At 45.0% G+C, this 142,837-nt stretch overlaps 4 protein-coding genes, 1 long non-coding RNA gene and 1 pseudogene across 13 annotated transcripts; 2 read left to right on the forward strand and 4 right to left on the reverse strand.

The window, feature by feature from the left end:
• Positions 1–6,440: 6,440 nt before the first annotated feature.
• On the reverse strand, positions 6,441–48,688 carry ADNP (activity dependent neuroprotector homeobox). 2 transcript variants are annotated; one of them, XM_054542323.2, is made up of 3 exons: positions 48,559–48,688; positions 19,470–19,562; positions 6,441–11,905 (listed from the first exon to the last, which is right to left on the reverse strand). In XM_054542323.2, the coding sequence occupies exon 3, from the start codon at positions 11,420–11,422 to the stop codon at positions 8,798–8,800; it is 2,625 nt and encodes an 874-aa protein (XP_054398298.1). In that variant the 5' UTR covers positions 11,423–11,905; positions 19,470–19,562; positions 48,559–48,688; the 3' UTR covers positions 6,441–8,797. The 2 variants fall into 2 exon arrangements, with proteins under 2 accessions (XP_054398298.1, XP_002830462.1); XM_002830416.6 differs by lacking the exon at positions 48,559–48,688 and adding an exon at positions 21,366–21,473.
• On the forward strand, positions 22,434–31,856 carry LOC103888828 (26S proteasome non-ATPase regulatory subunit 10-like; annotated as a pseudogene).
• A 3,919-nt stretch (positions 48,689–52,607) lies between the features above and the next one.
• Positions 52,608–76,222, reverse strand: DPM1 (dolichyl-phosphate mannosyltransferase subunit 1, catalytic). Of its 2 annotated transcripts, XM_002830419.6 has the most exons (9): positions 75,897–76,222; positions 72,736–72,835; positions 66,122–66,155; positions 63,216–63,292; positions 63,106–63,131; positions 59,425–59,520; positions 58,328–58,396; positions 53,888–54,002; positions 52,608–52,976 (listed from the first exon to the last, which is right to left on the reverse strand). In XM_002830419.6, the coding sequence occupies exons 1-9, from the start codon at positions 76,220–76,222 to the stop codon at positions 52,872–52,874; spliced, it is 948 nt and encodes a 315-aa protein (XP_002830465.3). In that variant the 3' UTR covers positions 52,608–52,871. The 2 variants fall into 2 exon arrangements, with proteins under 2 accessions (XP_002830465.3, XP_054398299.1); XM_054542324.2 differs by lacking the exon at positions 58,328–58,396 and having other exon boundaries at positions 75,897–76,127.
• LOC129052250 (uncharacterized) lies at positions 66,360–72,729 on the reverse strand. The gene is made up of 2 exons (XR_008517210.2): positions 68,959–72,729; positions 66,360–68,383 (listed from the first exon to the last, which is right to left on the reverse strand). It is a non-coding gene; the product is annotated as an uncharacterized LOC129052250 (long non-coding RNA).
• A 154-nt stretch (positions 76,223–76,376) lies between the features above and the next one.
• MOCS3 (molybdenum cofactor synthesis 3) lies at positions 76,377–79,399 on the forward strand. The gene has a single exon (XM_002830420.5). It carries the CDS (start codon positions 76,377–76,379, stop codon positions 77,757–77,759), a length of 1,383 nt encoding a protein of 460 aa, XP_002830466.1. The 3' UTR covers positions 77,760–79,399.
• Positions 79,400–121,971: 42,572 nt separating this feature from the next.
• KCNG1 (potassium voltage-gated channel modifier subfamily G member 1) lies at positions 121,972–141,463 on the reverse strand. Of its 7 annotated transcripts, XM_054542328.2 has the most exons (5): positions 141,198–141,457; positions 132,014–132,134; positions 130,640–130,697; positions 127,841–128,640; positions 121,972–123,115 (listed from the first exon to the last, which is right to left on the reverse strand). In XM_054542328.2, exons 4-5 carry the CDS (start codon positions 128,612–128,614, stop codon positions 122,348–122,350), a joined length of 1,542 nt encoding a protein of 513 aa, XP_054398303.1. In that variant the 5' UTR covers positions 128,615–128,640; positions 130,640–130,697; positions 132,014–132,134; positions 141,198–141,457; the 3' UTR covers positions 121,972–122,347. The 7 variants fall into 7 exon arrangements, with proteins under 7 accessions (XP_054398303.1, XP_054398304.1, XP_024094922.1 ...); XM_054542329.2 differs by lacking the exon at positions 132,014–132,134; XM_024239154.3 differs by lacking the exon at positions 130,640–130,697 and having other exon boundaries at positions 132,014–132,129.
• Positions 141,464–142,837: the final 1,374 nt, after the last annotated feature.

The following is a 142,837-nucleotide window of genomic DNA, read 5'->3' on the forward strand; positions in this document are numbered from 1 at the left end:
TTTTGATATTTTGGTGTTTGCCTATTCAAAAAATGGTTAAAATCAGTTGCCACCAATTAAAAATTAGGAGAATGCATATAAAGAACTGAATTTCCTGTTTGCTTGTTGCCTTAAGAATGTGAGCCCACCATTTTTAGTGCCAGATATTCTAATTTTAAACAATGAGCTACATAAAGTCAAGTTGCTTTGGGGGGGTCCTGGTCTCCAGGCTTTTCTTATACTCAAATTATTTCACTAATTTGTTTCACCTGCCTAGCCCCTGTGGGCGTTTGCATTTGAGATCCGTAGAACCAGAGACTCGGACAATGGGAAATTTATTTATTCCAAGGATATGGAGTGTGTGAAGAAATGCATCTTGGTCTCAGCTTAATGTGGTGGAGGATGGCAGCTGGATGGTCACTGCAGTTCAAGCAATTGGCAGTCTAGCTAGCACCTCTGTACCCCAATTCCAAACTCCCTGAGGATGAGGCATGGGGTCCCACTAGAGAAGTGTATGCTGTCCAGGGCTCTCCTTTGGGAGGTAACTGATACCAGGTCAGACATTGTAAGAAAGCTACACCAATATTCCACATGAATACAAATGCAAAATCAAGAAAATATCAGGAAACAGAATCCAGCAACATATAAAAAAGGATTATATGCCATAACCAAGCAGGATTTCTTCCAGGAATGCAAGGTTGGTTTAACATCTGAAACTCAGTGTACCACACCATATTAATAAAGGACAGAAACCACATGATCATCTCAATAGATGCAGAAAATAAGCATTTGACAAAATCCAACACCTACTTATGATAAAAACTCTCCTTCTTGGGGTAAAAAGGGGAGTTCTTGGGAAGGTTAGAAGCTAGACATGTACCCCACAATGTCTGCTTACAGGGTTTACCAACTCCCTGGAGATGTTTAGTTGACCCAGGCAGCTACAGGTTTCCAAGAACCTTCCTCTCCATCTTAAAGCTAAATCCCACTTTGCATTATGGTGAAGAGTGCAAACATCTTTGGAAGGAGTTCCAAGTAGTTCTAATTTCAAGCAGCTGTCACAGAATCTCCTCTCTGAGTTCCCTGGGCTCGCTATGGGCTCAAAAGCCTGGAAATTCTTACAGGTGATCATCAGCTTGATGCATTTCAGGCTTGCAGCAGTAGGAGGGAGTGGAGGGCAGCAGGTCTGAGGCTGGCCTCTGCAGTCTGCTGGGCCTTCTGGCAGAGTGTGCTTTAAGGACTGCTCATGATGCTGGGTTTGGAGAAGCAGTTAAGGAGAGGACTGCGGGAGACACATGCATTATATTTGGTCAGAATGAACATATGGTTCCCCTTAAAAACCAAACCAGTGAAGCCTGAGCACCCGAGGCCAGACTTTTCAACCAGGAGGGGTTTCTCACTGGGCCTTCCACGGAGATGCTCCGTTGTAGACGTAATGGGCAGAGTTTCATCTGGAGGAGCCAGGCCGAGGTGAATGAAAGGGAGGAGACCTGGAGGAGTGGGTCTTCTGTTGGCATCCCCGAGCCTGGTGCTGCTGCAGTGGGGACTCTATCCAGAAGGTAAGGATTCCAGCTTAGGCCACAGTCTCCTTGTTGCCGGGATGAATTGAGGAGATGCTGGGGCAAGTCTACACTCTTGAAATGGTTTTCTACACACAGGTTGCATCTCTAAGTGTACAGGTTCTTCTTAGGCTGCTGGCAGGTGTTTGTTGAGTGGCGGGGAAAAAGAATAAGTGGTCTCAAAGGAAACTGCCTGGAGCAGACATGCTATTCAGGGGAAGGCTCAAGCTTGTAGCCCACGTTCACTGCACATCCCTTTAAACCATCAGTTCTATCTGGGAATCAGCTGGGCCACACCTCAAACCAATTACATCAGAATCTCCAAGCAGGGGAGGGGGAAACTTAGCATCACCTGTCTTTAAACCTCCCCAGGTGATTTCAGTATGTAGCCAGGGCTGGGAATCACTGTTTCCAAAGAATACCAGTCAAGAGATTTTTCAGGATTTGCTTCGTCTTCTGAGTTGGAGCAATTGCACCTTTTATCTGGTTTTCATACGGCACGAGGCTTCCTTTGAAGTGCTGGTCCTCAGCATCCCTCTGCACCTTCTGAGTGTAGCATGGAATTGGGTTTGTATTGGTTTCCAGTTTTGGGTTGAATTGCTTTCACCTGAGCTTCAGAGATGGGTCCTGAACTAGTCTAAGCCAACCAGGGTAATGCTAGCTCAGTGACTGACCAGGTAGCTTTGGACTAAGCCCATCAGCTTAGTCGGATGTTCTGGAATGGTCCAGTTGGCTCAGAATTCAGGATTCTTTCTCAATACTGAATGAAGGGGAAACCTCTCAGGTTAGGTAAGTGGAAGGCACCCTATGAATACTGGGGTGGCTGCCTAGGATGAAGTGTCCCTGTGGGTGGCAGGATGGAGACAGAAAACCTGAATCCTTGGTGATGTCCCTGAGCAGCTTGCCCTCCCCAGACACAGCCAGTTGCCCCCTTGTCACCTTTATTAAGCACAGTCTGAGCTGGATTTCCCGTTACCTGCCAGTGAGAGTCCTAATTAATATAAAAGGGTTTGAGGTTGGGTAAAGCAAAGTGAGTAGTCACTGCTAAAGGAAGCAGAGTTCCCTGGGAAGCTCTTGGAGCCAGAGCCCAGGCTGGGCTTGAAGCCCATCTGTCAGCCCCTAGCTCAGCACTATCCAGCATGCTAGAGGTAGCAGAGTCATCCTGGGATAAGGCGGGTCTGGGCTGAGGCTCATTTTGGTGCTCATGGACCTGGGACCCTGCTCTGATTTTCCTTTTTGTTTTTTTGAGACGGAATTTCGCTCTCGTTGCCCAGGCTAGAGTGCAATGATGCGATCTCGGCTCACCACAACCTCTGCCTCCCGGGTTCAAGCGATTCTTCTGCCTTAGCCTCCTGAGTAGCTGGGATTACAGATATGTGCCACCATGCCCGGCTAATTTTTTTTGTATTTTTAGTAGAGACGGAGTTACTCCATGTTGGTCAGGCTGGTCTCAAACTCCTGACCTCAGGTGATCCACCTGCCTCAGCCTCCCAAAGTGCTGGCATTACAGGCATGAGCTACCACACCCGGCCTGATTTTCCTTTTTAATAGCGCAAGTCTCAGGCTTGCAGCCTCAGCATGCGATAACAGGTAGCAAAAATCTGTTTTGTCTTGTATTTACTTTCATAGTCACTTTTATGGTCATCTGAATTTGTGGCAAATTATGCTGATTTTGCTTTTTGGTGACATCGTTTTCCTTTAAAAGGGGGAGTGAGGGTGAGGCATGGTGGCTCACACCTGTAATCCCAGTAGTTGGGAGGCTGAGGCAGGATTGCCTGAGCCCAGGAGGTTGAGGCTGCAGAGCCGTAATCATGCCACTGCACTCCAGCCTGTGTGACAAAGGAGACCCTGTCCCCCCAAAAAAGTGTGGCGGGAGTTGAGACATACTAAGAACATAAAGCAGTTGTGAGGCAGATGTGGCACAACTGACAATGGTGGTGGAGTGTGAGTCAGTTTGGGGAACGCTGAGCCAGGGACTGAACACTGTGAGAGTGGGGCTCACACATCTTTTCATTCATAGCAGCAGCCACCTTTCTTCCAAGGCCAGTCTCTGTCATAGGCCCAGGTGCATAGTGTGGCCGGAAATACCGGTGGCTGTGGACTCAAGATATCCCATGTCCTAGTCAGCAGCTTCACCTTTGCCAGCTGAGATGTCAGGACAAGTTAGCTTCTCTGCACCTCCATGTCAGCACCTGAAACCTGGAGTTCCTACTCCCAATACAAGGTTTGGGGGTTTCTGGAGGAGAGTGCAGAGGATTAGGGTTGGACTGTTTTGAGGACTCAAATATCTTGGATTCCAGTGCTCTACAATTAGTCCCAGGAACTACACATCCGTTCTGAAAATACCCGTTGGGTAGCTGTGTATTCACGATGCCTGAGATTCAGGTGTTTTTAGGAACAACATTGTCCTTGTAGGGTGTAGCGGAGCCCCTTGTCCAGAGTCCTGTCCTTGGGGGGGAGGGTTCTAGTTGAGCTTCCCCAGGGGATGCTGATCCAACTTTGCTGGCAGACGGAGTGGCAATGGCTAAGTCATGCCACTGTCTCTTCCTCCGTCTCTCCAAGGTGGGATCTCTACTTTTGATTCCTAGACTTGCAGATGGCTACTTCATGTACACAGCTGTCACGTCCCACTGCAGTCTAGGATGGCAGCCAGTACAGCACTCACATCAAGTATATTGGAAAAGCCCTTTTACTTCTGCTTTATGGTTCCTAAAAGGTGCCTGCTCTGCTTATTAGAGTATCCATTTTGCTTCACTTATAGTAATAAGACAGTATTAAAGGTACATAAATAAAATAAGGACTTTTTTCTTTTTTTTTTTTTAAGGCGGAGTTTCATTCTTGTCACCCAGGCTGGAGTGCAGTGGCGTGATCTTGGCTCACTGCAACCTCCGCCTCCCGGGTTCAAGTGATTCTCCTGGCTTAGCCCCGAGTAGCTGGGATTACAGGCGCCCACCACCACGCCCGGCTATTAGTAGAGACAGGGTTTCACCATGTTGGCCAGGCTGGTCTCAAACTCCTGACCTCAGGTGATCCACCCGCCTCAGCCTCCCAACGTTCTGGGATTACAGGCATGAGCCACCGCGCCTGACCAAAATAAGGATTTTTAATTGCAAAAACCAGTTCAGGTTTAAATGGTCTTACACCTTAAGGCTAGATGGTGTCCTGGATGGGGAAGGGGTTTGCATCACAGATGCATTGACGCTGTATGCTGAAAACACACACATGCAGCCAGACTCATTAAATAGCGTGGAAGATTTGTCCTGGAAATGACTAGGGACCTTCCTTCCCACATCCCCTCCTCTTGGTTGGACACTTTGAAATAATGACAAGAATTTTCAGGGGGTGATTTTGACTATATGCAAATCTTATGTGCTGACTTTAAAACACAACCCCACCTATACTGTAGCTCCACTACATCCAAGTTACAGCGAGTAGTTTGTTACTGAAGTGGCACAAGTTGGTGGGAAGCAGGATGCAAAGAATTAGCAAATGGGGACCTTCCTTTGGTCAAGTTTTCAAGCCAACTTTCCAGCAGCTGGGAGAAATGCCTTTTATTTTCAAACCTGCCTGTCAAGTTTGTATCAGCTAAGATGTTTTTCTTCTAGATTACCTCATGGTGACCACTGATAATTGGTATGTTGGAATGCCATTTCCTAATGGTGGGAGCAGCCTCTTCATTTCTAGTCTTCTGGAAGCTTTTGAGATGTTCCTCCATGACATTTTGGTGAAACGTGCCTCAACTGGCACCTAATTATTGCTCAGCAGGGGGGCTGGAAGTAAGGGTCACAACAGGCAGAAAAAAAAAAAAAAAACCACTACCTGATACTCTGCAAAATCCATGTGTTCAACATGTTCTACTTAATTTCATTAGGGAAAGAAAATTTCCATCAAGCTAAATGGTTCTCAAATGTTAGTGGCATAGAACCACGTAGAGATGGATGGGCATGGTGGTTCACGCCTGTAATCCCAGCACTTTGGAAGGCTGAGGTGGGCGGATCACAAGGTCAGGAGATGGAGACCATTCTGGCTAAGACGGTGAAACCCTCTCTCTACTAAAAATACAAAAAAAAAATTATCCAGGCATGGGGGCACGTGCCTGTAGTCCCAGCTACTTGGGAAGCTGAGGCAGGAGAATCGCTTGAACCCAGGAGGTGGAGGTTGCAGTGAGCTCAGATGATGCCACTGCACTCCAGCCTGGGCAGCAGAGCAAGACTCCATCTCAAAAACAAAGAAAAAACGAATCACCTAGTGATAATTCTTGAGCCTCATCTCGAGGACTCAGTGCTAAGTCTGAGGTCTAAGTAGTAAAGGAACTACACTTCTGTATGGCAGTACTTATTTGGCAATAAGCAGGTTTAATTGTTTCTAGCGTGAAGCATCTCAGATGGGAAACTCCCGTCTTTAATACATCCCAGTTTTCAAATTTGGCACTCATTTTGTTCATGCTAGAAATGGATGTCGTTACAAAGGGGCAGCAGGCATTGGGATCAAACTGACGTACAACTCTAGAGCAATATGAGGCGTAGATACCCTTTCTGCTTGAATTTCAAGAGGGAATGAAGCTGTTTGATAAAGATTCTTCTCTCCCTATACAATGACAAGGAACCAAAGATAGGATGAGAAAATGCTCTATGTGATGAACAGGGAGAGAAGCCACAGTCCTAGCTTGTCTGACTAGAACTCATTCCCACAAGAAAACCTGCAGGGCCAAAAACACACCTCCCCACCCCCCCGACCCCCACAAAAACAAAACAAAACACACCAAACCTCTGTAGGATACTTAGGTTTTCTCATGTTAGAATTGTTCAGCCTACATTTACAGGCATTCTCTAATTAGGTGGCAGCACGTTGCCATAGCCAACGATCTCCAGATTATTCGAAAAGCAAACAGTAGCAACAATATTCTTTTAAAATGGCTTTTATTGAGACACTTGTAGGGATTCTGCAACATTTCCAGTTGGGAATCTTTATTTCCAACTCTTAGGGTGGCTAAACCCTTTTCTGAATGCCAAAAGGCACACTCCCACCACCTTAATGAAGAAACACTTATCTGTCTCTGTTCCGACATCCAACTGGGACCTGGACCCCAAGCCCTGTGGTGTCTTGTACAAGTCTCATTAGTCCTCCACGTACAACTCAGAAGCCTGTTAATCAGGGAAGGTAATTTCCAAATAAATGTGAGCTGGCCTAAATCCAGCTGGTTATTTCTGATTTGGTAATCTGTAATATCTTAATTTGGGGGCATCCTGTCCTAAGTTTTGGCTGGTGCATGTAGAATTTATAATCTACCTGTATAACAACAGATGCAACATAGCTCTGTTCCAGCCCCAAATTCCTTAAAGGTTCTAGTCTATTCTTGCACTTCTTCCTGTACTGTTGTTGAGAAGCGTACCATTTTAGGGAGACGCTGGTCAAATCTCTACTCTCTGGTAACAGCATTAACAAGAATCTTTTGGAAATGGACTCAGAAGTTATGGACATCAGCCACTTCAGACTTCTTTAGGCCAGTATCCTTGAGGTGACTGACCAGCCTCTTCACGGATTGGAGTTTCCCATCATTGTTTTAATTGCTGGAAATGTTGGCCTAATTCTGCTTCCTTGTAACTTTCTGCTTTTTAGCACAAGTTCTCTTGGGAATCTACGCATGGTAAAAATACCAGCTCCTTCCATCTTTACAGCCCTGTAAATGTTGTGCTCTTCAAAGCCTTTCCCTTAATAGCAAGAGGGCCAAGAGTGGCCATAGAGGCACAGAGCTGCCTGCGCTACAGTTGTTCCCATCGTAAGGTGAAAACGAACGCTTAACTTCATCTAGAAGAAAAAACCAAACAAAAAACCCATCAGGCTATTAAGATTCTGCTTGCAAATTAATGCCAATCCATGTTTACATTTTTTTTTTTTTAATCATTGAGACATTTACATATATATGCAGGCTCTGCTCCTTAACAAAAGGTGAACTGAAAAACTCAAGGGTGTTTTTCGGTTTAAAAAAAACAAAAAACAAAAAAACAAAAAAAAACGAAAAACAGATTTTGTACCAGGTGCCTCAAGAGAGAGCATTCTATTTGCAGATGGCAGATCTTGCGTTTTCCACAAGTTTCCTCTGTGACTGTGGCGGCCGTCTCTGATGAAAGAGTTATGGCATTAAATGGCAAAAGATATAATGGACACACAGGACTGTCATGTGTAATAAAGCAAATATTTACATTAAGCACAATACAGCAATTTATTTAGATGCTTAAAATGAATACAAAGGGAAATAAAGATCACAAAATTATACATACTACAACAGTGTGTCATATATTAGATGGTATAAATGAATCCACCATGATGGTGCTGAACTAAAGATAAAACTAAATATCCAAAATGCAGCACTCATTGGTTTGCTGCTTCAACACAACACACTTTTATACAGATCTAAAAGGTGTCAAAATTAGTAGCTGCAAAGTCAATTCTTGCATGTGATTTTAGCTTAAAAGATTTCAGAAAACAGATCTGAAATACCAGTTTTTGTTTTTGACAGCTGTAATGTCAAGGATATTCAGAACAAGAAAAATCCTATAATACAAGAGAGTCCAGATATATATCTTACGTGGCTGGCCTCTGTTGCAAGATTGTACAAGGTTATGTGCAAAAACTAAGTCTGTCCAAAAAGTCCATACTAGCGCAGTTTTGAGCTTTTGCTAGGTAAACTAGATAGAGCGTTTATTACACAGCAAGGGCAACACTAAAAAAAGAAATCTATGATGGGCACACAGTAACAGGATCATGAGCATCACTTGAATAGGTCTAAAAGACTGTACAAATATACATTTCAACTATTCAGAATGAATACATGAAAAAAAATCGCTTTTCCCAAAGTCTACTATACACATTAGACTGGTAGCTTGTATGTTGGCCCTACACTACCATGTGAATTAGTTTAACGCTTCTCAAAGACATCTGACCAATCATTTCACAGAGGGAAAGAAATGTTGAAAAGGCAGATAAAATAAACCTCTGCTTTTCCTCGTGTGTATTCATGAGTCACCAGCTTATTGGTTTTTCACATTTAGTTACCACGTCTGTCAGAGAAGGTTCTGAAGCAAGATCAGCCTGTCGTGTCATAGACTTAGAAATAACCACTGGAACTGCAGCGGCCACATGCCCCGCAGTCCAACCAGTACTCACAAGGCAGTACCAGTGAGAAGACAGCTTTGCAGTCACACTGGAGATCAGAGTTCCAGGCTGCAGCATGTCACCAATGCCAGGGAACCTGGCACTTAGGCCTGTTGGCTGCTCAGTTTAACTCCGGCTAAGCTGCCATGCATGGGCTCAGCTACTCCATCAGTCATGTTGTCAAACTGTTCCCCATCCTCACTGTCAATTGTGCTATTCTGCCACTCAATCTGGGGGTTAGATAAGCGCTCATCATTCTCAGATGCATTCTTCCACTGTGACTGGTCCTTAGACCAAAACCCTTCAACTTTTCCATAGGAACTATTCTTCCATTTCAACTGCTCTCTGTCACCTTGCATGGTAGCCTTTTTTTTGGCAGCTGGCTTACTGCTCCTTGCATCTTCGCTTTGGGAAGACTCGTCAGACCAGGTTCCTGGTTTCATTTCGCAGGTATTGTCCTCAAAGTCTGACACTTGTTGGGATCCAGGCCCACTCTCAGATGGAGAAGCACCGTCTTTCCACTCAACAACATCGTCTTGGTCAACCTCACTATCAGATGCATTGTGCATTAGTTTGGTTGGTTCTTCAGTCAAATGAATAGTTTCGTATTTCGAACCATCCTCTTTTTGGTCTAGCTTCTCCTCAGATTCTAAAGCATCCTCAGGAATTACCTTCAGTACATGTTCCTCTGGGTTATCGTTAGAGATTTTAGGTTCAACTTCAAAAACAGGGTCAAAAGGGCTACCACTTTCATTGGATTCTTCTTCCAAATTTTCAAAACTGTCTGAGGAACTGTCATCTTCCTTCCCAAGGTTCAGCTTTTTGTCAGCAGTCTTACTAGCATTGACTCTGGAATCCTTCTCATCATGATTTTCAAATAGCCACTCGGCATCAAAATCCATCTCATGCTTGACTTTATTTAATTCTTTCATGTTAAACCCCAGCAACACGCCAGGCTTGTACTTTTCACAATCACGGACACACTTCTTCCTTTTGTTACTAAAATGGGAAGCGATGTCACTCTTCCATAACCATAAACTGGCTGCTAGCTTCTCAATTTCTCTCCTGGTGGGATAGGGCTGTTTGTTGAAATACTTTGTTAGAAAGCTTTTCCTGGCTTCATAGGAATCATCTTCATGACCCTTGGGGTCTAAAGCTAAAACAACAGGCTCTTCAGGCTTCTCTTCAAAGAAGCTGGGTGAATCACTATCATCCTCTAACTTTCGTTTTTTCAGTAAGGGAAATTCCATTTGCTCGTAAGTGCGCTTCACAGGTGCCAGACTTGGAGACTGATTAAGCCGAGAGGGTGCATTTGTCTTATCCTGGCCATTTTGGGTCTTTCCAACACCCCTGCAGTGAACTAGATGCAGAGTGATAGTCGAGGCGGTCATGTTGCTGGTATACACACCAAGGCAATGGATACATTTGTAGGTGAGCTTTTTCTCAACTGGATGAACCGTCTGAATAACTTGGTGCCTCTCTCGTAAGTGATGTGCAAGTGCATCAGATATGGGTCCTTTTAGGATTGAAAAGCAAAGAGGGCAAAGGGTTTTCCCAACATCTTTTTTATAGGGCACTGCAGCTTGAGGTGAACTTTTAACAGGGATATCTGCCTTTTCCTGAACTTTTGGCTGTGGCTTTGGAGGAACTGGAGGGTTATTTTGGGCATGATAAGCAACAGATTCAGCTGGGGCATCCCTCAGATTGTATGTAGTTACCAGGAGATGGATGTTAGTGTGACTACCCTGCTGCAATGTCAAATCAAAACTCAAAGTAGAATCTGTTTTAGGTCCCATCTCTTCATCAATGTGAACCATCCGCATGTGTGCGGCCATCTTTTCCACATCATTGAAAGTTGAACGGCAATATGGACAAGACAGACCATGAATTAACATATGGTTGAGCAGGGTATCTGTGGGTAAATAGCGATTACAGTAGAGGCATTTGCTAGTAAAATTGTGTATTTTCATAATGTAGTTGGCTACTGCTGGGACTTTCTCAGCTTTATGTTCTTTTTCGAAGTGCACACTATAGACATTTTCAGGAAAAAGCTCATTACAGATTGTACATATTTTCCACTTTTGAGTTGAGGAAGTGTTACCTGGGGGAGGGCCTGTGGCAGCTGCAGCAGGTTTGGAACTGGACTGACCTAACACTCTGGATGCCTGTGACTGAGAGAGGGAAGGAGACTTTAACTGGCCCGATGAGAGAGAAGAGGCATTAGCAGACTGCAGGGAGTATCTTGCTGGTGCCTGGGACCTCTGCTCTGACCCAAGCCCATAAGACCTTCCATTTCCACTTGGAAGTAATTGCTTTACAGACTGAGATTGCTGAGGAATGGAAACTGGTGCATTGCCACCTAGACCCAGTCTCATTGACTGACCAACACTGTAACCCTGGCCTACAGATTTGACCCCATAGTTGTTCTGCTGCAGATGAACACTGGACATCATGTTGACTCCTGTAGAATTTAAGTTAGGCTTTGGTATTGAGAGTCGATTCACCATCTGCTGTGATGGTAAAGACCGGACATTTCCAGAAGCAAGGGAACCGATTCTTGGTGGGAGTCCCATGCTCTTCTTGTCTTGAGGTTTGGGAGCAATTAGCATCAAGGGTTTGGATCGGGGAACCACTACATTTGTGTGCCCAATCATGGCAGTGACCTGATAGCCTATACGTTCATGGTCTTCGATGACATGCTGTACCAAAGCTTCATAGGACTTTGGCATGAAAAGGCATCGCTTGCAGTGAATACTACTCTCTTCTCGGGCATTTGAGCCTAAGGGGACTGCCCCATTGAGTGATTTTTCTCCTGCCTTTGCTATGTAAGGTGCTGCCACATGCTGAAAATGTTCCCTGTAAATGTGCTTCCTAACTATTTCGTAAAGAGGATCTCGGTAAGTGCACTTCTTACAGTAATAAACAGCTTGCTCTACACTGTCAGCCTGCTTAGGTTTAAGGCCATCATTTTTGTTTTTATCTTTGAAAGTGCTGAGGCTGCTACTTGGTGCGCTGGCGTTCGGAGCATGAAATATTTTAATGTGTGTTTCCAAAGTCTTTTTGTCTGCATTGAAGGTACAGTAGGGGCAATTAAGGAGAATCCTATTTTCAAAGTCTTCACTATGGACATTTCGGAAATGACTTTTGTAGGCAGAGAAGAATTTTGAGGAAAATGGACAAGCGCTGCAGCAGAAAGGTTTTGTCCGATAGTCCTAAAGTAAACACAAAAACTAGAATTAGAATGCCACTTCAGATAGGCAGTTAACAGATTCCAGATCCCCCCCAGGGCACTCTTAATAATGCACTGATTAATAATGCGGTGGCTCACGCCTGTAATCCCAGCACTTTGGGAGGCCGAGGTGGGTGGATCACCTAAGGTCAGGAGTTCAAGAGCAACCTGGCCAACATGGTGAAACCCCATCTCAACTAAAAATACAAAAAAATAAGCTGAGCGTGGTGGTGGGCGCCTGTAATCCCAGCTACTTCAGGAGGGTGAGGCAGGAGAATTGCTTGAAGCTGGGAGGTGGAGGTTGCAATGAGCCGAGATCGTGCCATTGCACTCCAGCCTGGGTGACAAGAGCAAAACTGTCTCAAAAAAAAAAAAAAGCACTGATTTTAGTATGTTTTTTTCCTTTTGTTTAGTAACTATAAAATAGAAACTCAAAAAAAAAAGCTATCTTAAACCAAATATTTTTTTCAGTGTAAATTAAAAAGTCAATGCTAAGTTCTTTCTCAATGTTTAGGGGAAAAAAGTCACATTTTAGCTAAACCAAAGACAAATGACTTCAAGATAAACATTTTGCAGCTAGAAATAACAAGAATAACCTAAATGAAGGAAGTTGCTAAAGACTTCAGGTTTACTACACAGTCATGTGTTGCTAAACCACAGGGATGCATTCTGAAAAATGTATCATGGTGTGAAATCCTCGAGTGTATTCACACAGACCTAGATGGTAGAACCTACTACACGCCTAGGCTACATGGCATAGCTTATTGCTCTTAGGCTACAAACCTGTACAGCATGTTTCTGTACTGAATACCACAGGCAATGATTAACACAATGGCAAATATTTGTATGTTTAAACATAGCTGAGCACAGAAAAGGTATGGTAAAAATACAATGTAAAAGATAAATGATACCATGAACAAAGCTTACAGGACTGGAAGTTACTCTGGGTGAGTCAATATGAAAGCCTGGGACATTACTGTACACTACTGTAGACTTTATGAACACTTAGGCGACACAAATTTTACTAAACAAAAAAAAAAAATTTTTTTTTTTTTTTTTTTTTTGGAGACAAAGTCTCACTCTGTTGCTCAGGCTGGAGTGCAGTGGCACAATCGGCTCACTGCAGCCTCAACCTCTTGGGCTCATGCGATCCTCCCACCTCCGCCTCAGTCCTGGGGACTACAGGTATGTGCTACCACACTAGGGTAAATTTTGTAGAGACAGGGTCTCCCTCTGTTGCCCAGGCTGGCCTTGAACTCCTGGGCTCGAGCAATCCTCCTGCTTTGGCTTCCCAAAGTGCTGGGATTGCAAGGCACTGTGCCCAGCCCTAAAAAATATTCTTTCTTCAATAATAACCTCAGCTTGCTGTGGTTTATACACTTCTAAATTTTTAACTTTTTGACTCTTTTGTAGTAATACTTAGCTTAAAACACAAACAGACTGGCCGGGCACAGTGGCTCACGCCTGTAATCCCAGCACTTTGGGACGCCCAGGCGGGTGGATCACCTGAGGTCAAGAGCTTGAGACCAGCCTGACCAACATGGTGAAACCATGTGGAAACCTTTACTGAAACCCTACCTTTACTGAAAATAAAAAAAATAGCTGCGTATGGTGGCAGGCACCTGTAATCCCAGCTACTCGGGAGGCTGAGGCAGGAGAATCACTTGAACCCAGGAGGTAGAGGTTGCAGTGAGCCAAGATCACAGCACAGCACTCTAGCCTGGGCAACATAGCGAGACTCTGGCTCAAAAACAAACAAACAAACAAACAAACAAACCACCCCCCCCAAACACATTGTACAGCTGTACAAAAATATTTTCTATCTTCATATGCCTATTCTATAAGCTTTGAAAAAAAATTTTTTTTAAAAACTTTCCCAGCACTTTGGGAAGCCAAGGCAGGTGGATCACAAGGGCAGGAGTTCGACACCAGCCTGGCCAACATGGTGAAACCTCATCTCTACTAAAAATACAAAAAATTAACCGGACGTGGTGGTGGGCGCCTCTAATTCCAGCTACTCAGGAGAGTGAGGTTGCAGTGAGCTGAGATCGTGCCATTGCATTCCAGCCTGGGCGACAAGAGCAAGACCCCGTCTCAAAAAAAAAAAAAAAAACCAAAAACTTTAAAAACATTTTTTTTTCTTAAAAGCTAAGACACAAACGCATACATTAGTCTAGGCCTACAGAGTCAGGATCAACAGTATCACTCTCTTCCACCTTTACATCTTGTCCCACTGGAGGGTCTTCAGGAACAGTAACACACATGGAACTGCCATCTCCCACGGTAACAATGCCTTCTTTTGGATAACAGTGGAAGGACCCGCCTTAGGCTCTTCTTGAGGAGGTGTCACACTTATCAAGAATAAGTCCACAGTGCTTTGTTTCCTTTTTTCATCATAGATTTGATTGTAAGCAGATAACGAACCATGAATATTCTTCTCTATTAATAAAAACCTTTTGGTATTGAGATCCATGTTTTCAAACTTTTTTGTTGTTGTTAAGACGGAGTTTTTTTGCTCTTGTCACCCAAGCTGGAGTGCAATGACACAATCTCGGCTCACTGCAACCTCCGCCTCCCGGGTTCAAGCGATTCTCCTGCCTCAGCCTCCCCAGTGGCTGGCATTACAGGCGCCCACCACCACACCCGGCTAATTTTTTTGTATTTTTAGTAGAGACAGGGTTTCACCATGTCGGCCAGGCTGGTCTCGAACTCCTGACCTCAGATGATCCACCCGCCTCGGCCTCCCAAAATGATGGGATTACAGGCGTGAGCCACCAAGCCTGGCCACGTGTTTTCAAACTTAAGGAACTTGCTGAGGTCTGCACTGTTAAATCCTTCACTGTGAATTTTCTTGAAGGTTCTTCTTTTGCTTTTCCTGCAGTTTCCTTTTCTCTTTCCTCTTCACCTATGCGTTCTTGTTCTAGTTCCCACAGCTCCTCACCAGTCAATTCTCAGGAATCACCTCTAGGAGCTCCTCTGTTGTCCTCATCCACACCCAGGTTAAAGTTGTTTGCCATCTCAACCACAGACTTGGTGATTTATGCAAATCCTTTTAAGTCATGGACAAACTTCTTGAGTGTATTCTTCCAGATGTCATTCATACACTCCTTGATGACATCAACCCAAGCCCAAGCAAGATTCTTAATGCAATCACAGATATTGCAATCCTTCCAGAATTGTATCAGAATCTTCTCAGTGTCTCCCTCAGCTGCGATGACAGGATAAAGGCCTTTCTCAGATAGTACGCCCTAAAAGCTGCTGTAACTCCATCAGTTGGATCAAAGAGGTGGTGTTTGATACTGGGATGAAAAACACCACTTAAAGGAGGCATTTGCTTATCACTGACAATAAGCAAAAGCTTGAAGGGTATGTTATTCTCTCAATACTACTTCTCCATTTTGCAGGCATATCTATTCAGGAGGGCATCTTGAAAGAGGAGCTGGGTCACCCACAACTACTTATGTCTCCTGCAGTGCACTGGCCAAGTGTGTGTGTATTGATATGCTTGAAGCCCTTAGGGTTCTCACCGTGCCAAATCACAAAGGCTTTCTATTTGTGGCCTGCAACACTGCCCCCAAGCAAGACTGTCATCCCCTTAAAAGCCTTGAAGCCTGGCATTGCTTTGGTCTCCTCATGGATCAAAGTCCTTTCAGGCATCTGTTTCCAGAACAGAAAGGTTTCATCCATATTGAAAATTTGTTCTGGCAAGTGATTTTCCTCCAGACTCAGCTTATCTAGAATTTCCCAAAATTCTTCAGCTGCCTTTACATCAGCACTCACAAACTCACCACTTTCCCATTATGTAATGAGTAATGATTCTTGAATTGTTTAAACCACCCAGAACTAGCAGTAAATTCAACATCACAGCCAGGTCCAGCCTTTTCTTTCAACACCTCAAACACACTTTTTGCTTTGGGATCATTATGGTGCTGAGAGGTACACAGCACTGTGTGCACCTGTGTCTGCTCTTCAGTCCAGGTCATCAGAAGCTTCCGTGTGTCTGATAAAGGCCCTTCTTGAATTTTTGTTAGTCTCATTGCCTTCAATGAAGCAGATGCTTTAACAGCTTCTGTCACTTTGTTCTTGTTCTTCAAGATCATAGGTATGGTAAAATGGGACAAGCCTGACTGGCAAGAAATAACCATCACTGATTCTCCACCTTCGTAGCCCTTAATCACTTCTAATGGTTTCCAAGTCAATCACTCAACATGGCCCCTTACTGGCAACATTATGGATTTTGTATGCTTAGGGGCCATGATGAACAAAATGCCATGAGATTAAACCATGCACAAGAATATGATGCAATCAAGAGACACAGTGAACACAAGCTGTATGAGGCTGCTACCAGTTACCATGAAAAGCTGTTTTAAAAAGTAGGAGTACACTCTAAAATAAAAAGTATATATAGTAAATACACAAACTGGTAATACAGTTAATTGTCATTATCAGGAAGTCATGTGCTGATGTTTCTGTCTAGTACAGACTGCATATGCGACTATGTTCCCCCAAGATTATAACGGGGCTGAAAAATTTCTGTCACCTAGTATTTACTATATAGTTGACCCTTCAACATATAGGTTTGAACTGCTTATATGTGGATTTTTCCCAAACAAATGTAGATCAAAGATACAGTATTCTTGGGACGTTCAAACTTCTTATACAGAGGGCTAGCTTCTGATATATGCAGGTTCTCCAGGGCCAACTGTGGGACTTAAGTATGCAAGGATTTTGGTAATGAGGTTTTTTTTTTTTTTTTTTTGAGATGAAGTCTTGCTTTTGTCCCCCAGGCTGGAGTGCGATGGCACGATCTCAGCTCACTGCAACCTGCACCTCCCTGAGTTCAAGCGATTCTCCTGCCTCACCCGCTCCCACTTCCAACCTCGAGTAGCTGGGATTACAGGCACCTGCCACCACACCTGGCGAATTTTTTTATTTTTTAGTAGAGGGGGGGTTTCATCATGTTGGCCAGGCTGATCTCCAACTCCTGACCTCAGGCGATCCACCCGCCTCAGCCTCCCAAAGTGCTGGGATTTATAGGCATGAGCCCCGTGCCCGGCCAGTAATGAGTTTTTAATCATTATTTGAGTGTACCACTTACTTCTATATTTTTTTAAAAAAAAGTTAACTCTAAAACAGCTTCAGCCAGATCCTTCAGGAGGTATCTAGAAGACGACACTGCCATCACAGGAAATGATGGCTCCATGTGTGTTACTACTCCTGAAAACCTTCAGTGAGACAAGCTGTGAAGGTGGCAATGGTAATACCATTGATCTTGACCCTGTGTAGACCTAGGCTAATTATGTCTGTGTCTTAGTTTTTAACAGTTTAAAAAGTTAAAAAAAAAAGTTTAAGACTAGGAAAAAGCTTGTAAGTATATGAAGACAAAATATTTCTATACAGTTGTACAATTTTTTTTTTTTTTTTGAGCGGGAGCAAGGTTCATTATGAAGAGTGAAATGACAAAGCTTCCGCAGCGTGGAAGGGGACCCGAGCAGGTTGCCGTGTTTATGTTTTAAGCTAAGTGTTATTACAAAAGATTCAAAAGTTAAGAATTTTAAAGTTTTATTTTTTATGTAGCCTAAGTGTGTTTATAAAGTCTACAGTGATGTACAATAATGTCCCTTCATATTCAGTCACCACTCAGAGCAACTTCCAGTTCCACAAGTGCCCAATACAGGTGTACCAATTTTTCTTTTATATTGTATTTTTACTGTACCTTTTCTACACTTCACTATGTTTAGAAACACAAATACCATTGTGTTAATCACTCTTCTAGTATTCAGTATATAGTATTCTCTTATAGTAACATGCCATACAAGTTTGTAGCATAGGAGCAACAGGCCATACCATATAGCGTAGGGGTATAGGAGGCTATACCACCTAGGTCTGTGTTAAGTACCCTTTATGATGTTTGTACGACAATGACATCACCTAACAAGGCATTTCTCAGAATGCATCCCATCATTAAGCAATGCATGATGGTATTATATGCTGTAAATAACTGTATGTGCTATACTTCTATATGACTGGCAGCACAAGTGTGTTTACATTAGCATCACTACAAACATGAGTCATATGTTGCGCTATGATGTCATCAGGTAGCAAGTTTTTTCAGCTCAATTATATTCTTATGGGACCACTGTTGTAGATGTAGTCCGTCACTGACCAAAATGTTATGTGGTGAATGACTGCGGTAAAATTCAGGGCCCAGAATGTTTTAGTGCAATTAGACAATTACAAGAGATAAAGCTATATCTTTTATTCCTTTCCCCATTATGGATAAATTTTCATAGAAAAAAGGCAAATCTCCATTTTTTCCTCTGATTAAAGTACAGTGTAGTATCAGATTCAGCGCTGATCAAAAGAAAGACTGATTTGAAAAGCTGGCTTTCTTCTATAAGCCTTGCTGTTCCTTCTCAACCAAGAACACTTCAAAAGAGCTAATGAAGTAATAGCTGCTTTGATTCAAATCAAGAAGTTAAATAAAAATGTCCTACAGACTGTGAGGAGGGTGTGGTATTTAAAAGCCAATAATACATTATAGAATATACTGGTATCAAAGAGCAACTTTCAGAATTATGATTGTTGAACACTTATGCAGTCAGTCCTTTGATGAAGGCAGGTGAACTGACATGCTTGGCAAGAGATTATCTTTTCTCCCTAGAAACCTACTTGTTTCAGATACTGGTTTGAACCAAGATGAAATACTCTGCTTCTCCTCAAAGCTCAACTCTTCTTTAGTATTCAGCTATGAGGCTTTCAGATTGATAAAACTGAATTAAATAAATGACGTGTCCCACTGGAAAGCATTCTCATTCTAAGACTGCTGGTTAGTACCTTTGCCTGGGGTATTTTAAAAAAAAAAAAAAAAAAGTCAAATATCTGAGTACTAATTTCCTGAAAAGTATGTTCCAATAGATGAACAGATCATTAACGCAGAATGAGAATCACTCCTAAAATAGGTAATGGTAAAAATTAAATTGACAATTATCTCTCTCTATGCAGAAGGAAATATCACCTATATGACATCATCATCATCATCATCTATTGATACTTGCTGGCACTGCTAATATTGTTTTTAATGCCAATTTGTAAAAAGTTTTCTCTCTCTGTCACTGACATCCTACAGAGTCACTTCCCCAGGCCTCCCACAGAAGTTGGGTGCCATCAACATAGGGAAATAAGAAAAGCTTAAATGTAAGGAAGGGTCTTGTCTTTTTCTGTGCAGAAAAAACAAGAATGGCAACACAGATGCAGAAAAACAGAGCCAGAGCACTTTTAAGGGAAATGGTGGGATACAGCAGGCTTCGTAACTTTTAAGTAACAAAATTTTGTTTCTTCTTACACCTCAAGTTTTAGTCCAATGACAAAAAAGGACAAAAAGTTTTTCTTAGTCTTCCCACTGGTCGGGAAAATATGAAATGAATTTTGACACTTTCGATGTTTGGCACTTGCCCACAATCACTGCACTGCTATAAAAGGCCTAGAGCTGAAAAGGGAGTATACCAAGCATGCTGCCGTCTGAGGAAGTCTCCTGTGCCACTTACCTGGTTTTTCGTAAGTGAAGGGTCCCACAGTCCTACATCCTCCCATGTAGTGTTTTTCAAATAAAAGTCATTAGGTTCAAATTGTTTAAAATCCTAGAAAACAGTGAAATAAGTTTACAAAAACATAGTGGTATAAACGCTAACCCAATCTTACATGTAAATCCCACCTCTTAACTAAGATGGGGAGAGGCACAGGAAAACCAACGTCAACAAGGACTTAAACTAGGAGTGATAAGGCTCTTAAATATAAAAAGGCATATGGAAGTTGCAGTCTACATTTTCTATCAACCAACCACTTTCCTGATGGTCAGTCAGGTTTCCAAGGAAATTGCTGGAAGTTCTAATTAAGTAAAAAATTCAGCCACACACTAATATCAAAGCACTTTTCATTAGAGTACTGTACTCTAACTCATCAGTTACAGTACTGGAATGGTGTCTAAAATAACAATGTTTGCTTATAGCACTGCAAATATGATTTCTGGTTCTGTGCAAAAAAAAAAAAAAAAAAAAAAAAAGAAGATTTTTTTCGAGGGGAGGGGGCAGGAGATCAGATCAGGAAGAAAACTCAAATTTCAAACCCAAAAAGGCAGAAAGAAAGCTATTCAAAGAAAGTTAAGCAGTATGATGTTAAATTTATACTCTCCTGTAAAAATTTAATGGTCCACTTCCCTCCACACTAGGAAGATTAAAAGTCTTAGGGTAAAATCCCACTTGTTCCTAAAAAGTTCACAGTTCAAGGTGGAAAATGAAGTCTACACATAAATAATCATAGGAGGAACAAATCAAATGCATGATAGAAAATGTACTGTGATGTTGGCATTAATTATTTCTATGAAGATGACCCCACAGAGTGCAAAGTGAATGGACTGTTTCATTTGGGCAGATCTACCTGAACTTTGGGGTTGGAGAAGCGCTACTTCCACACTTGGAACAACATAACTAGAGAAGTCAACTTTTGAGCAGCTTCAGTTTCCATGACATACTCTTCAAGTATTATTAGTGGAACTCAAAATAAGAAAACCTGTTGTATGAATGAATTTGCTTTTTTACTTCCAATTCCCTTCAAACACTTACTGATCACCTATTATGTGCAAAACACTGTGCTAGGTGCTGGGGCTAAATGGATAAACAAGGTAGCTATGTTCCCTAGCCACCTAGAACTTAAAGGTTAGTGGGGGAAACAGCTTCAAACATTTCTTTTCAATCAGGGGCTCTGACCAACAAACCATAAGACCTGGAACAGTGAGATGCTGAAAAGGAGGAGACCACTGCATGGCTATCCCACAGAGCTGTTATAAAGCTCATAGAATAAAACAGCTTGAAAAACAGTTCATAAAGCCCAAACTGTTATACAAGGGGGAAAGTAATAGTCTATGATGGGTCAAAAGGGGCAACAAATGCTCAAATCCTAAGGAAAGAGACAACAAGCACCCACACAAGCATGCCTCAACAATTAGAAGAAGGTCAACCAGAACATTCAGGCGTATCAGAATGAGAACAGGCTTTGAGTCCCACAGACACTGCCACTTTCTCAGCTGCAAGGCTGGGCCTATTTATTTGTTCTTCATCTGTGAAGTGGAGATAAGAATTGCTACACTGCCTCCCGCCTCCATGGTTGTTCTAAGGATTAAATGTATAGACAACTTTACGGCACCTAGTTCAATGTCTGACATGCTTAAGTCCTCAATGGTAGCCTTTTGCTTCAGGATGCAAAAATGAAAAAGCCCATTTTAGGGAGAAAGGCACAAGTTAATGCTATTAAGAATGCTTTCGTGAAGCTACTACTGTGGCTGAAATTCAGAATCACATCTAAGATTTAGCCATCTTGGCCACTGACACAAAGTAATGGATCAGAAGCTGAGTCATGTTAAAATTTAAAAATGACATGCTACTTACTTCTATATGTTCTTTACAGTATTCCAACCCAATGTCACTAAGTATTTTTTTCACAGTTTTCCGGGCTTTTCTTAAACTGCCAAGATTGTTGACAGGAAGTTGGAACATAGTTTCTATTGGAAAAAAAAATTTAAGTCAAAGTCAAAACACGTACAACTTGTAATATTTACTAGTTCCACTGATGATAGGATCATAAACCCTACCCATCTGACAAAAAAGGTGCACAGATATCCTCATCTAGTGTGTACACACACAGACACACACCTGCTTTCATGTGCATATGGCTTGATGTATCCATCCATCCATCCTTCCTTCCTTTTTTTAAGACAGAGTCTTGCTCTGTCGCGCAGGCTGGAGTGCAGTGCACTCATGGTTCATTGACTGCAGTGCACTCATGATTCACCATAGCCTCAACCTTCTGGGCTCAAGTGATCCTCTCACCTCAGCTTCCCAAGAGGAAGGGACTCCAGGAGTATGCCACTATGCCCAACTAATTTTTAAAATTTTTTGTAGAGACTAGATCTCACTATGTTGCCAAGGCTGGTCACAAACTCCCGGACTCAAGCCATCCTCCTGCCTTGGCATCCCAAAGTGCTGGGATTATAGGCGTGAGCCACTGAGCCGGGCACATATCTACTGTATTTTGAATACTTAAAGCAGGCAGGCAAAATAAGTACTCTCTGATTTTCCCAGTTTTTAACAGGACATTTTGACTATGAGTCTAATCTGGCACACTTCTGATAAGACTTAAAAAAAACAGTTCAGTAATGAACTTCAAGTTGAAAATCAGAGAAATACTAGCAATCAATTATTTTTAAATCAAGTGTTAGTGCTTTTCTCATTTTGATGTTGAACATCTGAAAACAGAAAAATGCTTACCAGTTCATCATCATTACAGTTTTGAGTGCCAGGGTAAAGAGGTTTTTGTTGAATTGGAACTGTCCTGCCTACTGCTACGGTATTCTTAAAACAAAACAAAACAAACCAAACCAAACAAACAAAAACCAAAAACCTTAAGTTTCTGTATACTCCCCAAACTAAATACAGTAATGATATGTGACTCGACCAATGCATGCCCCCACTCCACCCCTGCCTGCGACATACCTGGGCAAAGGTACCCAAAAATGTTAACTGTTACAGACTTTAAGGAGGATACTTTTGAAAAAATGAAAAGCCTGTATGTGTGTAAGGGAACTCAAGAATTATTTTAATGACCTAATACATTAAATTAGAAATTCGTATCAACTTTCCCAAGTTCCTTAAAACAAAAGTTTGTCTTTAATGAGAAAATAAAATTAGTAAAACTTGGGCAGTTGAGAATATGTATGGTTTCTAATGAGATCATAAATGCTTCCCATAATATGGTAAAAATTTATCAATTTTTAATAATGCAAATCTAACACAATTTCGCAGGATATAAAGTAGTTCTAAAACCCAAAACAGCAAAAACAAAAGGCAAAGCACCAGAAATTAAAATTTAATATATGCAAATCCAGTTTTCTAATTAATAAAGGCTGTTACTCTGTAATAGCAATATCATCTGTAAATGGCAAGTCAACTAATCCAAATGTAATAAAATGCTGCCTCATTTATTATTCTAATCCAAAATCAACGTTAACTATAAAAAATGGAAAATAAAAGGATAAAGAGTGAAATCTACCAAAATCAAAGAGTAACCCCTAGAAATTTTGAAACTGGGTATGTTACCCTAACTTAGAAGTCTCAAAATATTCTATATGAAATACCAAAGTCTAATTGGGGCCAAAAATGAAAAGTATTTCAAAAAAACCTTCTGGGCCTTATACTGAAGATAGAATTGCCGCTCACTATGAAGCAATGACTATGGTGTCCCCTGCCCTCTCTGCTATGCTAATAATCTGCATATTGTGAAGCCAACTACAGACTTAGAAGTCACTTCTGATATAAATTAAGACCAAATCAATTATTTTTTGTCCAAATTTTATTGCTAAATTGTTTTAAACCATCTTTTGTGGTGGCTTAAAACCAGCAAATTCTTTATCACTTGCTTAATTTAAAACAGTTACTACACGCTGTGCGTGGTGGCTCGCGCCTGTAATCCCAACACTTTGGGAGGCCGAGGAGGGCAGATTACGAGGTCAAGAGATCGAGACCAGCCTGGCCAACATGGTGAAACCCCGACTCTACTAAAAATACAAAAATTAGCTGGATGTAGTGGCACGTGCCTGTAATCCCAGCTATTTGGCAGGCTGAGGCAGGAGAATCGCTTGAACCTGGGAGGCAGAGGTTGCAGTGAGCCAAGATCGCACCACTGCACTCCAGCCTGGCGATAGAGTGAGATTCCGTCTCAAAAACAGACAAACAAAAAACAAACACAATTACTACAAACCAGGTCTTTCAGAGAGAAGCACATGCTAGAAAAATATTTCAGAAATACAGAAAAGTGTCACAGGCTAATTCTGAAGAAACCAGGTATTAAAATGGATGCCCACAGATACCTAAGACTGGGAAGAGACATCTTGTTTCTCTGTTCATTTCATAAACTCTCTATGGGCCAAAATTTAGTTCTTTGGGAACTTCCTGAGTTAACTCTGCTTCACACTTCATAACAGATGTGTCCAGAAGCCAGCCATTAATGGTTTCCCTGCCTCCTAGATGAGTGGCTCAACAATCTCAGAAAAACAAAGACATAAAAGATTTGGAAATGTGGCCACCACTGGGGTCATTAGTCTATAGAAAACATAAAAAAGAATCAAGCGGCAGCTTGGGGGAAAGAAAAACCCATTCTTCTAAGTGCCTACCCACAGCTTAAAAAGTCGGTTTAAGACATTAAGATGAAGCATCTCACTGCCTGGTTAAGTATTTTTTTCTGAAAAAGTGAGTATGCCCATAAGGGAACTTAGTTGTAAGAAACTTGTAATTTATAAAAAGCGGTATTTCAGCCACAGAGTTGGTGTTGGGTTTACTTATCTATTTTGAATTTAAAAGGCTTATAAATAAAGCAGTGACACTGCTTATTGGGAAATGCTGTACCAAAAAATGTTATTTTGCTGTAGGCTTGGCAACTAGGAGAAATCTGTATTTTCTTTTTGAGACAGGGTTCCACTTTTTTTTTTTTTTTTTTTTGAGACAGTCTCGCTCTGTCACCCAGGCTGGAGTGCAGTGTCACGATCTTGGCTCACCACAAGCTCTGCCTCCCAGGTTCACACCATACTTCTGCCTCAGCCTCCCGAGTAGCTAGGACTACAGGCGCCACCACCATGAGCGGCTAATGTTTTGTATTTTTAGTAGAGATGGGGGTTTCACCATTTAGCCAGGATGGTCTTGATCTCCTGACCTCGTGATCCGCCCACCTCAGCCTCCCAAAGTGCTGGGATTACAGCCACCGCGCCCGGCATTTTTTTTTTTTGAGACGGAGTTTTCCTCTTGTTGCCCACGCTGGAGTGCAATGGCACAATCTTGGCTCACTGCAACCTCCACCTCCCAGGCTCAAGCAATTCTCTCTCCTCAGCCTCCTGAGTAGCTGGGACTACAGGCGCGTACCACCACATCGTGCTAATTTTTGTATTTTTAATAGAGACAGGGTTTCACCATGTTGGCCAGGCTGGTCTCAAACTCCTGACCTCAGGTGATCCACCTGCCTCAGCCTCCCAAAGTGCTGGGATTACAGGCATGAGCCACTGCGCCTGGCCAGAGTTCCACTTTTCATCCAGGCTGGAGTGTAGTGGTGCAATCATAGCTCACTGCAGCCTCGACTTCCTGGGCACAAGTGATCTTCCCACCTCAGCCCCACCAGGCAGCTGGGACTACAGGTGTACACTACCTAGATGCCTGGCTATATTTTTTGTGTGTGTGTGTGTGTTTTTTTTGTAGTAGAGATGGGGTGTTGCCATGTTGCCCAAGCTGGTCCTGAACTCCTGAGCTCAAGCGATCTGCTGGCTTTGGCCTCCCAAAGTACTGGGATTACAGGTGTGCGCCACCATGCTTGGCCAGGAATCTATGTTCATGTTAACTCAGAACATTCTACATCTTTCAGTGTAAAGATTATAATGCTCTTCATATGCATATTTCTGACATTCCTAATAACCTTGGAAATTCCATAATCTCCCTTTCTGCAGAACAAAGTGTGCCCTCCCTGCATTTGTTCATGGAGATCATTTCTCTAAGATTTTGTCCATTTGCAGCTGAAATAACAGTCATATGCATTGGCACCTTCAAAAGCATTTGCAAAGATTTTTGTTGTTTTTTTTTTTTTTGCTTTAAATACGTTTCTCAGTAGATCAAACAAGCACACAATTCAGAAATATAAGCAAAGAAGGCTTCCTTCTCACTCTTATCCCTCCAGCCACGCAGCTCCCCATCCCAGAAGGGGTCACTGTTACCCTTTCTTGTGAGCTTTTTGAACTATAAGAAGCCAAACAATTCTTTGGAAAAAAGTTTCAACCAAACTCTATCAGTCAATCATTATGGGTGATAAGAAAAAGAAGAGAAGGACCCTATGTTTCTTTGCGTCTACTGCTTGCTGTTAAGAAACCTAAGTTCAAATCAATAGCTGGCTCTAGTGTTCATTAATGTTATCTAGGCTGGGCGCAGTGGCTCACGCCTGTAATCCCAGCACTTTGGGAGGCCAAGGCGGGCGAATCACGAGGTCAGGAGATCGAGACCAACCTGGCTAACATGGTGAAACCCCATCTCTACTAAAAATACAAAAAATTAGCTGGGCGTGGTGGTGGGCACCTGTACTCCCAGCTACTCGGGAGGTTGAGATAGGAGAATGGCGTGAGCCCAGGAGGCAGAGCTTGCAGTGAGCCGAGATCGAGCCACTGCACTCTAGCCTGGGCAACAGAGCAAGACTCTGTCTCCAAAAAAAGAAAAAAGAAGGTTATCTATTTGATTCTCCTTTATAAATGTGGACAAGGGATCCATACTTAAGTAACTGAGGGGTGGGAACAGAATAGATAAGAAATTGTCTCTGCCTGAAATTCAGGGCCCTTTCCTCACTTTTGAATGCAAAGAGAGCTAAAAACTAAAATATAGGTAATTATTACTCTTAGAGAGAAAGAAACCTTAACACTAATGCTAAAAATTGTCCCAGAGATGGGTTTTGACATGCAGAAGGATAGCTAATCCTTTCTCTTTTGCCTCCTTATTAGGATGGCCATTAAAAAAAAAAAAAAAATTGCCGGGCATGGTGGCTCACGCCTATAATCCCAGCACTTTGGGAGGCCGAGGCGGGCGGATCACCTGAGGTCAGGAGAGTAGCCTGACCAACATAGAGAAACCCTGTCTCTGCTAAAAATACAAAATTAGCTGGGCATGGTGGCGCATGTCTGTAATCCTAGCTACTAGGGAGGCTGAGGCAGGAGAATCACTTGAACTCCAGAGGCGGAGGTTGCGGTGAGCCGAAATTGCACCATTGCACTCCAGCCTGTGGGAGACAAGAGTAAAACTCTGTCTCAAAAAGAAAAAGAAAAAAAAAAAAAAAAAGAAATCAGATGAGCATCATTATTCCAATACCAAGGAGAACTAGCTCCCTTCAGCCAAACCTTTCAGCTCACGACATAAAAAAGGAAAAATATCCAATTTAACAAACTCATATATTGTTCATCTGTTAGACAGTCATTTTCAGAGCATTTGCACTTAGCCACTCAACTGTGCTAGGAATAGAGAGATGAGTAAGACATGGTTCTTCTTCCCCTTCAACAGTCGATTTCTTCCAGCCTAGAATACACATAGCCAGCCCTCAATCAGTAGGGTTTAGACACTTGTTTTTGCCTGCCCAGCCTCCTCTTGGAAACGCCTCTGCCACGATTGATGGAAGACAGAAAGTCACTTTTCCAGCAAAGCAGAGTATACATGACTCAGTTTGACTAGTTAAGAATATTTCATCTATGTAAGATAATGACCAGTAGAGTTGGACATGTCCCCCAAACAGCGGTGACAGTGACGCTGAAAAGGAGAGTTGGGACCTGCCATCACATGAAGGAAGCAAAGGGAACAATTTCTATTGATATTGTTTAAGGTCCTCAATCCAGCTGTGCCCGAAGAACAGCACTTCCCTATGCCAGCCTTTCCCAATATATAAACAAACACATTATTGTTTCTGCCTAAGCTAAGTTCATGTCACTCACAACCAAAAGTCTTGACAGACCCACTGGGCAGGCGGACACAGAAGAGAAAGTGAATAATTAAGAGGGAAGACAGGGCATTTATGCAAAATAATTACACTTGTGAACTGGGTCTAGTAGAAAGAACAGGAGTTTGTAAGATGAAAGTTACTGCAAAAAATGCTTTGGCTCTGATTTCATCAAGTAAAAAAAACAAAAAACACTATATGAAAAGAGTTAAACACCCTAAATTCTAGAAGAATTCAGAGAAAGCTCAATGAACTATTAATAACAAAATTAACATTTGCAAGTGATTTATGACTGAAAGTAACTAGGTGTGGGTGCAATGTCTCATACCCATAATCCCAGCATGTTAGGGGGCCGAGTTTGAGACCAGACTGAGCAACACAGCAAGACCTATGTTTCTACAAGAAAGCATGGGTGTGGACCTGTGGTCCTAGATATACAGGGGGCTGAGGTGGGAGGATCACTTGAGCCCAGGAGTTCAAGACTGCAGTGAGCAATGATCGTGCCACTGCACTCCCGCCTGGGTGACAGAGTAAGGCCCTGCCTCTAAATAAATAAATAGAGAGTAACTAGCTTTTTGGTAAGCACCTGCCATCTGATGAACTACATGTAAACATTCAATTATTATTATTTTTGAGAAAGGGTCTCACTCTGTGTTACCCACGCTGGAGTGCAGTGGTATGATCACAGCTGACTGCAGCCTCAATTCTCCGGGCTCAAGCAACCCTTCTGCCTCAGCCTCGCAAGTAGATGAGACTAGAGGTATGCACCACCACATTCAGCTAATTTTTAAAAAAAATTTAATAGGGGTCTTCCCTATGCTGCCCAGGCTGGTCTCCAACTCTTGAGCTCAAGTGATCTTCCCACCTCGGCCCCGCAAAGTGTTGGGATTACAGGTATGGGCCACCGTGCCCAGCCAACGTTCAATTTTGGAGACTAACACTGTTGAGCGAACTAGCCATACTCATTCCTATTAGTCTTTGCAAATTATACCCACATCTACTGATTAGGGCCCAAACATTAATGTTTTACTAATCCAGGCCCATATCCTATTCATGTGCTTTCTTACAAAGCAAGAGTCAGACAGCTGGAATGAAAATCTGAGATTCATCTAGGCCCTAGGCTACAGATAAATTAAAACCATATGCGCATGATATATGTATCTGTGCAGAAACTTTTTCAGTTTAAGTCCCATCTATTTTTGGTTTTGTTGCTTGTGCTTTTGAGGTCTTAGTCATGAATTCTTTGCCTAGACCAATGTCCATGAGAGTTTTCCCCAGGTTTCCCTAGTTTCAGGTCTCACTTTGAGTCTTTTTTCTATCTTGAGTTGACTTCCGTATACCGTGAGAGATAGGGGTCTAGTTTCATTCTTCTGCACTATGGCAATCCAATTTTCCTAGCAACACTAACTGAAAAAGGTGTCCTTGTACATTATTTGGGTGATGGATACACTAAAAGCCCAGATTTCATTTCTTTTCTTCTTTTTTTTTTTTTTTTTTTGAGACAATTTCACTCTTGTTGCCCAGGCTGTAGTGCAATGGCATCACCCAACAGATGACAGTCCCAGTTTAGCAGGCTCAAGGTAAGGTCTGCAGGATCTGGCACACCAAGAATTAGTGGAGCTTGTCTATGGTAGTTCTGCAGAGCTACCACATCAAGGATGGCACCATATAGTCTGTATTTTTAGGGGCAGAAAAAAAGCAGAAAAGCATTTACTAGTATCATCTGAAAGAAAGACAAAACAAAAAGATAAGCCTGTTTTAGATAAGCAAAAGACAACCCAGCTACCTCTGAACAGGCACAGATAAGCCAGAAGAAAAAAGCTAGCCTCTAAGTCCAACTTGTCCAGATTACATTTTAAACTACTCCAAGTGAGGATCTAGTGTGTCATAGTGTGTCCTACTTTCCTTCAACTGCAGGTGTAACTTTGCCACTTTATAATGTTCGGGAACCAAAACCTGAACATAACCCAAAGTGATGACTAATGTATCAGTTACACTAGTGAATGCAAAACTTTCATTTCCACTAAGAAAAGCATATCTAATATTGCACTGAGAGCTACACAAGGATCGTTACTTCTTCCTGGTTAACACCTAAACATAACTTAGCCTAAACTAGTGATTTTCAGACCTCATTTTTTTGAGACGGGAGTCTCCCTCTGTTACCCACGCTGCAGTGCAGTGGCATAATCTCAGTTCACTGCAACCCCTGCCTCCCAAGGTTCCAGCGATTCTCCCACCTCAGCCTCTCGAGTAGCTGGGATTACAGGCACGCGCCACCAGGCTGGGCTAATTTTTAAAAATATTTTTAGCAGAGATGGGGTTTCAGCATGTTGGCCAGGCTGGTCTCGAACTCCTGACCTCAAGTGATCTGCCTGCCTTGGCCTCCCAAAGTGCTGGGATTACAGGTGTGAGCCACTGCACCTAGCTTCAAACTTTTTATTTTTTAAAAGCTGTGAAACCCGTTTCCAAAGGAATCCTAGGTGAAATATAAAAAAGATAAAAACTAGAGGTGCTCAGGTTGAAAGAGAGAAAAAAAAGATTCCCTGCCCCCAAGTACCTCCACGAAATAGTCACTAATCTAAACTAAGCCCATGATGCAAATTTACGCAAAAGCGGCAGGTTACTGAAATGTAGAATCCGGGCCTAGTGGGCAATCAAACCAAAGCATGAAGTTTGATGGCTATAGCAGAATTCTGATAGTTTACTGAAAATCTTCACCAAATATTATTAGTCTGATCAAAGTATGAAGTGATAGGGAATCCACAGTAAACCTAAAGGATCAGAAAATAAAGTTCACACTGTGATTTTTTAAAAAACATTTCTACCCTAAAGTTGTAAAGAAAAACACAGTCTCTCTGGGATTATCTTTTACCTGGGGTCGGAAGAATAGAAGAGTGTGGAATCAAGGGCTAGGAATGACGCTATTACTAGTGAAGAAAACGGCAGCTGTCAGGATGGGCGCCATGGCTTATGTCTGTAATCCCAGCACTTTGAGAGGCCAAGGCGGGCGATCACTTGAGGCCAGGAGTTCGCGACCAGCCTGGCCAACATGGCGAAACCCCATCTCTACTAAAAATATAATAAAATTAGCTGGGCATGGTGGCACATGCCTGTAATCCCAGCTATTTGGGAGGCTGAGGCCTGAGAATCGTTTGAACCCAGGAGGTGGGAGTTGCAGTGAGCAGAGATCACGCCACTGCACTCCAGCCTGGGCAACAGAGTGAGACTCCGTCTCAACAAAAAAAAAAAAAAAAAAAAAAAAAAAAAAAAAAAAAGGTAGCTGTATTTTCTAAGTTAATAAAAATTAGGAAGACAATCAGGCTACTACAATATAAACAATTTCACTTTTTGATAACATCAACCCAAGTTACTATGTAAGAATTTCAGATCCTTGATATTTAAATTACTCCAATTGATGCTGATGCAAGAAATTTTATATTTATCTCATAACCCCCACTGGGGTTTAAGAGTAAGATTTTTGAAGTTTCCTTAAACCAATGATCTAACTAAAAAATGTTAAGTTATGCTGGCAATTTTCTAAGAGGGACAAGCATTTGATTCTCATGAACAAAATCAAAGCATCAGTTAACTGCTACCTGTGACGATAATTTTATTTATTTAAAGAACAGATTTTGTTATGTCTGTGTGGAAACATTTAGTACCTGTTAAGATAAAAACTAATCAGAAAGAAAACATCAATCCTGGGAAAGCAAAACAGAGGGGTGTGTGTCTAAACTTATGGTCTGCAACTTGACCTACAGAGGGAAGCTGGAGGAGGTGAAGGAGAGGATTCTGCCCAATAAAACCCCTGGCTATGAGAACTGGCCAGGACAGAAGTGCATTGCATTGGGCATGCTCAGCCAGACATACATAAATTGTTGAATTTTTGTTTCAACTTGGAGTGCCAGTAAATGATAAAGACTATGCGAGATTGGTCTCCTCTTCAGACTGCTGTTTGTGCTGGCCAGAATGAGACTGTAAAAGCCCTTCTGGGAAAAGGTGCTCAAGTGAATGCTGTCAATCAAAATGGCTCTACTCCCCTACATCATGCAGCTTCCAAAAACAGGCATAAGATTGCTCTCCTGTTACTAGAAGGTGGGGCTAATCCAGATGGTAAGGATCATTATGAGGCTACAGCAAAGCACCAGGCCACAGCCAAGGGTAACTTCAAGATGATTCATATCCTTCTGTATTACAAAGCATCCACAAACATCCAAGACACTGAGGGTAACACTCCTCCACACTTAGCCTGTGATAAGAGTGGAAGAAGCAAAACTGCTGGTGTCCCAAGGAGCAATATTTACATAGAGAATAAAGAAGAAAAGAAACCCCGCAAGTGGCCAAATGTGGCCTGGGTTTAATACTCAAGAGAATGGTAGAAGGTTAAACAGCTTGGATTTCTTCTTACTTTCTATGTTGTGATACTGTCCCCAGTGTCCTGGAAACTAACATACTTGGGCACAGGACATCATCTACAAATGTTTTCTCACCTTCAAAGTCTCATGAACATGTTGACTGTTGTTCCTGCTGAGGTTCTTGTTCTAAACTTACAGCTTGCTTTCCGGGCACTGAGTAACTGTTGACTGTTCTACTCTTGTCACATATTCTTGTATACTGAATTTCGGCTAATTCTGAGTAAGTGATTCTGTGGCTGCTGTTAATCTTCAGCAACCTCCGAGCATGCACCTTGTATCAGTCTCTGAAATACAACAGCTCCAATAGCAACAGGCTAGTCGTTCTGCTAGATGGTTCTAGGTGGACTCCGTGATGTTCCTCCATACAGTTAAACGTCCTAACTTGTTTTTCAAGCTTACTCAGGCCTATGCCAAACATTTGTTTTTTTTTCCCAACCATGAGATTTTATTTTTGTGATATGGAGGAATATTTACATATTTCAGTGGACCAAATTTTAAGTTGGGGGTTGTGCTCGAAAATAATGAAAAACAACTTCCCATGTACACATGTATTTTTTTTGATGAGCTATTTGCCAAGATAAAACGTATGGTTTTTTAAAAAGGAAGTTTTAAAGCACCTATATCGAGTCAGCTTATACTGAAAAAAGGTCAAGCTTGTTAAAATGATTATGGAACAAAATGTATTGATTTCTATTTCAGAAACTAAAAAACAAAATGTTGAAAGAAAAAAAATCATTTTTGTATTTATGCATTTTCTTTCCTTCCTGCCTTTACCTTAGCAACATATTTAATACCTGTCTATATCACTCATTGAGTCAAAAACTGTGGTCACGGTAAAACCCTATTTCTTCTTATAGCCAATGAGCCCTTATTGTTCCTATTTTAGGATTTGTATCTGAAGTAGTGAACATACTTTATTTGCTTTACATGTGCCACTAAGCCCTACATTTAAATCAAACCAGTTGCAAAAACGTTTATATATTTGCATTTTAAAAAATTAATCTTATACAGCTTTAAGATTGAGAGCCTACAGCCAGTCTGGAAACAATCACCCCACTCAATCTTTTTCTAAAATACACCGCCCTGAACAGAGGTAGCTGATTTCCATTCTCCTATAAGCCTGGGCAAAAGAGCTTCCAGATGCTGGAAACTCTTCATAGAAAGGCAGCTCTGATGCCTCCTCCTTTTCCTCCCCTCCCTCCCCAATCCATAAAACACGTAATTCTGACTATCCAGGGGCAGAATGTTCTTCTGGATTAGCAGATAAAACTGTGCAGCAAGAGAGAGGTAAGAAAATAAAGTTTAGTATCCTCTTTCCTTAAGCTTACTGGAAAATGTACAGTAGTACTGAGGCTAAAAAGGGGGGTGAGGGAGTTAGAGAACCAGGAAGATTAGAAAGAAAACTACTTTGCAAATGATGACACGTATGTACTGAAAGCTAAATCTGAATAATGAACATCAATTATATTGCCTAGGATAATCATATTATAACACTCTTAATAAAGATAACAAGCAGGCAGGAAATGTAACCAGTTTCTGTATTCTTCTATTCTTACTAACTTCATTGGACTTTTACTATTCTCTCAGTTTGATAATAAAAGATAACCAAATACAAAACTGCCTCCAAAAATAAACATTGATTTTCTTCAAGTTTTTAACTGTTATCAATTATTCTTTATATTTTTATAACTATTTCTTTAGTTGGGAGTATAAATTTATGCAAGGCGAAAGATGGTATTTATCTAAATATAGCATTCTTTACAAAAACGTTTAGTCAAAGTAATGTTTTTTGTCACCTTCCATCAACATGTGTGAATCCTTTCTACAAAAAAAAGATGCTCTAAAAGATTGTTGCCTGATCACCTCAAGTAAGAGGGGGCACAAAATCCCACCAGGCAGCTCATTCCACACTGGACAACTTCTGTTCACAAGTTTATGCTTTACAACGCTGTGTAACCTGCCCATAGCTCTCAGTTAGGCTATAAATTCCCTAGTCACATGACAGCCTTTCAAAATTTTAAGACACGCCCCTCTTCTCCCAGTAACCAGATCAGTTCTTCTCACCATTCCTTCCGTTGATCTCATAGGCCACTCTCCAAAGGATAAGCTCCAGCTTGTCAATCTCCCTAGTTCCCTGGATAAACTGTTATTCAGATGTGACATATTCAGGAGATGGTCGAGTGAGACAACACTACTCTAATTCTGGACATTATTTTTCAATTAATGCTCCTGAAAAATACATTTGTGTCAGTGGCATCCACTTCATACATATAACATAAAAAATTTTTAAAAAATATGCAGTGCCTTTTCAGAATTAGCTTGTTCAGCTGATGAGGAAAAAGATAGTTTGGATGGAATCTAAGTAACAATCACCAGTCTTCAGTGTCTCCTCAACTGCAGGAACACAAGCATTCTGTTTCTGAATTGAGGGGGAAAAACAAAACCAAACCAAAAACTAAAAAACAAATGTCCAGTACAGGCCTTAGGAAAGTCAAAAGATTGAGATTCATCTTCCAAATCACACCATCAACTGAAATCTGTTATGAAAAAGCAGCACTCTGAATCACTGAAAGAACCTAGGAGCTGCCTAATCTAAACTCTTCTCATCTTACAAATTAGCAGCTGAGGTGAAGCAACTGCTTGCCCATGAGCGAGCTGAGTCTCGAGGCCACCCTCCAGACCTGAGATGCAGCACTCCTCTCACTACCCATGCAGACCAAACCCTATCTCTGGCATTCACTAAAAACAAACAGCAACATGTTCCCTACATACATCTGAAAAGTGCCAGAACTTCAATACCCGAGGTTGAAATGGTCTTCAAAAATTAAAAGGCTCAGCCAAACCAGCTGAAGCAGTAACACAGAGATTAAGAATCTGTACGTATCTCAAGTCAGTCAGATGATTCCATCACATCCAGAGAAGAATTCAACTCTAAAGACACTTGTCTTAAATCACTCTTACCATCACCATGGAGGCCAACAGTCACTAGATAGTCACATTTGAAGAATCTCTTTCTATCCAAATCATAATAGTAATATCTTGTAAAATGAAAACCACAACCTTGGTATCCTTAAATAACAGTCCAGCTTTTCAAAAAACAGATATATCCTATGTCTCCCCTTTATTATCTTCCCATTGTGAATACTCTAAGCATGGTCTTCTGAAAGTCCCTTGGGAAACTAGAGGCTTCCTTTTGAAAGGAGGGAGTTGGTAGGAGGCTGGTCTGTTCTCAACTATCTCCAGGCTCCAGTCAAACTGGGAGAACAGTAAAAGTCCAAAAAGTTACATAAGCAATTGGGAAGCGGGAACACAGGACCACATATAAACTCGTGTATCAATGTTCTCAGCAGTATTATTCGTAATACCCCCAAAATAGGAACAACTGAAATCAACTGATGATAAATGAAATGTGGTCCTATCCACATAATGGGATATGATTCAGCCATGAAAAGGAATAAAGTACCGATACATGTTCCAACATGAACCTTGAAAACATTATACTAAGTGAATAAAATCAATCACAAAAGGCCAAATATTGTATGATTCCACTCATGAGGTACTTAGAATAAACAGATTCATAGGAACAGAAAAGTAAAATGGTGGTTGCCAGCGGCTGGGTAAAGGAAGAAAAGAGGAGTTATTGTTTAACAGGTATAGCGTTTCAGTTCTGCAAGATTAAAAAAGGCTAAAATGGTAAAGTTTATGTATACTTTACAACAATTAAAAATAAACACATTCTTTTTTTTTAAAGTGGCTACTGGGAAATTTAAGGCAGCAGTATTGATTAGGGAAGCAGACAAAGTCTGCTTATAATCTCAACAGCAGGGTAGTCTGGGTTCAAAATCAGGGGCATTTATCACTGATAGATCTCTTTACCAAAATGTGAATATTAAGCATTTGTTAATATTACCCAGAAAAGGACAGAACCTCTAGAACAAACCGTGGATGTAACACAGCATTGTGAAGGTCTATACAAATTTCCAGACCATTTTTAACACTATAATCATTTAATATGAGTGGTAATACATTAATGGAACCTAGGTGGCCCCAAAACCTTTAAGTACTTAAAGAAAAAAAAATGGTAGAGAGTTCACGTTATTGGCAAATCTGCTCCACTCCAAGAGGCCAGGAACAGGATATTATATTACTTTTGGCAATGAAGGCCCTGATTCACTCTGCCTTAACTAATAGATTTAATACAGCTGGGTTACTTCAGTGAGACGTTCAACTACTTTGTTTTGCAAACTTGAGCATGTGGCAGTAGAGAAAAGATCTTCAGAGAATTCCCATATGTTAAAATTTCAAATTACCTTAAGTTTCCGCTACAAAAGTAGAAAAACAAGAGGAGAGGTCCTGGGAAAAATGAAATGGAAAGCTTTTGAAAGGTAACAGAATAATGAAAAATTTAATTTTAGCACTTTAAGGAAGTTTTGTTTTCTCTCATGCTGGTGTAGTTCATTAATAGCAAACCAACAACCTAATGGTAAATAAACAGCCTGGTTCATCACATTACCTACCAATTATACAAAAATTATAACCACACTGTGACTTAAAAGTTTTATTTATTTTAAAAGTTCATCACAGGTGATCTCAGAGATTTAGTAAAATATCACCTGAAATAGTTGACACGGCTGGCATTTATGTCTACAAATTATCATTACATATTATCTTTCAGCACATTCACTTTTCTGACCTCAATTGATGGACTAAACAGAACTCTTAAAATATGCAGCAAGACAAGGGTGCCATCTCATAGGTGTGGCTCCCAGCTCCCAGCACTCTGGAAGGCTGAGGTGGGAGGATTGCTTGAGCCCAGTAGTTCAAGACCAGCCTGCAAAAAATACATATATATATGTATATGTGTATATACACATATATATACACACACGTATACGCATATACGTATATATATATACACGTATTTTATACAATACGTTTTTATACAATATTTTACATCTGTGTGAGCCATTCATACTCAGGTTAGCATATTCTTAACTTTACAAGCTCAGTGACACTTAAAATATTTAGGCAACTGAACATCTGCAACTATGTTAAATACATATATATATACGTATATGTGTATACACATATACGTGTGTGTGTGTGTGTGTGTGTATATATATATAAAGCCAGGTGTGGTGGTGCATGCCTATAGTCCCAGCTACTTGGGAGGCTGAGGTGGAAGAATGGCTTGAGTTGCAGTGAGCTATGATGGTGCCACTATACTCCAGCCTGCGTTACAAAGGGAGACCCTGGAACTTTGGTTTTTTTCCCTGCTGTATCTCTAACATCTATGTCAATGGCTAGAACAAAGCAGGCACTCAATAAATGCAGACTGAATGAATGAATCTCTGCCTAGAAAAAGCTTACAGATATGACATCCAATAAATATTTGCAGTAAAAGAGGCGATGTATCAGATGTGTCATAAACTAAATCCTAGGAGGCTTCATGTTTAGTTCATTCTCAGCAGGGAGGGTGGCAACAGCTGCTGAGTTGGGGCCATTAACTTAGGCGGAGAATCTGCATTTACTGCAGAAGACTTCTGGCGCAGTTCCAGAGGCCGGAAAGCAAGGTGTTCTAGGAACTCCTTGCTCAACTCCACTGAGTCAGAATGGTTGCTATGTCAAGCTTCTGAGTAACAAGGAACGACATGACCGGAAAGGCAGCGTGAGGATAGGATGGGGATCTTGAATGTGAAGCTGGAGTCTGCTGCCATGTCTCGTAGGCACCGAGGAGATGCTGCAGATAACAAAGTACAGAAGGGACATGATTCTAATGGCACTTTAAGAGGATTAATCCAGGCCGGGCGTGGTGGTTCACGCCTGAAATCCCAGCACTTTGGGAGGCCAAGATGGGCAGATCACGAAGTCAGGAGCTCAAGACCAGCCTGGCGAATATGGTGAAACCCCGTCTCTACTAAAAATACAAAAATTAGCCAGGCGTGGTGGTGTGTGCCTGTAATCCCAGCTACTCAGGACGCTGAGGCAGAAAAATTGCTTGAATCCGGGAGGCGGAGGTTGCAGTCACTGCACTCCAGCCTGGGCAACAGAGCGACACTCCACCTCCAAAAAAAAAAAAAAGAAAAAAAAGCATCAATCTGGTTGTATTCAGCAGGTCCCATTAAGAAAGGTCCAGAGGGCCAGGCGCGGTGGCTCACGCCTGTAATCCCAGCAATTTGGGAGGCCAAGGCAGGCAGATCACTTGAGGTCAGGAGTTTGAGACAAGCCTGACCAACATGGTGAAACCCATCTCTACTAAAAATACAAAAAATTAGCTGGGTGTGGTGGCCGGCGCCTGTAATCCCAGCTACTCGGGAGGCTGAGGCGGGAGAATTTCTTGAGCCCAGGAGGCAGAGGTTGAGATCGCGCCACTGCACTCCAGCCTGGACTCCATTTAAAAAAAAAAAAGGCCTGGAGGAAGTCAACTAGGTAAAAGAGTAGATACCAGACCCACCCAACCCTCAGAATTACCTGAGGGAGCTTACACCCATGCCACATCTTCTCAATCTAAGAGGTCTGAGAAGCCATCACTGCCTTAGGTAGTGAGATAATAGGATACTGGGGTGATAGTAAAACGAGGCGAAAAGAAAAGGTTCACAGGTGAAGCTTATAGCCTAAGTCAAAATTTGTGCTAATACTACTATTTTCCTGGACAAAAACTTACCTATCGGCCATATGTAAAAAATTTGTACCTTATAATTTCAAACCTCCTTAACAAGAGGTAGGGTGACATAGCACAGTAAAGCTTTTCTTTGCTAGAAAATAAAGATGCAGTGGTCCACCCTACAGTTGGACAGATCTGTATTTAAATTCTTGCTCTGCCACTTACTAGCTTTGTGATCCTAAACATGTTATTTAACCTCTAGAGGTCTGTTTTCTTATGGCATAAGCAGAAGGACGCTATCTCATTGTTTTAATGTCAGAAGGATTAAATGAGATGATGCAAGTTAATGCTTAAGTCAGTTACCATTATTACCTTAAACCAGATGAGATACTAAAATAATCACTTTGAAAATTCTGAGTTCACACCAGGGCATAACCTCTCCAAAAAGCTCAAACTATTATGACTGAGAATCAGATGTGGTTGCCATAACAACATCTGTTCCTGTACACATTACAATGTATCATGCACAGTAATGTTTTTATACAATATTTTACATCTGTGTGAGCCATTCATACTCAGGTTAGCACATTCTTAACTTTACAAGCTCAGTGACACTTAAAATATTTAGGCAACTGAACATCTGCAACTATCTTAAATAAACCCAGGTGACTTACAGTTATGTAGAAACATAAAGGTGTCATCTAGATTTTGCATATCTTATGTTTTAAAAAATATGTGGAGTCACTGGTCTTTTAGGAAGATTTTCAGACTACAAGACTGGTGCCCACAACCGGAAAACTGCTACTGTGTTGCTGCTTATCCTGATACCTTCCGTATTCAGATTTCAGGAAAGAATTCTAGCAGTGACCACCAGAATTTCCAGCACACCAGTAGAACCAGTTGTTTTCAGGCTGAACTCCTCTAAGAGTTTAAGATATGTATACAAAGAGAGGGAAGATGATGCCTGAGGGACAAGGTGAAAGCTGGGCAGCCAGAGGTCTGGCCCCCTGACCCTTCATCAATTTAAGAGTTCACCTAAAATTGTATTTGAAAGCGGAAGAAGATGCCTCAGTACTTAAACAAGAAAAACAGACTGAGGATACTTTATAATATACCAATTTAGATTTAGGGAGACTGTGAGGTGAGGAGCACATCCCAGTTTACTTCACTCTAAACAGGTATTGCAGCAAGGCAGGGACACAGCATAAAGAGTGATTCTAGCACTCCACTGCCTACATAAGAACTCCACAGGCATACAGCCACTTGCTGTCACTGTAAGAGGAAAATCTGGCTTAAGATCAATGTGAAAAAGGGAAATAATTCACTAGTAGCCCTTAAGGGGTGCTTCAGGGGAAAACTCTCAAACTGTGTTTTTCCTCTGCCCTCACAACCACACAGAAGTCGTGAAGTGGTCTTCTGTGACCAAACGTATGGGTTTTTCTCCCAAGCTGCGGACACCGGCTGAGTATCCTCTAATTTGGTTCTGACACTGTCTACCTGGATATAGTGTCATATTCCACAAGATGGGGGCTCAGTCCCCAAGACTGCTCTCTCCTTCTTCAGACTCCAGCTTTAAGTCTGGGCCTCCAGAACTTCTGACTGACGCTTCAAGCTGGGGTTCCCAAGACCCCCTCCTTGAGTTCTATTAATTTGCTGGAGCATCTCACAAAACTTAGGGAAACACTTATGTTTACCGGTTTATTATAAAAAATACAGATAAAGAAATGCATAAGGGCACTGGGCTTCCATACCCTCTCTGGGGGCGCCACCCTCCAGGTGTGTTGAACTATCTGGAAGCTCTCTGAACCCAGTCCTCCTGTGTTGTTTTTGTTTGTTTTAAGACGGAGTCTCGCTCTGTCTCCCAGGCTGGAGTGCAGTGGTGCAGTGCAATCTCGGCTCACTGCAACCTCTGCCTCCCAGGTTCACACAATTCTCCTGTCTCAGCCTCCTGAGTAGCTGGGATTATAGGCCCCCACCACTAAGCCCAGCTAAGTTTTTTTGTATTTTTAGTAGAGATGGGGTTTCACCACGATGGCCAGGCTGGTCTCAAACTCCTGAACTTGTGATTCGCTCGCCCCCAGCCTCCCAAAGTGCTGGGATTACAGGCGTGAGCCACCGCGCCTGGTCCTCCTGGGTTTTTATAAAAGCTTCATATAGGAAACCTTACTTCCCTTCCCCGGGGTATAGGGCCAACACCCTCTCTCTAGGGAGGATCTCAAGACCTACAATCAGAAAGCTGGGTAAAGATTAGAATCTTGCCTTGGGACACGTGTAAGGAGAGCAGGAGAAGGTCAGAGATTATTTTCTGAGACCTAACATACCCTATATTATAACAAAACACGGTAATGGGGTTATGGGTGTTATGAGCCAGGAACCATGGTGGACGAAAACCACTATGTATCACAGCACCACAAGAGGACACACAGATATGTCCATTTATAAATTATTTCAGAAGCATGCCAAGTCTTTGTATCTAAATGACATAAAACGTTATTTTGATCCCCTAATAATACATTTTTATGCTCTACCAAAACTACTCAGAAATAATTTCCCACAATAGGAAATACATTCCTTTCACTATTCTTGAGTAACAGAATAATTTATTTAAACTATGTTCTCAAGTTTTTCTAAGCCATTTCCCAGGATCAAGGCTTCACCAAAGGTAGCTTTTCAAAAGCATTCTTGTACCAGGTTTTGCCACTTGATGGCTCAATATTTTACACTTTCCTCAGAGAAGTTTTATTTGCATTTTTTGTTGCTGTTTTTTATTTTTATGTTTTTTGAGATGGAGTCTCTCTCTGTCACCCAGGCTGGAGTGCAGTGGTGCCATCTTGGCTCACTGCAACCTCCACCTCCCGGGTTCAAGTGATTCTCCTGCCTCAGCCTCCCAAGTAGCTGAGACTACATGTGAGTGCCACCACACCAGGATAATTTTTTGTATTTTTAGTAGAGACGGGGTTTCGCCATGTTGGCCAGGCTGGTCTCGAACTCCTGACCTCAGGTGACCCGCCAGCCTTGGCTTCCCAAAGTGCTGGGATTACAGGTGTGAGCCACCGCACCCAACCTCTTGTTGCTGTTTTCAAGTGTAACTGATCTTGAAGCAGAATTCTGAGCACTTCTTGCATTTGGATACTCCCAGTCTCAGCTCACTTCTTTCACAAGAGCAAAGATTCTGTCAACCTAAAATTCGAATTTAAAATTTTAATAAATTCCACCAGATTTCCACTAGACAGGAGTTTCGCAAAAGAGACCACTCAAAAGGTTCCCAAGTCACGAGCTTCCACCAGAAGAGCAGAGCTTTACAGATTGTCAACTGAAGCACAGGTTTCCACAAGCTCTTAAATGGAGCATGAAGGATTCAGAAAAAGAAAGGGTAAAAGCCAGCAATTATCTAAGAAAAAAATAACTGCTCAGGAGACTGTCTTAAACTAAACAACTGGGAAAAGAAAAGGGAACATAAACAAAGTTTCTTTTTAGATTCGTATACAGTTAACTTCAAAGCAGAAATATGCTACTCCAATTAACTGCCACCTGCACAATTTACACCCATACTCTCCCTGCTGGGGGTGTGGCTAGCTTCTTTACATGTAGACGCCATTGGGATCCTTGGGTTTAAGCTCACATGGAAGCATAAAACCTCACTGTGAAATGGGAAGCATTCATGTGAGCCCCCATTAGCCAAACAGCTTACAAGAGCACCATAAAGGCCTGTGTTGCAAGCACAGGCCTGGGAACCAGCCCAGACATACTCTGGCCCATTTCATCATTGTATGTGGTAGTGCCTTGATTTCCCTACTTGTGAAACAAAGATAGTCCTGAGAAAATTGGGAATAGTTTATAAAGTGCTTGGAAAATAAAACAGACAAGCCATCAATACTATAATACCATAAAGGCCAGCACGGGGGCCTTTACACTTAAACAGCGCATCCTTATTAAAGTCATCACAGTCACATGAGAAGTGACATATAAACACAACCCACAGCTAAGTGACTCAATTACAAATCTATACCCTTACTGAAGAGGGTATTAGGATATGCAGATTCATTTTTAATTCTAACAGCTGGTCAAATAATGCATAACTCTTTTAGATTACGTGTATGCTTTTAAATTAAATCTTTAACTTAAATCTAAAACTGTGGCGTATATTCAGAGCAGCCTTCCCTTTGTAAACTCTATCCAACGTTGTCCATGCTTTCCTCTTATTTTCTAAATCTTTATTTCTAGAACACTGCTCAAATTCTTGAGAGGTTCCAGGCTTTCTTTAGCTGCTGTCTTGGAACCAAGGTAGGGATCAATAATACCAAAGCTTGTAAGTGAAATCTCAGGGAACTCCTTAAGGCAGAGGACTGAATTAATACACAGAGATGACAGGACCCAGGACTAAAACAGTAATATGAATTTTGCATTTTTCATTGATTAGAAAAAAAACGTGTGCCCTGCAATCAAAACTGTCACTTTCCACAGCTGGCTAAATTTTTATCTGTGACTTCCTACACACACACACACACACACACACAAATCAAGTTGGCTTATATATACCAACTTGAGAAGCATGATAATACATGAGGAGAGCCTTCTCATTCCAGTGAAGCAGAATATGAATTCTCACTTAAGCTGACCCCAAAACTGGCAGATTGCAAAGGTAGGTCATAACGTAACGCAGGTGTAGGGAGTACTAAGACACTGAGAGGATGAAGGAACATAATCATCCTCTCCTCACTTTCTAATAAACAGGATCAGACAAACAACAAAAAACCATGAAGTCACAATGGCCACCCACAATGGGCAAAGCATGGATGGTTTTATCTAATAAAGTATCTCAACAATCAAGGTGGAAAGTGCCAATGTAAAAACAAGAAACAGCTTTTACATTCAAAGTATCAATTCAGTTAATTAGCATGGGGCTTTGGTTTATACTAGTTTCAAACACCGAGTTTCCAAACTAACAACATAAAAGGTATTAACTGGCAGTAATGTACATCAGCAAAATACGGCATTTACTCCAGTTACTATCACAAGCTCTTACAAAACTAGGAGAGGGGCTGGGTGCGGTGGCTCACACCTGTAATCCCAGCACTTGGGGAGGCCAAGGCAGACGGATCACCTGAGGTCAGGAGTTCAAGACCAGCCTGGCCAACGTGGCGAAACCCCATCTCTACTAAAAATACAAAAATTAACCAAGCGTTGTGGCAGGCACCTGTAATCCCAGCCACTCAGAGGCTGAGGCAGGAAAATCGCTTGAACCCAGGAAGCAGAGGTTGCAGTGAGCTGACATTGGGCCACCGCACCCCAGCCTGGGAGACAGAGCAAGACTCTGTCTCAAACAAACAAACAAACAACACAGAAAAACTAGGAGAGGAAAAACTTTAAGTTTATACGATGCTAATTAACAAGTCAAGCTCTGTGAATCCAACTATAATTAAATTATTTACACATAGGGGAGCAATGTTTCTCTTAATGTACATGCCTCTCAGGCAAGAGAATGAAGGTTAAACTCTCACCGAAAGTTATTTTACCTTATGTAAGACATAACAGACTTTATGATGCTCTTTTAAAAAGTCCCTTGGAACTCCAGGTTGAACAAGTAGCTTATTTACACAACAGTCATGGGTACTTTGGTGTAAACCACAATAATGCTTCTAATGTTGTAAAATAAAAACTTCCAATTTTTTTCTTTCATATCACTTTAAAAATCTTTATTTCACTAAGATTTAAATAGGTTACTTGGAAAAAATACGCATATAAAGTTTAATTCTGTTATTTTTTTTAACTACACTTAGATGTAATGTCCCCAAACTACATCTCAAAACTAAATGTACTTTCCCCAAACTGCACGTGATACTTGAACTTTTCATCTGTATTTAATAATATGACAATCATTTCCAGCTCTAGAAAACCCACATGTATTTTATGTGTATGTGTACATACATACACACACCCCAATTATGAAAACAACTGGCCTAGGTCTATTAAAATTTATGCAATTTTGTTACTTATATGTGATTCTCAAAAGAAGAAACACAAATGCTGAAGTTTTTCTTTGCTTTCCCCTATGAAGTATCAATCTCTACTTTCTCCTTTATAAAACAGCTCTATCTTCCTTATTAAGTTGCAATTTTCAAAATAAAATTTGTAGCCAACATCATCTTATGTAACCAATAAACTGCTGAGTATTTTAGTTTTCAAAATACTAACTTTTTAATACTTTCAAAACTTGTAAGTAGTTACAAGGAAAGCAACAACTTCACATGGTATGCCTTATATACCCATGCTTTTAATAATCAAATATAAATAATAAGCCATTTTTGCCTGATAAAAGCCTACTGGTTGGTTACTTGCAAGTGGTACCAAAACAATCTGTTCAAGGTCGTGAAGTTCTTATTTTAATATAAATAGTATTAAAACTCTTCCTGCATTCTGGTATAAGGAGAAAAAGATAAACTTAAGCAAAGCAAAGCAAATTCACAGTGGGCATGTATAAAATCAATGACTTCCAAGGTTGGAAGGGCCAAGGGTCATTAAGAGATTTTCAGCCCAATCTCCTATATTTTCTATACAGGGACTATAATAACCAAAATCAAAGAGGTTAGTTTCAATATATAGCTCCTAATAAGCTAGTCTCAGGAAATTTTTCAACAACAAAGGCCAAGATAAAAAAGGAATTTCTACTTAAAGTTCAGTTAAACAGAATACCCATTCCCCACACTCTAGTTAACTGAGCCTTTTACTATACTTTAATGAAGTATATAGTTTACCTACTATAAATTCCAGTCTTCAAGCCCAATTGTTTCACTTTTTTTTTTTTTTTTTTTTTTTAGTAGAGACAGGATCTCATTATGTTGCCCAAGCTGGTCTTGAACTCCTGGCCTCAAGTGATCCTTCTGCCTCAGCCTCCCAAAGTTTTGGGATTACAGGCATAAGCCACCTCGCCTGCCCTCACCTTATTTTTTGAGTGTTAAAACCAAGAAACCTTTGAAACTGTAGAATACATGCTTTCTAAGAGCTCACAGCAAGTTTTCCTTTAAGGGAAAATGGCAGTTACCACTTAGGACATCATTCAACACTGTATCTCATTTGCTAAATCAAACAAAAGCCCCTCGACAAACTTCATTTCAAACATTCCCTTAAATAAGTTGTCTTCAAATTATATGCTCATTTTCAAAACTTAAATAACTGCATATAAAACACCAAACAAAGATAAAAACTATACCTGCCTACAAATACTATACAGTATCTAAAAATTTAAATAATCCCATTTAAATATGTGATTTTTCACAATGACTAAGAAATTGTAGAAGCAATGTCTCTAGTCAAATACCTGTACCAAAGGGCCTCCTTTTCACTCACCAAAATGTTACTTGGTAGCAATTCTCCAATGAAAAATTCTCCTGTTAAGCACCAACTGGTTAACTAGGTATCAAAGAATACACCCATTCAGTTCCCCATAAACTTATCTTGGTGTATTTATGTAACATACTTGTAACAAAGTCTTAAAGGTACCCACAAACATCAACCAGTGTCAATCTTTGGTAGCAAGAACAAGTTCATGGAAAAGCATGTTTTCATCCGACATTTAAGGCTTTTAGAAGCTTAGCAACTCTAGAGATTGGGTTATCAAAGTAATAGTAACTGAATACTTTATACAAAGGGGTGTAGAATGCAAATGATTACAATATTAGCATCTGTAAAAATTTCTCTTAAAAAAGCTGTAAGTAATTTCTTATAAGTGTTCAGAACCCACTACTGCAACCAGCTCTAACCGGTTCCTTGAGGAATGTGGCTAGGCTGAAATTTTGGAAGTGTTGGTTTTGGTGGTGATCAAGGAGGAGAAAGTCTCTGGCTTCCCTGTTGCTGCAGTTCCCACCCTCCAAAATGAATATACCCACCGGTGTGAATTGACAATGTGGTCCAAAGAGCAAGGCAGGAAACGGAGTCCAGATCCTCAAAATGGTAGTACAGGGCATAACCACTAGGCCACCTATCAGTTCAGTACAAAAAGTACAACCCTGCGCATCATGGTGTAAAAGCTGGGGCCTAGGTTTCGCATTGTGCATCTCACACCTATGGAAATAACAAGAGGAGTAAAATCTATAGAAATCAACACACCCTAAGAAGGTGGGTGCTCACAGAAGACTGGTATCAACATTTTTGTAAAGGTGGCTGGCTGCTGGGATAATGAATGGCAATTACAAGTCCAAATTTGGAGGGAAACGAAATTTTTACAATCAACACTTGAGTTCGACAATGAAGAACCCAACATGGGCTTGATGTTTACCAACAAGGCTTTGCAAATCATGACACCCATCTACACACTTAATCCAACATCTCTCAAGAATGATTTTTAACTCTCAAAGAATTGGAAAGATTTGGCCTATGAAGAAAGGAGTTAACCAGCTATGCCCCCAAACCTGTTACTTTCAGGTTTCAAACCTCCTTTACCACCAGACTTCGGAAAGATATGGTGACACATTCAAAACTTGAGGTGGAAGAACTCCAGAGGAAGGGAATCCGAACCAAGGATATGTCAAGGTGATTCGTCAAGAACAAATGTGGACTGGGGGCCAACAGTTTTGAAAAAGTAAAAGGAGAAAACTTCTAAAATGCAGGGTGGGCTCTTTAAAAGAAGTAAAATCACTGCTCTTGACTCACTTAATCCTTCGCCATGTTGCTGTCAGCTCACCAACTAAGAGTGCGAGTATGTCTTGCTGGGCCCATTTTCCCATGGTCTGTAGAAGGCGCTGTGAAGCACATCCTGTTCTAGCTCGGGGGCCCTTCCCCCCTCTGCAGCCTTACCCAGTGCAGAGAATGCGCCCCCTACTGACTCCAACACTCATCGCCTTTAGCCGACTTGGCTGCGGTGCATTTTGGGTGGGGGCTGGTATTTTCTCCATGGCCATAAACCAGAAGCAACAATGCAGATTTCTAAAGAAACTGTATCAAGCTATCCAAGAGATTTTTTTCTTTTCATTCTGAAGGTTCAAGATACAGACACAAGAAGCATCAGGGATGGGAACTGGGTGTGTGGAGATGGACATCATTAACATGACAAACACAGAAACAGTTTGGTTCTTTTTCCCTCCTAAGCCTTTGTCTGCGAAATGGGGTTATGGCAAGAAGTGTCCAGAGGAACTGGTAAATGCAAGAAGATTAAGAAGACTTCGTGTGTGGGGGGTGTGTGTGTGGCTAAAAAGGATATCAGACCTAGAGTCTTGGTCTTGGGCAGAAGAGGAAGAGAAGCAATCGCGCCTTTTCCAGCAGACAGGGATCAAGGTTGGGGGGGAGGGGAAGGCAGGCAGGCCGCCCAGAGGAAAGAAGAGGTGAATACGAGGGTGTTCACAAAACTACTCCCCATTCATTACATTAAAAGAAAATCTTTTTGCAGCTCTCTGGGTTTCCATTTTCTACCACCTTACTGCAAAGTTGGGGCTCAGAATGTTCGAAAGTGGTGCTGACCAGGCAGCTGAGACTGGGGAAAAGGGATGGTGGTGAACTGTGGTCAGGATAGGAGGGAAGCTGGCAGGTTGGGGAGGAAGGATTGCACAGGGGAGGCAAAGACTTTCACTCCATGCCATGCATGCTCCCCGCCCCCCCAAACCCCGTCCCCCCTCCCCCAGGTAAAGGTGGGCAGACCTGGCAGAAGACTGGTTCCAGGCATGGGGGTGTGCGTGGGGGGGGCTCCTTTTGGGGGTGGGGGGCGGACGGGATTAGTTCCAGGGATGGGAGAAGCTCGGTGCTGGCTGGGGGCGGGGTGGGGGCGATGCCCTTAGCTGCAAAGGCTGCTGGCCTCGGTGGGCTCACGGGGCGGAGAAGATGGTCGGGCTGCAGGAGGAGGCGCCTGGACCTCCAGAGCAGAGTCGGGTAGCGGTCCGTGCCGGGACGGTGGACCCGTCGGCGCCGGGGTGTGCAAAGGAGCGTGTGTGCGGCTGGAGGGCGGCGATGCGAACAACAATGCGCCCGCGCCCGGGGCCGGGCTGGACTGGGGGCCGCGCGGGCCGGGCTCGGGAGGCGAGGCGAGGCAGGGCAGGGCCGCGAGTCCGCGCGCGGCGGCGCCGGGCTTACCTTGACTCGGCCTCGAGGCGCGCGCGGGGCCGGCGTGCTCGGGGGCCGGACAGCGGCGGCGGAGGCGGCGGCGGGCGGATGGCGGCGGCACGGCGGTGGCGGCAGCAGGGAGGGCGCGCCCGGGGCCTCGTCGCGCTCCGGCTCGGCGGACTCCGGCTCGCGCCGCGGCCGCGGGTGCTGCCGGGGGGCGCGGCGGGCGCAGCAGAGCGGCGGGCGGCGGCGGCGTCGTCGAGCGGTGCAGACAAAGGAGGGGCGGAGGGAGGAGACGGAGGGTGTGGGAGAGGCGGCTTCACCGGCGCGGGCGGCGGCGGCCGCGCTCCTCTCGCTCCTCAGCAGCGGGGACCGAGAGAGGGAGCTGTGTCTGAGAAGACGCCAAAATCCCCCTTAGCGCTGCCTGCGGGAGGGGGAGGGGGCACAAGATGGCGGCGGCCGGGGGGGCGGGAATTCAGCTCATGGATCCCGGCGGGCGGCGGAGGGGAGACCGGGCCGGCGGAGGTGGCGGCGGCAACGGGCGGGGGAGGGGGCTGATCCCGCGTCTCCCCTCAGCAGACAATACAAGCGCCTCGGACCGAGTCCCCGAACCTGCCCTAGCCAAAATGGCGGCCGAGAAAGAGCGGAAGTGACGTAAGTGCCTCATTAGCATAAGAGGACTCATTGTCCAGCTAAATGGGGGGGCAGTGGGGACAGCACCCCAACCCCCTTTTCCCCAGGGGGGTTCCTCTTACTCCCACCCCTGCTTGCACCTAACTTTTCCTGAGGGAGGGTGCTCTCAGCACCCCCACCCCCGCCTGAGGGAAATTATATAATCCCCACTGAGGGGGGAGCTCTCGCGAGAACCAGGCGGATTTGCCATTGACCCACTAGGAGGCGCCGCGGATAATGGCCGCAGTGCGCTCCCGGGGCCCGTGTGCTCGGCGGGCGCCTTCCTCTGGCCGCAGCGCCGGCGGCGGAGGCAGAAGCAGCGGGCCGCAGCACGCCCAGCACTCAGTCAGGTGGCCGTGCTGGGGATCCCTGCGCGGGCCCAGCTGGGCCTGGACTACATCTGGCGGGAGGGGGTGTGCGGGGCGGCCTGGGGCGGCTCCACGTGCTCAGATGCCCGCGCTTCCACGGCTGAGAAGCGGCGGGAAGGCGCCGGGACACCTGGCCGGTCGCCACTGACGCCTCCTGCCTTAAATGAGGTGTGAGGGCCTCGTGCTTCACACAGCGACTTGAGATGAGACACAACCCCATGGATGCCTTAGCCCTTCCTGGTGGGGTATTCGGTGCAGACAGGCCAAGATTTTATTAAGGTCCGCCGTTACCCTGTGACTTGACATTCTTCCCAGTCACAGTGATGGACTCTTCTCTTTGACCTGAATAAAAAAAAAAAATGGGAATCCTAGTGCCTTGAGGCCACCCAACTGGTGAAACTTAAGGATGAGAAGTGATGTTACCAATAGGGGCACTGGCTCTCTGCAAGATCCTTGAACAACACACTTTGTAGTCCTAGGGACATAGCTTTTGGTGCTCCCACAATCTGGGTAGCATAAGACAGCACATGGTTGCTTTGTAAATTTAGGTCAATCCCAACCAATACATTATCTCCTCAACATTTTTGAACCAACCTTTTAAAGTAGGTTGGTCAAAGTAACATTATGATTTAAAGTATCATTGGTTGGTTAAATGTATTGACAAGTAATAGATGTCAATAGTGAGGAATTAACCAAGCCTGTTTCCTTAATATGTGATCTTTACGTAAATACACCTGTCTTTTGCTGTTTCTTTAGATTTCAAATTAACATAGTTTCAAGCCGCACTTAACATCCGAAAATAATCTGAGTTCGCTGCAAGTAGTATAAATTATGGTTACACATAGCTGTTCAACATCTAAGACTTCAGTTAGCCCTGTTTAACAAACTTTTATACAACACATTTCTGCAATTGTGATAAAATGTATCTTTAAAAACCAAGTCAGTATTTCAAGAGAAAACAGCTGAAAACAGTCGTGGAAAAAGGGGTTGGGGCAAAGCATTTGATTCAGAGAACTAAAGAATCTAATTGCACACTGCAGAAGACAGATAAAAACTAATATGAAATAAGCAAAGTAAGTTTAAGTTTAGTTTTCCTTAGATATACTTAGATTCCATATAGTGATAATACAAATACAAAGGGAAAACATCTGGATTTCATCTTTGGCCTCATTTACAAAGCAAAATGGGATGCTGGATTCAGATGTAAATATTTAATTTTACAGTGTTTAAGCACCAGATTTACTACAAAAATGCATCTAAATATTCCAGATTCTTTTCTAAATGACTTCCAAATGCTATGAGTCTTCACTGCTCAAATACTCTCTCTATGGTAAATTCCAAGAGTGACAGTGTTGTGATAATGATTGTGCGAATAACTAAAAAGATTTAAAGGGCAAACATTATCTACTCTAGTGAGTATCTGAGAAGGCAGTACTATCTCTATATTAGGTTCTCTAAGGTTGTTAATTTCTGCTCCACATACTTGGCACTGAGAACTCAACTTTGAGTTTAGGTTAAGAAAAAATAAATTCTAACCACTCCAAAAAAACTGAGAATATTACATTTCTATTATCTTAGCTTAAAACTAATTTCACATCAAGCACTGATGAATTTTCTTGTTATGAATGAGAGAAGTCTCTTCCCCAAGGAAAGCAGTTCCCTCACTGGCCAGCTGGACAGTTCTAGACATAAGGGAAACAGAACAAGAGTGGCCCTTATTGGAATGTGTACTATGGGTTCAACTATAGAAGTGTGGGAGGGGGTGGTTTTAATGTTTGAAATGACACCACAGGTTTTATAGTCTGGGATTCATTTCTGGTAGAAACTGTCAGAGAGAAATGCAAATGAAAAATCAGATTTTCAATTTTTTTTTTCTTTTAAAAAAGACAGGGTCTCACTCTGTTGTCCAGGCATGATCACAGCTCACTGCAGCCTTGACCTCCCAGACTCAAGTGAACCTCCCACCTCAGCCTCCCAAGTAGCTGGGACCACAGGTGAGTGCCATCACACCCAGCTTATTTTTTTATATTTTTGTAGAGACAGGATCTCCCTGTGTTCCCTAGGCTGGTCTCAAATGCCTGTGCTCAAGCCATCCTCTTGCCTTGGCCTCCCAAAGTGTTGGGATTATAGACATGGGCCATTGTGCCTGGCCTCAATTTCTTCAGCAGCCAATTTAAGCCAGGAAAATGGAGTAATTAGGAATACTGTTCAATAAATAATTTTGAGACACCTCTTACTTTTATTTCCAGAAGAAAGTCAACTTAAACTTACTTGCTCAAAGCATGCCCTTACTCAAATTTTAAAAGATACTACATGACCATAACCTATGCTACAGTTAGAAATTAACTGATCTCTTCTGAAATACCTACTTTAGAGAAAGTGGGTAAACATAATATTTGCCCTGGCTTTATTGGATAGCTTAGCCCAAATTTTAACTGGCAGAACACTTTTCTAAATGGAGAGAAGAGCTTAAGGCAGAGATTTTTCAAATTAGTAGGGATGTGAGCTTTGCTGAGGGTCTTTAAATAATATGAAAACAAGTCTTTTGAGAAAAAAATTGTTATATAATTCAGTAAGATGTTTAAAAATTACTGTAGCAGCTAAGTTTCTGCCTCAGTGTCATTAATATATTTCCTTACTGATAGAGGTTATTGCTCAAAAGAGAAAAAAACGGCTATGTAATCAACTGCTGTCAAATTGTTTCCCAATTCACAATATGCATTTTAAATAGACCTGCTTTGATAGATGAAATGTTTCATCAATTCAACAGCTGAAAAGAACCGAACTGTAAATGCCTGCTCTAAATGTATTTTCTAGTTTAAGAAATTTGAGATACATTTTTAAGGAAAGGGCAGAGGTGTGTATTTCTTTTTCAATTCATACAGACACAGCCATAAACATTTCATCAGTTAACATTATCTTACTTCTGAGATCTATTAGGTATAAAGATCTATGATTCCAGTTTTTATAAAGACTATTTCAAATTATTCCCCATGTAAAAAATTCTACATTCACATACTCTAATGAAGGCAGCAATACTTTATGCAAAAAAAAAAAATACATTTATTTATAGGTCTCAATACAGCAAAATGTAAACGAAAATTGAGAACATTGCTCATTAGGCCAGCAACTTTAAAATTATTTAATTTGAAATATAAAATAGGTGGTCTTCATAAAAAGATGCATGAAATTTACCTTACCTTATATTTTATACTTTAAGAGTACATTTTATACAAATCAGTAACCAGGCTTCTTTCATGTTTAAACTGAAATGAACGTTAAGTATAAATGAGTATCTTTCTTTTATGTAGTAGCAAAAAGAGTCAATAATCCTTTCAAGAAAGATACTATTTCATTTCCTCCCAACTTGGATTCACCATAAACACGATCCACAAATGATATTGGAACCTAGTTTAAAAAAAAAAAAAAATTAACGTTAGTCTTTAAAAACAATTAGGCAGCTTAGCCGGTATACCACATTACCAACACAACAAAAAAAAGATTAGTCCTACAACAGAGGTCCTTAAAGTAAGTATAAAATTAGGGGATTATTAAAGCAACTGTGTGTATCTCCAAGTCTTTAAAATTAAACATGCATTATCTAAAGATAGGTCACATGAACCAAATCTGCAACTGTTTAAAAAGCACTGATTCTAGGTATTACCTTGGTTTACTCAAGTTTCAGTTTGCATTTCAAGGAAAAATTATACTCCAAAAGTAAAATGGCCTTTTGCGTAGATTTTTCACTTGTCAAATTTAGCTACAATGGTTTAAGCATTAAGTAAAATAGCTTGTAACTTCCACAAGAGAAGTGACATTCCATAGCTATTTTCTTGCTCTGAATAAGAGTTTTACTATTAAATGAGGAGAGTCTTCCCTACCCTAAGAGCTCACTAACTAGCCCTTAATATTACAGATCACCACCTCCTTGCTCTGTAATTCCTGGTCTTCACTTACTAACAGGAAATGGACATATGGAACTCATCATTCATTTTAAAGTATGGTGGCCATTGGCGGTGACAAAAGGAAAAGAAGCAAAGAGACTCAGTCCATAATGCTGATTAGTTAGAAGGGCTAGGATTGAAAAAGTACCAGGAACTTTTAATTATTTAAAAGAGAATGCTGACTGTTAATGTTTTAAATCTTACTGTTCAAATGTACTAGTGTGAATTTTTACCCTTTGTGCGTGAATATTCTAAACAACTAGAAGACCTCCACAATTTAGCAGTTATGAAAGTTAAACTTTTTATTATAAAAATTCTAAACCTTACTGCTCCTTTACCAGGAACATGACACACTATTTAGCATCAGTTGCATACCTCGCCAATAGTATAATTCAACTGTCTTGCCCGAACAATCATCTCCATCTGGAAGACGTAGCCTTTAGAAACACATTTTTCTATTAATTTCTCTAGAACTTCTTTTCGGTATAATCTGTAAGAAATCAAAAATATGTATCAACTTCTGGATAAATACACATGCCTATGTATCCTGACCTTTCAAAGAGTTCACTGGTATGTACAAAGCCTAAAACTTTCACTGGCCACTGGTAAACAGAAAAGCTCCCACACTTGATGATTATGATACATTTTTGTCCTAAGCAAGAAAGGCCATTAAATATTTGCTAAATCACTCAGAATAATTTTGAAAATGAATTCTCAGTATCTTTTATAGAATTATTTTCCCACCATACTATCAGAAATTAGTAAAATACAGTAAAATGAATCATTTCATGCAGAACCATCCATTATTTAAGATTTCCCTAAAATTTAAAGTTGAAAGAAACTGTTCCAAATATTGAAACAACAGGGTGGACAGATGATCATGAAGCAACAATATATATTAGATGACAAGAAAGAACCTCATAATTCACACCGTCATTTCCCAATAAATGTTTATGATGAGTTTTGATTTCTCATGATTTCCTTTATAAATTCCCCAGGATAAACTAAGTTGCTCTAGGATGAGCTAGGGAAGCTAGGTTAAAACAGGAACGAGGCATCAAAGGATAGAAACAATCCTGGTGGGATTCACCTATCACCAATTGAGGTCACAGTTAGACACTTAACAGTGGGTGAATGTGCAGCCTAACTTTAGATGGACTGCAGGCCAAACACCAGATTTACAAAGACAGCAGAGTTGGGCAGTCCAGTGGGTAAACCCAAGCACTTTCTTCAGTAACTAAATAGCAGGGAGCTCCCTATTTTCAGAGTCACACTTTACTTTATTTTTATTTTATTTTTTTTTAAAGATCAGTGTCTCAGTTCGTAGGGAGGCAGCAATTTCTACCTTTTTTTGTGGGGAGAGGGGAGAAAGCAAGAAGAGGCAGTTTGGTGTAACTTTGTTCTCTTCGAAGTTAAGGCCATCTGGACCTACTGTGCCTCAGGGTTTCACCCTGAATCCACATTTTTTTTCCCTTAGACTTCTAAGGCGACCTTATCTTTTGACTATGAAGTGGGTATAGGACAGCACAGCCCTTAGAAGAACCTGACAGCTTAGTGTGTGCACTCTTTTATCCACATAGTTTCCTTAAGGATTCAAAGGAATCAATTTGGAATAAATATGGAGAGAGGAGAATCTGATGGTAGCAATATTTATTCAATAATAAATATTTATTGACCAATGTACTGGGTTTCAGGTTTTTTTTTTTATGTTTTGGGGTTAAGGAGTGAACTTAAAAACTCAATAAAGATATATAATATGTCAGATGCTGTTAGGGGAGGGAGCACTGGGATTGTGGGGTGGGAAGAACTATGATACCGATGGGACTATGTTTCTGCATTACCTTTATTTATATATTTGTATTTTTGGAGACAGGGTCTCACTCTGTTGCCCAGAGTACAGTGGCACAACCATGGCTCACTGCAGCCTCAACTTTCCAGGCTCAAAAGATCCTCCTACCTTAGCCTCCCAAATAGCTGAGACTACAGGCATGTGCCACCATGCCAGGCTAAGCAAGAAAGGCCATTAAATATTTGCTAAATAACTTAGAATTTTTTTTTTTTTTTTTTTTTTTTTTTTTAGTTTTTGTAGAGACGGAGAGACTCACTATGTTGCCAGAGCTGGGGTCTTAAACTCCTGGGCTCAAGATATCCTCCATCATTGGCCTCCCAAAAGTGCTGGGATTATAGGTGTGAGCCACCACATCCAGCCAGCATTACCTTTAAAATTGGGATTAGGCCATGAAATATTTCCTCTCTTTAAGAGTTGCTTTATTCCCCTTAAGAATCATTTGCTAAGATATTTCTTTCCACTGCCACCTCCTTCCTCCCCACCCACATGATAACTTTAACACTGTGGCTAGTAAAATAAAATGTTACATGAAGCCATATAATCCCATAAATGCGATTAGGATCCAGGTGGTCTATGCTATTAAATGGCTTTATATTGACTGTAGCCTCTCCAGGATTCCTTTTCTTATTTTGTAAAAAGCACCTGCTTCCTAAATCTAGGGATTTAATGCAAAAATGGGCTTTGTCTAGCGACAAGTGAACTTTATTGCATGTATTTAAGAAACCACCACTCTTATGAGAAGACAATGAGATTTAACTATTAAAAAAAATTTTTTGTTTTTTTGAGACAGAGTCTCACTCTGTCGCCCAGGCTAAAGTGCAGTGCAATCTGGGCTCGTGCAAGCTCCGCCTCCCGGGTTCACGCCATTCTCCTGCCTCACCCTCCCGAGTAGCTGGGACTACAGGCGCCCGCCGTGACCACGCCTGGCTAATTTTTTGTATTTTTAGTAGACGGGGTATCACCATGTTAGCCAGGATGGTCTCGATCTCCTGACCTCGTGATCCACCTGCCTCGGCCTCCCCAAGTGCTGGGATTACAGGCATGAGCCACTGCGCCCAGCCTATTTAAAAAATTTTTTGGGCTGGGTGCGGTGGCTCACGCCTGTAATCCCAGCACTTGCGGAGGCTGAGGCAGGAGGATCACCTCAGGTCGGGAGTTCAAGACCAGCCTGACCAACGTGGAGAAACCCCATCTCTACTAAAAATACAAAATTAGCCAGGCATGGTGGTGCATGCCTGTAATCCCAGCTACTCGGGAGGCTGAGGCAGGAGAATCTCTTGAACCTGGGAGGCAGAGGTTGTGGTGAGCCAAGATCGCACCATTGCACTCCGGCCTGGGCAACAAGAGCAAAACTCAGAAAAAAGAAAAAAAAAATTGTGCAATTAACAGGTTCACTTTTGTCTGTTTGGCTGCTCTGCCACTTATACAGAACACAGCTAATCACTGCTGTCAATACATGAAAATCCAGAACTCCCAGGCCATCCTTCAACCCCCATCCCCTCCACTAATCCTTGTATGGTTCTGATGCAGCAAACCACCCTCACCCCATTCCTCTCCCTGCTGTGTTTTTCTTCACAGCCTCTATCTTCACAACCAGTTACCAGTTACCCTAGGTTTTTATTCAAAACCATCAAAACTGTGGCCTGTGAAATCCACACTGGCCCTTCCCTCTGTACGGAGATTTTGTGAGTGCCACTATTCTTTGCATTGTTGCCACATGGCAATCAGAGATCTTTTTTTTTTTTTTTTTTTTTTTTCAGACAGAGTCCCACTCTATTGCCCAGGCTGGATGCAGTGGCACAATCTTGGCTCACTGCAACCTCTGCCTCTGGGTCTCAAGTGATTCTCCTGCCTCAACCTCCTGAGTAGCTGGGATTACAAGCGCACACCAGCATACCTGGCTAATTTTTGTATTTTTAGTAGAGACAGGGTTTTGCCATGTTGCCCAGGCTGGTGTTAAACTCCTGACCTCAAGTGATCCACATGCCTTGGCCTCCCAAAGTGCTGGGATTATAGGCAGAAGCCACTGCCCATCCACCAGCCACCGCCCATCCATAATCAGAGATCTTAATCATATCACAAATGACTCTTTAGCCTTAGGTATAGCCTCCCCTCTCTTTTATCCCCAAGTTCAGCTCTCCAGTCTATTTGCTTTTTAATTCTAGAGAGGCTTCATTTTTCTTTTTGACTGTCAACAGCCAGGTCCTAATTTGTGTGTGTGTGTGTGAATTCTCACATTTAAGGACCTAGATTTTCCTGCATTAAGCAAAGGACCCAAGAATCAACATTATTTAGTGGAAAAAAGTATCAACTAGTAGAAATTATTAAGTAATGTTTGGGGGGCTTGGGGTCACTAAAGTAGATGCAGGGGCATTTTATAGTTTCAGAGATTAAAAAAAAAAAATCTGGCAAGTTTTGTCATTTGCCATGGTCAGTCACACAAAGCAGCTCACATCTACTACAGCAAATCTAGAACACCACCCCATACACCCAGAAACAGACACACAAAACTCAGAGGGACCGAAGCTTTGACCAAATTGAACAACAAAAATTTCCTTAAACATATGGAGAACAAGGTAACTGAGAGAGCTCTATATAAATATTAAAGAGTTTAACCTTTTCTGTAGACAATGCTGTAAGTATTCATATGAAATACAGAAAATTAAGTACGTGCTATTCTTTGGAAGAGATTATCAGTAATAGCAACATTCCAAAGAGCAGTTGAGCCTTAATACTAATGTTAACAAGCACACAAACCTAACTGCCTTCAGCTCTTTAAAGGAAAAGCGCATGTCTCCTTGAGATGTTTAGGCTTCATTAGCAACTTCTAGGAATTTTAGTCTGCCTTTTTAGTATCCCAGAATAAAAACAAGGTGGAAATGTAAAGTGTCTCTTTAAAATATCCATTGTAAAGAAAGAAAGTAAGCCAAGAAGTTATATAAAAATAGTGGAAATTTTCACTGTACCTGAAACTTCCTGTTAAATCAGATGCTCCTGGTCTCAGCAAGATCTGAGTTAAAAAATTGGCCCCACGGCTGCCAAATAAAACAATCAGATTTTCTTTACAAAATACAATTTATAAACAAGAGAAACACATCGAAGAACAGTGTTAAAATGCTAATTTCATAAATGTAACATTAATTTCATAAAAATGTTATTTATCTAGAACAAAAGAGAAATTTTTAGTCAATGAAAGAAGACCTGGCTAGGCGCGGTGGCTCACACCTGTAATCCCAGGAGGCCAAGATGGGTGGATCACTACTTGAGCCCAGGAGTGACCAGCCTGGGCAATATGGCAAAACCCCATCACTACAAAAAAAAAAATGTGAAAATATATATATACACACACACATACATATATATATACACACATACATATATGTGTGTGTATATATGTGTGTGTATATATATGTGTGTGTGTGTATATATGTATATGTGTGTGTGTGTATATATACATATATATATATATATTAGCTGGGCGTGGTGGTACGTGCCTACAGTCCCAGCTACTGGGAAGCTGAGGCAGGCAGACCACCTGAGCTCAGGAGTTCGAGGGCAACCTGGGCAACATGGTGAAACCCCATTGCTACGAAAACAAAAATTAGCCAGGCATGGTGGCGCATGTCCACAGTCCCAGCTACTCGGGAGGCTGAGACAGGAGAATTGCTTGAGCCCGGGAGGCAGAGGTTGCAGTGAGCTAACACTTTAACCCAGGTCTGTCTGAAATCAATCTTAATTAAAATTACACTATAATTATGGGGAGAAACCCTACATATGTAGTCCAAAAGTATGGAACAGGTCACATAAAACTGAAGGTCCAGTACAGTAACTTTTGCTGAATGAGACCATTTCTACCAAAGGTCCAAAGGTTTATGCTGATTTTTCCTTAATAAAAAACATCCAGGCTCTAATCACAAGAAAAACTGTAAGAATCTGGGAATATTTACTGGAAGTTATAACCTGATCCCACAAATCCCAGGCAGCATGATAGCTAATCCAAATACTTGCTATGAATACATTTCCAGTAGTTATACTAATAAAGAAGTTGTAACACCGTACCTACCTGATTATTTTTCTTTTCAAATCCCAGCCATATACACCTCCATTTCCTTTGTAGCGAGTTCCAGAGACAATATCAAAATTGCCCTCCTTTTGCTTCCTGTAGAATAAATTAGCTGTCAATTAGAAAAAGCCACTGAGCTTTCAACAGTCATTTTCATGAGCTACACAAACAAAACTTTTAAGAGAAGTCGACACAGGCTGGGTGCAGTGGCTCACGCCTGTAATCCCAGCACTTTGGGAGGCCGAGGCGGGTGGATCACGAGGTCAGGAGTTCAAGACCAGCCTGGCCAAGATGGTGAAACCCCATCTCTACTAAAAATATAAAAGTTAGCCTGGCATGGTGGCGGGTGCCTGTAATTCCAGCTACTCAGGAGGCTGAGGCAGAGAATCACTTGAACCCAGGAGGCAGGCTGCAGTGAACCGAGATCACGCCACCGCACTCTAGCCTGGGCAACAAGAGTGAGACTCCATCTCAGAAAAAAAAAAAAAAAAATTAGTCGGGCACGGTGGCACATGCCTTTAGTCTCAGCTATTTGGGAGGCTGCAACAGGAGGATGGCTTGAGCCAGGGAGGTTCAGGCTGCAGTGATCTGTGATTGTGCCACTGTACCTCCAGCCTGGGTGACAATGGAAGACCTTGTCTCTCAAAATAATTAATTTTCCTAATACCCTTCCATTCTGTTCTTGCCTTCTTTGAAGCAAATAATACTAAAAACAGCCTGATGTCCTGCCACACTTTTCTTTGCCTAGAGAAAGATAAAGACACACATACACCCCTAGGATTTTTGGTTGCATTTACAAAATTGGGATGCAAAAAAAGTACATCTGACCTGGTTTTTGTCAGTTAACAATACATAATATAGGGTCAGATGTGGTGGCTCATGCCTGTAATCCCAGCACTTTGGGAGGCCGAGGCGGGTGGATCACTTGAGGTCAGGAGTTCGTGACTAGCCTGGCCAACATAGTGAAACTCTGTCTCTACTAAAAATACAAAAATTAGCCAGGTGTAGTGGCACGTGCCTGTATTCCCAGCTCCTCTGGAGGCTGAGGCAGGAGAACTGCTTGAACTTGGGACGTGGAGGTTGCAGTGACTGAGATTGCGCCACTGCACTCCAGCCTGCATGACAGAGTGAGATTCCATCTCAAAACAAAAACAATGCAAATCATGGAATCACAGACATCCCTACAGGTCAAGAGAGCTCTTTCCCATTCTTTTTAATAACTGCAAAACTACTTCATAGAATATTCAACTCACACACCTCTGGGGTTGTTTCCATGGTGCCCTACCCTCTCAACCACAATAAACAGTGCTACAATAAACTTTTTTGTTTTATTTTGTTTTGTTTTGAGATGGAGTCTCGCTCTGTTGCCAGGGTGGAGTGCAATGGCGCGATCTCGGCTCACTGCAACCTCCACCTCCCGGGTTCAAGTGATTCTCCTGCCTCAGCCTCCCAAGTAGCTGGGACTACAGGCGAGTGCCATCATGCCCGGCTAATTTTTTGTATTTCTAGTAGAGACGAGGTTTCACCATGTTGGCCAGGATGCTCTCAATCTCTTGACCTCATGATCTGCCTGCCTCGGCCTCCCAAAGTGTGGGATTACAGGCATGAGCCACTGTGCCTGGCCACAATAAACGTTTTTATAAATGTATTACTGCTTAGACTCCCCAAAATGGAATATACTGGAATTGCCCAAATGAAGCCTGAGTATTTTTTTTTTTTTTTTTGAGACGGAGTATCGCTCTGTCGCCCAGGCTGGAGTGCAGTGGCGCAATCTCGGCTCACTGCAAGCTCCGCCTCCCAGGTTCACGCCATTCTCCTGCCTCAGCCTCCCGAGTAGCTGGGACTACAGGTGCACACCACCACGCCTGGCTAACTTTTTTGTATTTTCAGTAGAGACAGGGTTTCACCGTGTTCACCAGGATGGTCTCGATCTCCTGACCTCGTGATCCACCCGCCTCAGCCTCCCAAAGTGCTGGGATTACAGGCGTGAGCCACCGCACCCGGCCAAGCCTGAGTATTTTTAATTCTAACACATATTTTCCCAAATTTGAACACATATTTTCCAAAAGGGTTATAGCAACTTATACTTCCTTCAGCAATATTTGTGTGTCCATTTTTTACCATCTTATTGGTACTGGATATTACTGCTCTAAAAGTTTTTAACTTTGTTAAACTAATGGATAATAAAATGGTCACACACAGTTATTTTGTGTTTATTTCCTTGACTACATCCCAGGAAGAACGTCTTCTTTTATTAGCCATTTGGATTTCTTCTACAGATGGTCTGTTTGTATCTTTTTGCCCATTTTCTACTCTACAGGTTAAAGAGGCTTTTGTATACTGGAGATATAAGCAAAAAAGGTCTAAGGTGACTTTACGCAGAGATTGAAGGATGAGCAGCAGATGGTCATCAAGGAGCATGGAAACAGCATTTCAGGCAAAGGAAAATAGAACTCTGTGAACTCAGAAGCATGCTTATGGCATGGAAAGCAAAAAGGAAAGAGCACAAGGCAGAGGTCAGAAAGGGAGGCAGGGGCCAACAAACACATAGGGGCTTGAGGGACAAGGGAAGGAACTTCGATTTTTCCCTAGATGTTAGTGGGAACTCCCTGAACTCCCTGAACTGGAGGGACAATAATCTGATTCTGGTTTTGTGTATCTAGCTTAAACTCAGGACAGCTTCCCAAATCTTATTCACAGAGGTTTTGTGATCTTTTGGGCTAAGAATTTAATTATATTGCCTACAAACAAATATAATTGTGTATGTTTTACTAACATTTAACTAAATTCTTGTCTTACTGTATTAACATTTCCATGTTTAATGATAGCTAGCATGCCTGTATTAATGCATGTATTGGAAATGATTCAGCATTTCACTATTTGGTGTGATATTTGTATTAGGACTGGGTTATTTTGATTATGCTTAAGAGGTTTCCTTCTATTCTTAAAGTTTTAACTAGAAAATAGTAGTAAATAATATCTCCTTTAGCATCTACAGACTTAACCACACTACATTGTTAACATAATGAATGAATTATAAGTGATTACCAATAATAAGCCATTCTGGCATTCCTGGAATAAACTCTTTTGTTCATGGTGTTTTACTCTAATAACTCAAGGCTTAATTCCATTTATCAGAGAAGCCACCTTCCACCTTTTTCTGTGGTCTGAAAGAATTCAGATAACGAACTACCTGTTGATTTGCTCCTCAGGACTCCTAAAATACATCATTTAGTCTCAAATGTGTGTTGTGTGTGTGTGTGTGTCTACTACCTATACAGATAAATATTTTAGAGACAAGGTCTCACTCTGTCTCAGGGTCACCAAGACTAGAATGCAGAGGCATGATCATAGCTCACTGCAGCCTTAAAGTCCTGGGCTCATGTGATCCTCCCACCTGAGCCTCCTGAGTAGCTGGGACTACAGGCGCATGCCATTGTGCCTGGCTAATTTTTCTTATTTTTTTTTTGTAGAGACAAGTACTTGTTTTGTTGCCCAGGCTGGTCTCAAACTGCTGACTTCAAGCAACCCTCCTACCTTGACTTCCCAAACTTTGTTTATATTTTTGATAGAAAAAATAGTATGTGTATTTTTGATTAATAAAAAATGAAAATAAGCCCAAAACCAGTAAGATAAATGGTTCCAGTCATATTTCTTTCAAATATTAGAAATAGTACCTACCTAATAAATTCAGGAATAAATTTTGGCTGAAATTTGGAAAGAATAAACAGTAAGTCAGTAAAATAGGCTAAGACTACCATAAATAGCTAATAAAGAAACATACCACTTACATGGTGTGAGAGATCAGCATCCATAATAATTATGTAGTTTCCTGTGGCATGTTTCATTCCATGAATATATGCAGTTCCTAAAAATGAAAGTATATCCATTCAAGAAAATCAACGGAAATCTTTACATATGCATTTGAACATGAAGGAAATTGTTTAGCACCTGAAGAGCACACATTAGTCCTCCAGAAGTCATATTAATAAATTGGTATTTTTCACCTTAAGTACATAAGTTCATGTATATTACATATATAATCAAGAAGGTAGCTGGCCACACACCCCCATTCAGATGTCAATTTAATAGAATAGATCATACCTCTATTTCAGTTTAGCAAAGAAATAGTTTAATAAGCTCAAAAGTCTGAGATTATGTAAAAATTATCACATTCTCATGCTTTAAAAACCTATCTGGTGTTTCCTTGGCATCCCCCTAAGACACTGATGAGCTCCACATTTACAAATCAGCTTCCTACTTAATATCTCCACTTGGGTATTTCAGAAATCTCAAAGATAACATTGCAAAATCATCTTCCAATTTTCTACCTCTCTCTTACAGGCCACCTCTCCAGGAAAGGCACCAACTATCCAACTGCTCCATCCACAGGTCTAGAGATGATTCTTGATTTCCTGCCTTTAACCATAACTTCTCAACTGTAATTAAGTCCTATTGATTCTCCATCCAAAACATTTCAATTCCCTTTTTCTTCTCCACCTTCACTTAGTTCCAGGTACTACCTTCTGATGCTTAGATGACCACCTAACAAGGCTCCCTGCTTTTGCTCTTCCCAGCTCTAAGTCCATTTCCACAAAAGCTACACACGGAGTGCCTTTTACACCATAAGCCTGGTACACTAGACCCTTGCTCTGGTATTTGGGGCCAAAGGCCTAGATGACAATTACTTAGCCAGCTCCATGCCTCAAAGTCCCACAGGGACTTGGCAGGCTAGGGTAACTTGTCAGGAGCAGGACTTGGGGATTCCTGCATTCTCTAGTCCAGACCCCTCACAAGTGTCTTATGAGCAAGGCTGAACTCTTCTAACTTATTTTGTTAAGAAGTGAATATTGGCTGGGTGTGGTGGCTCATGCCTGTAATCCCAGCACTTTGGGAGGCTGAGACGGGTGGATCATTGGAGGTCAGGGAGTTTGAGACCAGCCTAACCAACATGGCGAAACCTCATCTCTACTAAAAATACAAAAAATTGGCCAGGCGCGGTGGCTCACGCTTATAATCCCAGCACTTTGGGAGGCTGAGGCAGGCGGATCATCTGAGGTCAGGAATTCGAGACCAGCCTTAATAACATGGAGAAACCCCGTCTCTACTAAAAATACAAAATTAGCTGGGCGTGGTGGTGCATGCCTATAATCCCAGCTACCTGGGAGGCTGAGGCAGGAGAACTGCTTGAACCCAGGAGGCAGAGATCGCAGTGAGCCGAGATCGTGTCACTGCACTCCAGCCTGGGCAACAAGAGCGAAACTCCGTCTCAAACAAACAAAAATTAGCCGGGCATAGTGGTACACGCCTGTAATCCCAGCTACTCGGGAGGCTGAGGCACAAGAATAGCTCAAACCCAGGAGGCAGGGGTTGCAGTGAGCCGAGATTGTGCCACTGCACTCCAGCCTGGGGATCAGAGCAAGACTGTCTCGAAAAGATAAAGGAGTGAATATTTACACTTTTTGGTTTCATGGCAGTTTCCAGATTTTTTTGAATCCCAAAGAATCTTCTGGGTTCAGATACTGAGAACATTTGATGCTTGGGAATTGATGGTCTTCAAGATAGCAGACTCCAGTTAAGCATTGTGCTTTCTTCATGTTAAGTTTTGGCACAAATAAAGGCAGAGTTTCCTCTCAGAATTACTGAGCTCATACGAGCTTTTCAATAATGCTGTATGTTTAAAAGCTGGAAAAGCTTCCTTTTTTAAAAATAAAGAATAACTGTTTTTGTCGCTAGCCTGGAGCGCAGTGGTGTGATCTCGGCTCACTGCAACCTCTGCCTCCTGAGTTCAAGCGATTCTCCTGCCTCAGCCTCCCGAGTAGCTGGGATTATAGATGCGCATCACGACGCCCAGCTAATTTTTGTATTTTTAGTAGGGATGGGGTTTTACCATGTTGGCCAGGATGGTCTCGATCTCTTGACCTCGTGATCCGCCCACCTCGGCCTCCCAAAGTCCTAAGATTACATTTGTGAGCCACTGCGCCCAGCCTTAAATAAAAGAGTAACTTTTTAAACTTGTAACTTAAAGAATGTTCCAAGGTTTGCAGCATGCTGGTCGAAGATATTTGCCCTCAGACCCATTCTCTGGCCCTTCCCTACTCTGTGCTATATTGTAGTGAACTACATATTCCAGATTCTCTTGTCAACTGGCTGCCAAACAGTTTTGGGAGGTACAGGTAGAAGACTGCAGGGAGGGGAAAAGGGAAAAGTCTACGTGGTCCTCCCTCTGTTACTCTCCCTCCTACCTCTGACTGGGAATTTCCCACAGTTCTAGCTCCTGCTAGGCAGCCCCCGCCCCATCATTCTAGCTCCCTCTGGGCAGCCCAGGTTCTTGGGCTGTAACAACATCTCTTCCTGCTGTTGCTCCATCCCTAGGGGTGGCAGTGACCTCCAGCTGTTACTAATCTTAGTAGCCTCACTGCTCCATTTGGTTTCTCAGGAACTCCTTCAGGGGTGTAACCAGAGACTCAGTATTAAATTCCCTACACTGAAAGACTTACAGTGGTTTCTATTTTCCTGAGTGGGCCTTGACTTATACAGGCGACCCAAGTTATACCATTTAAATGTCATTAAGATCATTAAAAACCATCATAGGAAGTTACTGTACTTTGGCCCTATTCCAAACTGGGACAATACACACTGGATCATGTCACCATGCAAGCAGCAGGGGTGAGGGGTTAGAGGTTACACGACTTACCTAGTCCCAACTTTTTCTCTCGTGGTCTTAGAAGCTGTAGGAATAAGAAATAGCATTTTACACAAAGAAACAGAAATCTTATCATGTTAAATTTTATTTTATTCAAAAGTGCATACTCACTTTAATAGAAATATAGTTGCACTTGTTAGAACTTAAAGCAAAGTATCCTTAATATTTTTTTGCCAAAAGAAAAAAAAAAGCATTTGGTAACAAACCAAATAGTTTAACATAGCTAACATTCTTTTTTTTTTTTTTTTTTTTTTTTTTGAGATGCAGTCTCGCTCTGTTGCCTAGGCTGGAGTACAGTGGCGTGATCTCGGCTCACTGCAACCTCCGCCTCCTGGGTTCAAGTGATTCTCCTGCCTCAGCCTCCAGACTAGCTGGGATTACAGGCATGCACCACCATGCCTGGCTAATTTTTGTATTTTTAGTAGAGACAGGGTTCCACTGTGTTAGCCAGGATGGTCTCGATCTCCTGACCTCGTGATCCGCCCACCTCGGCCTCCCAAAGCACTGGGATTACTGGGATTACAGGCATGAGCGACTGCGCCCATCCGGCAAAGCAACATTCTTTAACCCTGACCCTACAATCAAAATTTTAAACTTTTTTTTTCTGGTGTCACTCACTCTATTTTAAATAATTTGTCTTTACATCTACACTTGATTTTCCTTTTAAACCTATTGATTCCTTCCTAGAAAAATGTAGGACTTACCTCATTATTTCACACCTTCTTGGGAAATCTGATGTTTGTTCTCTTGATTCCCTTTGGGTTTTGAATACTAATATCACTCTTCCTCTATTAACTTATCTTGACCTTATGCTTGGATGACCTCATCTCCTCTACTGGTCCAAGGACATGTCATATTCCTAATTAAATTCTTTCTCTTTTCTTACTATTGGTCAATCACTTAGTCCTCCTAAATCTTTTTGCTTAATAGTTGGAGCCTGACTTTTATTTGTTTAGTTTTTCCTTTTGGCTGGACACTTAAAAAGTCAAATGCCAAAGTTCTCACTGTGCTCTACGTTTCTGAGGTATGGGGTTCAGGGAGACTCATTAGTGAGCATGTCTTGTCTATCTTGTCCCCTTCTACACTTGCCAGTATATAAGCAGGTTGCCTCTGACTGCAAATCTCTCAACAAAGCATTTTCAATTAAAGCAGGATGAATTTTTTTTTTTCGCCATACGCAATCTGCTGGAGGTTTCTATTTGCATGGAATGTCTTTTTCCATCCCTTCACTTTGAGTCTATGTGTATCCTTACAAGTCAAGTCTTTTGTGGGAAGCATATAGTTGGCTCTTTTTTAAAAAATCCATTCAGTCACTCCAGGTCTTTGGAGAATTTAATCCCTTTATATCCATGGTAATTACCAACATGTAATTTAAGAACTTCCTACTGCCATTTTGTTAATTGCTTCTAGTTGTTTTGTAGATCTTTTGCTTCTTTCTCTTTCTCCTTTCCTTTATGATTATTTTCTGTACTATTATGCTTTGATTCCTTACTTTTTATCTTTTGTGAATCTACTTTAGGCTTTTCCTTTATGATTACCATGAGACTTACAAAACCCATCTTATAGTGATAACAGGCTATTTTAAGCTGATAACAATCTAACTCTAACTGCTAAAAAGAAATCCTCTATACTTTTACTCCACTATCCCCACATTTAAAAATTTTTAAGTCACAATTTGTATCTATAGCAAAGTACATCTTGCATAAAGATGGATAAAATACACTGCTGTCTGGTAAGAGCTTACAGGAAGGAAAGACGTTCAAATAAGCATCTATGATAACTGCAAGTCACTGAACAAAATCAAACAGGATATATCAGATCACAGCTAGATTTTATTTGATTTTGTGAATAATTTCTGACAAACTACTGATCCCCATCTGTTATCTGCCCTGAAAAAGCAAATTTTTTAAAGCTCATCTGAGATTTTCTACAACTCTGTTTTAGCTGGAAAATCTTTCTTTTAAGAAAAGATAACTTTGGCCAGATGCAGTGGTTCACACCTGTAATCCCAGCACTTTGGAAGGCTGAGGCAGGTGAATCATTTGAGGTCAGGAGTTAAGAGACCAGCTTGGCCAACGTGGTGAGACCTCATCTCTACTAAAAATACAAAAATTAGCCAGGCGCAGTGGCACGTGCCTGTAATCCCAGCTACTCAGGAGGCTGAGGTAGAAGAATTGCTTGAACCCGGGAAGTACAGGTTGCATGAGCTGAGATCACACCACAGCACTCCAGCCTCAGTGACAGAGTGAGACTCTGTCTCAAAAAAACAAACAAACAAACAAAGATAACTTTGTTACAGTTGCACACTCCCTTAACCCCAAGTGATACTTTCTAAGACCCCCAGGAGATGCCTGAAATCTCCAATAGTACCAAACCTTATATATACTTTTTCTTATACATACACACCTATCACAGTTTAATTTATAAATTAAGCACAGTAAGAGATTAACAATACCCAATAGTAAAATAAAACAATTACAACAATATATTGTAATAAAAGTTATGTGAACTTGGTCTAACTCAAAAAATCTTCTTGTACTGTACTTACCTCTTTTCAGACTGCAGGTAACAAATCATGGAAAGCAAAACCATGGACAAGGAGACTATGATACTTACAATTTTCAGAATCTTCAAAGGTTTATATAAAATATTAGAGTACTATGGAGCCATTAACAGAAATGAGGTGAGCTGGTGACAAAAGATCGCCAAGACAGAATTACAAGTAATGATGATACAGGAAGATGGCAGTTATGTTTTAAAAAACAAGACCACCACACTACCTAGTTCTGCAAATGCACATACACACATATATGCACAAAAAAACGCACCAAACTGTTGACCCAGGTCTCCCCTGTGCAAGGGAATGGGATGCCTAATAGAAAATGTTCATCAGGTTGGGCGTGGTGGCTCACGCCTGTAATCCCAGCACTTTGTGGGGCTGAGGTGGGCAGATCACCTGAGGTTAGGAGTTCAAGAAGAGCCTGACCAACATGGTGAAGCCCAGTCTCTACTAAAAATACTAAAATTAGCCGGCATGGTGGTGCAGGTCTGTAATCCCAGCTACTCGGGAGGCTGGGGCAGAACTGCTTGAACCGAGGAGGCAGAGTGTGCAGTGAGCTGAGATCTTGCCATTGCACTCCAGCCTGGGTGACAGAGCGAGACTCCAATCTCGAAAAAAATAAAAATAAAGAAAATGGTCATCAAAGGCAACTTCGGTTTTACTGGTAACATTTATACTTTACAAAGATGTGCTTGTTTATTTCTTATGTAGGAAATCCAAACTGTTTCTATTTGGTATGCTTTACTTTCAGACTCTTAATTCCACCTCTCCACCCTCCCCTGATCCTTTTTTGCCTCTTCATATCAATCTGATGGCCCCTTTCTATGTGAGGCAGGATAGCATTACAGACAGGAAGATGAACCCTGGAACCACAATGCCTGGGTTTGAATCCTGGCCACTGCTCATTTGCCATGTGATCTTGAGAATATAAAGAGACACGACAAAGCCCCCTCTCTCACTTGCTTTCATGAGGAACAAGCAAGTGGATTCACATAAAGTGCTTGCAAGAATGCCAGGCATATACTTTTTGAAGTATGTTTGCCACAACTGCTTATAAAATACTTTTATGGGAAACTATAAATTTGTTTGACAAGAACCTTTGTAAAACTTATCACAGACAATCTTGAAAAAAGTTACTTAAAAACAGAATTGAGACTATACTACATATACAGTTTCATAAACTGCTTTATACTTATTACAAAGGTATTAACGATTTTTGAGGGTCATGAGATTACTGCCAGATGATCCTTCAGAAAAACAGTATCAATTTATACTAGGATCAACAGTATTTGAGTGGACTTGTTCTATAATACTCTCAGAAACACTGGGTTTAAAAAGAAAGGAGAAAATAAAAATAAATCTTCAGCTAATAAGGCTAATATGTACTCTCCTCCTGTTTTGTAAATCTTCATTTATCAGTGAGGCTCAGTATTTTTTTCTTGTTTACTGGCCATTTCTAGTTTTGGTCTTATGAATTATCTGGTTGGTTGGGGTACTGATCTTGTTAGAAATATTTTGGTATTTGGGAATGGACAGAAGTTTAATATTTTCAAGTAGTCAAACCTTTTTATCTTACATTTGATGTTTTAAGAATAATAAACGTGTTACATTTTATTATCAGAGTAAGTTTTTAAAATACTAAACTAAAATAATGAAAAAATGTAAGACAAAGTTCTAAGAATCTACTACACAGCACGGTGACTATAGTTAATAGTATCATATTATATACTTGAAATTTACAGAGAGCAGATCTTAACTGTCCTCATCACTGTCAACTTGCCCCCAAGGGTAACTACATGAGGTGATGGACAGGTTCATTCCCCAAATGTGGTATTCATTTCAGAATGTATATGTGTATCAAACCATCGCATTGTATACTTTAAATATATATAACTTTGTCAATTATACCTCAATAAAGCTGGAAGAAAATGTGACAAAATATAAATGACTTTATCTGATCTCAAGTTGGGAGATGAAACAAACTACATAAACCAAACATAATAGAAGCATTCAACACACAGCAGTTGAAGTCCTTCACAATTTCAGATCTCTGCCTTGTAAGCACTGTGAATAGTTCAGAGTAAGTGCCCCCAATTTCTCTATGGTCCTACCTAGTTAGGTCATTAAAAATGACCTAACCTCTTGCTTCAGTTGTGTCACCTACAGAATTTTTAAAAATATCTTCTTTGGCTTCTTTTCTGAAAGACTCATTTCAGCCAGTTTGAAAGGCTGACAAAGCATCTGTGGTGAATACTTCATCTGAGGTATTCTAACATGGTTTCAATAATCCCTCATTTTCCCAACGAAACATACATATGTCACTAAAAGCAAGTGTCATCCCTAGCATGGATTAATACTGTCTTTTTTTTCAAAGTCATTTTCTAGTTTAACTTATTTAAATGTCATAAAATAATGAATGAATAAGGAATTTTATCTGGTAGTAGAGGGAAATCATAACAGTGAATGCAACTTTTTTTCTCGTTTTGAATTTTATTGGGTTGATAGGAAAAATGTCTTTGAAGAAAATGTTGTTTCAAAATTTGAAAGGTCAGTTTAGTAACCATTCCCTAAAATCAATCAATCACATCCTAAGGCTGAGGTTTTATGACAAAAGTATTCAAAATATTGTCTGGTTGATGGTCCGAGATTAAATGGCAGCACATAACTCAAAGAGTGTTGTGAATCAGTGGCCTTCACCCTGGGCTTCTAAAAGAAAACTTGGGGAACTACTGGCCAAAAATTCAAACCTAGCATTACTGAAAGTCTCTGCTAGAAGCCTGAAAATTTGTCAACTTTTTACCTCTTTCTGTATTCCTATCCATTAGAAGGTTTTCAGAGAAGACTTGAGGCATGACAGACCTGAGTTACTCATCTGTGAGACAGACTGAAAGAATTCCTAGAACTACATTTACCATGTAGTGAGTAACACAGTTCTTTTAAACTTGCCACCAAGACCTCATACAACTGACACTCACCTCTAAGTAGAAAGTATTTCTATTACTGAGATTTATCAAAAATATTTAGACTGAGTGACTGTTTTTTTTTAAATGATTAATTCACCATTTCTTGAACTATAAATAATAATAAACGTTCTCAAAGGGACTTCTTTCTCTATACCAATGGTTCTCTACTGGAGGCAAAGGGTAATTTTTCCCCTAAGGAAATATCTCAATATCCAAACATTTGCAGTTGCCAAGTGGGGAGGGGGGTTTCTAGTGGCATCTAGTGAGAAGAGTCCAGATGTGGTGCTGAACATCCTACAATAAACACGACAACCCCCACAGTAAAGAATTAATCTGTCCACACATCAATAGTGCCAAGACTGAAAAACTCTGGTCCGCAATAATTTGTGAATATAAATTATAAAAGAGCTCACAAGTATACATAAACATTTGTAAATCCAAACCAGTGACCAAAAATAAAATTCATGAAGCCATTATAAAATAAACTCTATATTTGCCTAGGCAACTTCTATATTAGAATAACAAGTTTCAAGGTGCAGTGGGTAAATCTAACGTTTAGGACTAATACAATCTACTTCCACAAGACTATTCTGTAGACTAAAAATGCCAAGTACTCTGAGAAGTCATTAATGTTTCACAAGAAAACAATAACTTTTTCTACCTACACGCTCTTAATTTCAGGCAGTATTCTCTAATGAAAGTATGAGAATACTTAACGAAAGGGAGCAAGAAAGATTAAGACACACACACACTACCAATTACAACCCAATTATATAATATTCCTTGTCAATTCAGTATCATGCTTTAATTTTTCCCCTTCAAGAAAATTTATCTGCAGAATTAGTTATAAACAGAGTTCATCCAAAAGCTCACTCTTTGCTGTAAAATGACCACTGACCCAACATACCAAAGATATGTAAAATTTTATGGACAATGAAAATGCATTTAAATCCCAAATGCGTAAGTTGCTCTTTATCTTTTCAGTTTCTAAACAAATAGATTGAATTTAAGCACTGTTCATGTCTCATCTTTCCCCTACATAATCACAATTCATATCACAGAAAAATGTTCTTATAACTTACAATTCTGTCTGACCCATAGATCTTCTCCAACTGTTCAGCAACATCCCTTGTTCCATCTGGGCTTCCATCATCTATGATTATAATTTCATAGTTGATTCCACTAAAAAAATTAAATTTGTATTAATGATTGATGACAGTGTTCTCAAATTTAAAAGTAATTTAAAAATTACTAATTCCTTAAAAGTATAAATGGATATGTATTGCTATATTAATCGTTGAGGAAAACTTCAATTATCAAATGAAATAAATGTCAAACATTTAGTACTTTACCTCCAAACCCAGTATGTTGCTGAAACATGCTAATGTCCTGAGATAATAAAGAATTCCTACACAGAGAACATACTTTTTAGTTCAAAAGAAAATCACGTAATGACCTATGTATCATATGAATTTTTTTTTGTTTTGAGATGGAGTCTTGCTCTGTTGCCAGGCTGGAGTGCAGTGGCGCAGTCTCGGCTTACCTCTGCCTCCTGGCCTCAAGCAATTCTCCTGCCTCAGCCTCCCGAGTAGCTGGGACTACAGGCGCCCACCACCACGCCCGGCTAATTTTTTGTATTTTTAGTAGAGACGGGGTTTCACTGTGTTAGCCAGCCTGGTCTCAATCTCCTGACCTCGTGATCTGCCCGCCTCAGCCTCCCAAAATGCTGGGATTACAGGCATGAGCCTCCGTGCCCAGCCATATGAAATTTTATTACCTATTTGGAAATAATATTCTGAACCTTAATAGCAAATCTTAGTTACATAAAATATTTCAAAAGTACTTTACATGGTAACTCAAACCAAACTGAGTAACTCTGAGTGATTATTCTTGTTAATCTAATCCAAATAGAATAATCAAGTATAAATCTGATTTAATTTCACCTTTAAAAAAACCTTTTAGAATGGTGACACAATCTTAAACCACAATTTCAAATAGTTGTGCCTATTACCTCACATCATCAAATTAAAAAAACAAAAGCAGAGTAGCATTACAAAAGATTCCACTGTGCTTCAGAATTAACATCTGTTACTTTCCATTAATCTCAGGTGGTAGTTTCTAGTCTAAAAACAAACCAACACAATACTTGGTGGATAAATAATACCTACGACATAACATTCCGTTTTCTCTTGGTCCTGCTTTAAGAAACAAATACAAGAGGCCGGGCGCGGTGGCTCACACCTGTAATCCCAGCACTTTGGGAGGCCGAGGCGGGCGGATCACGAGGTCAGGATATCGAGACCATCCTGGCTAACACAGTGAAACCCCGTCTCTACTAAAAAGAACCCGGGAGGCGGAGCTTGCAGTGAGCCAAGACCGCGCCACTGCACTCCAGCCTGGGCAACAGAGCAAGACTCCGTCTCCAAAAAAAAAAAAAAGAAAAAAGAAACAAATACAAGAAAATCAACCAGAAAACATATTCCACTGTTAAAGGCTTTAACAAGTCAGCCCCGGCAAACTTTGAAGACAAGAAAGCAAACCCCTGTGTTATCTATTCTCCAAGAGTAGAACAATGACTTTGGCTTCCCACTGTGCCTTAAATTTGGGCACTGGTGCCTTTACATGCCAAAATATGTAAGGTGATTTTAACGTGCTGAAAGAGAAATTCCATAACCAAAATGGGGTCGTTAAAAGCAAATTACTGTCCCCTACCACTTCAAAGCAGCTACACCACCTGAGGGTGAGGCAGCTTAAAGGTACCAAGCTGGGCTGACTTCAGGTAATTTGATTGCATCTGAAAAGTTTTGTTTCCTTTATCAAACTTAATTTTGATCTTAAAAGATTCATTCACAAACCATTAAAAGGAAACATAAATTGTACTACACAAAAAAATTAAAACAGCAAAAAAAATTTGCAAAATTAGAATACAAGCTCTGAACGAGATCGGTTGTATGACAGTTAATTTCTTTAATTTAGAGCTTATAGAAATCAAAATTAAAAGATTAAACAGGAAAAATAAAAATTGTAAAACTCTGAGGGGCAAGGCATATGAAGGCAGTTATTCAAGAAAATACAATCAAAACAGCAATGGTTTTCACAAATGAGGACTTCCAACAATGTCAAGTTTAATGCTCAGGCGGGCTGGTTGATGGGAAAACAGGCACTCTGAAGAATGGAGAGTCCAAACTTGTACAACCTTTTTTTTCTTTAGAGCAATTTGGCAGTAACTGTCCATTTTAAGCACATTTCTGTCGACCCAGCAATCCTACCTCGAAGAATTTATCCCCAGCACACAAGTAAAAGTATGAACGTGTCTGCTGCCAACACTGATGCAATAAAGGAGCACCGCCATGTGTCAAGCACTTTTCTAAATTTAGCTGGAAAATATGGTGTGAACAAAGTCCTTGTTCTCATTTGCAAAGCAAAAGCCAAAAAACAGAAACAACCAAAAGGCGCTGGAAATAATCCAGTTCATTGCCATGACCTGATTAAATAAATAACACAGCCATATGGAATGTTACCTAACTTCCAAATTAATTTGCTATGTTTGTACATGTTAATAGGAGAAAAAGTCTTCAAAGATTTCGCGGCATGATCCCATTTGTGCAATCGTGAAACAAGTTACTTCGTACTGACTCCAGGATTTTTTGCAGTTTTTAAAAAGACTGCATTAACACTTCCAAATTCGAACTCCACCCACCCCCCATCCCGCTTCTAACAATCACACCAAACATCCACCAGTGATCAGCGAAGATGCCCTTCTGCTTTCTCCTTTCCAGAAAGGTTATCGTGCCCAGCAATAGCTCCCTAACCCACACACACCAAACCTCATGCTTATATAAGCACTCGGCACCGGAGTGGAGAGTGAGAGCTCTCGCTTGGACTCCCGGCTCTTGCCGCAGATCCTGACCGCCCAGAGGGAGGAGTGGGATCACGCTTTCAGCCTCGCTTCCAAGTAAAAGAGTGGCCAACCTTTCTACGGAAAGGCGGGGGACGGGAGTACTTCATAATAAAGATAATCGAAAGTCTCACAAAACCCAAGGGCAGGAATGAGAACCCAGGACACGAACAAAACCCAACAAGCATCCGCCTCTGCTTCCCTCGCAGGGTGGCCCCCTCCCCGGGCCTTCCTGCGTGAGGCAAAGTAGGCTGGACAGGGCCGCTACGCGCAGCCAGCTGCCGACACCCGGGCCGGGGAAGCCAGCTCATCTCATTCTTCGGGGAGGGAGACCTGGTGCGCTACCTCTCGGAGAAGCTTTTCACCAGCAGCCACACGATGAGCGGCAGGTTCTCGCGTTCGTTGTAGGTGGGTAAAAGCACCGAATATTTGTTCTGTCGTGGACTGCGCACTTCCAGCTCCCGCCGAGACCTGCGAGGACTACGACTGACTTCCAAGGAGGCCATGGCGGAACTGAGCCAGATGCCGGAAGCGGAATTACGTAATGAGGCGCGGAAAAGGACGGGTTGGACCGTACCAAATTCGGAAGCGGGGGATGATCTGTGTGATTGATCGCTAGTTCTTCTAGGGCCATTGCGTGGTTCAATTAGAAATATCCTGGATTTATACATCTTTAAATTTTAATCTGAAGGTTTCTTCAGGAAGTAAATATCTATTCATCACCTTTTCCCAAGCTCCATAAAGTTTTTTAGTTTATCCCAGTCGCTAGGAGACAGGAGCCGGAAGCGGAAATGCCTTTCACGACAACTTCCGGAAGAGGTCGCCATGGCTTCCCGGGAGGAGGTACTCGCCTTACGGGCTGAAGTTGCCCAACGTGAGGAGGAATTGAATTCGCTGAAGCAGAAGCTGGCGTCGGCCCTTTTGGCTGAGCAGGAACCGCAGCCAGAACGGCTGGTTCAGGTGTCGCCGCTGCCGCCGAAGGCCGCTCTGTCCCGAGATGAGATTCTGCGCTATAGCCGGCAGCTAGTGCTGCCCGAGCTGGGCGTGCACGGACAGCTGCGCCTGGGGACCGCGTCCGTGCTAATCGTGGGCTGCGGTGGGCTTGGCTGTCCACTAGCGCAGTACTTGGCAGCGGCCGGCGTGGGCCGCCTTGGCCTTGTGGACTATGACGTGGTAGAGATGAGCAACCTGGCCCGCCAGGTGCTGCATGGCGAGGCACTGGCTGGCCAGGCCAAGGCCTTTTCGGCCGCCGCCTCGCTGCGCCGCCTCAATTCGGCAGTGGAATGCGTGCCGTACACTCAGGCCCTTACGCCAGCCACTGCCCTAGACCTGGTCCGCCGATATGATGTGGTGGCTGACTGCTCGGACAACGTGCCCACTCGCTACCTGGTTAATGACGCATGTGTGCTGGCGGGTCGGCCCCTCGTGTCTGCCAGTGCCTTGCGCTTCGAGGGCCAAATCACAGTCTACCATTATGACGGTGGGCCTTGCTATCGCTGCATATTCCCCCAACCACCCCCAGCGGAGACAGTGACCAACTGCGCGGACGGCGGGGTGCTCGGTGTCGTAACTGGGGTCCTGGGCTGCCTGCAGGCCTTGGAAGTGCTGAAAATCGCTGCGGGTCTGGGCCCGTCTTACAGTGGCAGCTTGTTGCTCTTTGATGCCCTGAGAGGGCATTTCCGCTCTATTCGGCTGCGGAGCCGCAGGCTCGACTGTGCAGCTTGCGGGGAACGGCCCACTGTGACTGATCTGCTGGACTATGAAGCCTTCTGTGGCTCCTCAGCCACTGATAAATGCCGCTCCCTGCAATTACTGAGCCCAGAGGAGCGTGTTTCTGTCACCGACTATAAGCGACTTCTGGATTCTGGGGCATTCCACCTGTTGCTGGACGTCAGGCCTCAGGTGGAGGTGGACATTTGTCGTTTGCCTCATGCCCTACACATCCCTCTGAAACATTTGGAACGCAGGGATGCGGAGAGCCTGAAACTCTTAAAAGAAGCAATCTGGGAAGAGAAGCAGGGCACACAAGAAGGGGCTGCTGTCCCCATTTATGTGATTTGCAAACTGGGAAATGACTCACAGAAAGCCGTGAAGATCCTCCAGTCCTTATCAGCAGCTCAAGAGTTAGACCCTTTAACAGTTCGGGATGTTGTGGGGGGCCTCATGGCCTGGGCTACCAAAATCGATGGAACATTTCCACAGTACTAAGGTGACTGGTATAGTCTGATGAGAAAGATGTGGATTGCCATAATACCTCAAAGATACACTTGTTTGCATTTTTCAGTAATATACATAGGAGCTGGGGATTCTACAGTATCTGTGAATACATGGACTCCTTTTTTATAAGGAGTTTTAAAAATTGTTATGTATTGGATGACTTATTAATGGATTATACTGTTTCTGAGAACCATCATTTTTTTTTTTTCAGCACACGGAGGGTGTCTTGGATATGTGAGATGTAACGTGACAGGATTTTGTATTTTAAACTGCAGATCATTTACCTGTCCTTATTTTCCACCTCCTCCTGTTAAAATGCTTTCTAAATCATTTTCATAGATTATATACTTAGGATCTGTTTACTGTTCAGTTAAGAAATTCTTGGATCTTATTAATATTTCAGATGATAGAATACATCCTACAGAAATAAATACATGTTTAAAATGTAAATTGTTTTAATTATTCAGAAAGAGGGTCATTCTATTTGGCATTTTGAATTAGTATCAAAATGAGATTTTTTTTTTTTTTGAGATGGAGTCTCGCTCTGTTGCCCGGGCTGGAGTGCGGTGGTGCAATCTCAGCTCACCGCAACCTCTGCCTCCCAGGTTCAAGCGATTCTCCTGCCTCAGCCTCCTGAGTAGCTGGGATTACAGGCGCAGGCCACCACGCCCGGCTAATTTTTGTATTTTTAGTACAGAGGGGGTTTTACCATGTTTGTCAGGCTGGTCTCGAACTCCTGACCTCGTGATCCGCCTGCCTCGACCTCCCAAAGTGCTGGGATTACAGGCGTGAGCCACCACACCCTCCCGAGATCTTTAAAGTTTACCAAAATAAAGGAAACCACCTTTGTAGTCTGTCAGTGTCTCATAAATTGCTGCTGTTTTCTTAAAGTTAACTTCAGGGTCCACCTTATGTTGCACACATATAACATTGTTTAAATTGCATACTATGGTTTGACTTGCTTTGGAATTTTCAAGTCAAAGTCCCAACCCTTTGCCTCTCCCCCTTTAATTTGCCTTTTCTCTTTTGATTTAATGTTTTTTTATTCCAGCATTTTATACTAATGTAAAATGTTTTTATGTTTGTTTACTTAACATTTTCATAAAATAGTAGGTAGTCTCACCAACTTCCAATATAGACAACAACATTATAAGTAAAAATTTGATTTGTGAGTGCCTATCAGTGGCCGGATGAACTAATGGCTTGTCAAAAGGGGGCCTGTTCCCTCACTACTTGCTGCGTGCAGGCTTATAATCATCAATTGCCGCTGTTATTGTTTTTTAAGAATGGCAGAAATCACAGATATAACTACAAAATCTTTGTATCTCTGTTAACCATTTTTTTTAAAGCTTAAATGTATCATAAGCCAGAAAAAACCCTTTGTAGACCAGATTCACTTACGAGTTTGCAATTTGTGATATAGAATCTTGTTTTATTATAAGAAGGTGGTATTTAACAAATTCAAAATTAGTCATCACTTTTTAACTGTGAAACATTGTAACTAATTCTTTGAACAGGTATACTTAAAGTATGGTATACCCTTCTGTTATAAAGATGAAGCAGGTCTCTTATGACTGTTCCTCTCAACGAGTTATGGAAGTAAATGACTGTGACCTGGAGTGAAGAACAAAGATGGCTGGCCTGTGTTTTTCATCTCCTTCTTCCAGGGACAACTGATTCTGATACATAGCAGGAAACAAATAGCGAGACACAGGAACAATTTCATATTCTAAAGACTGACGTCCTAAAGTTATAGACAGTTGTAGTTCCTATAAACCTGGTTGTCACTGGGGACAGGCAAGAGAAGCTGACTAGCTAAGTGTTAAAAGGGTTTTACTAAAGTGATAGGAGGTGCTTTTGAGAATTTTGGGGACAGATTCAAGGCTATACTTCTAGGAATGATGCCCGAAATCATGCATAAAACTGGCCTTAGGAGAACAGTGTCTATGTTGTGCTGCCCTATCAAGTACCAGAGGAAACGCCACTATAGTCTCACCAGTTTCACTTGACATGGCCCCCCCGCTCTCCCAGAAAGCCCAACACTTCAGCCACAGTCTATGTGTCGAGAAACAGAGTCACTACATTATTCTTTTCTGAGTCAAGCCTTATGAGGGTGCCTGGTAGGCAGAGTCTAATTACATGCCTACATCTTAGCTGCAAGAGAGGCTGGGAATTTCTATTTTGATATCTACAATAGGAAGACAGAACTCGTGATGTGGGATTTTCCCAAATAGTGAAATATTTTTCAAAAGATGGGCTGTTAAAAATATAACAGGTACCCAGTACACAACCCAGATCTATTTCAGTATTTGTTTTTTGTTGTTGTTTTGGAGACAGAGTCTCGCTCTTTCCCCCAGGCTGGAGTGCAGTGGCACAATCTTGGCTCACTGCAACCTCCACCTCCCATGTTCAAGTGATTCTCATGCCTCAGCCTCCCGAGTAGCTGGGATTACAGGCACCTGCCACCACACCTGGCTAATTTTTCTATTTTTAGTAGCGATGGGGTTTCGCCATGTTGGCCTGGCTGGTCTTGAACTCCTGACCTCAGGTGATCTGTGCACCTCAGCCTCCCAAAGTGCTAGGATTACAGGCATGAGTCACTGCACCTGGCATATGTTAGTATGTGAAATTTGGTTTTCTCTGGGGATTGTAGCTAGGTTTTTATGGTAAGATAGGATTTGAACATAATTTGTTTTTTGAAACAAAGTCTTGCTTCATTGCCCAGGCTGGAGTGTAGTGTTGTGATCACAGCTCACTGCAGCCTCAACCTCCTGGGTTCAAGTGATCCTCCCACCTCAGCCTCTCAAGTAGCTTGAATTACAGTTGTGTGCCACCATGCCTAGCCATTTTTTAATTTAAAAAATTTTTTGTAGCAATGGGGTCTGAATATGTGGCCTAGGCTGATCTCAAACTCCTGGGCTCAAGCATCCCTCCTGCCTTAGCCTCCCAAAGTGCTTGGGATTACAGGTGTGAGGCACCACGCCCAGCCTGAACTTGGTTTTTTTTTTGTTTCCTTTTCATAACAAACATCAAGTGCCTTCAGTGTACTCGTTTTTCTAGGTTTTGGAATAAAAATGAGCAAGAGGTTTCCTGTTGTAGAGGAGTTTATATTTAAATGGTGATAAGTAAATTACTGATAAGTGCCATAAAAGAAATGAAACTGTGACATATTAGGGTGGGGGGGGGGATCTGTTTTGAATAGCTTAATTATGGAAGGCCTCAGAGATGACATTAAACCCAAAACCTGAAAGGTGAGAGACAGCCAGTTACAGAAGATCTGAGGAAAATTCTATACTGGGAGAAAAATAACTGTAAAGACCTCAAGGTAAATAAACTTGGAATGTTCCGTTCAAGAAACTGCAGAGGCAAGTTGGGTTGCAAACAATTAGGGAGAGTGGGACAGGGTGAGGTTTGAGAAGCAGGGAACATCATAAACTTTGTAGACCATAGTAGTTTGGTTTTTATTCTAAATACAATAATAGCTAATATTTTGAGCACTTACTGTGTTATTTGGGATTTGAATCCAGATGCTCTGGTTGAAGAGCCCATTCCCTAAGTGTCATGCTATACTGACTCTAAGCAAAACTTTGTCATTGCTTCATATGTGTTCATGCCCTGTCAGGACATAGAAAGCAATCTATGTCCTCACAATCACGGAAGTGTATTCCAGATACAATAGAAATGTACTCTGAGACATTTGGTATGCCTCCTTCTCTCTAGATGTGGAACTCCAGAGTGAAATCTTGGGGAATCCTCTGTGTGACACTGGTGTATTACACAGGCAGTGTCCCGAGGTGGGTGGGTCACTTGAGGTCAGGAGTTCGAGACCAGCCTGGCCAACATGGAGAAACCCCGTCTCTACTAAAAATACAAAATTTGCCGAGCGTGGTGGTGTGCGCCTGTAATCCCAGCTACTTGGGAGGCTGAGGCAGGAGAATCACTTGAACCTGGGAGGCAGAGGTTGCAGTGAGCTGGGATCGTGCCATTGCACTCCAGCCTGGGCAACAAGAGTGAAATTCTGTCTCAAACAAACAAAAACCAAGCCCAGAATTTGGGTGAAAAATAGGATAGTTTATTATGAAGTACTGTGGGTTGACACTGACTCTGGTTTCCAATCTTTAGTTCAATTATTCACGATTTAAAAAACAACAGTTGTGAATTATCTAGGTGTTTTTTTCTGCTGCTGCCTTTTTTTTTGGGTGGGGACAGAGTCTCTCTCTCCCAGGCTGGAGTGCATTGGCATGATCTTGGCTCACTGCAACCTCAGCTTAGGACTATTTAATTAATCAACAGCTGCTATGTATTTTATCCTCATGCCCATTGCCCTGTAGAGAAACGTCTGCCCATGTCTGTAGGCTTGACAACCCTGACCTTGCACAAAGGCCCAAGTTTCCTATTTATTTGCTTCTATTCTATCAGAACTAGAACCTGAGTGCTTATTATAAGTAGAGGACATGCAATGGGGAAGTCATTTAGGTCATGCCAAGGAAACACAACGGGTTCATTTAAGAAATATTTAATGCTCATTACAAATGGTCAGGTACTGATGCCTGACACAGAGGGACACAACCACGAACAAGACAGACTGGGCGTCTGTCCATACAACCTTACATCCTAGTAGAAGAGAGAGAGGACAGATAACCAGTTATACAGTCATAGATTGTGATTTGTAAGAAGCAATAATGGCTGGGGGCTGGGGTGGTAGCCAGAGAAGACCCCTGGCAAGGGGCCATTTCAGCCAAGAAGCTTGAAGGAGATGGCAGGAGCCACGAGGTGAGCTGGGAAGAGCATTCAGGCAAGGGGAACAGCAAGTGCAAGGGTTCTGAGGCTGGAAAGAGCATCTCGAGTTGGGAGACACATAGAAGCCAGCTAAGGCCAGAGCACAATGAATGGGAAGAGGAAGGCCGGGGCCAGGTGGTGCATGGTACAAGGCATCGTGGGCTATGGTGAGGAGGCTGGATCTTATTCTAAGGATCATGGAAACCCATGGGAGGTTTTAAGGAGGAGGATGTGGCCAGGTGCGGTGGCTCACGCCTGTAATCCTAGCACTTTGGGAGGCCGAGGTGGGTGGATCACCTGAGGTCAGGAGTTTGAGACCAGCCTGGCCAACATGGCGAAACTCCGTCTCTACTAAAAATAAAAAAATTAGCCGGGCAGTAGTGGTGCACGCCTGTAATTCCAGCTATTCAGGAGGCTGAGGCAGGAGAATTGCTTGAACCCGGGGGGCGAGGTTGCAGTGAGCCGAGATTGCACCACTTCACTCCAGCCTGGGCAAAAGGTTGAAACTCCGTCTCAAAAAAAAAAAAAAAAAAAAAAGGAGAATGTGCTGGTGTGCAGAGACCCTGTTTCTATATTACCAAGATTCTTCTGGCCCCTCTGTGAAAAAGGGAGATTATGGGGCAAGGACAGAGGCAGGGGCTCAGTTAGGCACAGGTGAAAAGTGATGGCACCTAAGAATGTCAGTTTCCTATTGCTGCTGTGACAAGTTACCACAAACGAAGTGGCTTGACACAGGTTTATTCTCTTACCTTCCTGGCAGTCAGAAGTCCTAAAATCAAGGTGTGATCAGGGCTGCTTTTTTTCTGGAAGCTCTGGGAGAGGATTCGTTCCTGGCCTTTTCCAGCTTCTAGAGGCTGCCTGCCTTCATCGGCTCTCCACCCTTCCTCCATCATCGAAGCCAATGGTATATCAATTTCAACCCCTAACTCCATCGTGATGCCCTCAGTCCAACTCTCCCTCACAAACTCTGTCATTCTCCCCCCCTTTTTTTTTTTTTTTTGAGACAGAGTATGGCTCTGCCACCCAGGCTGGAGTACAGTGACTCCATCTCCGCTCACTGCGACCTCCGCCTCCTGGGTTCAAGTGATTCTCCTGCCTCAGCCTCCCGAGTAGCTGGGACTACAGGCATGTGCCACCACGCCTGGCTAATTTTTGTATTTTTAGTAGAGACAGGGTTTCACCATGTTGGCCAGGCTGGTCTCGAACTCCTGACCTCAGGTGATCCACCCGCCTCAGGCTCCCAAAGTGCTGGGATCATAGGCGTGAGCCACCGCATCCGGCCTTGTCTGCCTCTTCTAAGGGCTTGTGATTATATAGGGCCCACCTGGCTAATCCAAGCTACACTCCCCATCACAGGATTTTTTTTTTTTTTTAACCTTGCAGCTCCAGCTCAAAGGATCAGACTTCCTAACTTAAATTACACCTGCAAAGTCCCTTTTACCATGGAAGTAACATATTTACAGGCTTCAGGGTTTCAGGCTTGACATCTTTGGGGGCTGTTATTCAACCGGCCACACTAGGACTAGAATGGGTGGTGGAGAGGAGGGAAGTAGACAGATTGGCGCTGTGACTTGGAGGTGGACATCTTTGAAGGATCAGAGGAGGGAGGGGGGAAGTCAAGATGCCTCAGGGTTGGGCTTGAGCACCTGGATGGACTGGGTGGATGTTTGTGTTATTTACTGGGATGAGGATACTGATGAGAGCCACTCAGGGGAGGACTGAGGACAGTAAGTAAGAAACATACTTTCTCCTTTAGTATACAGTATTCTTTTATGTCCATGGAATCATTAGACACACAATGAGAGAAGCACCAAGCAAGACATGCCAAATCTGTTCTTTATGGAGAATCATGAAACCTTCCTGGTGCCACGAGAAACCTCCTTACCAGGGGCAAACCAACCCAAGCCAAGAAGTAATTGTCTTCTACTCCTACAGACAGGAGACAGCAACTCCATAGACTTAAGTATACGGTAAAGTATTACTTTATATTTTGTAGGCTTAGTATCCTACTAAGCGAGTAATTCGAGATTCCTGAAATTTGGAACCATTATAAAAAATCTTTAATTGAACAAATTATATATAGAAAAATGCACAAATCCTGGCTGGGTGTGGTGGCTCACACCTGTAATCCCAGCACTTTGGGAGGCCAAGATGAGGGGATCACTTGAGCCCAGGAGTTCGAGACCAGCCTGAGCAACATAGTGAGACCCTGCCTCTAGTTTTAAAAAAGAAAAATGCACAAATTCTAAGTGTACTGCTTGATTAATTTTCATAACTTGAACACACTCTTGTCACCATCTCCCTCCCAGACCAAGAAACATAATGGTAGGGGAACCCAGAGCCTTCCTCGTGCTCTTTCCCATCCCCCACCCCACCGCCCGGGAGGCCCTGCAAACTGGGAACCTACGAAAGAAAGCCGTGAAAGGAAATAAGCTTATTCTTAGAAATGTTACTATCAGTTTTCAAGATGCAGCCCCAATCAAACATTTTTTTCCCCTTCATTATTTAGTTTGAAATTTGGGTCCCCACTTTAAGTGGCCTTACTATAAATGGCATTTTCCTGCTGCTAGAGATACTTGCCTAGCTGACCTTAGCTCCCCTGGCTATGAGAATTGCATCCTGGTAGACTGATTTTCAGATGGGAGGACAAGCTAAATTGGCCAGAATTAATGCAAAGTGAAAGGCTGCCTTGAATGAGCCGAGCTCAGAAATTCAGTGTTAAGGCTGTCACTCGGCCTTATCTTATTACATCTGGGGATTTCTGCTTGGCCCAGCTGACATGCCATATGGAGAGCTGAGGGAGAGACCCACAGACCACACAGGGGACACTTGCCGTTTGACACGCTTGAAGAGTTTGGAAGAATGTTCCTGCAGCCTCGGGAAGGAAGGCTTAGCTGATGAATACAGCAGCTTACGCCAGTGGACCGAGGTGATTCTTTCCCTCTGTTTCTCAGCCAGGGGTGGCTGCAGGGCCTAAATTGAGCTTCTCCGTCACTCCCTGCCTTCCTCAAATATTTTTGAGCACCTTCTCTTCACCAGCACTGGGAAGACAGCACTGTGAATAAGGTAGACACATTCTTTGCTCCTCCAAAGCCCCCATCGTTGCTTTGAAATGAGGAGAGTAGCGTTAAAAAATGAGGTACACAGTGAGAACTAGCAACATAATTTGTAGGTTCCCTGTTCAAAAACTATTAATAATTTCATTGCCAGCCAATGAATTGTCACACAATTGAAAATGATATGCCACAACACTCATTTATTGTCTTACAGTTCTGAAAGTCGAAGTCCTAAAATCAAGCTGTCATCAAGGCTGCTTTAATAAAATTAAATTTGCACCAAAACCAACCAAACAAAAAGAGTATCATGATGACAGCAGAGCATTCAACCAAGCACAAGGCCCTCTGAGCATGGGGCCCTGTGGCTGCACACACCATGCACTCATGCAGCTGGCCTTGAACACAATAATATAGTGTAGGGCACTCCGCCATGTCTGGAGACATTTTGATTGTCACAACTGCAGGGGGAGGGGAGGTGCTACTGGCATCCAGCAGGGAGAGGCCAGGGATGCTGATAAACATCCTACAATGTCCAGGACAGCCCCCACCACAAAGAATCATCTGGACCCCCAACGTCAATTGTGTCGAGGTTGAGATATTCTGCTTTTGTCAATGACAGTTTCAATGTAGGCCAGAAAGAAAAAAGAAATTCTGAGGGTTTTATGAAAGCATACATACTGCCAGGGGACTTTCTTTGTCTGGGGAAGGCCTCTTGGAGAAAAGGACCTTTGAGCTGAGACGTGAAGAATGTGAGCGAATTAGCCAAACCAAAAAAAGGAAAAGGAGGTAGCAGATGTTGGGATTTTAGAGGGCCAATGCTTCGCATCCTTTTCTTTCATACTGAGGTTCAGAACCAAGTGAGAAAGAGATGCTTGAGTTAGGAAGACAATGATGAAAATTCCACCTTTATGAGTAAGAAAGCTATTAGGTTGGTGCAAAAGTAATTGTGGTTTTGTCATTAAAAGTAATGGCAAAAACATGGGCCAGGTGCGGCAGCTCATGCCTGTAATCCCAGCACTTTGGGAGGCGAAGGTGAGTGGATCATTTGAGGCCAGGAGTTCAAGACCAGCCTAGCCAACATGGTGAAACCCTGTCTCTACTAAAAATACAAAAATTAGTTGGGGTGTGGTGGTAGGTGCCTACAATCCCAGATACTCAAGAGGCTGAAGCAGGAGAATCTCTGCAACCCAGGAGGTGGAGGTTGCAGTGAGCTGAGATGGCACCACTGCACTCCAGCCTAGGTGACAGAGTGAGACTCTGTGTCAAAAACAAACAAACAAAACAAAACAAAACAACAAAAAAACAAGTAATGGAAAGAACCACGATTACTTTTGCACCAACCTAATATTTGGGGACTATGCTTAGGTATGGCCAGTCTTGCTAACATGCTGTCCCACCCTTTCCCACACACATACTGTCCCAGCCTGCAGGTCCACCAGAGGGACAGAGCCGCCCTGCTGCTCAGCAGACAACCCCCCACCCCCAGGCCAATCTTAAAAAAAGGCAAGAGGCAAGGCAGGGCACACATGCCCAGTTCCTTCTCTCAAACTCTCCAGCTGGCCACATCAGTCACCCTTCCTGGATGGGTGTGGGAAGGTAGAGCAAGGCAGAGAGACACCAGGACTTACTCTGGGGCAGCGCTCTGCACTCCACCTCAGCTGCAGAGTAAAATGGCTTGGGGCACTTTTTTTTTTTTTTGAGATAGAGTTTCACTTTTGTCGCCCAGGCTGGAGTGCAGTAGTACGATCTTGGCTCACTGCAACCTCCACCTCCTGGGTTCAAGCAATTCTCCTGCCTCAGCCTCCCAAGTAGCTGGGATTACAGGCCTGCACCACCATCCTCAGCCAATTTTTGTCTTTTTAGTAGAGACGGGGCTTCACCATGTTGGCCAGGCTGGTCTCAAACTCGTGACCTCTGGTGATCCACCCACCTCAGCCTGCTGGGATTACAGGCGTGAGCCACCGTGCCCCGCCGCTTGGGGTGCTTTGAATAGTCCTGTTGCTCAGGCAGCATTCCAGCCCAATGAAGCCAGAATCTCAGGGGTCAAGCATTGGTATTTAAAAATTTATTTATTTATTTTTTATTCTTTGAGACACCGTCTCCCTCTGTTGCCAATGCTGGAGTGCAGTGGCACAATCATAGCTCACTGCAGCCTCGACCTCCTGGGTTCAAGCAGTTCTCCCTCTGCAGCCTCCTGAGTAGCTGAGACTACAGGCACCTCCTACCACACTCAGCTGATTTCTAAAAATTGTGTTTTGTAGAGACGAGGTCTCACTATATTGCCCAAACTGGTCTCGAACTCCTAGGCTGAAGCCATCCTCCCACCTCGGCCTCCCAAAGTGCTGGGGTGACAGGTATGAGCCAGCCACTGTGGCTAGCCTCATTGGTAGTATTATTTTTTTTAAAGAGTTCCCCCTCCCAAGGTTGTCAGATAAACTACAGAATGCCCAGTTAAATGTGCATTTCAGATAAACAACACCTTTTTTTTTTTTTTCTCGATGCAAGTATGTCCCAAAGATTGCATGGGAGATACTTACATTAAAAATGTATTTGCTGTTTACCTGAAATGCACATTTTACTGGGTGTCTTATGTTTAGTGTTGCTAAATCAGGTGACCGCATGATTCCAGATGAGCCCAGTGTGCAGCCACATTGGAGTTGAGTGCTACTGTTTTAATGGAAGTGCCTCTCCAAGGAAACAGAAAGAATGGGAAATAGGTGTCCTCCTTCCACACTCTCCCTTCCAGCGTTGGTTCTCTTGACCCATTACGTATAACTATTAGGCCTATGGACATCCAAGGGGTGGGTTGCCTCCATGGGGCGATAGTGGTCTCTGAAGCCATTCCTGCTTTGCCTTCTTGAACTCCAATACCAGCCAGTGCTCCTCGTGGAACCTCCTAGACAGAGTGGCCCAGCAGTGGGCTTGGAAAGGCATGCTCATTAAATCAACCCAAAGGCTACTCTTCACTGACAATTAATTCCCTATTTCTTTCCCATCTCAAATTATGTGCAGCTTTGTTGTCCAGTGTGGCTCATCAGAGGTTTGGTAATGAGATTAAATATACTCTCATAATAAAAGCCAACAGTATATTTCATATTTGAATATAAAGTCTTCATTATATTCCCTGGGACAAATTAATATCCAAAGATTCCTTGTAACTGAAGGTACAATTGAAGTCCAAAGGAATTAAAGGCTGAACTCAAATATCCTTGCCCACCCCCGCTTTTTTTTGAGATGGAGTTTTGCTCTTGTTGCCCAAGCTGGAGTGCAATGGCACAATCTCAGCTCACTGCAACCTCTGCCCCCTGGGTTCAAGTGATTCTCCTACCTCAGCCTCCCAAGTATTGGGATTACAGGCATGTGCCACCTTGCCTGGCTAATTTTTTTTTGTATTTTTAGTAGAGACAGGGTTTTTACCATGTTGGCCAAGTTGGTCTTGAACTCCTGACCTCATGTGATCCACCCGCCTCGGCCTCCCAAAGTGCTGGGGTTACAGGAGTGAGCCACCATACCCGGCCCCCCTTACCCTTATGAGCTGTAAGACCGAAACAATTAGAGTCCAAATTCATCTTCCCTAATTTCTTATCTGTTCAGTCTCAGCCATGTGGAGTCTCATTATGATGGTCAGGTAGAGGACCCTTCAGTAGCTGCAACCTGAGCTGTTTACCCTAACTAGGTGTGATTCCTTTAGCATCTCAAAAGCTGAATGAATCTCCAGGAGCCTTCTTAAAGGGCTGAAAGAGAGAACACACAAGAAGGAAATAGCAGCCCTAGCCCTGTGCCCATGACTTTTTCTAAAGAAGCCAGTTTCAGCCCTGAGCAGACCCTGTTCCCCAAACACAAGCAAAATTATACACCCACAACCCACCTCCTGGTATAATCCAGGCCCATGTTATTATTGCTGAAGATAAAAGCAGAAAATAATACTGGTTCCAGCTTCATCAGGATGCAAGGCAGTCTGCGTTTTGTGTCCACATGTCCATAATCCATGAATGTAAATCCAGTTGGAACAGGGGTCAGCATGCTTGTTCTGTAAAGGGCCAGAATAAAAATATTTTCAACTTTGTGAGCCATATGATCTCTGCTGCAATGACACAACTCAACTGCTACACTGTGAAAACGGCCATAGACGATACTTAGACAAATGGGCATGGCTGTATTTCCAATAAAACTTTATTTTCAAAAATGGGTGGTGGCCTGTAATTGCCTGACCCCTGAATTGGGAGACATCTCCCACGAAAAGTTTACTTTTTAAATTTTTATAATTTCTTGGCTGGGCACAGTAGCTTACGCCCGTAATCCCAGCACTTTGGGAGGCCGAGGTGGGCGGATCACGAGGTCAGGAGATCGAGACCATCCTGGCTAACATGGTGAAACCCCGTCTCTATTAAAAATACAAAAAATTAGCCCGGCGTGGTGGCGGGTGCCTGTAGTCCCAGCTACTCGGGAGGCTGAGGCAGGAGAATGGCATGAACCCAGGAGGCGGAGCTCGCAGTGAGCTGAGATTGCGCCTCTGCACTCCAGGCTGGGTGACAGAGTGAGACTCCGTCTCAAAAAAAAAAAATTAAAATAAATAAATAAATAAATTTCTTTAGAGACAGGGTCTCATTCTGTCTTGCCATTTGGAGTGCAATGGCATAATCAGCTCGCTGCAGCCTCAACCTCCTAGGCTCAAGGGATCCTCCTGCCTCAGCCTCCTGAGTAGATGGAACCACAGGCTTGTGTCACAACACTCGACTGATTTTTGTGTTTTTTGTAGAGATGGGCTTTTGCCACGTTGTTCAGGCTTGTCTTGAACTCTTGAGCTCCAGTGATCTGCTCGCCTTGGCCTCCTAATGTGCTGGGAATACAGGTGTGAGCCACTGTGCCTGGCCCATCAGACCCACTTCTGAACCAGGCTTGGACTCAGTCTGTGGTTCCTCTTTGATTTGTCTTATCTTTACTGAACCTATCATTAGAGCTGGGATTGCATAAGGTTTTCAAGCCTATTCTCTTTGGACACAGGCAAGTCCTGTGTCCTCATCTGAAAAATCATTACCTGGAAATCATCCAATAATAATTTTGATATTTTACTGTGATATTCTCCTCTCCAATCAGAACCAAGCTAGCTTCAGGGGACAGTTCTCTTCTGGCTCTTTATTTGGGCTCTCTCTCTCTGCAGCTTTTAGAGTTTTCCATATCTTGCCTCCATCTTCAGAGGCTGCTCCAGTCTGCCAAGATCTGACCTTTTCTCCTCTGGAGGATTTCTTTGGATCCTAGTAGCAGTCAGGTGTTCTCCCTTTTTCAGATAACCCTATAGGAGCCAAGAAACCTGGGTGTAGCCTGTTGTCCTTTAAGGTTTTGGTATTTTAGCTCTTATTTGCCTTTCATATTGGTCCAGCTATCTTCTAAGATGTTGATATTTTTCCTAGGGAAAGATTTTAATTCATCTTTGGTTTAATCAGCCTTTCTACTGCCCTTCTTTTATTTATTTATTTATTCTCACCTACACAAGGGCATGGGCAATTGGAAATCATCTTAAAATTCTGACTGCCACATAATTTTATCCATAAATATTTCTAAAACTTAAGGTTTTTTTGTTCTTTTGAGATGGAGTTTCACTCTTTTTGCCCAGGTTGGAGTGCAGTGGCCAGTCTCAGCTCACTGCAACCTCCGCCTCCCAGGTTCAAGTGATTCTCCTGCCTCAGCCTCCTGAGTAGCTGGGATTACAGGCATCTAGCACCACACCTGGCTAATTTTTTGTATTTTTAGTAGAGACAGATTTTCACCATTTTGGCCAGGCTGGTCTTGAACTCCTGACCTCAGGTGATCTGCCCGCCTCAGCTTCCCAAAGTGCTGGGATTACAGGCGTGAGCCACTGCACCTGGTCAGGATTTTTTTTTTAAAAAGCAACTATCTACAGGTGCCATGGCTTATCTACAATCCCAGCATATTAGGCAGCTGAGGTGGAAGGACTGCTTGAGCCCAGGATTTGGAGACCAGCCTGGGCAACATAGCAAGACCTTTCCCCTAAAAAAATTTTAAAAATTAGCTGAGCATGGTGGTGCACACCTGTGGTCCCAGTTACTTGGGAGGCTGAGGCAGGAGAATTGCTTGAGTCCAGGACGCTGAGGCTGCAGTGAGCCGTGACAACATCACTGCACTCTAGACTGGCCTACAGAGCAAGAATCTCTTTAAAAAAAAAAAAAAAAGCAACTATCACAAAACAATTCCTGCACCCACCTTAAAAATGAACAATAATACTTATTATTTTTTGAGACAGCTTCTCTCTCTATTGCCCACTCTGGAGTGCAGTGGTGTGAACACGGCTCACTGCAGCCTCAACCTCTGCAGCTCAAGAGATCCTCCTGCCTCAGCCTGCTAAGTAGCTGGTACATGCCATCACACCTGGCTAATTTTTGTATTTCTTATAGAGAAGGGGTCTCGCCATGTTCCCCAGGCTGGTCTCAAACTCCTGGGCTAAAGTAGTCCTCCCACCTTGGCCTCCGAAAGTGCTGGAATTACAGGTGTGAGCCACTAATCCTGGCCTACAATAATTCTTTAATGACATTAAATATCCTATCAGTGCTCAAATTTCCAATAGACTCCATATTAGGATAAAAAAACCCCTGGTTTGTTTGAATGAGTATTTAAAGTCACACATTCCAATTGATTGACATGTCTTTTGTATATTTGTATTTTTTTAAACTTTTTTTGTCTTTTACGTATCTTTTAATCTCTAGACTTTCCCTTCCATTTTTTCTTTTCCCTTGACAGTATGTTTGTTGAAGAAATGGGGCTGTCTGTCCTGTAGTGTTTCCCACAGTCCAGATTTTGCAGCTGCATTGTGTAGCTTAACATGTTCTTCTGTCCTCTGTATTTCCTGTAAACTGGTAATTAGATCTAGCAGCAGGATCACATTCAGGACTGAGGTTTTTTTTCTTAAGACAGGGTCTTGCTCTGTCATCCAGGTTGGAGCCTCTAACTCCTGGCTGAAATGATCTTCCTGGCTCAGCCTCCCTCACTCTTATATTCATAATTTTGTAACCTTTTTCCCAGAGGGGGTCTTTGCAGTATTAAGCTTCAGGGTCCCCAAGCCTGGATCTACCTGTCCCTAGCCCTTTTTTTTTTCCTTCTTATTTGAACCAGAGTTTCGCTCTTGTCTCCCAGGCTGGAGTACAATAGCCCAATCTCTGCTCACTGCAACTTCTGCCTCCAGGGTTCAAGTGATTCTCCTGCCTCAGCCTCCCAAGTAGCTGGGATTACAAGTGCCCACCACCATGTCTGGCTAATTTTTGTATTGTTAGTAGGGACAGGGTTTCACCGTGGTGGCCAGGCTGGTCTCGAACTTCTGGCTTCAGGTGATCCACCCACCTTGGTTTCCCAAAATGCTGGGATTACAGGTGTGAGCCACTGTGCCCAGCCCCTAGCCTTTCAACGAATTCCCTCCATAGCTTTAATTCCAGCAACGTCTTGACCCGCGGGGCCATACAATCCCCCATCCCACCGCCTGCACACTGCACCCTGCCCATGTTTTCACTTTCCTCTATTCCAGCTGAGATTTCATCACCCACCTCTAGAATCCCTTCCTTGCTCACTCTGTGCCCTTGTTTCTCGGCAAAACCCCAGACTTGATGAAATCCAGCTTCCCAGTCTATTCTTGCACCTGTGCAGCTCAGCACAGCAGGAGAAACAACAGCAGTTGACTTTGTTGCTGTTCAGTCAAGCGGGCCTGTGGGCTGCCCCCCGGGAGCACCTGCTTGAGACTGAAGCCGAGAGCAGGGCAGAGTGGAGCCCATCTTGGCAGCCACCCTTTCCCAGCTGGTCTAACTATGGGCCCAGGATGAGTTCTCACTGGGCAAACTGTAGTGAGCAAGGCTGGGGTATTCTGATTGGCCAGGCCTCAGCCATAGGCCCATCCCTGGATCTGGACTGGGTGTTGGGTAAATGGGGTCAGCACCATCCAGTCCCATGGCCTGCAAGTTGGGGAGGGGAGTTCTTGTTTTAAAATGTAGGTTTTATTATTATTTAGAAATGAGGAGACCAACAGATCAGGAGACGCCCTGTTATTGAAAAGATTGTGGCTGCCAGGCATGGTGGCTCATGCCTGTAATCCCAGGACTTTGGGAGGCCGAGGTGGGCGGATCACCTGCGGTCAGGAGTTCGAGACCAGCCTGGCCAACATAGTGAAACCCCATCTCTACTTAAAATACAAAAAATTAGCTGGGTGTTGTGGTATGCACCTGTAATCCCAGCTACTCGGGAGGCTGAGGCAGGAGAATCACTTGAACCTGGGAGGCAGAGGTTGCAGTGAGCGGAGATTGCACCATTGCACTCCAGACTGGGGGACAAGAGCAAGACTTCGTCTTAAAAAAAAGAAAAGATTGTGGCCAAGGTGGGAAGATTGCTTGAGACCAAGAGTTCGAGAGCAGCCTGGATGATGTAGCAAGACCCTGCCTCTTAAAAAAAATCGGCCAGGTGTGGTGGTGCACACCTGGAGTCCCAGATACTTGGGAGGCTGAGGTAGGAGGATCACTTAAGCCTGGGAGGTTGAGGCTGCAGTGAGCTGTGATTGCACCACCGCACTGCACTCCAGCCTGGGCAACAAAGTGAGACCCTGTATCCAAAAAAAAAAAAAAAAAAAGAAAGAAAAGAAAAAAGAAAGAAAGAAAAGATTGTTGTATACACAGATCCCAAGAGGAAGGGGCATGACACACCATGGAGAAGCCACACTTGGAAGTACCATGGTTGGTTGCGAGGCAGAGGTTTCCAGGGAAAAACAGGGGCAGAAAGCTTCCCGCTGTGGCTGTGGGAAGGAATAGGCGACCCAGGGTAGGCAGGCTTAGGATCGGCTCATCTGAATAATTTCAGTGAGCTCAGCGGGGTGGTGGGGTTGGTCCCTTGTTGTCTGGTGGCTTGGGGTGTTAGTGGCCTTAGGGCAGGCGCACAGTGGCTAGGAGTGTGACAGCCCAGTAGAGGAGGTGCTTCGGGTGCGGGCTCTGGATTGGTTGGTTTGTATTTGAAAGACATGCTCACAGTCCAATTGTTTACTATCTCTAGGAACTGGCTAACCCTGGGAGGAAATGTCCTTTCTTGGTCAGCAAGATCCCAAGATGTCAAAGCAGCAAAAATATATAATAAAAAGACATGATTAACATAGTTCTCCACATTAAAATCCAGGCTTTATGTGCAGAAGTCAAGGCAGACTCTGTGCAGCTAGAAACAAAAGATGTCCCCTACAGAAATGCAATTCTAGAGGCTTCTGGCCCCAAGGGAGGACTCTGCTAACTTTGCCCGTATTTATCTTCATACTCCCAGAAGGACCATCTTTCTTTGTCCTTGGGATTTACGGCACCCACACACTTCCTGATTAGTCCCATCTTGGAACCTCTGATGATATGTCCAGGTCCTCTCTGGGCTTCTGTGCCCCAGGTCACTGGGTCTGAGGAGCTGCATCTGCTGCCACCCATTCATTCCACATCACTGTCGGGAAAAGTGACAGTTGACAGGGATTGCAATTCTCACTTCTCCTGGCATCAGGCCCTCTTGTTTTTATTTAAAACTGCCCAGAAACTGTGCCTGCTGTCGCAAGGAGCGGGGGCTAATCTGAACAATGTGAGATGTTTGTCTTCAGGCGTTAACAGGACCGTTAGTCACCTTACAGGGCCGGGCACTGTATGATGTGAGAGACGTCCATTCAAGGCAGCTGCCATTTAGACTGTTTCTGCCGAGAGGAGTTTGTCAGGCTTTGAGACACTCTGGGCTGTTTAAGGGACTTTGCCCTTTTTGTTCTCAACTCCTTATTGATTGGGATCCTTCCCAAGGGAGCTGGGCATTCATTAGAAGCTGCAGAGTAGAAGACGCCTCCTTTCTGGTTTTGTGGTTTAATGGCACCAGAAGTGGGAACTGATTAATCAAGGAGGTTTTGTGCTTGGTCTCGGACTGTGTGCGGGGAGGGAGGGCTCCCTGCGCTACCTTCCTCCCGCAATGCTCTGGTCCTTGGGGCACATTCTTTTCTCTTCTCTAGCAGCTTGTTTTTATCTCTTCTTTCGTTCCAGCATGAGTTTCTGCACCCATTTAACATTTTTCCCTTTCTGCTCTCAGACTGCTTAAGCAGTTTCTCCTGGTGCTGGGCTGATGTTTGGGTTTCTGTGAATAATCATTTTGGGATCATCTTGATCTTTACGAGTCCACAGAATTTTGGTTTGATACACTAAACTTCCCCTGAGCCCACCTTGCCAAACCCTCTCTTCCTACGGCCATTCCCTGCTCTGAAAGTGGAGCCTCCATCCTCTCAGGTGCCGAGGCCACAAATCTTGGAATTGTTCTTGACCCCTCTCTTTTTCTTTTTTCTTTTCTTTTCCTTCCTTCCTTTCCTCCTCCTCCTCCTCTTCTTATTCTTCCTCTTCCTCTTCTTCCTTTTCCTCTTCCTCTTCTTCCTTTTCCTCTTCCTCTTCATCTTCTTCCTCTTCCTCTTCTTCTTCTTCCTCTTCACTCTTGCTCTGTTGCCCAGGCTGGTGTGCAATAGCGTGATCTTGGCTTGCTGCAACCTCTGTCTCACAGGTTCAAGCAATTCTCCTGCCTCAGCCTCCCAAGTAGCTGGGATTACAGGCACACACCACCACGCCCGGCTAATTTTTTATATTTTTGGTAGAGACAGGGTTTCACCATGTTGGCCAGGCTGGTCTTGAACTCCTGACCTCAGGTGATCCGCCCGCCTCGGCCTCCCAAAGTGCTGGGATTACAGGCATGAGCCACTGCTCCTGGCCCCTCTCTTTTTCTTATTCCCACATTCCATTTGCCATCAACACCCTATGGGCTGTACCTTCAACACATGCAGAATCTTCCTGCTTCTCATCACTCACCTGGTCCACATACCATCACCTCTCAGCTGAACTGTTAAAGTCACCTCCTTTCTGGTCTCTTGTTCCCAGAGGGAATGTCTTAACACCTCAGGGGTGTCTTTTTACGCCTGTGCTCAAAATGCCCCCCTTCTGGCCTGCTGCAGTGGCTCATGCCTGTGACTCCCGCTTGAGGCCAGGAGTTTGAGACCAGCCTGTGGAACATAGCGAGACCCCATCTCTACACACACACACAAACACACACACACACACACACACACACACAGACACACACACATGATTACCGAGGCATGGTAGTGCATGCCTGTGGCCTCAGCTGCTCAGGAGGCTGATGCCAGAGGATTGCTTGAGTCTGGGAGTTGGAGGCTGCAGTGATCTCTGAGCATGTCACTGCACTCTGCCTGAAAATGGAGCAAGACCTTGTCTCTAGAAAAAAAATCAAACAGAAAACCACCCTACGCTGGCTCTCATCTCACTCAAGGTAAAAGTCACATTGCCCAGAGGACTCCGATCTGCCCTCTTCCTCTCCAGCCTCACCACCCTGCTTGCCCTGCCCCCACCACCTTATGTCTGTGCCTCCAACACATCAGGCATGGTCCTCTGGGCCTTTGCATGGGCTGTTCCTTCCACTTTGCCCAAATGTTGCTTTCTCAGGGAGGCCTTCATTCATTACTTAACTTAAATCATGTATTCATTTATTTTATTTTTTATTATTATTAAATTTGAGGTGGGGCGCACTGTGTTGGCCAAGTTGGTCTTGAACTCCTGGCCTCGAGCAATCCTCTGGCTTCGGCCTCCCAAAGTGCTAGGATCACAGGCATGAGCCACTGTGCCAGGTCAACTTAAATAATTTAAAATTAAAACATGCCAATTACAATCGCATCTCCTCTTGGGCTTCCCTGCTTTGTTTCTCTCCATGGCTCCGTCACCATCTGACATAGTATATGCTTTCCTTGTTTATTTGTGGAATGATTGATTGAATCACTCTGGCAACCATCTTATAGTCTGAATAAGGTTTGGAATATTCGATGACTCTTTTAAAAACACCCGTGTGATGTGTCTGAGTTTTTGAGTATGCCTAGAAGGACATCTAGAATAGGCCCCTCCTTTGTCTCCAGCTCTCGGAGGCAGTAAAAATTCACTTGCCAGTTTAGTGGCTGAAGGAATGAGTAACCCGTTCCTCTTCCCTGTGAGCGAAACGTTCCACTTATATTGTGTCTACACATTCTTTGCAAATGTCAGTCGGAATGAATGAATCACGGGCTGAGGGATTGCACCATATGCAGCTGAATCTCGCCTGTGTGATGTCACCAGAGTCAGTGATGTGGGAGGGTTCATAGGCCAGCGTGACCCCCTCAAATGGGAAAAGTGACTTCACTGGGGGATGACCTACCCTACTCAGAGGCCATGCTGAACTTGGGCTGTGTGGCACAGGTCAAGGGCGTGACCTTTGGAGACACTTCTGTCTGTCCTTAAGCAAGTCACTCCACTTCTCTGAGTTACCTTGTGTGCAAAGTGAGGCTAGTGTTCATCTCTTCGACACACATTTGTGGAACAATGTGGGTTGGAGATGTGGAGTGAGCCGGGCAGGTGTGGCACCTGTTTCCTTGGAGCTCACAGCTGGTGGGAGAAATAGACGAGACTTCAGGAAAGACAGACAACAATTCTACTGTTGGGACGGGTGTGAAGGAAATGAGAAAGGATGGTGGCACAGGGAGGTGGGGGCTGGCACCAACAGGACCCTCAAGGGAGATGGGAGCAGGCACAGACGTGCAGGTGGGAGCGAGCCCTGCGGGTCTGGGTGGAGGCAGCCCAGGCAGGTGGAGGCACCGGCAAAGGCAAAGGCTCTGAGGTGAGACAGAGCTCCGTGCGTTTGAGGAAGAGGCAGGGCCAGTGTGGCTGGAGTCGGGAAAGGAGAGAGAGGGGACAGGCTAAAGACAGGGTTAGAGGACGCAGGGCCAGGCCACTGTGAGAAGTGTGGGCTGTGTTCTGCGGACTTCCCGAGGACTGGGCGGCGCGGTGTGTAAAACCCAGGGGTCCAGCCAAGGAGACTCCTTCCTTCTGTTGGGACTGGGCCAGCAGGGTTCAACAGGACACCCCTGCCGGAGCAGGAGGGCCTCCTCGGTGGGCCCTGTGGCTTCCTCAATCCTGCAGACGTTCCTGGGAGAAAACCAGCCTGTTACAGGGCTGTGCAGGGCTGGGAAACTGGAGAGGGATTTCAGCGTGGGCACAGTGGGGGGCTGGCCAAGTTTGGGTCGCCTTCCAGCTTTGAGCACTTCCTTAACTATTGAACAGCGGCGGCGAGGTGGGTGGGCTCACCGGTGAGCTCCTTCAGCACGGCAGGGATGCATTTCTCAGGTCTGGCCATGTGGAGCATCCCATCTTCCCATGGGACCAACTCTTCTCCTAAGTCAGTCCCCGGAGGGAGGTGAGTGACAGCGCTGACCTCAGCAGCTTCAGAATGGGGGGATTGGCAGGACAGCTACGGTCCATTACCAGGAGGGGGCGCCAGATCACTTTAAAACATTTGTCATTCTGTACACTTGTGCTTTAAAAAGGCACATTCTTTAAATCCGTTTTTTTTGTTGTTAAACAACTTTAGTCTGTTTTGTTTTATAGCATAATGGCTATGAAGTCTTAGATTTTCTGTACTGGTTTAGTTTTTCCCTTAATGGACATTAAAATAAATACATCCCAACCACCGCAACCATAGCAATTGTTGTGAACTGCGAGCCAGTTCTAACAGCTGCATAAATATTAACTCATTTAATTCACAAGATCAGCTTATGAGGTGAGTACTATTATTATCCCTGCTTTACAGATGAAGAAACTGAGGCAGAGGTTACTGGGCTTGGCCTGGGTCCCTGCTGTGGCAGGTGTCAGAGGAGGGATTGGAATCCAGGCTCTAGAATCAGAGTTCGGCTCTGTTGCCTCTCTAAGGATTGAGGAGCAGAGGGGCTTGTGGTCCCCAGGTGTGTGCAACCAGCCTTTTCTAAGCTTAGCTGTATGCACCTGGCATCTCTTAGGTGCTGTCATGTCTAGAGCCTGGAGCTGGGGCTGGGATTGGGACAAGGGGCCAGAGATTCTTAGATAAGTAAGACCTGGTAGCCCTCTCTCTGCTGAGGGGCATCGGCTCCAGGGGAAGAAGGTGGATCTCTATCCAGCAGTGCACAGACAGCAGTGAGGTGGGAATTGGAACCAGTCCTCGCTCAGGGCTCTGAATGTGCCAGCAACTTTCAGACAGAGACCCCCCACCCATCCCCACCCCAGTGTTGCCCCAGCCAGGGACCAGGGTGAGCAAGAGCCCCACCCTGACTGTAACCATGGAGCCCCACCCAGCCCTGGAGGCGTCAGCTGCATCATTGCCGCTGCCCTGACAACTGTAAATACTGTCTTTAGTCGCATGGGCACTCTGTCTTCAGACAGAAAGAACAACCTTCTTGTCAAATACTGAGGCAAATTTATCTTGGACCCGGGCCACAGTGTTGTGAGGTGGAATGGAAGCTGTCACTTTGTTCCCAGCTCAAATTGTGCTCAGAGCTAAACACCCCTCCTCTCTGGCCTCAGTTTTCCCATCTGTAAAATGAAGGGCTTGAATTGGAAGACCTGTAAGTTCTCTCCCAGCTTTGATATTATTATTTTTTGAGTTATCCTCACAAGGGATTCACTTCTCTTTTTCTCAGAGAGGAGCCTGAATTATTGATGCTTTCTCGAAATTTGGCTGCCTCAGGCTTGGAGATTTCAGATGCCCCCATCAATCAAAAGTAGACAGGATTATACACTCATAAGGATAGATACTATCAAAGCAACAGAAAATAACAGGTGAGGATGTGAAGGAATTGGAACCCATGTGCATTGCTGGTGGGAATGTAAAATGCGTGGCTGCATCGCTGGTGGGAATGTAAAATGCGTGGCTGCATCACTGGTGGGAATGTAAAATGCGTGGCTGCTATGGAAAACAGCATGGTGGTTCCCCAGCAAATTCAAAGTAAAATTGCCATATGTTCCAGCAAGTCCACTTCTGGGTATATATCACAATGACAGAAAATAGGATTATGGAGAGATATTTGCACACTCATGTTTATAGAAGTATTATTTGCAGTTTCCAAAAAGTGGAAGCAACCCAGGTATCCATTGACAGCTGAATAGATAAACAAAATATATAATATATGCATAATGGAATATTGTTCAACCTTAAAAATACAGGAAATTCTGACATAGGCTACAACATGGATGAACCCGGAGGACATTATGCTAAGTGAAATAATCCAGTCACAGAAGGACAAACACTGAATGATTCCACTTACATAAGGCACCTAGAGTAGTCAAATTCACAGAGATAGAAAGTACAATGGTGGTTGCAGGGATTAGGGGAAGGGGGGAGAGTTAGCGTTTAATGGATACAGAGTTTCAGTTATACAAGATGAAGAGTCCTGGAGATGGGTGGCACAACAATGTGAGTGTACAAACACTACTGAACTGCACACTTAAAAATGGTTAAGATGGTAAATTTTTTGGTCATTTTTTTAAACCACAGATAAAAACTTTTTTTTTTTTTTTGACGGAGTTTCACTCTTGTTGCCAGGCTGGGAGTGCAGTGGTGCAATCTTGGCTCACTGCAACCTCTGCCTTCTGGGTTCAACTGATTCTTCTGCGTCAGCCTCCCAAGTAGCTGGGATTACAGGCACCTGCCACCATGCCCAGCTATTTTTTTTTTTTAATTAGAAAGTAAACTTTAATGTGAAAAATGCAAACTTGAGGAGGGCAGAAAGATCACACACACGGCTGTCAGTTCACACTTGGAGGGTTGCACAGCTCGGCAGAGGCGCTCCTCACTTCCCAGATTGTTGGCGGTGGGGGCAGGGCAGAGGCTCTCCTCACTTCCCAGACAGTGTGGCGGCCAACACCCAGCTAATTTTTGTATTTTTAGTAGAGATGGGGTTTCACCATGTTGGCCAGGCTGGTCTTGAACTCCTGACCTCAGGTGATCCATCTGCCTTGGCCTCCCAAAGTGCTGGGATTACAGGTGTGAGCCACCGTGCACGGCAAATACTCCCCACCATGTTTTTTTTAAGAGACAGCCTGTTGCCCAGGCTGGAGTGCAGTGGTCTGATTGTAGCTCACTGCAGCCTCAAACTCCTGGGTTTAAGTGATCTTCCCATGCCAGACTCCAGTAGCTGGGATTATAGGTGTGCACCACATGAGGCTAACTTTTTAAAAAAAGTAGACAGGATCACATTTTTTCTTATTAGAGGTCCAGCTATTTAGATAGTGCAACACAAAGGTTCAAGGCCGACAGGAAGAAGGCGTGTGTTGTGGAATCCACAGTGGGTGTCCACAGGACAGCGCAGAGACTGGCAGTGCTCTGTCTACCTGGGAGGGAATTCTGAGTAGGGAGGACTCTGAACTTGACCTAGTATAACTTTTTTTAAAAAGCAATTATGTAGTCACTTTATTTGTCATGTATTTATTTTTCCTTCAACAAATGTAATGAGAGTCTACTAAATGTTGTGGCTTCAAGGATTACACTTCAGATTTATTTAAACTTTCCAAGTTGAACTTTATTTTTTCTATTTCTATTTTTTAGTTGTTTAAGACATACCAAGTTGAACTTTAAAGAAATGTCTGTACATGTTAAAAAAAATCCAAACAATACAGAAAGATAAGAAGTAAAAAGTATCTCAGTACCATAAGATAAGGTGAGAAACAAACAAAAACTAAGTATCCCTCCTATCCCAACTCCTAGACCCCCAGCTTGCTTCCCCAGAGCAGCCATGGTTACTAGAGTCCTGTGTCTCCTTTCTGAGACGGTGTGTGCCTACACAAGCAGAGATATGCAAGTATCCCTCTCTTCAATATGAATGTGAGCATACATCACACACTGTTCCACACACCGTTCTACGCCTTGCTTTTTTCATTTAACAGTGTACCTTTTTTTTTTTTGAGACAGGGTCTTGCTCTGTCACCCAGGCGGGAGTGCAGTGGTGCAATCTCTGCTCACTGCAACCTCCGCCTCCCTGGTTCAAGTGATTCTCATGCCTCAGCCTCCCAAGTAGCTGGGATTACAGGCATGCGCCACCACGCTCAGCTCATTTTTTTTGTATTTTTAGTAGAGACAAGGTTTCATCATGTTGGCCGGGCTGGTCCCTGAACTCCTGGCCTCAAGTGATCTGCCTGCCTCAGTCTCCCAAAGTGTTGGGATTACAGGCTTGAGCCACTGCACCCGGCTAACAATGTACTTTTGAGATTGTCCAGATCAGTAGCATGTAGATAAACCGAATTCATTTTTAACAGCTCAGTTAACCTCCCACCATCTGCACGCACTGTAACCAGATTAACCAGTGCCTTTTAATAAATGGGCCCTTCATCTGTTTTTGTGCCCTAGTTCCTTTTTGGCAGTCTGGTGAAACCTATGGACCTTTGCTCAGAAAAGGTTTTTGTTTGTTTGTTTGTTTTTTGAGATGGAGTCTTGCTCTGTCGCCCAGGCTAGAGTGCAGGAGCGTGATCTCGGCTCACTGCAACCTCCACCTCCCGCGTTCAAGCAATTCTCTTGCCTCAGCCTCCTGAGTAGCTGGGACTACAGGTGCCTGCCACCATGCCTGGCTAACTTTTGTATTTTTAGCAGAGATGGGGTTCCACCATATTGGCCAGGCTGGTCTCGAACTCCCGACCACAGGTGATCTGCCTGCCTCAGCCTCCCAAAGTGCTGGGATTACAGGTGTGAGCCACTGCGCCTGGCCAAAAATATTTTTTTTTTTATTGTATTAAAACTATTTATTTATTTATTTTTTGTTGCCAGGCTGGAGTGCAGTGGTGCGATCTTGGCTCACTGCAGCTTCCACCTCCTGGGTTCAAGCGATTCTTCTGCCTCAGCCTCCCAAGTAACGGGGACTAAAGGCACATGCCACCATGCCCAGCTAATTTTTTTTGGTATTTTTAGTAGAGATGGGGTTTCACCATGCTGGCCAGGATGGTCTTGATCTCTTGACCTCGTGATCCACCCGCCTCGGCCTCCCAAAGTGCTGGGATTACAGGCGTGAGCCACTGCGCCCGCCTCTTTTTTCTTTTAAAGACAGGGTTTCACTCTGTTCCTCAGTCTGGAGTGAAATGGCCAGATCATAGCTCACCACAGCCTTGAACTCCTGGGCTCAATTGATCCTCCCACTTCAGCCTCCCATGTAGCTGGGACCACAGGGGTACACCACTACACCTGGCTAATTTTTAAATTTTTTTGTAGAGATGAGCATCTCGCTATGTTGCCCAGGCTGGTCTCAAACTCCTGGGCTCAAGTGATCCTCACGCCTCAGCCTCCCAAAGTGCTGTGAGCCACTGTGACTGGCAGGAAGATGTTTTTAAATCCATAAAGTAAAATACGTAACAATGCAAGGGAAACCAACCACTGTGCGGAAATACAATCCTATCCATGAATCCTCTGAGAGTCTGTGGCCCTGAGATAAAGAATCTCAACCAGTTTCTAGGCTTTTTTCTACTACAAACTGCTGCAACAAACATTTTTGTACATATATCCACTTGTTTCTATAGAATAATTTTCTAGAAATGTAATTACTGGGGCAGAAATCATATGCATGTTATGTTTGGATCAATTTTGCCAAATTGTCCCAAAAAGTTTGTGTCAATTGTGCAGGAGAGGACCTCTTTCTCTACTCCCTGGTGACAATGAAGTACAAAGCTTTGTGAATTCTCCCATTCTGATAGGTGAAAAATTGTCTTTCACTGTAGGTTTTTACTGCATTCTTGTTTTATGAGTGATGTTTTATAAGTTTAAAAGTGTTCCCATCAGTAAATGTTATTCTTTTGTTGGTGGAATTGCAGGTTATTTTCACTTAAAAAAAAAACCCCACTATTTTCATGTATACTCTCAATTTTCTGCCATAAGAAAGCATTTCATTTACATTGAAAAGGGGGTGGGTATTTGGAAAGATAATACTAGTCCTGAAGAGTGGTAGTGAGGATGTAATTAGACCAAAAATAGAAGGATGCTTACTTTCTATTGGAGTCAATAGGTGATGAACAGGTAGAAAATACATAAACAATAATTTTAGCTACAAATGAAGTCAGTCCCGGTGATGTGGTAAGGAGGGACTGGGTAGGTAGCTGGTGATGGCTTCTTTAAAAAGGTGGCCAGGGTAAAACCTACCGCGGAGGTGACATTTGAGTTGAAGAGGAATGAGAAACAGGCAGGGACGTGAAGACCTGAGAAAAGGCTGTATTCTTCTCATGCTTGCATGATCCAGGTTTTGGGATTGAGTTCTTTTTTTTTTTTTTTTTGAGACAGAGTCTCGCTCTGTCACTCAGGCTGGAGTGCAATGGCGTGATCTCGGCTCACTGCAACCTCCGCCTCCCGGGTTCAAGCAATTCTCCTGCCTCAGCCTCCCAAGTAGCTGGGATTACAGGCATGTGCCCTCAAGCCTGGCTAATTTTTGTATTTTTAGTAGAGATGTGGTTTCACCATGTTGGTCAGGCTGGTCTCGAACTCCTGACCTCATGTGATCTGCCCACCTCGGCCTCCCAGAGTGCTGGGATTACAGGCATGAGCTACTGTGTCCGGCTGGGATTGACTTCTGATTCGAGGTTGAAACCATAAAACTATTGTGAAGAGATCCCACCAAGTGCCTAAGGATGGCATAGATCAGCTGTTAGAGGTGGCCTGAATGATTTTCTCCTGCCGATACGGACGGTCCAAAAGAACATTTCCTTTTTCCTTTATAGAAATGTACAAACGTGGATATTTACAAACAGCGTCAGAGGGGAGAGCTTGGTTTTGACCCAAGATTGTAGTTCTTGAAAGGACCAGTAGGTGGAAGTGAAGGACAAGGAACAGACACTACCTCTGCGAAGCCATCCAGGCCATTGCAATCTAGGTGCAGCCAGCCGCTTCCTGAGTCTAGTTAGGAGTATAGGAATGCTTGTTTCTGGCACATTAACCAGTCTGGGTACACATGAGCTCTAAAGCAGGGAAGTGAATGAACATGCATATAGCATGTGTTGTGGCCCAAGGAACTCTAAGGCTTTTTTTTTTTTTTTTTTTTTTGCATTTACAAGGAAACTCCTCTTTCCTACTATCATATAAACCAGGGGTCACACACGGAATGTAAATGAATTAAGAAGGTGTGGGGTAAAGAAACACATGCTCTCTCCAATGACTTTCATTTTCTCACTTTGGGTTAAAACCATAAGAATAGAGGAATATTTTTCTACTGTAAGAAGGATCACAGCCCTAAGCAGCTACAAAAGACACACTGGCTGGAGAGCAGGCAGTGATGGGGACTGCCCCTAGCTGCTGGGACAGTGAGTCAAGGGGTAGCCCGTGCCCATCAGCTGAGCCAGTGGGAATACAGGCCTGGTGCTGCGAGGGGTTCACTTTTTTTTTTTTTTTTTGAGTTGGAGTTTCACTCTTGTTGCCCAGGCTGGACTGCAATGGCATGATCTTGGCTCACTGCAACCTCCGACTCCTGGGTTCAAGTGATTCTCCTGCCCCAGCCTCCTGAGTAGTTGGGATTACAGCATGCGTGACCACGCCTGGCTAATTTTGTATTTTTAGTGGAGACGGGGTTTGTCCATGTTGGTCAGGCTGGTCTCGAGCTCTTGACCTCAGGTGATCCATCTGCCTCGGCCTCCCAAAGTGCTGGGATTACAGGCATGAGCCACCGCGCCCGGTGTTACTTTTTTTTTTTTTTTGAGACAAAATCTCGTTCTGTCACCCAAGCTAGAGTGCAGTGGTATGATCTCAGCTCACTGTAGCCTTGACTTCCTGGGCTCAAGCAATCCTCCTACCTCAGCCTCCTGAGTAGCTGGGACTACAGGTATGTGCCACCATACTAGGTATTTTTTTTTTTTTTTTTTTTTTTTTGTAGAGACAGGGTTTTGCTGTGTTGCCCAGGCTGGTCTTGAACCCCTGAGCTCAAGTGATCTGCCTGCCTTGGCCTCCCAAATTTCTAGGATTATAGACATGAGCCACTGCACCCAGCCTAGAGGTTCAAGTTTTACAGAGAAACCAGAAATCTAGATTTTCACGTAAAAGCTTCAGGTTTTAAAATGTTGGCAACTTAGAATACAATGCGTCGTCCAAATAAACCACTGTAGTTGTTAGATAATAGTATTTATAGCAATATTAATTGAATGCTATGTGCCAAGTGATACTCTAAGTGCTTTACATGCAATGACTTACTTTATAACAACTATGAGGTGGGTATTCTCTTTTTTTTTTGAGACGGAGTCTTGCTCTGTCACCCAGGCTGGAATACAGTGGCGCAATCTCTGCTTACTGAGACCTCCACTTCCTGGGTTCAAGCGATTCTCCTGTCTCACTCAGCCTCCTGAGTAGTTCGGACTATGGGTGTGCACCACCACAGACAGCTAATTTGTTTTTTTTTTAGTGGAGACAGGGTTTTGGCATGTTGGCCAGGCTGGTCTCAAACTCCTGGCCTTAGGTGACCCACCCGCCTTGGCCTCCCAAAGTGCTGGGATTACAAGCGTGAGCCACCGCACTCGGCTGAGGTTAGTATTATCATTTGCATGCCCATTTTACAGAGGAGGAAACTGAGGCTCTGAAAGGTGATGCAGCTTTTTCTTAGCCACCTGCATTGCTGTCCTTTGAACATACATTGCTTGGGCTGCCATGTTGACAACCTTTGGGCTCCAGCCCCGGCAGCTCTCTTTCCTGATAGCCTTCGATTCACACATGCGGTTTGCCAGCCTGGGCCCAGTGGCTTTACATTTGAGTTTCCGAACCATCCCCCTCCCCCGGCACTGCCCCAGTTCCCTGAGACCTTTGGGGTCAATGTGGGGTGGGTGAGAAATGCCTGGTGGATTCAAAGGGTTCTGCTCAGTGGTTCTTGACTAGAATCTCTGGTATCAGGGCCCAGGCATTTATAAATTTTAAAAGCCCTCAGAAAATTCTAGCCTGAGCAGGGCTGAGAACCACTGGGGAGCTTAAGAAAGTCTTAGGGCAGCTGAGTTTGATGAGTCCTCTGATTGCATGCTGCTCACTCACTAGATTGGCTGTGCATCTTTGCAAGTGTGTACTGAGCAAGGCACAAGGGCACCAGGAGAGCGGCGGTAGTGCAGAGTGGGTTTGCCAGCACAGTAGGGAGTGGAGGGTTTAGACATGAACCACGATACCATCAGCAGCAGCTTCTCCGGATTGGGCCTCCCTGCCTCAGCATGCTCATGTGCTGATTGCAAGCCCACTGTGTGCCTGGAGCTTCCAAGAGAGAAGGGAGAGGCAGAGAAGGAGGAGGCTGGGGGTGGGAGCTGGGACCAAGCCACAGAGAACTCAAGGCCTCCCTTCACCTCTTAGACTTTATGTTTTTTATTTTTATTTTTTTGAGACAGGGTCAGGCTGAAGTGCAGGGGTGTGACCATGGCTCACTGCAACCTCGACCTCCTGGGATCAAGCCATCCTCCTACTTCAGCCTCTTGAGTAGCTGGGACCACAGATGTCACCACGCCCGACTAATTGTTTTTATTATTTGTAGAGAGGAGTTTTCATTATGTTGCCCAGGATGGTCTCAAACTCCTAGGCTCAAGCTGTTACTGGACAAAGAAGTCTTGATCCAGACCCCAACGAACGGTTCTTGGATCTTGCACAGGAAGGAATTCAAGGGGAGTCGGAGAGCGCAGTGAGAGGAAGAGTTTACTGAAAGCTACTCTGTTACAGAGTAGGGTATCCTCAGAAAGCAAGCAGAGGAATGCATCATCTTTGCTTTACTCTTTCTTTCTTTCTTTCTTTCCTTCCTTTCCTTCCTTCCTTCCTTTCTCTCTTTCTTTCTTTCTTTCTTTCTTTCTTTCTTTCTCTCTCTCTCTCCTTCCTTCCTTCCTTTCTTTTTCTTTCCTTCCTTCCTTCCTTCCTTTCTTTCTTTCTTTCTGTGTCTTTCTTTCTTTTTTCTTTCTTTCTTTCTTTCTTTCTTTCTCTCTCTCTCCTTCCTTCCTTCCTTTCTTTCTTTTTCTTTCCTTCCTTCCTTCCTTCCTTTCTTTCTGTCTGTCTGTGTCTTTCTTTCTTTCTCTCTCTCTCCTTCCTTCCTTCTTTCTTCTTTCTCTTTCCTTCTTTTCTTCTTTTTCTTTCTCTTTCTTTCTCTCTCTCTCTCTCTCCCTCCCCCCCCCTCTTTTTTCTTTTTTTTTTTTGAGACGGAGTCTCACTCTATCACCCAGGCTGGAGTGCAGTAGCGCGATCTCGGCTCACTGCAAGCTCCACCTCCCAGGTTCACACCATTCTCCTGCCTCAGCCTCCCAAGTAGCTGAGATTAGAGGTGTGTGCCACCACGCCTGGCTAATTTTTGTATTTTTAGTAGAGACAGGGTTTCACAGTGTTAGCCAGGATGGTCTCGATCTCCTGACCTTGTGATCCACCCGCCTAGGCCTCCCAAAGTGCTGGGATTACAGGTGCATGCCACCATGTCTGGCTAATTTTTGTATTTTTAGTAGAGACGGGATTTCCCCGTGTTGGTCTCGAACTCCTGACCTCAGGCGATCGTCCTGCCTCAGCCTCCCAGAGTGCTGGGATTACAGGCATGAGCCACCATGCCCGGCCTAAGCTTTGCTTATATAGAGGTCTTGTTTATGCAAAGACTAAACTAAGCTATGCCTGCATGCGGGTGAGCAGACAGCATGACAAAATTTATTATTCTATTGATTTAAAGGAAACTATCCTTGACATTTTTGTGTGAGTACATCAAAGCATAACTATTATTATTTAGAAAACATATATTGTTATGGGTATTGGGACATTTGGATTCTCTGTTGTTGCAGGGGCTTGTCCTTGCAGGCACCTTTAGTTGTTCCCTCTACTATAAACATCCCATGACTATGGGTGGTGACCAGCAAGGAATGTGCTTTGCTAGTCTCAAATGGAGTGGAACTTAAAATGGCGTTACTCTGGCCCTGCTATGCTCTTACTTCCCTAACATAGCAATCCTCCCACCTCAGCCTCCCAAAGTGTTGGGATTACAGGTGTGAGCCACCACACCCAGCCGACTGTTAGGCCTTAGTCAGTCGGGGAGCCAGGGTCTTCTCACTGGGAATTTTAGGCACCAGGGCCCCAGAAGCTGGCAGAGGTGGTTGGGGCAGTAGCAGGGATGACCAATCATCCTGGTTTGCACAGGATGTTGAGTGCTAAACTGAGAATGTCCTGGGAAAACCAGAATGGTTGGTCATCCTAGTAAAAACTCAGCTTCCCTTACCTTACTCTCAGCCAGCTCCTGGTCCCACCAGTGTGGATTTATACCAGCTTTTCAAATGTCACTGTGTGCACCGATCACCTGGATTCTTATGGAAATGCAGACTCTCATCCCTCAGGTCTGGGGTGGGGACTAAGAGAGTCTGCATTTCTGTTTTTGTTTTTGTTTTTTTTTTTTTGAGACAGAGTCTCGCTCTGTCGCCTAGGCTGGAGTGCAGCGACACGATCTCGGCTCACTACAAGCTCTGCCTCCCGGGTACAGGGCATCCTCCTGCCTCAGCCTCCGGAGTAGCTGGGACTACAGGCGCACGCCGCCACGCCTGGCTAATTTTTTGTATTTTTATCTTTTTAGTAGAGATGGGGTTTCACCATGTTAACCAGGATGGTCTAGATCTCCTGACTTTGTGATCCGCCCGCCTTGGCCTCCCAAAGTGCTGGGATTACAGGTGTGAGCCACCGTGCCCGGCCGCATGTCTGTCTTTAAACTAAATTAGTTAATTAATTATTGTTATTTTAGAGACAGGGTTTCGCTCTGTTGCCCAGGCTGGTCTCAAACTCCTGGCCTCAAGTCATCCTCCTACCTTGGTCTCCCAAAGTGCTGAGATTACAGGCGTGAGCCACTGTGTTTAGCCGAATCTGCATTTTTAATAAGCTTCCAGGTAGCATAGGTGTCGCTGGTCCACAGTCACAATTTGAGTAGCAAGAGTTGACAGCACCCTCAGGCTCATTGCAAACCAGCTACTTCCGGCCATAACTAGGAGAGAGAAGTTGTGACCACCCCAAAAGCATATCTGTATTTCCTAAGGCAAACACAAGCCAGCTTTCCCTCCACTGAACTGTCCAGGACTCAGGCTTGTAGTGAAAATCAACTGATGAATGTATTTTTGTTTAAAATCCACACACATTCTCTCACACTAGTTATTAAAAAAAATTAAAAAAAATCCACACACACCACATGCAGACAGCACCCATCACAGGTGCTATTTAGTTTGTTTTTCAATTGCTTGGTCCCTCCTGCTTGGGTACCATGTGTTTGCATTTTGCATTTTTTGCTTCTCCTTTTATCTCACTTTCTTTTCACCTCGCAGCAACCTGGTCAATGTGCAAATGAAAGACAGTCCCTGGAAAGAGATTGAAATAAAAACTCACTTCCCTTCTCCCCACCCCATTCTCTCCTGAGCAAGTAGAGGCAGGTTTGTCGAAATTGCCAGAAGGGACAATATTGGCATTTGAGCTTCTAGGAATGTTCTTTTGGAGAGCAGGAGCACTGCCTCCAGGCCTGCTCCCTCCCGCTGCTGCTTAGGAAGGATGGCTCCAGGACTCGGCGGCTCAGCCATGGTGGAACTGGGTCAGTTGTGTCTTTGGCAAGTTTCTCATCCTATCTGGGCCGCCTCTGAAACAGGAATAATGATTGTACCTACAGAGCTGGATATTACCTGTTTGTTCCCCAGACCCATTCTCTACCCTGAAAGACCGACTTTAGGGATTGCATCACTCAAGGGCCCTGCCTTCCGGCTTCGGCCCTGCCTGCGGCCTTCTATGGTTCAGTTTGCAACGGGAGGTACCAGCAGCAGATGGGTGCTGGGGAATTTACTCCCTGTTCTCTCCCTGCTCTGGGCTGCAGCTGTGAGTTTCTCTCTGACTGCAGCTCCTGGCCAGGCAGATGCCTCAACAGTGCCAGGCTTGACGGTGTGTGTCAGCTATCAATTTATTGCCTCTCAGCTCCAAAGTCACCCTTCAATATCTGCTTTGCGTAATGGGCGGAGTTCCTTTTAAGCGTCATTCCTTTACAGTGAGTGCAGTGTTAAGTTTTGTCAGTAGAGGGCGCTAGAGGAACACCCCCGGTCTCTACTGTTTTCATCCCGCATCCACTTTCAGACAATAGGCCAAGGCCTGGCCAATCAGAGCACTGCCTTCTCATAGCCTCACTGATTGGCTCAGGGATGGGCACACGGTCTAAGCTGCTCCAATCACAGTGAGTCCCAGGACTTAGGTAGGAGCTACTCAAATGATACCTTGTGCTTTCCCATTGAACTTGAACTTGAGAAGATGAGAGGCTGGGTTGCTGCAGCCCTGTTGTCAGCATGAGGCGAGAGTCTTGAACTGCCAAGAATCACCACAGGGAACACAAGGGTGGAGCCAACATGGCAGAAGTTGTGAGATGGAGAGAAACCGACTTCTCACGACACAGTGTAGCTGCCCCTGAAGCTGGCAGGACCTTTGGGCTTTTCAGCTATGTGAACCTGTAGATAACCTCTCTCCAACCACCCCCCTCACCAGTGTTTTTTTGGTGCAGAAGCCAGTTGGATTTTCTGCTATTTGGAAACATAGTTCTGCTGAATATAATGGCTTTAGGAAAGAAAAAAACAAAACAAAAAAAAGTTGCTGTATTTAACCTCTTTGCCAGGCACCTTACTACATATCTCATTTACTCCTCTCTCCATCCTCACGCAGCCCTCAGAGGAAAGTGATCATCTCCATTTTCCAGATGAGAAAAACAATACTCAGAGAAGTTAAGTAACTAGCTCAAGGCCACACCACCCAGCTAGTGTGTGGTAGAAGCAGGATCCAGGCACGGGCTCTAGTGCATCATACCGCTCCGTGCTGGCTGGCAGCAGCGTGGAAGCCACTCGTCCACCTGGCTCAGGGATTCTGGCAGCCACGGTGGGAGAACGCAGGGATGTAATCTGTATGCCGAGTAATTGTACAACAGTGCAGTTCCCCCACATTCATTACCTAACTGCTAATGAAAAGATCTCCGAATTGTGGTGCTGCCAAGTCTGTTGTAGCGAAGTGTGAGAATGCATTTGTAATTAGCCGCGCCTTGCAGGCAAATGAGGAATGTGTGAAAGTCCCTTGAAATGTTATACAAAATAAGGCTAAAGCATATTCCATTATCTTATGTATGCTGTTAATTGAACAGACCCTTTTCATTGTTGCTGTTGAGTTCTTGTGACGTTATTAACAATAGCTACTATTTATTGAGCACTTACTATGGCCCAGATACTTGGTGCTTTCTGTACTGCTTTGTTTCATGTAATCTTCACATCACTCCAATAGGGAGGATGTTATTGTTTCCTTTTTAAAGAGGATGAACTAGAAGTTCAGGGAGGTTCAGTAACTTGCCCAGGGTCACACAGCAAGGCAGTGGCTTGTCAAGGAATCAAATTTGAAGTTCTCTGGCTCCAAAGCCCACGTTCCTTCTGTGTGTCCCAGCACTTGTCATACTTTCTGCTGCTCTAGCTTGTCCCACTCACATAATAGTATGTGGCTGTTCAGTGTAGCTCCTTCAAGTGGGAGAGAGGGCCTTTCTCTGGTTCTTCCTGTTACTGGAACACGGATGTGACTGCTGGACCTCTCAATTTATTCTCTCTTGAAAGGAAACCACAAAATTAAGAAAATTTTGTGGATTGTCTTGGCCTAAAGACCCATGTGCTTGGCCGATGAGACTGCTAAGTCCAGGTTTAAGACACTGTTATTGTAAAGGGTGTCTTGATAGGCCAAAAGGAAAAATGCTGAAGTTCGCAGGACCCTTTCTGGACTTCTAATTTGGATTCGGGTATGTATCAGCCAGTAAAAATTACAGAAACCCAACCCCACTAATTTAAGTAAAAAGAGAATTTATCAGATAACATGACTAAACAGTTCAAGAAAAGGGATGGCTTTGGGAACTGCTGGATCTAGGGATTGTCATTAGAACCTAGTTTTTTTCTCTCTATTCCTTGACTCTGTTTCTTTTGTGAAAAATCCTGCATTCTCAGGATCTCATCTCTAAACTACTCAGGTTGATATTCCCAGAGGAAGAGAGAGAGAGTCTTTGCTGTTCGGGCCTATAAAAATCCCCACACCCATTTTGAGGAAGGAGTCCAAGACTGGTAGCTCTAAAGTGTCCTCAAGGACCCAGGCTCCCATCTTTCTGCTCTCCCACCCTCAGTCCTTGTCTTTTATCCTTGTGGTCACCTAATGAATGGTCCAAGAGGGCTACTGCAGATCCAGCAATCACATCTATGTTCTAGTAACAGGAAGAAAAAAAAGGGCCATCTCCTCTCTTTTAAGTAGGCTTCTCAAAGTTCCCTACGAGACTTTGCTTACAAATTCCTGGCCAGGACTTATTCTTCTGTCCCACACCTTGCTGTAAAGGAGACTGGAAAGTACAGTCTTTATTCCCAGTGGCAGTGTGCCTGGATAAAACTGATGCTCTGTTACTAAGGAGGAAGGGGAAAGTGGATGGTTGGATGGGCCACTGGAGTTTCCGTCACAGTGGCCATCACCAGATACTCAGGGAATGGATGCTGGGGAGAGCAACTACAGCACCCACTAAAGTTGGTAGTCAGTGTTGTGCCTGGGCCTAATAGCTCCTCCTTCATGAAATGAGTGTTGTACAAAGAGCCCTGGATTGTCAAAAGATTGGATTACGAATTCCAGCCTTTAACTGGCTATGTAGTTGCATAACAACACTTTGCTTCTTCTTTTTTTTTTTTTTTTTTTTTGAGACAGTGTCTCACTCTTGTCCAGGCTAGAGTGCAGTGGTGCAATAAGGCTCACTGCAGCCTCGACCTCCCTGGGCTCAGGTGATCCTCCTGCCTCAGCCTCCCCAAGAGCTGAGACTACAGGTGCACACCACCACACCTGGCTCCTTTTTATATTTTTTGTAGAGACAGGGTTTTGCCATGTTGTCCAGGCTGGTCTCAAACTCCAGGCATCAAGCGATCCGCCTGCCTCCACCTCCCAAAGAGCTGGGATTACGGGTGGGAGCCACCACAATCCTTGGTGCTCAGCTCACTTGGCTTCTTGTGTCTGCCTTTCTCCAGCTATAAAAATGGGGGTCATACTCACAACATCTGGCTATGCCTCTGGCTGCAAGCAGAGAATGCCTGACTAGCAGTAGGGTGAGCAACCCGTCCTGGTTTTCCTTTGCCTTTTCTAATTTTCACGTGAAATATTAAATGTGAGATGAAGCATCCTGAGAAACTCTCTTAGTCCCGGGCAAACTAAGATAGTTGGTCTCCCTCACTAGCAGTAGCTAAAATCCTAGAGACAAGCATTGTCTGGAGGTGGGCAGTATCTGGGTGAGTTCAGCAGCTCATTGCTATCTTCATGGACCCAGTAGGCTCTTTGCATCCTCAGATCCACCACCCTTAGCAGGTTAGGTTTCCTTCCTCCCACTGGCTGTCTCCAGTCACAAGTGTGACTATCCAGATACAGCTCCTGTCATCTTGGGTCAGACTCTCTGCAAATCCCCTAGCTGGGAATTTGGGTGGGGTGGGGTTTCATGTGCATGTTAGGTGAGGATTCAAGTGAACGCTATGAATTGAGGGAGTGCTCTTAGGAGAATCCTGTAAAGGAGGAGGGAGGAAGGATGGGGCAGGGGAAGAAGTTAAGCAAAGATGTGGTCTCAGCGGGAGCTTTGCTGCAGCCTGATCCCCAGGGAGCGCCGAGTGTGAACAAAGTTGCAGACTAAGCTCCACCTTGAGGCGGGGTCTGAAGACTTGCCCCCCTGTGACCATCAGTTATTGCCATTAGCTGCCCTGGTGGGGTGGGGGCGTGACTACCCAGGCATCTCTGCATGCTTTGGTTCCTGTCAGAGAAGAGGCTGCTGGGAGTTATGACGACACAGAAGGGGGCTGCTGGGTGTACTGGGCGGGGTCCCCACAGCTTCTTCAACCCCTGTCCTCTCTCAACAGCACCCAAGGCAGAAAGGGGTGCAAAGGCTTGCTCTTTACAGAAGGGAAGTTTCCCCAGCACCTAGTGATCTCAGGCCAGCTTCCTCTAAGGTCTTATTGGCCAAGACTGGGTCACTTCTCATCCCTGATGACTCACTGGTAAAGGGAATGGGATTACCTTGGTTGGCATAAACCCTGGGACTGTGCACACTGAAACCTGGGACAAACAAAGGGCCTGTTGGTGGGGAAGAAGGGTGAACAGCTTTCTTGCAGGCAGCCAGCAGAGTCTGCCCTCCAAGCACCAGGGTATCCAGAAGTCCAAGTGCAGATAACAATTCTGCAGACACAAGGGGTTTTACTTGTTTCCCCTCTAGATCTTTCCCTGGTCCCTGCAGGTGAGTATGTGAGAATTGCGTAGAGAGATGGGCAGGTCCTCCTGCAGAGACACACTCATCGCTCTCCCAGACCCTGCCCCGAGATTCTGGGCAAACACCAGCTGTTGCTTTGGGCTTGTGGAGGAGGCTGATAGGTCTACTCCAAGTCTTTCCTGGAAGACTATCAATCGGAGATTTGCTTTCAGCTGAACCTCCCAATTTAGTCTCTGTTGAAAGCCAACCACAGCCCAGCAGCTTGGATGGGATGAGATTCAATAGCAGAGGGCAACAGAATAAAGGTCTCGCTTTATTTCCTCTGCCTCCCCTCCCTTCCCCAAGACAGTCTCCAGACAGGTTGGTTGAGTGCCACTGCTGAGTAATTTTTATGGCAATTGCAAAAGACCCCTGAGCTTCTAAGGTGAGGCATTTCCCATTTAATCATCTTGATGGAGAAGCAGCCTCTGTACATTTAGCAGCCATTCTGGCTCCCTGTTAAATGGACTTGTTACTACTTTGTTGAGTCTCAAGCCTATACAATTACAAATGTGGTAGAATAACGACAGCTACCAAATAACACAGACCCAGGAGATAGTCCTGGCATTTTTGCTTTTTTTTTTTTTTTTAAACAAGACCAGTTGGTGGTTTTACATTTATTTCAACAAATTGAGCTTGGACTGTTACAGGTCATTTGGGTGAAAGGCACACTCCTTTCTGAAAAGAAAGAAAAAATCTTTCAGGCTGTGTTTTGTAGTTGCAAACACAAGTCCCACTGTATCTTTTCATACATTTGATTCAAAATACAAGGATGTTGATGGAGTACTAACCTCACATGTTGGAGGCTGTTTCCCAGCAGAAATCATTAGGTGATCTGTTGGGGGAGGAGTTGTTTGCCTGCCATTATTGTGGCGTCTGTAAATAAGCATGGATATTAATAAAATTCATGCCACCATATATGTGAACAAATATGGCTGATGCATGTAAGTATTTTGGAGTGCTCTGGACAGAAGTAAGGGATTCACAGATTCACTTATCCTGCAAATATTTATTGAGCACCTACTATGTGCCGACCATGGAGCTGATCATCAATTGAGGAGAGGAAACCAAGAACAAATAGGTATTTATTTATTTATTTATTTTGTGTATTTACATTTTGAGATGGAGTCTCGCTCTGTCACCCAGGCTGGAGTGTAGTGGTGCATTCTCTGCTTACTACGACTTCTGCCTCCCAGGTTCAAGCAATTCTCCTGCCTCCGCCTCCCAAGTAGCTGGGACTACAGGTGCGCCTCACCATGCCCAGCTAATTTTTGTATTTTTAGTAGAGATGGGGTTTCACCATATTGGCCAGGCTGGTCTTGAACTCCTGGCCTCGAGTGATCTGCCCGCCTCGGACTCCCAAAGTGCTGGGATTACAGGCGTGAGCCACTGCCCCGGCCGCAAATATGTATTTAATGTGTCAGTTGATAATATGGATTTTAGAAAAGGATAAAGTAGGGTAAGGGGCTGGGTGTTTTAAAATATAGGTTTGATTTCATTCAGGTTTGGTGAGGCTAACATATCTGGTGAGGACTGCTATTGAAAAGATAGTTTGCTACTCACAGTTCCCAAGAGGAGGGTGGCATGTCACACCGTGGAGCCGAGACACACAGGGACACACCCAGGCCAGTTAGGAGGTGGGGAGAGTATGGGCAAGAGTGTTTACAGTGGTTTCTGTGGAGAGGAATGGGCACGGGACAGGGTGAGCAGGTTTAGGGTTGGCTGATTTGACTAATTTCAGCAGGTTCTGGGCAGGAGGGCTTCCTTTAGCTGTCTGGTACCCGGCCCTGGAGTGCTTAGGTCAGGTGGACAGTGGCCTGGAGTCTGAGAGTTCAGTAAAGGGTAAAGGAGGTTGGCTGGGGTGTGCGGCTTGCATAGGAAAGGTGCATTCCAGGCAAGTTGTTTACTATCTCTAGGAATTGGCCAACTCTGGAAGGGGCAGTCCCTCCAGGGTCAGCAAGGTCCCAGACGACAGAGCATCAGAATACAGAAAAAAAGACATGTTTAATACACTGGGGACATGGTGGGAGTGTGGCCTTTTATACAGAGCTGGGAGAAGGAGCCAGATAAGGCCTCACTGTTTAGGTGACATTGGCGCAGAGACCTGAGTGAGGAGAGTGAGTGAGTGATGCATGTCTATCTTCGGGAAGTGTCCTCCAGACAGAGGGAACAGCAAGTGCAAAGGCCCTGAGGTAGGATAGTGCTTGGTTTGTTCAATGCATAGAAAAGAGGTCAGTGTAGCCAGAAAGGAGAGGCGAAGGGGAGGCAAGGAGACCAGATCGGGGGCTGGGGCTGAGAGAGACTCTGGCTTGGACTGTGAGCAAGATAGACTGTCAGGGTTGGGGTTGGGGAGGTGCAGGGGTGGGACTCTGAGCAGAGGTGGAGTGTGATCAGACTGAGGTTCTAACAGGGTGCTCCTGCTGCTGTAGGGGAGAGGCAGGGGAGCAGGGAGACCAGGAGTCGCTCCTGCCACCATCCAGGAGGGAGAGGACAGGAGGAGAAGGAGAGTGGTAGGATTCTGGATATAGGGTAACAGGACTGGATGGGGAGGGGGTGAGGGACGAGAGTGAGAGATAAGTATTAGTGGGAATCCTATTTCTTTTTTCAGAATGAAAACAGATGTGAGGCCATTTTAGCAAATGGTAGAATCTGAGTGAAAATCCTGCTTTCTTTAGCTGATGTCTTTCTAGGCTTCTGTGGCCTCATCCCTCTGTCATCCCACATGTGCGGAAATATTTTATTCACTCAGTTTCCTCCCTCCACCAAATTACCAGCAACTCCAGGGCAGGGACTGAGTCCAGTTCTGGCCCCAGAACTGGAGTCCAGTTTTGTCCCTGCTGCTGTGACAGGGCCTGGTTCACAGTAGGGACTCTGGAAATGCACCTCTGAGACCTCTCCCTGGGCGCATCCCAGCAGGGGGCTGTGTCTCTGACCACGTGTTCCCTCGACGGCTGGTGGAATGTCCCAGTCTTCTCCACCTCTGGGCCTTTGCACTGTCTGTCTCCTCTGCCTGGACTGCTGCCTCTCCCTCTCCTCCAGGTCTCCATTTAAATGCCACCTCCTCAGCAGGTCCTTCCTTCATTGCACCATCGGAAGTAGCTGTGCCCCACCTGCTTACTCTTTGCCAGGTCACCCTTGTGTTCACCAACATCAGAAATTGTTTTCTTCTGGTCACAGGTTCACTGTCTGTCTCTCTTGCCATCCCTGTGTGGACCCCACGAAGGCAAGGGCCTGGTCTCCGATGCTCACTGCAGCATTGGAGGGGGTGTCGCCGGTACCCACCCTGATGCCTATCAATGCGATGGGACGCCTGTGCCCCAGCAGCTGTGGTATTCAGTGCCAAAGACCCCCACCTGTACTTCTTTGGAGAACGACTGATTAGAGCTGTCTTGCTAGGACACACCAGGGGCGTCGGGACAAGACCAGAACAAAGGTAAGTGGAAAGACAGATCCTTTGCAATTTTGAAATGTTATGCATTGTGAATTTTTTGGCAGTAATTTTGATTTTTAAAAATATTACATTAAAGTATGATTGATCTCCACTACTGATTTCTTGGGCTTTCCCTTGCATTTTGGGGCAAAGGCAAGAGCCTCACTATTCCCGGCCCCGCTCAGAGGTGGGACCTGAGAATCTGTATTCTTAAATCAGCCTTTCTGACCTCAACTGTGAGTCCCAGAGAAGCACTGAGCTAATCAGGGGATAAACCATATGACCTACAAAATAAAACACATTTGGAAAGGTCTGTTTTGCTGTTTCCCCCAGAGGAGTGATGGTCCCCTGCATGTATGGAATTAGTTGTCTGTACCAGGGTCAAAAGGGAGTCCCATTAGGGACCTCCCATAAGGAACTGTGTCCCCACACTTTGATCAGAACAGCTCTTAATCCATATGATTTATATCTGGGCTTTCTGCATCAGATTCCATGCAAAAGATAGGTTCCACTGCTAAAAAGAGGTAGAAAAGTCACAATCTTAGAGTAGCAGTCCTGGAAGCAGATTGTTAGGTGTCCAGAAGCCTCCTAGCTTTGGACTTAGGGCCAAGAGCCCCTAAGGCCCGCTCCAGGCATGAGGGTCAGGATCGGGAGTACCTTTGTCCCTCTCTCAAGTGAGGTCTTGAGAGGTGCCCAAGTTCGTGCCTCTGCCTCAGCCACCAGGACAGGTCAGAACCTGCAAGATGATGCCAGAAACTTTGACCACTCAGGGGCCCCGGCTTCCCTGCACAACCCCAGCCTCTGTTCCTCCTCCCTCCCAGTGCTGTTCCGTTCAGGGATCCCTCCCCAACCCCACATGGCTTTACTTCCCTGCTCCCCTGAATTTTAAAGGGCTCTGTTTTATATTTCTTTCGGTACCATATTTCTGTCTGTTTAGCATTATCAGTGGCCTCCTGCCTCTCATAGCCCCTTTCAAGGGGAATAAAAAGTCATTCCATAAATCTCAGGCATTATTAAAGATGACGGCAGTGCACGATTGCTTGACACCCACCGGGCTGGGGAAGGTAGCGCTAATTAGTCAGAAAACTTACTTTTCAGGCGTGAGTCATTGGAAGCAGGTGTCAAGGGAGCCTTTAACGAGGCCCTCGTGACTCAGCTGATATTTCCACTCTGCATCACTGTGTGTATATCGTACTGAGATCGCGGTGGCCTCGCCACCAGAGACAGAGGGCAGAGGAGAGAGAGAGAGAGGAAGAGAAGAGAAAGACAGAGAAGGAGAGAGAGGAGAAGAGAAAGACAGAGAGGGAGAGAGAGGAGGACAAAGAGTAGCGAGGGGGGAGAGAAAGAGAGAGAGAGAGAGAGGTGCTTGGAGAACTCAGTATCCAGTGTTAAAAATAAATGCCTTCTGCTTTTTGGCCCTCTTTCCTGTTTCCCTTCCTTCTTTTTTAAATTAATTTACTAATTTTACTTAAAGTCAGGGTCTTGCTCTGTTGCTGAGGCTGGAATGTAGCGGCTATTCTCAGGTGTAATAACGGCTCACTGCAGCCTCCAGCTCCTGGATTCAAGGGATTCTCCTGCCTCAGCCTCCCAAGTGGCTGGGACTACACCACACCTGGCTAACATTCCTTCAATAAATGTTTATTGAGCACCTACTAGGTGCAGGCCCTGTGCGAGGTGCTGGGGGTCAATGGTGAGCCATATTGCTGAGTCCTGTAACTAAGAAGAGGAATACATGAGTCAATTTCAGAGGTTGATGAGTGGATATAGAAGACCAAGCCGGCTAAGAGGAGAGTGGTGGTGGTGGTGCTGATGTGGATTCTTTGAGAGGTGGTCAGGGAAGGCCTTTCTGGGAAGGAGCCAGCCATGCAGTGTTCCGCAGGAAGGGCATCCCTGGCAGAGGGATGAGCAGGTGTGAAGGTGCTGGGATGAGAATGATGTGGCTGTGTCCTTGAGGGTTAGGACAAGCTTGTGACTGTGACCTGAGTGGGAAGCCCCCTCCCCACGCCTGGCACTGAGGGGCTCTATGTCCTGCCAGCTGGAGTAGAATCTGCTGGACTGGCCTGGGCGCTGTCTCTACTGTGGGTCACATATGCTATATGAAGTCGGGGACCTGTTGCAGGTGGGGTGGGTACTCTGAAGGTCGCAGGTCGGGTGGGTGCTCTGCAGGTCTTTGGGGGCACAGGGAGGCCTGTGGGGGCTGCAGATTGTGCTTCTCAGTCTGCCCAGGGAACTGTAAACCCCCTTTCAAAAACATCTGTCCCCGCTCTAGGTTTAGATTTATATGCAGGTATATGACGTAAAGTATTTTTTTTTTCACAGATTAAAATAAATGCAGAGTAGAATAAAAACCCCACATGATTTTTTAAAGATAAAATGAACTGATTTCACCTCATAGTCAACAACGCTGACAGGCCCCCTGATGACCTGTCAACTGTCGGGGTGCCTTTGTGTGAAAGTTTGAAAAACCAGCCCTAAGGGGTGAAAGAGGTGAATAGAGGATGGAAGAGAAGGATAAAAGGATAAAAGGGAAAAGGGAGAAAGAAAGGCGCGCGGCGGGGGGTGGTGGTGGGGAGTCAAAGAGAAACGAGAGAGTGAGCGCAGTATTCACAGGTCATTTTCCTAAAAGTGTCTGTTCTCTCTCTTTTTCTACAACCCCAGTAGGGCCCCACCGGGCCTGAGCAACCCAAGCACACAGGGCCCTTTACTTCCAGTCCCCACACGCTGGCTTTGCTGGGAAACCCAGCTCCCTCTTTTAAAAGAGCCCCATGGAAGGCATTCTCTCTTTTTCATCAATTTCTTTTCCCTGGACATGATCCACATTAGAGACAGACATGCTGTTGCTGCTGTTTGTATTTTTTTCTCCAGGCAGACCCATAAAGCAAGTTTTTGCTGGGCATGTTATTTGCATGGTGAAAAGAACAAGGCATCTCCTTATTGAGGGAAACACACATAAGGGCTGGGGTGGGCGGGGCTGGGCTGATGACCCAGCTTCCTTTCACGGCTGCAGGCAGAGGGGTAGGGCCCCTCTGCTGATGTGCGGGTGTCCTTCCCGGGGTGTGGGAGTGAGGGTGTCCTTCCCCGGGTGCGTGGGAGTCGGTGCTGCGCCAGGACTGCACTCGGAAGCGGCCTGTCCCTCTCCAGGCGTCTGCAGTGGATGGCAATGGCTTCGGGCCACAGATGGCAGGCAGGGCAGGCGTGTCCTCCGCGCTCAGTTATTGTCTCTGGTGTCCGAGGAGGCACTTCCGAACAAGATGTCACTGTCCTGGGACACGCTCAGCTGCGACTTGGTTTTGATGAGGAACTGCGCCCTCCGGAACATCACCCTCTCCTGCTCCTGCTTGAGCTCCAGGTAGGAGCGGGAGAAGGTGTGGAAGATGGAGGTGACTGGGAAGGCCATGAGCAGGATGCCGCTCAGGATGCTGCTCAGGGCCACTACCTGGCCCGGGGTGCTCCTGGGGACCATGTCGCCATAGCCCACTGTCGTCATGGTGATGACGGCCCACCAGTAGCAGGCAGGGATGCTGGTGAACTCGGGGCTGTCGGCCATCTCGTTCTCGATGACGTAGAGCAGGGGCGCGAAGAGGGCGATGGCCACGCAGAGGAAGAGCAGCAGGAGCCCGAACTCGCGGGTGCAGCGGCGGGCCGTGAGCCCCAGCGTCTGCAGCCCCAGGGAGTGGCGCGCCAGGCGCATCACGTACAGGATGCGCAGCGCCCGCAGCACGCGCAGCACCAGCCCCACCTTGTCCAGGTAGCTGTTGCCCGCGCCGGGCTTGCGGCGGCCCGCGGCGGCGCCGTCCACCAGCAGCGTGATATAGTAGGGCAGGATGGCCACCAGGTCGATCAGCGTCAGCGGGCTCCGCAGGAAGGCGAACTTGCTGGGCGCCTGAATGAGCCGCAGGAGGAACTCCAGGGAGAACCAGCCCACGCACACCGACTCCACGATGAAGACGTTGTGGCACATCTGGGAACAGTGGCCCTGGGAGAGAGGGGAAGGGACGCCGGAGAGGTCAGCGGGCCCACCAGGGAAGGAGCACAGAAGCTCTGCCCTGTGCCCTGCTGGGCTTCTCAGGCGGACGGTGACCTCTCCAGGTTGAGTGGCCCCGGGCCCTCTCCCTAGTTGTGCCCACTCTGAGGCCTGGGGCACTAAGCACCATCTCTACACTGGCTGCTCCTCATCTCTCTCCAGCCCCCACCTCGGCCCTGAACTCCAGACCCCCAACAGGTTGCCTCCCTGAAGCTCCCACCTGGGTGTCTGAGGGGCATCTCGAACTCGCCATGGGATCCTGGTTTCCTCTGCCCACTGGTGGTTTCCCTCCCCAGCTTTTGGCAATCCCATCTTTCCAATGGCTCAGGACAGGAGACCTGGCATCATCCTTACCACCTTGTGTATAATCCCCAGGAAGTCTCTTCATTTAAAACAGTGACAGAACCAAACCCACTGCCGGACTGCTCCCACCTGGTCTGGCTACCATCCTTTCTTGCCTGGACGGTTGCAGTCACCTCCCCGCTGGGCTCCCTCATCCCTGCAGTCCATTTTCCACACATAGCCAGAGGGATCCTGTTCCTCCTCTGCTTAGCACCCTCCATGGCTCCCGATGGACTCTGAGGAATAGTCTTGTTCAGTGCCCCCATCACTGCCCCGGGCAAATTTAGGCTAAGGCTGCCTCACCGAAGCTTTCAAAAGAGGCTGGAAATGTGCAGTTTTACATGAACTCTCCTGGTGACAAATGTTGGTGATAATGTTGGTTAAATAGATAAAATGTTGATTTAAGTCCTGGTGATAATTCAGTGCAAAGAAATACTCTACGGGCCACTAAAACACGTATTTTTGTTGGGTTTGGCATGCAGGCTGCCAGCTTGCCTCTCTGGTCTGGAATATAACTGGGTGGTAAACAGTCCTTTAGTGGATTTGGGCCTCATCCTTGAAGGGGCCTTTGGCAGAGAGGAGAGGCCAGCATGGTTCCAACCTGGGGCATCTTGGAGGTTCTGGGGCACAGCTGAGTTCTACAAGTCCCACTTGAACAATTCTGTCTCTAGGAATATGTTAGAGGCTGGAGATATGAACTAATACCTGGTGGGGCTTTAAGGTCTTAGACCTCTGGGATGGGAAGCCCCTTCCTCTGGGAAGCCTTCCTGGAGCGTGCCCCACTAAGTAGCTCCAGCAGTGTCAGTGGGCCTCCCACACAGAGCCTCCTTGGCTTGTGTCTCACACTTATGGTGATGGGGGGGTGGGTGGTGTCACTACTCCATCCCAACCCCAATAGACTTGAAGCTTCTTGAGGTCGGAAGACTTGTCCTGGTCACCCTGTCTCCCCTGTAGTGCCTGCATACAGTAGGCACTCAAATGTGTGCACAAGGAGTATGTGAAGCAGTGAATCCCACTGCACCCCAAAATGAAGTTGAAGAACAGCATTTTCACTGAATCCTTAAAAAGGCAAAGGTATTATTATTTTTTCAAAAAGCAAGTATCAGAAGTTGAACAAAACAGTGGCTTTATTAGTATTTTCCTGATAAAATCACGATCAAAGATGTTGGAGCTGAGAAGAAATTTATAGTAAGTACAGCAATTTCCAGACAGGTCTCAAATGGTGAGCATTTTCCCTTTCCTTTCTTTTTCTTTTTGACCCTAATCCTTAAGAGAGGACTTTCTGCACATCCACTATGCATCACTTCTAATCCCTTCATGTGGTGTGGACTCAGTCAGCCCAATCACTTCTTTTTTTTTGCTCTTGTTGCCTAGGCTGGAGTGCAATGGCGCAATCTCGGCTCACTGCAACCTCCGCTTCCCAGGTTCAAGTGATTCTCCTGCCTCAGCCTCCCGAGTAGCTGGGATTACAGGCATGTGCTACCACGTCCGGCTAATTTTGTATTTTTAGTGGAGACGGGGTTTCTCCATGTTGGTCAGGCTGGTCTCGAACTCCCGACCTCAAGTGATCTTCCTGCCTCGGCCTCCCAAAGTTCTGAGATTACAGGCGTAAGCCACCGCACCTGGCCCCAATCACTTCTAATCACTTCATGTGAACTCACTGAATCCTTGCAACACTGTTAGGTGGGCCTGTTCATATCCGCCCTGGACAGGTGAGAAATCAGAGGCTCAAAGAGTTTAAATAACTTGCCCACAGCTACTACACAGCTAGAGAGGAGAAAGCAGGATTTAAATTCAGGCCATCTGGCTCTAGCCCTGACCTCTTCATCACTACTCTTCATGCTTATTGAAAGTTAATTTTACCAGCTGGGTGTGATGGTATGTGCCTTTAGTCCCAGCTATTCAGGAGGCTGAGGCAGGAGGAATGCTTGAGTCCAAGAGTTCGAGTCCAACCTCGGCAACATAGCAACACTCCATCTCTAATTTTTTTTTTTTTTTTGAGACAGGGTCTCACTCTGTTGCCCAGACTTGAGTACAGTGGTGCAATCTTGGCTCACTGCAACCTCCACCTCCCAGATTGAAACAATTCTGATGTCTCAGCCTCCCAAGTAGCTAGGATTACAAGCGAGTGCCAACACGCCCAGCGAATTTTTGTATTTTTAGCAGAGATGGGGTTTTGCCATGTTGGCCAGGCTGGTCTTGAACTCCTGACCTGAAGTGATCCACCTGCCTCAGCCTCCCAAAGTGCTGGGATTACAGGCGTGAGCCACCACACGTGGCCTAAAATTGTTTTTTTCATTTAAAAAAGTTTAAAAAGTTAACCTTACTAGTTGAATGCTATTTTCTTAATACCCATTTAAAAATTCAACTTGTAAGCCAGGCATGGGGGCCCACTTTCTTCACATACATAAGTGGAAAAATCGTGACACGGTGAGTACTTCTAATGTTAAATTCGAGAGTGCATGTAAATAAGACATGAGAATCGCTTCAATCTGGGAGGTGGAGGTTGCAGTGAGCCAATATCGCACCACTGTACTCCAGTACAGTGTAATCTTAGCACTTTGGGAGGCAGAGGTGGGAGGATCACTTGAAGCCAGGACTTTGAGGCCAGCCTGGGCAGCAAAGCAAGACCCCGTCTCTTAAAAAGAAATAAATAAACTCAATGTATACAAAAAGTACCAGCAAGCCTCTGTGGATTATTAATGCAACAGCTATTGCTACTTCCTGACATGGTGAGTACTTCTAATGTTAAATTCGAGAGTGCACGTAAAGCACTTAGCACATGCAGGGTACACAGTCAGTGCTCAATAAATATTGGCTGGCATGATATTTACGTTCAGTTCACACTGCCATACCTATTTCTCCACTGCCTATACAATTTGTACCTCTGAGACCTTTCGGTCTTTCTTGAATCTTCCAGAATCCCCATATACAGGGAAGGAGTCACCAACTCAAAGGCCCATGGTCTCATACACAAGGAGACTGAACTGGGCCCCTGTGGACTTGGCTGTCCCCAGGAGCTGCCGTGTAGGACTGCAGGCTGGTGTGTATGTTGGTGGCGGGGCAGGGGGAGGGGAGGGACCCAACCTTAAAATTTTTTTAAAAATTTTGTTTTTTAGAGATGGAGTCTCACTCTGTTGCCCAGGCAGGAGTGCAGTGGCGTGATCATGGCTCACTGCAGCCTCACCTCCGAGGCTCAAGCAATCCTCCTGCCTCAGCCTCCCAAGTAGCTAGGACTACAGGTACAAGCCACCACACCTGGCTAATTAAATTTTTTTTTTTTTCCATAAAGATGGGGTCTCACTACATTGCACAGGCTGATTTTGAACTCCTGGGCTCAAGCGATCCTTCTGCCTCCAGCTCCCAAAGTGTTGGAATTATAGGTGTGAGCCACCACACCTGGCCTGATCTTATGATTTTTTAAAAGAAGCTGAGATTTTAAATTTTTATGTGAAAAAACTTCACTTTTAATATTGGCAACCAAGTCAAATATTTGGGAAACCTTGTGTGGGCCAATCACATAGTCCTGTGGGGCTACATTAGGTCCCCACGCTGCCACATGGGAACCGTATTTCCATGCTTACAAACACAGACTGGACTTAGAACTGGGGTTGGGCAGTGTCCTCAAATACCGAGTGGGTGTGAAAACACTTCCCCCACAGGGTTGCCGGAGCATTCCCTGGGGAGATAAGATGTAGGTGGCACATGCAGCCGAGCTCCGGCTCCCGTGAACTCCCAGATGAGTGGGAGCCCTTAGACTGTAGCACACACCCCGTGTCAGGCCCTGGAGTAACTAAACTTTCCATCCATTCTCTTATGTAACAAAAAGAAATGCTCACCATTTGTAGACACACATGTACCCATCAATAAAAATTATCTTCAGGACCCAGAAAATGTGTCTGGGCTACTATGATGCAAATGATTAGGAAGGTTGAGAAAGGGCGGAGTGGTTGAGATAAATTTGATGATATATGTAATGTGCTTCGCGCAAGGCCAGGCACGTCAAAACTCACGCCATCCATTTATTCACTCATTTGTTCATTCAACAAAGAGTGGTTGAGTGCCTGTTTGTGCTGGACACTGTTCTAGACACTGGCAAGGGGGAGGGCAGCGGCAGGCACAGTGGAGGCCAAGACAGGCACAGGCGTGGACCCCCATGATGCTCACATATTAACAGGGAGGCAGATCATGCACACAAACATTCCTGATGTCAGGAGGGACCAGGGATGCTAGTCAGCCAGTGTGCAATCAGCAGAGGCTTCCTGGAGGAGGTGACAATGCTCAGAGTCCCTTCCCTCGTGGTGGCGCGTTTCCCCGCGGGGCGTGGGCTCTTACCTGCTCCTCCTCCTCCCTCAGACTGGGCAAGGTGCTGACGGAGAGGTTGACGGCGGTGACGGTCACGAAGAGCACCGACAGGCAGGCGAACACCTTGCCAGGCAGCCCCGAGTGCGGCCTCTCCACCATGTCGCGCAGTCGCCGCATGCAGCGCCCCAGGCGGCCCTCGCCCTCGGCTGGGCCCTCACTGTCGCGGCCCTCGCTGTCCAGCGCGTCGTCCTCTTCCTCTCGCTCCACCATCTCCGCGAACTCCTCAATCTTCTGCAGGTAGCGGCGCTTGCAGCAGCCGTCCAGGTGGTCCTCCGCGATGCCCCAGTACAGCAGCTCCTCCTGGAAGGACAGAGCGCACATCTCGCGCAGCAGCCGCAGCTTGCCTGCGCGCAGGAAGGTCAGGATAGTGCCGAAGGCCCCCGGGTTGCGGTCGAAGAAGAACTCGTTGCAGGTGACGTCGTAGTCATCGCACACGTTGAGGATGTCGTCGAAGTTGGTGCAGGCCTTGAGCTGGCCCAGGCGCGTCAGCGGGAACTCGTCCAGCGTGGTCCAGGGCAGCGAGTACTTGATGCCGCCCACGTTGATGATGATCCGTCGGCGGCGGTCCTCGGGCTGACAGCCCTGGCGGGGCTCATCCTGAGGCCGCAGCCGCTGCGCCCGGCGGTAGAACGCGCCCTTGATGGCCTGGCGCTGCGGGAGGAAGGCCGGGTGGAAGGAGGCGTCCGAGGTGCAGCTCAGCGCGCTGTAGTCGTAGTCAGAATTGTCTCCCGGTAAGAGGGTCATTTTGGGCCTTCACATCCCTCTCGGGCCTGTGGGGAGAAGGGAGGAAAGACCCTCAGTGGCCACCCCTAGCTTCACCTTGCTGAGAATGCAGATTCCGCAGGTATTCACTGTTAGGGATGGAATCTTTGTCCCCCACATCCATAGGTTGCAGGCCCTAGTCCTCAATGGGATGGTATTAGGAGGTGGGACCTTTGAGATGTCATTTAGTTCAGATGTGGTTATGAGAGCAAAGCCTCCACGATGGGATTCCTGTTCTTATAAGAGGAGGAAGACAGGCTGGGCGCAGTAGCTCACGCCTGTAATCCCAGCAATTTGGGGGGCTGAGGCGGGTGGATCACCTGAGGTCAGGAGTTTGAGATCGGCCTGGCCAACATGGTGAAACCCTGTCTCTACTAAAAATACAAAAACTAGCCAGGCATGGTGGCGTGCACCTGTAATCCTAACTACTAGGGAGGCTGAGGCACGAGAATAGCTTGAACCTGGGAGGCGAAGGTTGCAGTGAGCCGAGATGGTGCCACTGCACTCCATCCTGGGTGACAGAGCGAGACTCCATCTCAAAAAATAAAAACAAAACAAAACAAAACAAAAAAGAAGAAGAAGAGGAAGAGACACTAGGGCTTTCTCTCTGCCATGTGAGCACTCAGGGAGGCATCTAAGTGTGAAACCCGGAGGAGTGCTGCTGGTGCCCTGCTCTCAGACTTGCAGCCGACAGAACTGGGAGAAATAAGTGTTGCTGAAGCCACCCAGTCTGTGGTATTAATATTTGGTTACATCAGCCTGAGCTGACAAAGACATTCACCTAATAGTGAAATAGCAACAACATTGTTCAGCATCTCCCAGCCTTCACAATTCTCCCATATCCATCTATGCACTGGGGATGCAGCCGTGTGCAGAATGTCAAGGGGTCTCTGATCTCAGGCTGCTGACATCCTAGTGGATTTTCAGGTGACACATGTACTGTTATTTACTTAACATTTTATTTTAAATTAACCTTTTTTGTTTTTTGGTATTTATTTGGCTTGGAAAAAACAATTTAGTGTAGATCTACAGTTCTCATAGGGCTGATTTAGTCCCCCAAAAGACATGTGGCAATGCCTGGGAGCATTTCTGCTGGTCGTGACTGGGGTTGCTATTGGCAATTAGTAGGTAGAGGCCAGGGAATGCTGTTGCATGTCCTACAATGCACAGGACAGTCCCCACAACAGACACTTATCTGGTCCCAAGTGTCCTTAATGCTGAGGTGGAGAAGCCTGGTTAATGGTTATGAACGTAGACTTTGGAGCCACACAGCCTGGGCAAGTGACTCAACCTTGATGTGTCTCAATTTCCTTGTCTGTAAAATGGGTATAGCCACGTGACCTACTTGATAAGATTACTGGGAGGTCTAAGTGAATTATGTACATAGGAGCATTTAATGCAGTGCCTGGCACATAGTAGGTATTCAGTAATTATTGTCTATTATTATTATTATTATTATTTTTGAGGCAGATCCTCGCTCTTTTGCCTAGGCTGGAGTTCAGTGGCACGATCTTGGCTCATTGCAACCTCCGTGCCACAGGTTCAAGCAATTCTCATGCCTCAGCCTCCCGAATAGCTGGGACTACAGATGTGCCACCACACCTGGTTAATTTTTGTATTTTTAGTAGACGTGGTTTTGCCATGTTGGCAAGGCTGGTCTTGAACTCCTGACCTCAGGTGATCTGCCCACCTTGGTCTCCCAAAGTGCTGGGATTACAGGTGTGAGCTACTGTGCCCAGACTACTATTATTTATCTTAAAGGGACAACTTATATTGTTTCCATTAATGGAAAACAGATACCACTTGCCATAAATCAGAAGCAATGGACAAAGAAATGCACAACTATGAAAGCAATGCCATGTTTGCTCAGGGGTTGGCAAACATCACCTTGAGGATGCAGGGGTGAACTGGACAGCCATGTTCATCCGGGAAGCCTTCCTTGGCTCTTCCAGCTAAATTGAGCACCCCTCCCCTTACAACTGGTGCATCCGTCTTCACGGCACTTACCACCAGTTCTAGAACTGTCTGTGTGCAAGCCTGGCTCCTTCATTAGGCAGCCTGCTCCCTGGGGGAAGAAACGTGCTTTAGTCGTCTCTGAATCGCTATGCTCAGCACTGTAAAGGCTCAAAGAAGTGCTTGCTAAATGAGTACATTTCCTGTTGATGAGACCAACATGATAAGGCGACTTCTGGGGAACTGAGGTCAAAATATCAACTTGCATGGACTCCTTCCTTCCCAACCCTCAAAGCTAAGGGTTTCTGCTACTGGAACAAGATTGCTTATTCATTACCAGCTCATGGGCTGAATTTGGTTCACAAATATTTTGCTTGGCTTGGAGAAGTTTTTGAAAGTTGAGAAATTTCATGTAAAAATCCATATCCTTGGCTTCTCTTAAAAAATCAGGATATCTGGCAACACTTGGCCCAAACGCCAACTGAGAAATGGCTACTCCTTTAGGCAGCACATGCTCCAATCCACCACAGTCCCCATCCCCAACTATTGTCTTCCTAACACCCACTCTATTCCACTCATGTGTGTTTCCTTCCCGGCCCTATAGGCATTTGAGTTTGAGACCCTTACATTATAGCTATAGAGCTCTCTGGAATTAAGCCGATGCATAGAAAAGTTACTAGGAGTCAAATACTCTGCTTTTAAAAATCACCAGCCCTTGGCTGGGTGCGGTGGCTCAGGCCTGTAATCCCAGCACTTTGGGAGGCCGAGGTGGGTGGATCACGAGGTCATAAGATCGAGACCATCCTGGCCAACAAGGTGAAACTCCATCTCTACTAAAAATACAAAAATTAGCCAGGTGTGGTGGCACACGCCTGAAATCCCAGCTACTCGGGAGGCTGAGGCAGGAGAATCCTTTGAACCCAGGAGGTGGAGGTTGCAGTGAGCTGAGATGGTGCCACTGCACTGCAGCCTGGTGACAGAGCAAGACTCTGTCTAAAAAAAACAAAACGAAACAAATCAAAAACACAAAATCACCAGCCCTCTCCCTAGACAAATCCCCGATGGAATCAAGTGGTAAAAGTCTATCAATTCCAAATGGAAACCCATTTCCAACACTTAAATATGGGTCGGTGCTGTGGACATGTTCAGGAAAACACTCGCTCACAAACACACACATACACAAACACATGTATGTATGAATGAGAAAGTGTTTTAATAGGTGCTGGAAGGGGAGGGAGGGTGTTTCACACTTAAAAGGGGCTCCTTCCTAAGAGGAATTGCTTTACAAAAGCACATCATCCCTCTACTACTCACTGATCTTTGGGGAAGGCTACAATTGCATAGATCAGGGTTTGGAAAACTAGGGTACACCTGTGTTTGAAAGAAAAGTGATTTGATTTTAGACGGTTAGAGTGTTTTTAACTTCACCTAAAATTGGAACCCATCTCCTCAGGCACAGCCTGCCAGGATCCTTTGGAGGCGTGGGAATAATCCCTTTCAGGCACTTTCCTTGGTGATCTCTCTTTTCAGCTCTGCTGTTTCATCTTTGCTACCACAGAAAAGAGAAAAAGTGACATTCTGTTTGGCAAGAATGGTGATGGAGGTAAAGGGAAAATGCCTCACACAAGCCCTGGAGGGCTCTTGTGAATCCCCGTGGCTGTAATCACCTCTTCTTTTTAGGAATTTCTTCTTTCAACCCTCCCAGTTTTCCCTCCAGCAGAAAACTCCCCCAATTAGTGATTTATTTCCTTCACGCCCTGCCCCCACGTGAGTTTCCTGTGTGGAAAGTGATCCTGTCTTGGCAGCACGAGCACGGTGAGTATGGAGAGGCTGATGCTACTCGGAGGGTAATAAACAGGAGGGTAATAAACAGAGTAACGACCTTGTTCTTAAAGCCAGAGTCCCCTGGGGAAATGCTGAGGCCAGAACTTGCCAAAGGAAGAACGGGCATATTTCTCCATGGCCTTTGGTTTTGCAGATACCTGGTCTGATGTGAGATGGATGGCTCAGCACCTCTATACCCTACACTAAAGTTCATAAATCAAAGAGGCCCCAAAGCCTGGGCTTCTGAAAAATAATACTGCTTTCCGCGCAGCCTGATATCCTCACAAGAAATTTTTTATTTCTCCGTGGTGTTAGTTCTGTTAGTTCTACAGCATGGTGGGTTTAAGTGATTTTGCCTCCGAGGGTCTGTGGATGCTTGGGGAGAGGAAGCTGTTTGAGGCAGAGGCTGCGATGGGGGAGATGAGGTGAAGTCCGGAGGCAGGTGTCATTCATTCACTCATTTGTTTGTTTATTCAATAGTTACTGAACACTCACCACGTGTCAGACTCTGTATTAGAGCCGGAGACACGGCAGAGAACAAGACAGACCCAGGCCCTGTCCTCATGGAGGTGACCTTCTGGTGGGGAAGACTGTTTCTAAATGAGCACACAAGTCATTTCAGGCTGCAGCGACTACAGTGTTGTTGACAGAGCAAAGTGAGAGATGGAGAATGACTATTGTGGGGTGTGGGGCAATATTGGCTGGAGGGGTGAAGGAGGGCTTCTTGGAGGAGGGGTCATGGGGTTGAGCCGCATGGATGGATCCAGTCCTGTGAGGACCTGGCAGAGGGAGTGGCAAGAATTTGCTCCCTGACTTGGGGGTGGGCTTGGATGATCAAAGACCAGAGAATGCTGAGCACAGAGCGAGGGGAAGCTGGGAGAAGAGGAGAGGGGCAGGGGCCAGGTGCAGCAGGGCCAAGGGGCTGACAATAAGGAGCTGGGGCTTATTCTGCAAGGGACAAGGAGTCCATGTGTGCCTGTCAGGTCAGTGGACAACGGGTGGGCTGGGGAGTCCAGGCTGGAGGCTATGGAAGTCATTCTGGAAATGACTAAGGTTTGCAGCGGTGGAAGTCCCAGAGAACAGGAGGGATTTGGGATGAACTTTGGAGGAAGAGCCCTCAGGACTGGCTGAGGAATGGGGCCTGGGGGAGGGGGAAAAGAGAAGAATCAGGATTCCAGGGGTGCCATTTACCGAGGCGACGGATAGGTGGCGCTATGGTGAGCTGAGTCAGAGGAAGCCATTCCTGGCTGTGGGATTATGGACAGAAGAAGAAGCCGGCAAAATCCAGGAGAGAGGGTGGAGATGGGTGTCTCCACAGGATGGGGCCAGACCATCAATGCTGAGCTGATGGGTGTGTGTTTGCGGGGGGTGAGGGTGTCACCTGGCAGCTTTGACCTGGCTAGGCTGGCAGGGGTAGTAAAGCTATGGTGAAGTCAGAGGCAGGGGCCTCACCTGTGCCCTGTGCCCGGTAGCCACTGAAGCTGCATCACATCAGGCCAGAGTGGTCAGTGCAGGGCATACGGTAGGCAGAAAAATGTCCCCACATTCCCCTAGATGCCCATGTCCTAATCCTAATCCCTGGAAGCTGTGACTATGTTAGACTGCATGGCAAGGAGGAATGAAGGTTACAGATGGAATTCAGGCTGCTACAGCTGACCTGAGATGAGAAATTATCTTGGATGATCTGGGTGGGCCCAGTGTAATCAACAGGGTCCTTATTTGTGGAAAAAGAAAGCAGGAGATGGAGCGGCAGAGCGCTGTGGCATGAGAATGACTCCACTGGCCACTGCTGGCTTTGAAGATGGATGAAGGGGCCATGAGTCAAGGAATGTAGGTGGCCTCCAAAGGCTGGAGGCCAGGAAATGAGCTCCCTGGAGCCTGCAGAAAGGAGCACGGCCTTGCCAACACTCGATATTAGCCCAGCCAGACCCATTTCCAACCTCTGACCTCCAGACCTGTAAGATAATACAATTGGGCTGTCTTAAGCCACTCAGTTTGTGGCAATTTGTGACAGTTGCAATAGGAAATGGGATGCTGAGGCCAGGCATGGTGGCTCACGTCTGTAATCCCAGCACTTTGGGAGGCCGAGGCGGGTGGATCACTTGAGGCCAGGAGTTTGAGTCCAGCCTGGCCAACATGGTGAAACCCCATCTCTACTAAAAATACAAAATTAAGCCGGGCATGGTGGCGGGCGCCGGTAATTCCAGCTACTGGGAAGACTGAGGCAGGAGAATCGCTTGAACCTGGGAGGCAGAGGTTGCAGTGAGCGGAGATGGCGCCACTTCACTCCAGCCTGGGCGACAGAGTGAGACTCTGTCTTGAAAAAAAAAAAAAATGGGGGGATGTTGAAAAAAAAAGCTGGTTCTGGTTCTGGTTCTCCTCCAGCTCGAGGGACAATGTGCCAACCACCCTAAGCTGAGGAGGCAGAAGGGTGCACAGGCTTTAAAATCAGGAGACCTGGGTTCAAGGCCAGTTGCTCTGTGACTTTGGGCAAGTTGTGCCCTACCCCTGAGACTCAGTTTCTTTATCTGTATAATGAGGCTACAAACAACTCCTGCCTCCTTGAGTTATGGTGAGGACAAAAGCAGACGGCATAGGTGATGCGCTTGGCTCCATGCCTTACGCTCAGTGAACCCTCAATAGTCGCCTCGGAATTCTCACAAGCTATGAGAAGAGTCGGCTGCCCCCCTCCCTGCTTCCCAAGAGAATCTTCTTTTCTGATCTGACCCACTGGGATTTGGATCCAGCATCATCTGACCCCCGGATCCAATTGCTGGAGGGTATGCGGGCTGGCCTAGCACTCTGGGAAAGCCACTGGGCGGTAATGAGGGAAATGAAGATGCTGCTGCCCTGTGACCCAGGAATCCCACTTCTGGGTCTATTTCCCAGACCTGGGACCACAAAGGGCTGTGGCAGGCATTGTCAGTAATAAATTATTTGCACTCAAATCCTTCACTCAGGGTTTGCTTCTGGGGAACCAGATGGAAGAGAGTAACAAACAAGGTACAAGAATGTGTGTTCTGTGTTGTTTATGGTACCAGGAGGTCCCCTAGCATCCATCCCCAGGGGAGTGGACAGGCAAGTCTTCGTAGCGGCAGATTTTGGAATCCTGCAGATTGCCCAGGAATCAGAAGCAATGGACTGGGTGGAGATTTAGCAACACATTTAGGTCTTAGAAACAGTGTGCCGAGTGGAAAAAGAAACAGAAGTTTCTAGCACTGTGCTATTTATGTAAATGAACACACACACATTACATATTTTACAAGGTCTCAAGCACATGTGAGGATCTATATCAACCACATGGAGGGTGCCTGGAAGGGCAAAGGAAGGGGAAGAAGCACGGGGATTGGAACAAAGAAGAAAAATGAGTACGATGAGACAGCCTGGCACAGGCCAATGAGGAGGCGTGCTGGGAAGCGGTGTGGTTTGTACAACTCCGGGTTTTAACCCAGGTTTAAAAAGAAAAATGAAGAGCACAAAAACAACAGAACCTTCTGAATTGCTCGGGTGCTCAGTGGAGATACAGATTCCTGGGACCCTCCCTTCCCAGTCGGAATGCCTGAAGGGGAGGCCCAGGAATGAGCATTTTCACAGGCTCTCCTGGAGATTCTGTGTGAGGGAGGGGACCGGGAATGCCTGGAGCTCTCCCAGGGGCTGGAGGCACAGGAGCTGCTCTGGGCTTTCACCAGGACTCCCCTGCCCAATGTGTCAATCTCCTAGAGGCTCTGGAAGGCTCTGTGAGTCCCGCTTCATTGGAGAAATGGAATCCCTTCTGGTTCGTGGGAAAAATCTTCTGCACTGGGGCTGCCTTGATTACATTTCCATTCAGGAGCTCAGAGATCCACTGACACTCTCCTTGCAATTTTTCTATCCTTCCTTTGAGGAAAAAGGTGATGCTTATGAGCTATGGCTGAGGGCTGAGAACATACTTCCAAAGATAAATGATCATTGAGACCATAAGGCGTTCTGAGTGGCAGTTCTCATGTGACCACCCTGAAGTCAGCACATGACTGAGGGTACAGGTGCAGGACCTGTGGGGTGGGATTTGAGAGGGCGGAATGGGATGGAGTGAAGGTCCAAGCCAGGCGTGGCTAGTCGTCCCTGCTGCTCCTGCTAATAACGCTGTGGCCTGAGCAGGTCATCACACCCACTGAACCGCTGGCCTCTCTGAGCTTGCCTCCTCCTCTAGAAGATGGGGATAAGATTGCCGACCTCACGGGGCTATTATGGGGATCTGGTGAACGGAGGTTTGCTGCAGGGATGAGCAGTGTCACTGGGCCTCCTGTCCCCATGGCTACATTCCATCAGGGGCATGAAATGGTTCTACAGATGGTCCTGGGCTGACCCCAACTGCTTTCAGGTCTGTCTCCGGGGTTCCAACAAGCTGCGGGCCTCTCTGGACCCTGTTCTTTCTGTCTAATACTCTCCGTCCCTCTTCCGAGTGGCAGCAGGGAATGTAGAGAGAGTGCTAACTGCACAAAGTGTTATAAATAGCAGCAACCACAGCCTTCCTCCACTGCAAACTCACTAAGTGCCAGGTGCTGTGCTAGGAGCCTTAATTGCCCGAGTCTCCATCCTTTCCTAAAAAGGCGGGCATTATCACTACTACCCCCATTTTACAAATGAAGAAACTGAGGCTCTGAGAAGTGAAAACTTACATCTGGCAATAAGCGATGAAGCCAGAATTAAACTAGATCTGTGGGACTCCAGGCCAAACCTCTTTTACCCCTACCTTTTACTGCCTCCTTGAACCACTTCTTCCTTTCGGGGAGCTGGTGTGGTGTCTCCATCCCTTGCAGTGAGTCAGGGACTGGGTTTCTAGTCTCTATTTCATATGGACAAGATTTTGGAATGTTTCTGAGGATGGGGAGAGGCAGGCAATTGTCCATGGCTGGGGAAACATATTTATCACTATTTTATATTTGCAAGAGAGCAGAGTTAAAAAAATCGACAAAACCCCTAGTTTTGCCGAACTCAGCATTGCCATTTTGGCCTCTGGGAAGGAGATGTTGACAATGGAGGCAGAGGGTGGAGTCATCTCCGGAAGCCCTGCTGATAACCTTGATTTTGGCCCAATGAGTCTCATTTGGTCTTCTGATCTCCAGAAACTATGAGATAATAAATGCAGGCTGGGCACAGTGGCTTACGCCTGGAATCCTAGCACTTTGGGAGGCCAAGGTGAGAGAACTGCTTGAGTTCCAGAGTTCAAGGCCAGCCTGGGCAACATAGTGAGACCCTGTTTCTACAATTAAAAAAAAATCAGCTGAGTGTGGTGGTGTATACCTCTAGTCCCAGTGACTCAGGAGGCTGAGGTGGGAGGATCACTTGAGCCCAGGAGGTCAAGGCTGTGGTGGGCCATGAGAGTGACACTACACTCCAGCTGGGTGATAGAGCAAGACCCTGTCTTCCAAAAATAATAATAATAATAATAATAATACAAAATTTATATTGCTTTAAGCCACTAAATGTGTGCAAGTATGTGAAAGGAGGAAATTAACACAGCTTCCAAGGCAACTTTCCAGAGGAAAGCATTTCTCTCCTGCACTCTGCAGGCTTTGGTTTCTCTCTCTGGTACCATGCCTCTCAACCTGTGCCATTCCCTCACTCCTGGTGGACGTCTCGGGGACCCGTCCATCTCTCTCCATGCCACTCTTTCCCAGGCCCTGTGGCGTTTCACTGCCAGCATAGCTTCATCTGTCAGGATTAGGGCTCCTGGCCGAGCTGACTCAGAGGCGGGTCAGGCTGCATTAATCCCCAATTAAAACGTTAATCAAAATGGATCCAACCATTAGCCTGGCCCGGGTCCTGGCATGTTAGATTTCCAAGAGCTGCTGTGCCCTGGTGGAGAATATATCTTTCTTAGCCACCTGCCATCCGTTCTCGCCACAGTCCCACCACCCTGGGCCTTGGCCCAGCCTCCTGAAAGCTGGGGCCCAAGTTCCTGGGGAGATTATGCGCTGGGAGCTGGGCTCTTCCCTCCATCCCTCACTTGCCCCCAAATAAGAAAAAGTGCCAGTGTCCCTCTCCCCTATAAAAAAGACAGGCTGCCTCGGGAGCCTCCCTGCTGTGCTGCAGGCAAGCAAAATAACACCAAATGCACGTTCGCGTTTGCCTTCTTCTACGGGGAGGTGTTTGGGGACTGGAGCCAGAATATCCTTTTCTCTTTGCCTCCTTGTAGCTCAAAATTAAGCAGAGAAGCAGGCTCGGGGGAGCAGTGGGGACCTCAGGACGGCAGGAAGGGAGACACCTGCTTACCAGAGTCCTCTGGAGGGAGAGCATGATCGGACCTGCCCAGGGAGGTGTGGGTGTGAGACTGAAGACTCACCTCAGGGCAAGGGACAGTCTTAGGCACAATTCAGATCCTATTTGTAGCAAAGTCACTTCATTTCTGATTTCGTTAATCAAATACAGTCTGCTGGATGATAAAAACGGTCCACAGCGATGGAGTGCTTCAGCTAGGTTCTTCGCCTCTCCCTTTTTATTAATTCTATTTAGAGGGGCTTTGCCAGCTGCCATTTTCCACCCACGGGCTCCATTTCTGGGCTTAATGCATCAACCAAGGGTAGATTCCTGTACCACTAGACCTCTGGCAACAGGCAATGTTGACTCTTCATCAACATTGGAAAGCAGGGTGGAGAAAGGACAGCCAAGCCAAGGTACCTACTGAGGCTCCAGGAGGTGAGTTCCTTGGAGCTGGTTTGCGTCACTTAGCCCTGCATCCAGCACACATCTCTTTGTTCTTCTGTTTCCTGAGGCACCTCCCTCACCTCTTGCCAGAGCCCAGCTGCGCGTCTGGTGCAGAGAATTCAAAGTGGTGCTCAGATCTGCCCCAATCAGGCTCCAGGACAAGCTTCAGGAAAGTCTTTGGGGATGGGGAGAAGCAAGTAACCTCTGCCTCCATTGTCACATCTCCCTCCCAGAGGCCAAAAAGGCAACCCAGAGTTTGGCAAAACTAGGGGTTTTGTTGATTTTTTTACTCCCAAGGCTTGACAACCCAGGCTGTAGGCTGTGGGCCTGGGCTCTCAAGTCTCAGGAGAAGAACCTAGGTTGCCTCCTTTCCAGTGTGCTTGCAGTTCCGCGCAGGTTAGGAGTGTGTCCCACGACAGACATCTTTCCCCTGGAACGGGCTGGCTTCGAGAATGGAGAATGACTGAGGAGGGTGATCCCCAGGGGCCAGTGCTTGCCTGTTTTTCAAACATACCTTCCCTCCTTCCCCTCCTAGCAGGTGACTCTGCAGGGCTCCAAAAGCCGGGGGAGGCACAAGTAGAGCTCAGGTCTGGCAGAGCCTGAAAAATCCCCCAAAGAAGGACAGCATGCGCTAGCCACAGTGCCCACTGCATGGCCCCAATCATCAGTGCCAAACTTTTCTTGGAGGTGTGCTGCCGGTGAGGCTCTCCATAGGGACTCTGCCGTCATGGGTGTGGGGGTATCAAACACACACTAATGAATAAACCTCTGCTCAGATTCATAGGGCAGGAAGTTCCCCCACCCCACAATGAATCAGACCAGTTCCTGCTCCCTCCTCTCACTTCCCCCTGTACTTATCTCAGGGAGTCAGCAAAGGGGGTGGGGGCGTATGTGTCTGTCTCCCTCTTCTATGTGTCTGTCATTTAGCTGGGTAACTTTGGTGCCTGGCACCCTTTAAGTGCTTAATAACAGCAAGTGCTTAAGAAAATGCCTGCTGAATGGACAACTTAACTCATAAACCCCATTGGTGGGAACCTGCATTGCTCAGTAATGTCGGATCAGTGTTTCCCAACTCCTCCCCACCCTACCCCATCACCCGCCCCTAAGGAGCCTTGAAAAGATCTTTTCTTCCTATTCTAGAACCAATTCCAGCTTCCACGCCTCCCACCTTGAGAAGGAATGCATTAGATGAACCAAGACTTCTGCCTATATACATGGGCTGCTACAGTTGGCCGCCCAGGCAGTCTGCGGCCTCCCAAGGGGGGGCCTGGGTCTTAATCCTTACTTCTCTCTAAGCTGCATGAAGGGTGCCCCCATTCTATCCTACCCCCATCCCATCCCTCTTCACTTCTCCCCAGCATAGCGCCTCCATAAATGTTTGTGAACTGGATGAATGACTGTTGAGCGCTTGGTATGATGAGCTGCTTATAATAGGTGCTCAACCAATGTTTGTCCAATCTATGAATGAATGAATGAACTTTTCCTTCCATACCTCCGGGCTGAGCCTCTCTCCCACATGGAAACCCTAAGGCTGAGACCACCACCTTCCTACCAGTTCCTGGGGTGCCCAGTGAACTGTCTCAGTATCCCCAGCGCCTAGCACACAGTAGGCGCTCAATAAACGCTTGCTGTGTTCATAATGAATGACTCAATCAGGCCCACGGTGGGGGTGAAGGGGGGCTCCATACTGTACCTAAGGATACAGTGAATGAGCAAGTGACACACACTCCCCCACCCCAATCCCTAACTCTCCTTCCTCCCGGGATCCGGGGAGAAACCTCGGCCCACAGCCGGGATGCGCCCCCGCCGGGGTCACCGCGGCGGCGAACGTCCCAGACTTCGCATCCCGGGGACCCCTTGGGATGAACCGAAGCCGGACCCGCACCTTGGCCGTAGCAAGCGCGCTCCACGCCGCCACGCACCAGCGGTGGCTCCCGAGTCCTCTGTCGCCCTGGCCTCCCCGCAGGCGGGTTTTGAGGCCCCCGCAGGGAGTTCGGGGCCACGGCCACGTGCAGCCGCCCCCGAGCCCCAGTTTGCAGGCTCGGGGTCCGGTTCGCGCTTCGGTGGCGCCCGGCGAGGCTGCAGCGCGCAAAGTTCCCACCTCAAGTTCCCGTCGCGGCGTCCCCGCCTCGGAGTTGGCCCGGCCGCGGCTTCCGTCCCCCCCGGCTGCCCACGGGTCCGGCGCGAGGACGCGAGAGGGGCCTAGAAGCCGCCCGGGGCGCCCGCTCTGCCTCCCGGAGCCGCCGCCAAACTTCGGTCCCGGGGCCTGGCTCAGCTCCCGCCCTCGGAGCCACGGCCGCCCCGTCTCTGGCTCCCGGTCCCCGCCGGGCTCCGAGTGCGCCGGGAGCGCGGCGCAGCAACCGCCGAGGGAGGGAGCGAGGCAGGAGGCGGGACGGAGGGAGGGGACTGAGCGCGGGGCGGGGAGAAGGGGCGGGCAGCCGAGAGCGCAGCGCCTGGCCTCGCCCCGCTTCGGGACAGTGGCAGCGGCGCCACCGTCACTGGGCGTCCAGGCGCCCAATCGGGACCCCGCACCTTGGATCCGGGGGCCCTGGCGCGCCTGCTGGATTGCGCTCCTCGCGGCCAGTTCCTGAGCCCGCGTCCGGGACTGCTCGGGCTACGCCCTCCCTCCCCTTGCCTTCTTCCCCGTCTGCTCTCTCAGGAGCGACCACCCTGCGGCCCCTTCGCCTGCACGCACCAGCCTTCAAGGTCCCCGCGCTCCGCTGCCCTGGAGCTTCACGCACCAGGCGGCGCGGCAGCCTCCTAGGGTCGCGCCCCCTGTCAGCTTTCCCCGCGGTGCAAGTGCGCCGGTGGTCCCGGGTCCGGGCCCCTAGCAACACCGCCCCAGGGTCTACATGTGCCAGATATTAAAGCCTCGCTCTCCGCTGCCCCGGGGCCGCGCTCCACGCGCTTCCACATCCTGGGAACCACATGCGCCATGTCTCCTGCCTTTCCCTGGAAGTCCTGGAAGTCCAAGTGCACCGCTGCCTCTGGGTCTTTCGCCCCCCTACCCCGGGCAAGTACTGCATCCTTAAGACCCTCCACGCGCTGCTGCCCTGGAGCCGCACGCTCCAAGCAAGCTTCCACATCCTGGGGGCCACATATCGCGCGCCTTTTCTCGACCTCCTAGACCAATGTTGCCCTTGGGCCCTTCCTGCCACCGGCACCTAGGGACTGCCAGCACCTTGCTGTGCCAACTTCCTAGGACCAGTACGTACCGTGCCAGGTGTTTTCCCTTCCAGTCCCGCGGGGCCGAGGCCCCAGAGCCCTCCCGGGCCAGCAGACCCGCACTTCGTCGTCCACTCCCCTGGCCGGTGCAAGGCACTTGGACCAGGTCCTGGGGTCTTGGGGTCTTGGGGTCTTGCGCCCAGTGTGGCCGCCTAGCCTCGGAGTTGGTAGGATGCTGCACAGATGCTGGAGATTGGGTTGGAGGGATCTATTGGGTTGGAGGCATCTATTGAGTTGGAGGGATCTGTGCTGTTGGCAGGGCTGGCCTCTTAGGGTCGCTTGCCTTGCACTCCGTTCCTCTTTTCCTTTCTGTCTCTACTGCCTTTGCCTATCATCAGAGAACCAAGAAAGGACATGAAGAAACCCTGCTGCCGACCAGCCTGAGGCCTTCTGCTTAAGAGTGGGGCGCGAGTTGGGGAGTCGCGGGTGCTCATTAAGTGGGTTAGGGTTAACCCTAAGAAATGAGCGCAGGGCACACTAGCCTGCGCGGCAGTCCCAGCTGGGTGGAGCATAGGA

This window comes from Pongo abelii, chromosome 21 (genome assembly GCF_028885655.2).
Source record: "Pongo abelii isolate AG06213 chromosome 21, NHGRI_mPonAbe1-v2.0_pri, whole genome shotgun sequence".
NCBI lineage: Eukaryota > Metazoa > Chordata > Mammalia > Primates > Hominidae > Pongo > Pongo abelii.

Excerpts from the sequence above, each read along its gene's own strand:
- ADNP (XM_002830416.6), bottom strand. The coding sequence starts at position 21,473 with ATGTTCCAACTTCCTGTCAACAATCTTGGCAGTTTAAGAAAAGCCCGG. Across the intron at positions 19,563-21,365 it reads ACTGTAAAGAACATATAGAA|GATTTTAAACAATTTGAACC; the intron begins GTAAGTAGCATG and ends ACTGTTTTCTAG. Across the intron at positions 11,906-19,469 it reads CTTCACTTACGAAAAACCAG|GACTATCGGACAAAACCTTT; the intron begins GTAAGTGGCACA and ends TGTTTACTTTAG.
- DPM1 (XM_002830419.6), bottom strand. The coding sequence starts at position 76,222 with ATGTATAAATCCAGGATATTTCTAATTGAACCACGCAATGGCCCTAGA. Across the intron at positions 66,156-72,735 it reads TCTATGGGTCAGACAGAATT|CTTCTAAGACCACGAGAGAA; the intron begins GTAAGTTATAAG and ends TTATTCCTACAG. Across the intron at positions 63,293-66,121 it reads AGAGAAAAAGTTGGGACTAG|GAACTGCATATATTCATGGA; the intron begins GTAAGTCGTGTA and ends TTTCATTTTTAG.
- MOCS3 (XM_002830420.5), top strand. The coding sequence starts at position 76,377 with ATGGCTTCCCGGGAGGAGGTACTCGCCTTACGGGCTGAAGTTGCCCAA.
- KCNG1 (XM_024239152.3), bottom strand. The coding sequence starts at position 128,614 with ATGACCCTCTTACCGGGAGACAATTCTGACTACGACTACAGCGCGCTG. Across the intron at positions 123,116-127,840 it reads TGAGGGAGGAGGAGGAGCAG|GGCCACTGTTCCCAGATGTG; the intron begins GTAAGAGCCCAC and ends CCTCTCTCCCAG.